This window comes from Anopheles ziemanni, chromosome 3 (genome assembly GCF_943734765.1).
Source record: "Anopheles ziemanni chromosome 3, idAnoZiCoDA_A2_x.2, whole genome shotgun sequence".
In the NCBI taxonomy this organism is placed as follows: domain Eukaryota; kingdom Metazoa; phylum Arthropoda; class Insecta; order Diptera; family Culicidae; genus Anopheles; species Anopheles ziemanni.
The window spans coordinates 30,201,997-30,344,011 of record NC_080706.1 but is presented as its reverse complement, the minus strand read 5'-3'; the positions used below and the strand labels follow the sequence as shown (position 1 = coordinate 30,344,011).

General features: G+C 45.6%; 11 protein-coding genes across 11 annotated transcripts in view; 3 read left to right on the top strand and 8 right to left on the bottom strand.

Moving 5' to 3' along the window:
* Positions 1-46,412: 46,412 nt before the first annotated feature.
* LOC131284511 (histone-lysine N-methyltransferase ash1) lies at positions 46,413-58,457 on the bottom strand. The gene is made up of 7 exons (XM_058313371.1): positions 58,231-58,457; positions 57,412-58,084; positions 49,017-57,177; positions 47,758-48,941; positions 47,472-47,675; positions 46,825-46,896; positions 46,413-46,603 (listed from the first exon to the last, which is right to left on the bottom strand). The coding sequence occupies exons 1-7, from the start codon at positions 58,455-58,457 to the stop codon at positions 46,436-46,438; spliced, it is 10,689 nt and encodes a 3,562-aa protein (XP_058169354.1). The 3' UTR covers positions 46,413-46,435.
* A 3,490-nt stretch (positions 58,458-61,947) lies between these two features.
* On the top strand, positions 61,948-64,847 carry LOC131284510 (probable maltase-glucoamylase 2). Its single transcript, XM_058313370.1, has 3 exons — positions 61,948-62,044; positions 62,124-62,861; positions 62,932-64,847. The coding sequence occupies exons 1-3, from the start codon at positions 61,948-61,950 to the stop codon at positions 64,845-64,847; spliced, it is 2,751 nt and encodes a 916-aa protein (XP_058169353.1).
* Positions 64,848-72,301: 7,454 nt separating this feature from the next.
* LOC131286435 (rab3 GTPase-activating protein non-catalytic subunit) lies at positions 72,302-78,398 on the bottom strand. Its single transcript, XM_058315383.1, has 5 exons — positions 78,323-78,398; positions 77,479-78,262; positions 74,360-77,408; positions 72,927-73,124; positions 72,302-72,712 (listed from the first exon to the last, which is right to left on the bottom strand). The coding sequence occupies exons 1-5, from the start codon at positions 78,396-78,398 to the stop codon at positions 72,482-72,484; spliced, it is 4,338 nt and encodes a 1,445-aa protein (XP_058171366.1). The 3' UTR covers positions 72,302-72,481.
* A 1,373-nt stretch (positions 78,399-79,771) lies between these two features.
* Positions 79,772-80,496, bottom strand: LOC131284509 (ras-like GTP-binding protein RhoL). The gene is made up of 3 exons (XM_058313369.1): positions 80,266-80,496; positions 80,066-80,183; positions 79,772-79,974 (listed from the first exon to the last, which is right to left on the bottom strand). Exons 1-3 carry the CDS (start codon positions 80,494-80,496, stop codon positions 79,772-79,774), a joined length of 552 nt encoding a protein of 183 aa, XP_058169352.1.
* A 1,532-nt stretch (positions 80,497-82,028) lies between these two features.
* LOC131284508 (ras-like GTP-binding protein RhoL) lies at positions 82,029-82,755 on the bottom strand. Its single transcript, XM_058313368.1, has 3 exons — positions 82,525-82,755; positions 82,324-82,441; positions 82,029-82,234 (listed from the first exon to the last, which is right to left on the bottom strand). The coding sequence occupies exons 1-3, from the start codon at positions 82,753-82,755 to the stop codon at positions 82,029-82,031; spliced, it is 555 nt and encodes a 184-aa protein (XP_058169351.1).
* A 1,466-nt stretch (positions 82,756-84,221) lies between these two features.
* Positions 84,222-84,948, bottom strand: LOC131284507 (ras-like GTP-binding protein RhoL). Its single transcript, XM_058313366.1, has 3 exons — positions 84,718-84,948; positions 84,517-84,634; positions 84,222-84,427 (listed from the first exon to the last, which is right to left on the bottom strand). Exons 1-3 carry the CDS (start codon positions 84,946-84,948, stop codon positions 84,222-84,224), a joined length of 555 nt encoding a protein of 184 aa, XP_058169349.1.
* A 1,466-nt stretch (positions 84,949-86,414) lies between these two features.
* Positions 86,415-87,141, bottom strand: LOC131284506 (ras-like GTP-binding protein RhoL). Its single transcript, XM_058313365.1, has 3 exons — positions 86,911-87,141; positions 86,710-86,827; positions 86,415-86,620 (listed from the first exon to the last, which is right to left on the bottom strand). Exons 1-3 carry the CDS (start codon positions 87,139-87,141, stop codon positions 86,415-86,417), a joined length of 555 nt encoding a protein of 184 aa, XP_058169348.1.
* A 1,745-nt stretch (positions 87,142-88,886) lies between these two features.
* Positions 88,887-89,650, bottom strand: LOC131284505 (ras-like GTP-binding protein RhoL). The gene is made up of 3 exons (XM_058313364.1): positions 89,390-89,650; positions 89,189-89,306; positions 88,887-89,092 (listed from the first exon to the last, which is right to left on the bottom strand). Exons 1-3 carry the CDS (start codon positions 89,648-89,650, stop codon positions 88,887-88,889), a joined length of 585 nt encoding a protein of 194 aa, XP_058169347.1.
* A 14,777-nt stretch (positions 89,651-104,427) lies between these two features.
* On the top strand, positions 104,428-132,061 carry LOC131284503 (TBC1 domain family member 4). Its single transcript, XM_058313363.1, has 10 exons — positions 104,428-104,547; positions 109,367-109,464; positions 109,619-109,823; positions 126,056-126,646; positions 126,730-126,920; positions 127,431-127,616; positions 128,758-129,675; positions 129,742-130,358; positions 130,437-130,588; positions 130,676-132,061. The coding sequence occupies exons 1-10, from the start codon at positions 104,428-104,430 to the stop codon at positions 132,059-132,061; spliced, it is 4,464 nt and encodes a 1,487-aa protein (XP_058169346.1).
* A 5,761-nt stretch (positions 132,062-137,822) lies between these two features.
* On the bottom strand, positions 137,823-140,160 carry LOC131288537 (histone-arginine methyltransferase CARMER). Its single transcript, XM_058317676.1, has 2 exons — positions 139,439-140,160; positions 137,823-139,320 (listed from the first exon to the last, which is right to left on the bottom strand). The coding sequence occupies exons 1-2, from the start codon at positions 139,956-139,958 to the stop codon at positions 137,912-137,914; spliced, it is 1,929 nt and encodes a 642-aa protein (XP_058173659.1). The 5' UTR covers positions 139,959-140,160; the 3' UTR covers positions 137,823-137,911.
* A 765-nt stretch (positions 140,161-140,925) lies between these two features.
* The window catches only part of LOC131284502 (zinc finger protein 732-like), a 1,768-nt gene continuing 678 nt past the window's right edge, over positions 140,926-142,015 (top strand). Inside the window, exons 1-3 of the mRNA XM_058313362.1 lie at positions 140,926-141,159; positions 141,223-141,341; positions 141,424-142,015. The exon at positions 141,424-142,015 is cut by the window's right edge and continues 678 nt beyond it. Of these exons, the coding sequence (XP_058169345.1) occupies positions 141,037-141,159; positions 141,223-141,341; positions 141,424-142,015 (834 nt within the window). The 5' untranslated portion in view covers positions 140,926-141,036. The remainder of the gene's footprint in view (positions 141,160-141,222; positions 141,342-141,423) is intronic.

The following is a 142,015-nucleotide window of genomic DNA, read 5'->3' as shown; positions in this document are numbered from 1 at the left end:
TGACAGTGAGCGATGGTCCGAGACGACGACGATGGAACAAAACGCGCTCACGTGCATCGCCCATGGGATGATCCGTGTGCAACCGGATGTAAGTGCGGGTGGGGTTCTGGGCTGAATGCAGCAGAAAAATCAAATGTACCAAAGGGAACCGCGCAGGCTGGAAAAACATCAACATGTGTGCATAGATGAGAAAGGAATGATGTGGAATGTTAGTTTAGTTGAAGAAAAACATGAAAAGATGCATCTTGAACCACATAGAATAAATAATTCAGCGTTTGCAATGAAAGCAATCGACTAAAAGTAGAGCATAGTTTAAATAGGAACTTAAAACAACTAATATCCCAAATCCTTGTCAGCGAAGAGGAACGAACATTAACACTGAATAAGTAATTGATTCCAATCTGCTTTTTCAATTGAAAAGTTTTCCTAAGCGGTTTTTCCTAACAATACTAAAATTCCGTGTCATTTACACGGTGTTCAATATACCTTAACACTTTTTTAAAGAGAGATTCGTAGTTCATACATTTTTTACATATTTTTTAAATATTCTACTGTGTTTACACAAGACATTAAAATTGTGGTTTGGCTATTTCCGTTCAAACAAGACACAAGAAACATGAAAAAATGTTTGAAAACGTATTTTGACATAGCTAATTTGATCCATATCTGTTAACGTTCAAATTTAACTAACTGTTTCATCCAGAAAGAATCGACTCCTAGGTCACCAGATCTCAATCCAATGAATTACTTTGAGTGTTCATATCTTGCAAACAAGTCCATCTTGGCTCAATTCAATACCGCGATGCTTCGAATTTGCGAGAAAATAGCGATTAAAGCCGTCTTTCAACCTGGTGAAATAAATTCGTTGCAATATTATTCCAACATATTTTGTAAATGATCTATAAAAGTGCAGCGCTTAATTGAAAATGAGTCCGAAAAAAACGAACCAAGTGTTATGAAATAACTGTGCTCGAATTTGTTTGAGGAGATATTGGACACGGTGTAGGATAGGCGAAGAAGTTACAGGTTAAAAGAGTGTATCGCTTTGCTATGCTACTATTGATTAAATAGTTCGCAAAGAACATTACATAAAATATAACTCTGTTGCAATACTTCCTTATGAATCAATAGAACCAATGCTGAGTAAAGTGAAATTAAGCTGAAGTAAATTAATTTGCACAGAATTACTCACGAAGTTATATTCGACGAACATGATGAATAATAGGTTCCTCTTTGGATGTTCATCATCAAATCATCAACGAAAACTGCATCTCACAACTCACTCTCACATCGCATAAGACCGAGCAACAACTGGAAGCCACGAGCGTGAAAATTACATATTTGTTTAGTGACACGAACCAAACGCCGTGCTGGCGGTCATGGCAATTTATCGCTAATAGATTGCGGACAACTGCAACAACGCCTCCGGTGCATGTATTCCCAATCATCGTCACGTGAAGGCTCTAATCCATAATGCTACATCAATTAGCAATACGTATCATTACGTGTGTGCAAGATCTGCCTCTCCTCCCTGTTCGCCAGGTACCACCATCATCCGCGACTCCAACATCGGGCGCATTTCAGTGCATCGCGGATTCCGATAGTCGCAGACGCCGACATCACGGGCGTGATTTATGGTTGATCATTCTTTCTGCACGTTCAGCGTTCGCCTGGGAAGGCGACCTTCGCCCGCGAGTGAGACGCTACGATGGCAGCTGTGCACCCAGATGGTGCCGATGTCTAGAGTCACCCGCCCGAGATGCTCAGAAGGCTTTGGAGTGTGCCTGTTCTAGACGTGCCTCCACAGGGTAGACACTAGAAGAAGTACAACCAGGCGGTTCCTGTGGTGTTGTGGCCGCGAAAATGTAACCGTCCGCCAGTTTGGCACTGTTTATGGATGGTTTTGATTTATATTTCCCACCGGTATTAGGGTCAATGTTGAGGGAAGTCTGTCCCGAGAGTAGCAATAGCTGAGGTAGTTCCGTTGGAGCTATGCGAGAAGGATAGTTCCTACGAAACCTCTGAAGGGATGCAAATTGTTGGACTGGACTAAATTACTGTTGCATTGGTAGGGAATTGTCGGGACATTGGGCCTTCGTACAGCGTCCTTGCCATGGCAAGGAACTCTTCTGGATCACAAGAGCACCAACGGTATAGCAAAGCGTTCCAGATGGCGCCAGGGAGCCGCCAACTAGTCTCCAGCAACAGTGTTCCATTTTGATTCATGGCCAACTTTGGCGAGGATGAAGCTTGTTTTTTTCCTCCCTCTCCCGCTCCTCAACACCCCAATCTCTCCCTATCCAAGGGATTGCTGTTTTTGTCTTCTCCGACCTAGGGTAGGTTTCCCAATTTAGCTTGGACAACCATCGTTTCCGCTAGACCCTGACCTGAACATTATGGCGGCGTTAGGGGTTCGGGGTTTACTTTTTACTCGCACCGACTTACCACTTTGCGGATGCTATCGGAATATGTGTTCGGTATGGTTTTTTCCTTCTTTCCACACTTTCAATTTTTTTCTATGCTAGCCATTTTTGGGTGTTTTTTTTTTCGCAGAACCCGGATCGTTACGGTGCCACAATTTCAATTATGCGGCACTTAATCTCGGGTTTTCATCTTCTTTTTTTATCTTTGGTATGTCGCAACGAGGTAGCAACTTTTTGCTCCGTAGAATAGTGTTTTTTTGGTGTCTGTATGTAACGAACTTTTCTTTTTTTCCGCTTGGACAGTAAGCTACACCGTGTCAAGATGTGCCCAAAGCTAGCATTCCAGGAGGAGGAGGTAGAAAAAGTGTTTGAAAGCAACTTTGTCGCAGGTCACAGACTAGTTGGCGTCCTCTGTAGGGTACACGGATTGTACAAAAGCCTTCAGCTCACTCAGACGCCCCGAGAAACGCGTGATTTATGAGCAGCCCAGTTCGTGATTCTTTAAGGTTCTACAGTTCTCTCAAGGAACGTTTCAGCGTTTGGATTCCGAACCGCAGGCGTGACTGCGATACGAATCCATTGCAATTAATCAGAAACGATTGAGGTTTTTATCATTGCCCACATCCAAGGATGACTGGACAGTAGGGCGTTGCTGTTTTTTATGAACTTCGTAACTTTGGCTTCGAACCGATGCTGACTGTTGAATAATTGAAATAATTTCGAGACGTCAAAGTTGGGTCAGTGGGATATGAGGAGTTGATTGTCATGTTGATAACCGTTTCGGGGCGTTTTCTTTTACTTTCGATAGTTGAGATTAGGTGTTTTGCAAGCGTATTCAAAAGGTTCTTCTCAACACTCACATATTACTGAAAGAATCCAGCACTAATGCTCATCGTGTGTGTTGCTGCTCGGCAAAGAATGCGCCTCCATTGTGTTCCGTCGTGTTCGCCTTAAAACGGTAACCTCGGGATGTGTTTCAGCACGTCCAAGCCGGCACCGGATCGTCCCAGGGTTGGACTGGATGGGGCTTCCGGCGTATCAATTATCCGCAATGGATCCCGACCCTTTTCTCTCTCTCTCTCTCTCTCTCTCTCTTTCTCTGTCTCTAACACTTCGCTCAACTATCGCGCCCATTGAATACAGCAAACAGTTGGTGCAGGAGGTGCGCACAATTACACACCCACCACTACCCACCGGCGTTCCACTCACGCTGGGCGAAGCCATTCCAACATTGTCCGTCCGATGGGCGCCAGCGACCGAGACTGGGTGGCAATAAAGTGGCTCCATCTGTCCCGGCACAGGCATGAATTTAAACGATCTCCAGCTCCATAGACGACGTGTCGGCGGGGACGGTAAAGTCATTATCGCACATTGTTTCTTCTTGCACTGGACGAGTGGGATTGACGGGGAAATGTTGCCGTTTTCTTCCAATGCGAATCGAGCCGCTGGAACCGACGACAGGTCAATTCTAGACGGATGGCAATTTGATCCGTCGTGATTACTTTCCCATCTCCAGGAGAGGACGCCTTCCAAGTTTGGGTAAGTTTCGAGAATCTACTGATTGGAGGAGAGATTAGATTTTAGATTTATTTCCCCCTTTCAGTCAAGTCCATCATTCTCATTAACTGTCGCTAATTTGAGAGGCAATTTTAAGATCAATCGCATCCGCCCGCAAAAGTGTAGCATACTCGCTCTCGGTTTACGGGTCCGCGCAACAAAACTGCCATCAATTCGTAATCTCACATTTTAATCCGTCTGATCGAACGGTCCGGAGCTACTGCTCCCGTAAAACAACTCATAAATATGCATGCTCCCGTATCGGGGCATAAAATCGCAATCAAATAAAATTGTAAAGTGGACAGCCATCTATCGATGTCCGAAAGGTTCATTTTGATGATTTAGGGTTAGCCGCACGGGCATGCGAAAATGAAGAAGTATTCGGAAGCGCGCAAGGAGCAGCAAATGGTCGGTCGGTTGGCCAACTTCTCGCCCTCGGTTCGTTAGGCGGTGTCCAATTTCTAGCGGACCACCACAATCCACCGCTTCCCGAACCGACGCAGCGCTCCGGCCGGCCGGACATTCGTTAATTGTGATGTGCTTAACAAATGGGATCAATTTATTTGCTGCTCGGCTCGCTAAAATTAATTACGGCCCGGCCGCCTTGTCCAGGGGGTGTAAAAACCTCGTATGAAATAAAGTTAAACCGCGAGTGGGAGGTGACTATTCTGCTCCAACCCACCGCCTGTCTGCTCTCCTTTGTTATGCTTTGCTATGCTCGTTTTTGAATTCCAAAAGGCGTGCAAATTATGCGTAACGCGCGCCCGTTCGGCTTGGCAGCACGGCGAACCGTAGGCACGAGGCCATTTTCGACGCCATCCGAGTGCTTCAGTGTTTTGACGTTTAGAATCACCTTTCCCCCCCGGCTTGTGGTCAACGCGCTCGAGCCGTAGCATAAGGTTTTCCCGTGTGTGCGTCCTCCGCACCCGGCAGTTATGCGTCCGCTATGTTTGGGTTTTATCGCGACGGGTTGATCTGGAAGTCGCGCAGTCGTTATTAATGACTTCCTCTCCGTCGCATTACCGTGAAGCGTGGACACACGAAACGGTGTGAGTGTTTTATGTGCTGTTGTTGTTTTTTTTTTCGTTTTCGCTCGTTCATCAATGCACAACCAGTTTTTACTTGTCGTTCCTAAACTCTCGTTTGGTTTTACTTGTCCGACATTTTATTATTTGCCACGCAGTGATTAACGATTGATCTCTCTCACTTGATGATCAAAGTTCGAATGCAAATCTACCCCGTTCGGTGATCTATGCTGTTGTGGCACGGCGCACGATCCTTCGTTTTATTGGAACACAATTTTATGTGATGTGCTTCCTCAAGTTATGTGATGGACCGATGGGTCGATCCGATCGTCCATCAGATCCAGATTTGTTTCGCATGCTGGTAGTTTTTTTTTTTACTGCCCGAGCTAGGAAAACCTTGTGCGTAAGCGGCTCAGCAAGATTTATGGGCACATCAATCTCTCCGAGCGAAAATATTGAGTGATAATCTGTGGCGCTGGAGTACCGCTGCCTATGAATATCCTGATGGCAGGAGCTACGAATCTTTTCCGTGGATCGGTGTGCCATAAAAAAATCCGTGCGGCGGATCTTTGTCCGTTTGAGTCATCATTTTAACATTTGGCCGGGGATAAGCTTCCCGGAGCATAAATTTTGTTACGCTATATAAAACATAAGTTATCTGATTTTAAGATCGGAATCGATTTTGTGCCGCTCGATGGAGGAGTCTGTTTGCATAAATTAAGGATGAACTTTGCACGATGAAGGAAAGGTTTTCTATAAATATATTTTTGTTTAAAGGCCGTTTATCAGTTCATCATGCAATGAATATTTCGATAGTGCCTTGAGCATAGAAAATGTTTGATGATTTCAGCTTGCCTCTTTTAATGGAACCGCTTTCTGATTGATCGGAAATGTTTAAACGAAAACCCAAGCGTAAGGCTTACAAACACACACAAGTCACCCAATAATTGAATGGAATGTCGAAATGAAGAGAAAAAAACCAACTAAATAAAAGCCTCGTTTTTTTTTTTTGGATGGCCTTCACTTTACTAGGCTAATCACCCATCCATCATCGAGTTAGTTAAATGGTTAAACGACACCGTTTCCGAAGCCGAAGCCAAATGGAACTCCTAATGGAAGCGGCGGGACGATACGCAAACCCTAATCCATCGGAACGCACACCCACACCCGCGGCGGGTTGAGGTTCTCCACCAGGGGACAATGGAGAGATTGTCCGTGGAGGAACCGAAGCACTCTGGGGCTTGAATTCTACCGCACTCCGGGTGTCGAATTGCTGCAGTAAGTGTTTTTCCATCCCTGCGTCCGCTAGACGTTCGATTCTCGCACGTTTTTATTCCGATCCTACGCACAGTTTTTGCACATAAAAATGATAAACATTCACCATTGAAACGCTGACAACCGCCAAGTGACAGCAAAGTGTAACTGATAGCTATCACTTTTCCTGTTTAAAAATTGCCTTCTGACAGGAAAATCAACAGCGAATGTGTGCTTTTCTACATTCTGTTTATGTTAGAGTCTTTTCATTTTGTTTTTCTCACCATTCCTTTTCGTGGTTTGGTAAAACCTTGTGATTATTGTCAAATTCAGAGATGATTTTCATTTTTCTGGGTTTAATATGCAAAACTATCAACTTCTTTTACTGCCTTCTTGTCGCTGCAACTTTCCCTGCTGTACGGTCGATGTTCTCCGATCATCCGATGGCGCCACCGTTTGTCGCCCCCCCCACCGGCACCGAGGTGGCAGCAACCTTTTTCCCTTCCATATTAAATAACACACCCATCTTTATTCGCACTACACCCCAGCTGCCAGCCCGAAGAGTGGCTTTCTCGTTTTCGAACGCACCGTTTCGCACGCCGCACATCCGTTTGTCTTCCAATGTTCCTTCTATTTTCGTCTCAAAAAACCGCGCACAAGATTCGGGGCACGCTGTAATAAAAACGAAACGTCATAATACCACCGTCCGGCTTGTTGGGTCCTCGGTGGTGGTGGTGCTGCTGATCGTCACAATGTCGTGGACAGGGTGGAGCAAGTTTGCGTACGAGGGTGGTGTTTACTATGAAAATAAGTAAGACACAAGAAAAGAAAAACACATATTCCCCTTTGAACGTTACGCGAATTTACGTTCGAAAATCTAAACGATGGGTTTACGCGGCGAATCTGTCGCTTTTATCACGGGAGCTGTTGGTTTTTTTTCGCATTTTTGCACTGGTCTTAAATCGGTTTAGGCGAAAAATTTGATCGTTGCCTTATCTTTGCCTTTTTGTAAAAGTGTAATCTGGTTATACTTCTCATTTGCATTTGGTGAATTAAATTCGAGTACATCATGTTGATAAACTACAGACAAATCATTTTATTTTTTTCGCAAATAAATCCACTTCACAGCGAAGAAAATATACAATAGAAAAAAGAATTTAATCTGCTCCATTCAACTTTTGAAGTGGAATCGAAGTCCCGCGGGGGAAAAAGGAGCATTCAACTCGGAAATACTAATACGAGCGACCCAAAAGCGTGGGTCTGCCATTCGCTTAGAAACCGTCCATAGAATGAATTGATTCGGCGTTGGATTGGAAATATGAGTCACATTGGCATTGGAAAAGAAAATTTCTCGAAGAATTCAAAATATTATCCTATTTTATAAATATTGAAAATAAATTTTCCATTTTGAAGCCCAATTTTGTACAAAGTACCAGGTGTCTCCATCGACTTAATGGAGGCGCACGTGGTTGACCGCTTTCGATATTTAAAAAGGACATACCAACTAAAGATCGGCCAACCGGAGAATGCGTGCTTTTTCTCCGCCCGAAACGAAGATGCTTCGACGGCGCAACAAATCGGTCATCTTGGCTAATGTGCCTCCAAGTGGCACTCCCTTTTTTTCAGTGCATGAATGTGTGTCGGGACAGCAGGGAGGGAGGGAGTCTGTTGCGTAATGGAATGCGCCTGTCGGCGTGGTACTGCGTAGTGGTGGTAGATGGCACACATTTTACCGATGGGCATAAATATTGTTTCTTGGTAGTGGCAAACTGACCGTCTCAACTTTTTTGTTTGAAGTTCCGCCCGAACAGGTTGGACGGGAGATGTGGCGTTGGTGCAACCGGATGCGCTGGATGCGTGGGGTGGTGTGTTGTGCAGCAGCGCAAATAACGTTTTCCGAGCAACTGCATCAATTGCACCGCGCTGATGGGGAGAGGAGGGAATGGCGAGAGCAGGGAAAAGGAGGGTTTGAAGGTAGCGTTAATGTTGCAAGCTAATGCTAATTTACATTATACACTGTTGCTGTGGTGCGATATCGTCCAAGGTGGATGTGGTAGTGGAATGAATAGTAATTTTGTGGGAATATGAGCTTTTTACGTTGCATGAATCAATTTGCGTGCACTTTTTTCCGAACAATCAATCATTTGTGAAACACCGCTCATTATATTTTTTTTCCTTATTTTATGTAGGCTGTTGTATAAAATGCGGAAATAGCTTCTCCGAAATTCCTATAATTAAGCAAACAAAATAAAATAAAATTCATCTGATACGTGCGCTTTGGCGTACGTGACAAATTGCACGATGCGATTTGACTAATACTCGAATCCGGGCACAAGAACTATCAAACGGAATGTGAACCAGAGCGAAAAACAAAGACGAGCAGCAGAAAAATCATCCCCATAATCACCTCCACATGCATGACCTTTTTGTGCCGAAATATTCCAAACGTCTCCTCTGCCGGCGTTGGTGCGACCCCGCACCCGAGAGGGCAAAATCATTAATTTGCCTCCCGGGCGTACTACCCGGAGCGCATACCACCACCGACTCGCGCCTCTGGACCGTCGTGCAACGTTTTTCAGGGAAACGGCCAAACGTTGGCCAATCCAAATTATCATTATTTATACTTCGCCAATCTTATCGGCTCCGCTGGGGGTTGAGGGAGGCATTGGGGGGGGGGAGAGGGGAAGAAATGGTGTGAACGATCCGTCCGCCGGGTCTATCTCTGCGTGAATGCCAATAATTTTAAGTAGCGGCGGCGGCGGCTGCCCACCAAAACGTCTCCAATCAGGCCGGCGACAGTGGAAGCGAAAAATGAAAGACATCGGTCCGGCGTTGCGATAAGATGAAAGGCAGCCAGCGATGCCGAAACGGGCGGAGATATGTCGGTATTGGCCGAAAAACAGTGTTTCAAAGTTCAGGTCCTAGTTGAAAAATTGTTTAATATCATTTTTCGGCAACTAAATCTCGCAGTTTCTTTGTAAGAACCCGGCCCGTGACAAGCTACGCCCAAGCACCAGCAGCCTGTTGAAGGGAACGAGTTGCAAATTATGTTGATCCTAATCACCGTCAGCGATTGTCTTGGCGAGATTAAGGCGCGTGGTTTTGCGTGGCGAGTGCGTACCCGAACGGTGTGACGGTTAAGCCGATGCCAATCACGTTGGCGTGAAGACGAAGGGAAGACACGGTTGGTCGGCCGACGGGAGACCCGAAGCACTCAATTGAGTGTAATGCAGTCACCGTGTCGAGCGTGGTCGGATTATTCGTTTCAGTAAGCACTGCACGGGCCTAACCGTTCCAAGCGCGTGCTAGAACTAATTTATTATCTTTAAGGATCGCTCATTTGCACATCATTTAAGATAATCGCACGATTAAAAAAGTTTGTGAACTAGTTGCACTACACAAGAATAGAGTTTTAAAACTCGTACAAGTTAGACAAAACTCATGATTTGGGAAACAATTTTCGCTTTAATTCACTGTCAAGAGCCAGTTTATCGTATCTATATGAGTTGGATGGAATGGAAAAGGTGGCGTGGACATCAAAGCAAAGATTATAATAGAGAAATATTAGGATATTTCTATATAAATCAAGAAAATCAAGTCAATTGTATTCAGAGGGCTTTTGGAAAAGGTTAGCTAGGAAATAATGAAGGTAACTGCTAGAAACAGTACGTCTATTCTATCTCCTTAAAATCGTCTATTCAAAATATATTCATTCTTGCTGAAATAGAGCAAAATAATTACAAATAAACTATATTTGTGTTATTTTTAAACAATTTATAAAAAAACTGTCGATGTTTATAGTAGTTTGTACCGCAGACAATTGTTAACGTTAATATTAAAAAATTGATATGTTTTTTTTTTTCATTACTTCGGATGTGAATATATGAGATGTTATTTGAAAATGTTTTGTTTTGCGTGGGAATGATTTTCTCCCTCTATTCATCGTCATGATTGTGCTTTCTCTAAAGGTGTGCCTTTTTTCTGCATGTTTCACATCCGCAACACGAGAAGTCGTACATTAGCACAACCGAACTAAAGAGAAAAGGCTCGATCATGCAAACACAAATCAAATTCCCCATTTGACAGCATATCAGCAACAGCCAGTTGTCAAAAGAAACAGCCTCCGACATGATCATATGTCAATTCAGGGGGGGGGGAAAGCAAACAAATATGGAGCCCCCGTGGTTTCGTGTTGTGCTGAAGCGTTGCTAGAGTCGGGGACGTCGTCTCCTGGGCTCTATTGTTCCCCCGTTGGCGGAGTCCTTGTGTGGGACGCGTTTATCAGCGCGTTACAATCTGTTAGTTTTTGGGATAATAAATTTCATATGCATTGTCTTTTCGATAAGCCACTAAGAGAGGGTGTCTGAGGCGACTCACATTCCTATACACACAAAAATGGAAGGGCTTGAAGTGGAAGTGCTGCGAAGTGAGTACGAAACAAAAATCGGGCTCCTTCGGTGTGCACATTTCGGGTGGGTGTGACGGTGTGTGAATGCAAAATGCCAAACGGAGGGAGAAACGCGGGGAGCCACGAAAACATCCGTTGCCAAATGCCAGTATCGCACGGTGGTGGTGTGGTGGCGACGACCTCCTTCAGGAGCTCGGGTGCTAATCTTCTAGACACGATCGCAAACGATCGAGCGATGTGATGGAATTATGGTGTGGTTTTGGTCGGACGAAAGGCCGGTGGCGGGTGGGTGGGTTTTAGGTAGGTGAAAGGCACACAAACACACACTACCATACACACATTTCATGTGCTCCTTTCCTCGCTCCGCCTGTCCCGCTGCCTTAGTACACGCGCCTTACTGTCGTCAACCTAATTTGATTTGATCGAGCAGTCGACAGACGGCTGCAAACACATAAAAAAACCACCACACGAGATTGTATGCCAAGAACAGGAGACGACAGTAAGAGGCGCATGTGTTGAGAATGCTAATAGAAAATGTTTCTCGTCTCATCGGGCAGCGAAAATCACCTCCGGCCCATCGAGCGTAGGTGGAGGCCTATTTGTGCGAAGGCGAAATGGATGGCCTCCGGCCGCTTGTGCGGGTGGATGTGAGGATCGCCATGTGTGTGTGAGTTTGTGTTTGTCAACCGGATGGCAATGGGGATGCAGCCGTTGGTTTGGGGTTGATCCGTGACCGAACTGCACACTGAAAGAAGCACTTTTTATCGTAAGCCTGATGCCAATTTTCACCTTTGGTGTGCACTCTGCGGAGGAGCCGATGTTCTGAAGGTGGGCACGTCAAAAATGGTCACTCGGGCTTGCCGCCACTGTCAAGTGTCTCGATCGCGGCGAGATCTTACTGATCGATCGCGACCAACGCGCGATCCTCAACCGTTGAGTGGTCGGTAACGCCCCGTATCTAATTCGAATCTAATGGTGATGCACACAGCGAGCGTGAGCAGCGTTACCGGTGACTCTTCAGCACCTCTGCGGTTGGGTTTGATTGAAACAAATATGATGTAGATTGATTGAATGCCACGAGGAGCTTCGTAGGAAGCGGTTGCTTCAGTTAACCTGCGGTGTTCCATTGAGCAATGTGTGCAACGGTGACCTTACCTACACGAGAAGTCTTTAAGTCGTTTGATTGTTACGAGGAAGACCTTTTGTCGAGCTATAATTGATCTGTTGCAACATTGTTGAATTAAGAAAAATTGTCAATTGATAAGCAAAATGATGTTTATAAGAAACGCTTGTTCTTAGTCATCTTTGGGAGTTAGAAATTTCCCTAAAATAATTCAGATCCAACCACCGCAATCCCTCTCCCTAGATCGAGCGCTCGCGAGACGGCGTTTTGCGCCAGCTTTTCATGGAATCGCACCGTAAACTGCGCTTTGTTGACCCAGACTGGCTGCCGGTGCTCGGTCCAGAGCCAATGTATAAACAGTTTGCACTGAGTGATCTCGTGATCCAGCTAATTATAGGGTCAGTGGCGTGCGGTGCATCGATCTAGATCTTGTCTCGTCGCGACGCCGCAAGATGATCGCTGATCTCTGCACCTTCCCACTGCGGAGGGCACGCACGATCACACAAAATCAATCGACTCTACTTCGTCTACCGACCGTCGGCATTCCGATGTAATCGCGGTACTCAACGCGTCGTACATGAAGTGTATTAGGTGTTGCTTTACTCTGGTGCTTTTTCATGTTAGTCTGAGGTGTTTCTCCTTTACGAGAGAAATGTGTCGCCGTATATTGAAAGGTAACATTTGTCAACAAACATTTTTTGAAGGAACATTTTTAATTCCTAAACATAGCATATGACGTTCTTCTGAAGACAGTACTCAACTGTAGATGTCGCTCCTCAATAATTCGAGCTGCACGGTTTTGCTGCGCCAACTGTACCCGAAGAACCTGTCGATCTCCTTGCACCGACCAGACCGAGAAGAAGCTCCTGCACACGTCTCATAAAGTGTGATACTTTATGGGTCACTCGCCGTAGGCCGGAGGCACAATCTGCCACGCACCATTAACGGTTACCAGCTCCTTGAGACACAACGCAGCACATCGCATCCCAAATGGAGTTGCCTGGAGCTGAAGTTCCCATCCCATTCCATCCCATCCCGGCCTTAGTTTGCATAAGCGCTCGAAATTGGCTTCAATATAATTTTAAAACCCGACTGCATCGTAGCAGATGAAACCGAACGCCAAGAGTGTGTGCCAAAGTGGCGGAAGGAAGGAGTAAAAGAGTAACTGCGCGGGGTTGTGATGCGTTTTATTAATATGATTTTAATTCCAGCACTTTCAGCGCGAATTTATCCTCCCGGACCGAACCTCGGGATGGGGGTATCCCGGATGCGTTTTCAGAGAAGTGATGCTGCAACTTGAGCTCCGATCTCCTCACGTCTCTCGTCTGGAGCTTCTCATTCTTGTTCTGAGAGCTTGGAGAACTTCAGTTTGGACCGAGCATCGGTGGTGGTTGTCTTTTCCCCGGGAGATGTAAATTTATGCAATTCATTAAACCACTCTTCCTTGCCCGGGCTCGGTTGATGTTGATCCTCCTTTTCGGACTATCCCTCACTGTTGAAATGAGTGAAAGATGAGCTTCAAACCCGCCCAACTGACCGAGTAAGGGAATTAAACTAATGAAAATGACCTAGGCGTTAAGGGTTGATATCCCCACTGGGATAATCCTGCAACGGCTATATGCTGGAGACATACTATGTCGAGACATAGTAAGTCGAGTTTAAATGATTATAGAATACATTTTTGGGTGGGGTAGTACCGTCCATTGTTGATGGTACTAATTGTAACAATGTTTCAAATTCTGTCCTTATGAGGAAGGGAGCCTCAAGATGGTCTGGGAGAAAAATGCCTTAGCCTATTAAAGATCGTTTTGGCTACCGGGTGAAGTTTCCTGAACATTACTCATATATAATGGTTGACAGCTCTGTTTATATCTGTTTATATTCGCTGGAGTTCTTCGTAAATTCTTTCCAGTCCTTCTTAGTCTCTTCGTTTGTGCTGGACTTGTGTTCTTTTTGGTTAATTGGTTTAGATAAATGGAATCCAGCCTGTCCAGGGACTACTGCACCTCCTATCCCGTTCACCGGTAGCGCGATAAGTTCTGCTAAAACAAATGCGCTTTCAGCAAAATCCAACATCCCACACCTTTTTTCCGTTTCCCAAAACCAATTGGCCACTGATCCGGCCATGTTTAGCAACTTACACTCTTGCATGTTATGCTTAATCCTGCTCCTATGAAACCCGCTCGACGCCGCATCAGTGTCTTACAAAGTAAAATTAATTATCCCTCACGGTTCGCAGCTCGCAGCGGCCATAAATCTGGAACTCGAGGGCCGGTTTTTTTTCTTCGGCCAAAAAGGACGCCGGCGCAATCGCTCGCCGGTACGCGACCGTTCGCGAAAACCGGCGATGCCGGGGACCAGTTTTATTTGACGATTTTGGGCAGGAGGCTGGCTTGGTTGGTTTGACCTTTTCTTTCGGTTCAACTTCGCTTCGTGCCCGGAAGAGAACGGAGAAAACAAACAAACAAAAAAAGCCCAATGACCAATTCGTCGTGTAATGGAGAGGGTAGAATGGGAGACCTTAACCAACATCGCATCAGTCCGAATATTCGAATCGACTCCCACGACTTCCTTATTCTTTTTTTAAATTAGGCGGAAGGGGAATGAAGAAATGGTGACCGTGCGAATCGGTGCCAGAACTGTTGGTTCTATCTTTTTTCTCGCTTTCGGCCAACCGTCGGCGGCCAGTGTTGCCGAACGAGCCGTAAACGAGCGTTCATTTTTCACCTTTTTCAAAACGCGCGTGGCCATGAAAATCATTGCTTTCGGTGTGTGCAAAATCACCTTCCCGATAAAAAAAGGACATTCGTAAGAGCTTTTCCACCGAATACGCCTGCTCCCGGCTACCGCTTGGCCCGCTTACCCTCGGCGGAGTCTTACCCGCCAACATCACGCCATTGGAACATTTCCAATAGGTTATAATTTTGTAGTTTATGAACCCGCTCAAGCTACTTTACCACTCCCTTGCCAAACCCCCGTCTGGGACGGTGGCCAAACCTGGTGTTGCTGCTTTATTTTCCTCCCGATTTCCCGAGAGTCAGAAGAAATTCGCAGAAATATTCTCTATTGAAGCGAGTACAAAAACAAACCCGACGTTCCGTAAATCCTACACAAATTCTCACCCCATTGCGAGAGCGCACGCTACATTTGCCAAAAACATGCAACAAATGGATTTTCCACCACTTGGCCGGACCGGGTGACGATTGGCAATGAAGTGGTTCCGGACGGTCCATTTGCGGCCAGTGTGCTTGCGGGTTTAAATATGATGATGGGAGCTAATGGAAGGCAGGAAATGTATAACCACCTGTTGGCCGCTGCTTGTCGAACCGAATTGGCTGGAAAACTGATGCTCCTGAAGAAAAACTGGATCCTGGAGCCGCGGCACTGGAAAACGTACGTAAACACTACGGCGAATGTGTTGGGCTGTGCCAAGAATATTTGTTTCGCCTCGATGGCTGTTTTTCCCCGTGTTTTCACTTAGGCACCTCGATACGGGTTTCTTGTGCGATCATTACACATTTCCCTAATAGCACTTTGGCGGTGTTTTAATTTTCTTTTCTTCTGCTCTATTTTTCACCTTAATGGAACTTTATGCACTTTGCTGCACACCTTTGCACACTAACACTTACACTAACCTCTGGAATAGGGTACACTTGCATTTCTGGATTCACTTGTACCGGCACCGCACGCCGTTCGGCTGATGGTCACGCTGCTGGCCGGCAGTGACTTTTCACTGAGAATGCTGAGAATCGCTGGAGAAAAACAAAGGAAAATGCGCCGGATGAAAAACGGGAGTGAAAAAGAAAACGAGCCGCTCATTTCCACATATCCCGCCGACGATGGTGCCGCGACGTTGTTTGCCGACGGTACGGGGCACGAAGTTTTCCCGAGCGCTAGCGCACCCGGACCGTTGCGCCTGCTCGGGATCGGCTTATTCGCAGCACCACATCCGCCAGCCAGTTTCCCGCAGCGTTTCCGGCACAATGGTTCACTACCGACCGGCTCGAAGACGCTCCCTTTTCCGTTATTTTCCAACCCCCCCCCCCCCCCCCCCTCGTCGACTCGTGTCCGTGTTTCGCTCCGTTTGGAAACGTGAAAACACGAGACCACAGGGGAAGGGCATCAAATTGCGGAAAATGCATGCAACACCGACGGATGTGTGCGTCGCCGGCGCCGGCCAGTCCAGAGCCAAACTGCCGGCGGTCAGTCGATTTGTGTTTTCCACCACCATCACCACCAACACCACCCTGCTTTGGCGTTTTCCACCGCCGTGAGTGCCAGAATTAGCATGCTCTTGCGGGTTCCACTCGCGGTTTTGCTGCCTCGGTTTTCTTTTCGGGACGGGGTGGTTTCGTTTTTCACAGAACCACTCGAACACGCGGCGAACACAACGGCTGGAATACACTTTTCATGGGTGGAAAATTCGACACGGTTCGAACCGAGCCGATGCTTGGTGTTGGCATTCTCGTTTTGTTGTCTGACTCTCACACGCGCAAGAGCGGAAGCACTTGCATGATGCTACTGCAGTGAACGGAAAACTCTTTACGATTGCAAGATTTTGATCGATAGATGTGGTCGCTTGTTTTTTAAAAGGACAAGCAAAATCATTCGAACTACTTATTTGTTAATGAAACAAATTATAATTCAATAAACTATTACAATTCTTTCGAATTCTAAGTAATACATAAGTTTGTTTTAAACTGAAATAAATAATGTAGTAACAAGCTTTCCAATTGGTGTGATAAAAAACGACCCTTTCTCATATGTCATTGTTAAGTACTACACTGTCATTTGTTGTTTACTTGTTCACTGGCTTCTGTTTATGTTTTGTGTTCAATAATGGTTTCTGGCCGTTGCAACAAATTGTTTTCGCATTTTCATTTGTTTGTTTTCATTTACACTTTTTTTCACTTCGTTTCTTCGTGTATGAACGTATTTATCGGGTTTATTGATGTGCTATATTAACTTTAAGTGTTTCTTTTTGTTTGTTTTCCTGCAAGCCGGATGTTGCCGGGGGCGTTGCAGATGTTTTTAAATTTAAAATGTGTTCTTCTGTTTGCGCAGCATTTAGTTCGAACTTTTGTGGGAGACTTTTGTGTATATATGGGTGTGTGTGTGAGTGAGTGTAAAACAAAACAAGAGGAAAAGCGCAAAATCAAATCACCACCCCACCCGGTGTGTCGCACCTCTTTCGCGCGGGTTTTTCTCCCCCGGGCGTGTGGTTCGCAAGATTTTCCGCGATTTTCCGTCGCGGTGGCTTGGCTGCGCGTGTCGTCGCGTGTGGCTTGCGTGTGCTGTATATCCTGCTGTATTGGCACGCCGCATCGAGCTGCGGGGCGGCTCACGTTTGTGTTGCGTACGAAGTTTGTGGGTTTGCGCGCGACAAGCTCGCGATTCGGTCACTGCCGTCATGTGCGGTCCGTTTCGTGTGCGATTGTAAACTGTCGCCGGTTGGCACCGATCCGTTCTACGGCTCGTACCGAATGTTGTGGGTTCCACGCCGAACGTCGCTCAGCCAGTTTCGCGCGTGGTCTCTCAAACGCTTCTCGCGATTCCGAGAAGACGGCGTGTGCGTGCGCACCCCACAGCATTCCCGAGCATCCACGTGCCCGAGGAATGGGGGGACCGATGTTTGAGTTACCCTCGCGAGGGGGGCCGCGAGAAGCCACTCACGCGGTGATAGCGGCCGAGTCCCTTCGGGCCACATTGGCCCAAGTGATGGGGGCGCTTTCCAAGATGCTAAAAATAGCTCCCCGGCGTTGGCATCATCGTGCTCTCGCCATTGGCCTGGGATGCCGTCATACTGGGCGTTGATTGGTCCACCGTATCGCTTTGGCTTCTAGCCCAGGCACCCGGTTTGTTGGGGCTACAGCGGCAAACCTGTGCGCTGCACGATCGACCAGGGGAGCTTGACGACGATGGTGCAGGCTGTTCGCGTTGTTCTACTGCCGCCAAAGCTATGCCGCGGTTTGATAGCGAATCCGCTCGCTCCAACGTTCGATCGCAGCAGCTTGTCAAAAAAAAGCGCACGTGAGTACGGACGCCGATGCTACAGTGCGGTCCATTTTTCGTCAACTGGGAAAGCGCCTGCTTGTCCATTATAAAAATTCAGGATCCTCTTGGCACGCACATATTCCTTTTGTATGGAACAAAATCTCGAAGTACGTTGTAGAAAAGCATGTAGTCTTAATATACATGCGAGGCAGCATTCAGACTAAGTATGCATAAATTTATTTTTCTTTAAATAAATTCGTTTTTTCATCCACCTGTTAGTTTGACGTCAGAAAAGTCCGTAAACCTATTGTTAAACTTAGATAAAACAAGACAACACTTTAGATGTCATGGTTATTTCACATTACTGATGGAATAACATGTACGTTCAATGGGTGTTTTATCATATAGTATACTTATTTAAATAACCTTTTTTTGTATCACTTTTTCAACTTTCTATGTGTTCTTATTTATTTACTTACGCGAACGTCGTCATCGTAGACACAAATTCGAACCGATCTGTAAGTTTATCGAACAACAAAATGTCCTTCCCCTTACCTGTGCCCCCCATAACACACCCCCCGCACTTTCTCCATCCCTCCTTTGCTTTGGTGGTCTCAGCTGATTTTTGTATTGAATGAACTGCGACAATGGTGGGGTCACCAACACTACCGACGTACGCGCGCGAGAAACGCACACCCTTTTATCCGAAACCCAAGATCCGGTCAGTAGTGTTTTCTGTACGCATGTGTGCTGCAGAAAAAAAGGTGTAGTACCATCGCACGAATACACCACACCTCGCCCACACACCCACGGAAAAGGGAGAAACGCTGTTTTTTTTTAATTTTATTTTTAAATCCATTTTGACTTTTGAAAACACGATCCAAACCTACATTTACCTTTTCCGCCCTCGGAGGATGCCGGTTATGGACGGAGTGGACACGCACACCAGGTCAACATGGCCCCACTCGAATTCGGCTACCACGTATGTATTTTACCTCCCCAGGCCCAGAATGCCGGGCCTGCCACTTCCAATGTAAAACCACAAAAGCTATCCGCATCTTTAGGTGCTAACGCTGAGAGAATAGGCAGAAATAGTTTATTTTTTTAAATTATCAAATTGACGACACTTGCCAAGTTTTGTGGGAAAATTTGGAATTTTGACGAAAATCCCAACGACCCGCGCTTTTGGGAATAACACCCGTTTATCTTATGACTCATGAACGAAAACTCTTTGGTTTTAGAAATGCTTCTTGTTCTGTTTGAGACGACGAGAAAAATAAATTATTCAATAGAAAACAAACGAACTTCCAAAAACCTTCATATAAACTATTTGTACCAATAATTATGTCTAACATCGTACCAAAGGTATTTAGTTTCTAAACATATCTGATTCGGATATGTTTTACCAAGTCAATGTTTATGGTAAAACGAAGTTATGAAGTTGTTATATTATCAGCAGTTGATCTTTTCAAACTTGGTTGGTATTTCTCGATCTTTCATTTTTTTTAACTCTCCATCATGCTCTTTCATTCGACTCTTGGCGTTCGGTTGTGTTTTTTTCGATGTCAAACTTTTGATCTCTGGTCATTTGTGATTTTTGTGCGAAGGCGATTTTTGTATGCTCTTTCTACCTTTATTCCCATTCCCCCAGGTGTTCGGCTATCCTTCTCCTTACAACCGTTTCTTTTCATGCTGATCACTGTTGGCCCATTCAGTGTTGAGTTGAAGGTGTGTCTTGCATGTTTTTTTCTTCTTCGCTTTCGGGTATTTGTATTGTATTCATCCTCTTCTTCATGCTACAGGTTATTTCTTAGCTCCGTCACTTTCTTTAGCTTGGCAACACATTTTCGCTATTTCTTTCGAGCGTTGGTTTTGTTACATTCACGCGGACCTGCGGAACCCTAACGTCATTAACTTCTACCACTTAAACTTATTCTGACATGCTTTTCCTGTCCTGTTTTTATTTTTGCCCTTCTTTGTTGCGCTGATAACAGCCAAAAAACACACACACACATACTTTCAGTTCCACTGTTTTTCGCTACCAACTGCCACAAGAAAGAAAGCAACCCCAAAAATAAGAAAAAAAAACGGGCTGATAGTGGGTTCGCGATAGCTTAAGGCAGGAATGTTCCTAACCGCGGCTACTTGTCGCGATACGCGACCACGGTGTCGGCCTAGAAAGCGAAGTTCGCGCGCGCCAACGTGTCTGCGTCTGCTCTGGCCAGCATGAGTGGTCGGAGGACTCCACCGCGTCCTCTTGTGGGCAGCGCGGGAAATGATCATGGACAGGCGGAAAGGATAAGGGCCCCCTAGATGAGAAGGGTCGGTGAAGAAGAGAGGGGTGACGGGTGACGGGGGTTGGTTCGTATATTGACACGTGAGCTATCGCGATGCGGCTCGTATCTCTTCGGAATTCATATTTCGTTGGTTGTTTTATTTCCGTTATTTGCCTTCTTTTAAATTTATTCCGCCACGGAACTCACGTTGTCACTCATATTCAATGGAGAGATCCCTCTTGCTTTAGGCCCCGGGGGGAGCTGCGGCGGATTTGGGGTTTCTTTTTAATTTTTTTTTTGAGACGCCTTATTTTGACATGGATGGATCGTTAATTTTTTTCCCCGCTGCTAGAGATATTTGTTTTCTTCTTCCTCCGAAGATCAGTGTGCGTGTTCACTTTCTTACCGTTTTGTGATACTTTTTCTTGATCGGCTCCGTATTGCACTGGTTCTGGTCTCTCTCACGCTTGGCGATCGTAGTGATCTTTTCTCATCGGATGGATGCATGATGTCCGTTTTGACTTCTTTGCTTTTCTTGTTCACTTTGGCTTGATCAGCTCGCGCGCGATTCTTATTTTCCCGTCGTTTTTTATATCGTTTTCTACTTTTTTTTTGGTTTATTTGCTCTATCGTCTCTTTCGTTCCGTGTTTGTAGTTTGCTTCGAAGACTAATTGCTTTCAGCAGGCTTTCGCCCCTGCCTAACCCCCCCCCCCCCCCCCCCCCCCCCCTGGGAAAGATGCTGCACCGAACGGCTGGGTGCAGTTTTTTGCTTGCCCTCGATTGGTAGCCAACTTGAGATCCGTATTTCGGGACGACGACGGTTCCTCTATTTCTGCTCCATCGTCCCCAACCTGATTTCACATTTCAATCCGACCGTGTTTTATGGGTCAATATTATTCTAATCTTCTGTGAAGGTCTTCTAGCCAGGAGGGAGGGTGTCTGTGAGGGAAGAAAAAAATGGAAGCTAAGCCGGAGATAATGCATTTTGCCGTGAGCAAACCGTTCATAAGGGCAACGATAAGGTTCCACTTCATTATGCAGCAGTTGATTAAAAATCAATGCGTTACGGAAAAGGAACAAAAAAGTCTGAACAAATCATCGCCTCGCATGGCGTGGTTTATGAGCAAAAGCGTAGTTTTGTAACCGTTGAAAGCATTTTCGTGTGTTTAGAAAAATAAAAACTTACTTCAATAGTCATAAAATATTATTTTAAAAAAAAACATGTATCTACTATCCTCACCAATATCAGACATTAATGCTTGCCTTGATTAATTTAACATTCGATCATTATTTCACATTAGCGGGAAGTCCTTTGAAAAATTGTTTAAAGGGATTGGTTAGTATAAGAGGTAGATTGGAATTTGAATAAAAGCATATTGAAATTTTATTAGCCTGAGGCGTGAATTCCTCGAGTGCAGCGATTTGCATACAAAAGTTACTCTTTCTGTGCCAGAGATTTGTCCATGTTTATGAAGGTCTTTGACGGAAGGAAGCCGTGTGGAACTTTATAATTAACGACCACGGTGTTCCTTGAAGCCACCCAGATGTGTGACAGGAGGTTTGAAGCATTGGAATTAGGAAATAGATTTCCATTTGGAACGCGCAGGTCGGAAGTTTGAGAAATAAGTCGCTGTTCCGCTGTTCCATTGAAATGTTTTGGTCGCCATCCATCTTTAGCTGACTGTGGTGTTATTTTCGTTGTGTTTCGACGTTTTTCTTTTCGTTCCGACTACGACATGGGGGTTCCTAACCCACCGAGTCTCAATCGGCCCTCTTTTCTTCATATAAATCTCATTTGGGGCCTCCGACCAGAAGACGACGCGCCATTCATTAGCCACGCATCTTCCGCCCTGGTGGGTCCCACATCAAGCTTCGAAGCGTCTCGATATGGAGGTTCCCCTGCCGGACGCCAGCGTTTCACACGTTTTGTTTTTGGGCCTGTCGGAAGGGCTTCCGCCACCTTCTTGTGTGATCGGTGAGGAAGACCTTCCGAAGGGCTTCACCTATTTTTATGGTAATAATTCGATGCGAGCGCCCCCAAGGTGACGCTAACAATCAATCATTCAATCACATCGGAAAACCTTGACGTGCCTGGTGGCACAGTTCCATCGGTTTGGACACTACCTTGTGGTTCCAATGTTTCCCGTAAACGTAGCGCGCATTAGATGTTACGAAAAGTGCCCCGATGTTGGAATCCCCCACGGTGGAAAACCGGAACGCGGGTTTCAGGAGGAAGCGAACGTGCAGATGGAAAGCCAAGTCTTCTGGACACCGGCGGGGTGTGAAAAACAACCCCATTTTGACAGGTCCCCGTGAGGCCGAAGACAAATGGCTCCCATTTGCAAACCGGCGGGCGGCCACGAAAACGGTGACGATAATGACAGCTTACGGACGGCGGCCATTCCCCGGCCTCGATGGTTCGCTCCGGTGATGCGTTTGGAATGGAACGAAAATTGATTAATTTCGTACACCCTTCTTCTAGCGGCAGCCCCTCCGTGGTTCAGAAGAAGGGAGAAAAAGGGGGGGGGAGGGAGGGGGGGGGTTTAATCCGTTAGTAAAATCAATGGCAAAATGGCCTTTCAATTAAGATAAGTCGAAGCATCTTCTCGCGACGCGATCGTACATGCTGACGTTTAGCTGGAGCTTTTGCTTCCCTTACTTTACTGGAAATGATAGTTTCAAGATGTTTTGTGGCTTATGTTAAAAAAATGTATATACAAATTAAAAAGCTACACACAAGGGATTTCCACACACGCACGATCCATTAGTGGTTGCTCCGTCGGTCCTGCTTATCCGACTAAATGTCATAACCCTCGAATAAAATATTAATATGAATCAATAAACCGAAGAATCCCGATACGCAACGGCGAGGCTAACGAGAAAGGGTGAACAACAAACACAACTTAAAGAAAACCCCCAATGTCATTTGGTCCCCCCCCCCTCCCCTCCCTTCTCATTTTCATCGTGAGGTTCGTTTGATGAGTGGCTTTTGGAATATTTTAGAAGGCATAATCGCCCATTTATCTTCCCAAATTAGCCAGCCAAGCATTTTCATAAACTTGCCCTCAGCTCGTGTCCCTTCACGCTCCCTCCCCGATTGTCACGGGTGGCCCGTGTCACATGGGGTGTGTGTGTTTGTGTGTGCGTGTGTCTTTTTACGCTCAAAACTTAGACATTTCACCAGTTGGCCACCATCATCGGGACCGTCTGAGTCGCTAGAAGTGTAAAGAGAGAAAAAATAAATAAAAAACGAGAAATTTTAAAAGCAAAAAATAAACTAAGATGCACTACCCACCTTCCCCGGTCGTGCGTGAAAAACGACGTTCGCAAGAAGGAAGGAAAGACGAGACGCATCCACACACAACGCCCAAGCGACGCAATCGTGGCACGCGAAGGTAAGTGTACGCCCGGTGGGTTTGCGCGGGGAAAGAAGTGGCTTGATTTGACAGATCGTCTGTCAAAGGTAAACAACGCGCCTAACCTCAATTAAGGGAACATCATCACTCTATTGGGCGCGTGCAGGGTGATGGGGAGAGAGAGGAAAGGAGTGACGAGCGATGGAAAACATGAGCAAAAGAAGTTGGTAAAAAATCACGTTGACAAAACTAGCCCATTCAGTGTGGATGTTTCAGATGTCTTAAATCAGCCCCATTTACTTCTCCCCCCCGGTTCCCCGCGCCGTGTTCGCCCGCTCCTCTTAGTGGTCACTCGGTTGTGGTCCGCTGACCGGCGTTTGACGATAGTGTGGATTAACAATTTAATTTTCACTTTTAATCCGCACACGCAACGGGGCAAGTGGAGGTGAAAATGTCACATTTTTCAACAAACACACCTGAAGGTCGGCTGTGCGCTGAACCTTCCGCCGGGGAAGAAGGTGCGATGGGCTGACAGTGTCGCTGACATTTGTCGTTTGTTTACTGTTTACACTTCGGGTGACACTTGTGCGCCCGCAGCTTCATCAAGTGAAACACGCGATCGTTTTCACGCGAACTTGAACACGAACTTGGAAAAAAGGTAGAAACGACATCCTGCCCAACGGGATGAGAAATGAATCTACTTCTTAGATTTTATCCTATACTAATGTTCCTTTGTTGATCTGTGTTGTAATTGCTTGATTGTATGTTGGATATTTACATTAACGATTTGTATTCCATTTAATAATGAAGGTGACTAGACTTTTTTTATAATTTACCCTTGCCTGTGATGTGCCTCATAGTTAATACGCTTCACGGATATCCTGTACGATATCTTATTCCTTGATAACTTACCATGACACAACAAACTGAATAAGGAATCAAACCAAATGCCTGAATATATTTTCCAAACTGGCTTTTTGTGGCAGAAGGAAGCGCACATCTTCGCGCAACAGACTCTTCGGTTGACAAATTATTGCCAACCATTTTTCTTCCTCCAACTTTACTGATTTGATTTTGTTTTTAAAAAACGTAACGCTAGGAAGAAAAGAACGGAAACAGAAGAGCGTAAAGAACCGCTTACATGGATTTGGGGTCTTGCTTTTTTTTGTTTCGCTTAATCTTTCCTGGGCTCATCCGAACTAAATCGAGCCGATGACAAATCGTCGTGTCAGGATGATCCGAAATATTGCGTTCTCGACCAAGACGTCTCACTGTCTAGGCTTCAACGATGTTGACTTTGCATTCCTTTTATATTTTGTAACCGTCCCAACATTGTAGCTCAAAAAGCGACTGTTGCTTGCGCCAACGAGCTCGACCTCGAAAAGCTACAGCGTTTTGAGAGAAAAATAGGAAAATCCTGAAAGAATGGGAAAAATGTTGGTGACAAATGTTGTGGCGAGAGAAGCTGGTAAAGCATACCCGGCTCAATAAAAATGGGCTCGGACATGTTTACATGGTTGGATGTCGTAATTGAAATCCATTTTTCCAACTGTTTCCACTCGTTTAACCTAAAATATCTACCGCCTGTCCATAGGTAGGGCAATTTGTGCACTAAATGGGGGGGAAATGCAAAACCAAACAGATGCATTTTCAAAAAGTCCCTTATTCATGCTGGTTAAACAGGGTTTACTTTTATTTTACATCTCTCTTTTGCTTGTGAATTATCCACTTTTACGCTCAACTTACGTTTTGCGCGACTGATATAAAACGTGGCGGAGAACATATTTGGGAAAAATAGAGTGTACCGTTTTGGAGCACGAAAAACGGGGCGGAAAATCCACATTATCACCATCAGGAATGTGCTGGTAATTTGTCCTCGTCGACGTATGCATGTCCATAAGGCTGAAACCGTCGCGTTTAACATTACCACTCATTTATTCTTTCATTCATTCATTCGTTTCAGTTTAGCTTAATTTGTGGTCGCGCATAAATTACGATACGCATGACAGGAAATGTGTGTCACGGGTGGTGGGGTACCATGGGAAAACCCGGCGGAAGAGAAACACACGCACCGAGTTGAAGTTGAAGTTTTCTGCGCACATGGCGGGCCTACGAAAATGGTGCCAAAACGAACAAAATAACCAAGAACCTCGTATGCTTCACTGTTACTTCATTCGGATAATTTTTCCTGATTTCTCACCAAAGCATCCAGAATATTTCCTTTCGGATCTTCTTCGGCTGTCGGCAATTATCAAACCGTCCGGGGGCTGTAACGAAAACATTCGAGGGAACGAAAGAACGTTACGTTCGGTTGCCTCATTCATAAGAATTCTCCGAACATTCGAAGTTTGGTAAACATTTCTCATAAGGATCTGTCAGTCTGGCAAGCGCACCCGATTTGACATCGGTTGAAACACATGTTTCGCCGAATTCGGTGGCTGTCCTCCGCATTTTATATTCCCCCGAAATGCCTTTCCCCTTCCCCAATGGTCGACCATTGAACAGTGACAAATTTCGTGCAGTTGCAGCACACAGCGCAAAGGATTAATCATACGTTTGTTCGGCAACTCACGACCGACTGTGCGTGGATTTTATCGTATTTTTCTATAAAAGCACGTGTAAGCGACTATAATTTATTTATACTTGAGTTTACAATTTTACTACAAATTTTAAAAAGATTCATTTCGGCAAGAATTCCCAAAAAAACACAAATTCGAAGTAATGTTAAATTCAAATTCTAAATAATTATTTATGGAAATGAGTGTACAAATCCCGTTCCTCTCGTTACCCTGAATGGGTTTATTTCGAAATCAATTTGTAATTCAAACATAAAAATCATTATTTAATATACCTCCATGGAATTTCTTCCTCTCTCTTATGATTCATCCTCGGATCAATTAACATTTGACATCTCAGCCGATTATCTGCCGAACGATCTCCCGCTCGGCCAGCGGCAGTTTTGTGAAAAACCGGTAAAAGTATCGATAGCGGTTCGATCATGTTTAAATTTTCTCGTTCTGCTAAAAGCCGTTTCAAAAATGATTGGCATCGAACAGCCAGCGTTACTAACGCTGCCGTGCCTGGAAGACGATGTCACTGTCCCAAAATGTTGCGAGTGAATCACGATTTGGAAAGGACATGCCAGGAGGCAAACCCCTTTCAAGTTTTGATCATCGAAAAATGGTTATAAACAGTGAATCGTTCGCTGCCGTTTGTTGACTCTATAATTACGTTGTCATACAGTGTGCTTGGCCAGAAAGAGCCTTCCGTAAGCGGACAGCAAAAGACTCTGACGCCCACCGCATCAAAGCACCAGCGTCTTCTGGGATGGATAGTAAATAATTCCCCAAACATCTTCACACTTTTGGATGGATAATTGTTTTCTTTTTTTCCCCATCCCGTCTCCATTATCCAAACAAATCTCCAGATTAACCCTGAAAGCGGTCCCGTAATTCCGGTAGTGCGGCTATCGATTCGATCCGGTGGAATATGGCTGCACAATTACCCGACGCTCGTGTTCCGTTTTGACGCCCCGACAACTTCGATCATTCTTCTGTCGGCCGGTGCCACTGTACGTTAGTCATCTGTGAGGAAGGCTGTGGAAAAGAAACATACACACGCGGAACGTGCAGTCACTTCATGGGGCTGCCAACGGGGCACGTTCGGGCGTTCAATCAATTGTACGGTCGTTTTAACGATCCTTAGCAGGCCTAGTGAGTTGTGCACGGTGGGATTCGGTGTGTGCATTTTTGGACAAAATAAGAGGTAATACATGGGCATTGTCATATCGGGCTATATGATGCTAAGTTCATTCTTAGATAAAGCATAACATCTGAAGTTAGACAATTTTTTAGAATATATGATTATTTCGTCTACTACTGATACTGCTAAGGTTTTCGGAAAACTGTTTTTCTTCATATGTGTTTTTGAGAGTTCGTGCAACTCAACCGACGCTTCTCGATCGTGTGTGTCTAAACCTTCAGAGATCAAACACACGAAAACGAATCGAAGTACTCTAAATCAAGTAAAAATGTTGGCTTCTCCCGAAAATAACCTCATCCCTTAGTTTACCCATGTTGAACTCGAGAATTCGTCGCACCCACGACACGATACACTACGTTCCGAGCCCACCTCTCCACGCGCTCCTTCTCCAGCATCATGTGCTGATCTGTGCGATCGCAGAATTAATTCTCTCCAGAACGGGATGCCCGCGCGAAGGAGCGTGCAGGAAGGTCCGTTGGAGGTCTCCGGTGACTCCAGTCACTTTATGACTGCATATCGAATGCGCCGATGACTGAACGGGCGCTAAAAATAGCTGCTTATCCACAGCCCTTAGGAATGGTTTTAGGAACCATGGCGTCCCCGTACGCGCCACGAGGCTGTGTCCAATCGGGGAGCGTGGCGAATTGGTTTGATTGTTTTTCGCGCCTACCCCTCAAGGCGCTTGCCCTTGCGAACGCCCCCCTTGTGGTGCCAGAGCTGCTTTGAGGCAAATAGCGATTTTTCGTTTTATTGAATGGAGTGCGTTCCAAATGGCGCCTAATAAGTTCTAATGAAGCGGGTTCATATACTCGATGGGAATGCTCTTTGGTCATAAAAATGTATCCAAAATGTATAGAGTTGACTTTCAAACACCCTCACATGTCTACAATTCTGAGTACTCTCATCGAATTCAGAGATCAGAACACATCGATTGGTATTTAAAACAATGTTGATGCTGGAAATCAGAAAACATCAAATGATGCTAGAAGCATACAATCGGCCGCAAAAATTTAATGTAGATCTTAAGGAGAATCGGTTTTCTATCATAACACGAGGAAAGATTGACATAGAGCATTGTTTTCAAATTTACTTTTGTAGCTTATTTATTGGATAAATAAGACGTACAAATTACAACTTACATAAACTAAATTAGTAAAAGTTTTTGGGAGTTTTTGACAATGCAAAATTGTGCGTACACCTTCGTATTTACTAAGATCAACTTAACTTCGGGAACTTAAGTATGATTTCATGATTCTTATATTGGGTACGATTTGCGTTGTAAATAACAAGGTTACTTTAAGATTTATCCGTTAACGATATAGTGTGGCTGCATACAATTCAATGCTTGATGTCTTCTGAACTTGATCAGCAGCAGCATAAGGTCAGCCAGAAGGCCTCAACGGATACCTTAATCCACACCATTGTTTGATGCGTAACTCGGTGGCATATTCCTATTACTAGACCTGCACAATCCAAAAATGTATCGGTGCCTAGTTTAGCCTACCATTTCTGTCAAACCAGCATGTTCACCAGACGAAGCGCGTGCTTCATTCGGTACACCGCCATCTTCTAATCCATTTGCGTCTTGCGCACGTTCTGCGAATCACGATTCTCCGGTAACAAGCTTTTGTCACGCCTGTGCGATCTTCGATGGGGCTTTCCGAAATTTGAACGCCATCCTCTCTTCGCCCCTCGTTTTCAATCCTTAGCATCGTTCGATGGCGCATTTGCGTACGCATAAGCTCGAAGACGGCGGGTTGGCTGAAGTTGCCAGTTGCTGGCGGTGGCCGGAGTCAAGAAAACGTGGAATACATTTGCGCCCGAGCGCTCGATGATAAATGTTGTCATTGACACCGTCAACATTTCAAATCCCACCTCCTGTCCGTCTACCAGTGATCTTCGGGGTTCCTGGCTTCGGGTTTCCATCCCGATGCGCAGTGGCGCATGTTTTCCCTCCAAACATGGCCATTTGTCGCCCGTTTGTTTGCGCGTTATGCGTAGCCCTTCCAGCAGTCTTATGAAATCATCGATCGGGTGGCAAAACACACATAGGGCACACACTTCGAGCGGTCGTACGACTTAACCAATGCTGATTGATGCATAACACCGAGGGACGGGTACAGCTATGATTGATCCTTTTTGAAAAAAGCCTCTACAAAACCTATGACAAGCGTGACAAATGCGGCAGACACGCTTTTGATGGCTCACTGAATGTACTCAAATTAAGCTTATTAAGCTTACACCCTGTGCCATCTTTACGATTGAATGTTTCATGGTCTGGTTTTGTAAGTATTTACCGTTTCAATTTTCCAGCCCTGTCGGCCCCAAACACCCTTCGACTATTTGGAGTACACTTTGGGCGACCGGTTTCCCTAGCGATTCCGGACGTTCTTCGGAGCCGTTTCGACATAGCAAAAATAGAAAAACCTTACCTATTTGTTCGATGTGCGATAGGGGGTTTGTTTGTTGGCCGCAAACATCACACGGACGGTTGAAACTGTCCCCTAGTTTCCCCTGAAGGGTAACGCAACTGACAAAGGCAAACAGCGCACTTGTGGTGTTCGCATGTTCTAGGAATCGTCGCCTCCAAGAGGCTTTTCAAGATCCCAACACCATCTCGAATGCTTCCGAACCGATGTTGAGGAAGTGGGCTCGTCACCTGCAGTGAGTCAAGCCAATCGAAGCGAGTGCCATAAGGCTGCGAACACCGATGATGTAAGATCATGTCATGTTGGTCATGTCGAAGGTCGAACAGCCTTCAGGAGGAATATGATTCCGTTCAAATTAAAATTATTCAAAAACATTTGTTTATCAGGGGAAATAATTCAAAATTAAGATTACATCACGCACCTTCGCTAACTCTTCATGTAAAATGCAGTACGTGACACTATAAAATGTCAAATGTTGCCTTTACAATGTAGTAAATCCATCCTTTACGATTGCTAATGAGCTAGAGACGATGGAGAAACGGGGCTGGGGGAAAAAGCACGTGCCATCATTAGTAGCAACACTCGTGGAAAGCGTCATCAGGAGTGCAGGAACAACCGGGGGCACAGCTTTGCCAGCGATAACATCCAGCCAGTCAGCCAGTGTTACTATCGATCGTGTAAGCTCCTTGTTAATGAACTTTACAACCAGACGAACGTCCCATCAAGCAGACGAAATGGTCCGAAAAAATGCGATTGCTACGGCGATGTATTGCACTCTTTATCGGAGCGACTCGCTGTCACTGGGAATATTTATAAGCTTCTCTGTGGCCACTAACGAACCATCGCGACGTCTTTCCATAACCGTGTTAATTTTCTAGGATCGCTGCAATATTTGTTGCACAGTCTCATTAGCAGCATTAGTCGGGGGAATTCGTTGGGCTGGAGGTGGTTGTGTAAATAAACAACAATTTTCTAGTACCTCGTAACCTCCGGAGACGAGCGCCTAACAAGCTGACGGCGGGTCGAACTTGAACCTTAACCCGACCGTCGACGTTACAAACCAGCAGGACATGATTTCGGTGTGTGCAGTAACGATCGGTTTGTAGTCGAATAAAAACGAACAGAAATCAACGACACAAGACAAGTGAATGAGTGAAGAAAAGGAGGTCCAAGAAGGCTGGCTGTTAAACTTGGTGGAGTTTTAATGTAAACACTGGTTAGTGAATCACGATTTCTGTATGTTTTCTAGGAGGTACCGTCTTATTTTCGAGATTGGTTAAAATGTTTCAACTAATGCCAGCGCTTTAGCTTTAAGTTTTCAACTGTATAACACCTGCAATTCTACAGATGCAATGCCCCTTTCGAGTGATGTTACTAGCAACCTTGTCACGCGTCGCCCGTTTTGTGGCATTCGTCCGAATTGAAAACATGCGAATTTTTGCGCACCCCTGTACCCTTTAACCTCGCTTGCTGGACATGACCGTTGTTGGTCGACTTTTAACCACTCCCCGCTGGTGCAGCTCTTAGGTCAGCTAGGCCAAGCCCCTTGGCCTTGTTCGATTATCTGGCGTTAGTGCTGAAGCCTTTCATTTCGGTCGGCCACAACGTCGCACGTTTGTAGGAAAACCTCTAAAAAAATAAAACAGGCAGGAAAGTGCATCGAAAATTGAAACCACATTCCTCTTTTATAGGCAATGGTTGTTCAGCATTTTAGGATTGATGTCTTTCCAACCGGCCATCATAAGCTGTCAAATCGGTTCAGCATGTTGATGCTCATCTTGCCTCTTCGACACCTTCTATTGACTAACCAAATTAACTATCGGAAACGATGCTAAACCCTTAATAGACAAACATTTTGTTATACGAGTGAAGGCTTCTTTGGGGAGAACAAAATACATTTACGAATAAGTATTTGAGCTTTACGTAATGCGACTCGTTTTTTGTTCAAAATTTTCTTTGAATAGTAGAAATAGTAGTTTGCATTCAATATTGTCTAACATTAGATCTCATGAACATGTTTTTTATGGGTATATATTCTATTGATAAAGTTTTGGTTCCTTACTACAATACAATTTGTAGTTAAACTGCCATCGATCTATTATTTTGAAACGAGATTAAATTCTGAATGTCTTAAGAAGAAATATCACTTTCATGATTTAGTTAAAAACCAAATATTAAAGACATTTTTTACTGATTATTTTGCACCCAAGTGATACAACATTTAAAAATACGTAGTATAAAGTTATTTGTTGAGCGTTAAAATGATTTTTATTCTTTCATAGCTTGAAAAATAATCAATGAATTGTTGAAAAAACTCTGATTTTAATGTACTATTACCATAAAAGTAAAAGAAACATTTACGTCATCAAGAAACAGTTCAAAACAGTTCAGTTCAAATGCACATGTTCACTTATTGTAGCAAAATCAATAATGAGATATAGTATAGTGAAAAATATACAATAGTATGTGGAAAATATCAAGTTTCTAGTAATATTTAAAAAATAAACTGTTCAATTGTCTTTAGCGTTTACAATGTCGATAATTTTTGCTAAATTATTGATTGAACTGATGAGTTTTTATTTTATGATCGAATATTAAAGCGTACTGTTAATTATCAACTATTTTTAAAACTTTTTTAACATCAGTTGTTTTTATGCCAATAATATTTGCTGATTTATTGAGTAAATTCATTTGTTTTTATTTTATGTTCGAATAGTAAATCGAATTGTCAATTATCAATTAATTTTTTTAAAGCTTTTTTTTTAAACCATACACTTTCAAGGGTTCAATTTACTAACTACAAGTTTCTCAAGCTTTCCTGCCGCGCTGCACGTTGCTTGGATCAATGAGTTCAAAGCTATCAATTACCGACCCCCAGGGGGGAAAATCCTAGATTTTCGCCTCCTCCCCTCGCAGGACGCGACATCCCCCTTTGCCCCAAAGGGCACGGAGGTTGCAACCCCCCAACGGCGGCCTTTTGTGCTAAACTGCAAGATTAATCGCTATTAAGGCGCACACCAAAGCTCGAGGCGCTCGCAGTTTCCAGTGTTTGTCTAAAGCAAAGCTTCAAAATCTCAAGGGGATGATAAAAAAAAACCTCCACTCCGACATTGATGTACAAGCAAGGAAGCATTGCAATGGCAAGCGATCCGCTCGGGACCCATCGCTGGCAGAAGCATTGCCTTACCTTCGGGGAAGAGCTCTCGAACGAAGCCAGCGAACGAACAACAAAATAGCCGGATCGAATCGAACGAGCCTACCACCCTGGGAGAAGAAGGTTCGAAAGCCCCCTGGAACGGCCCCGAACTCGTACCCGGTAAGCTTCCTTCCTGCGCGGTTCGACCGATTCTTGGCCCTGACCAACCTCCGGGAGCAAGGCGCTTGCCAACAACAACCGCAGCCCGTTAGCCGCGAAAAGTGAATGAAGTTTTAATGAATTGTACCCCGCGCGGTATGGCAAACGGGGCTCGGCGAGGCAGCGGGTCGAGGAAGCGCGGCAGCGTAGAATTCTAATCAAACAATCGGCTGAAACATAGAACCTCAAAGGTCTCGCGGCTGTCGACTGCAGCAGCCAGTCTGTCTATCGAGAAATATTTCAAGGTTCCTCACGAGCTCGCGATGAGAAGGTAAGCTAGGACTGGCGTATTTCTGGGATTTATCATAACCGGGTCCCCCCCAGGGGGGTTCTTGACGGTGCGGAACAGAATATTGCTAGGTGCTTTTAAGACTGAAAAAAAAGAAGAAAACATTTATTGGAGAAGGAATGTTTAGGAGCATGGGAAAAAATATTTGAATGGAAAACGACAAGTAAGGTTAAGTGCTTCCATAGTAAGGCCTGATAATAATGGAAGTAAAAAGTTCACAGTTTACTTATGGTATATGTGTCGTGTTGGGTCTTGTTTGCTTATTTGTTTTCATCAAAACATCTCATAGAAATCGTATGTCCCTTTTTATTACGCCCTCTTTTTGTTCTATATTAAGTTTTACTACTTTTCTTTAAGTTTGACTACTTACACCAGCCTCAAAATAGAATATATATTTTTCCTGTCAAGGTTCCACTCAGTTTATCCGTAACAGAGTTCGTTCTCTGTCAGAAATAGTAATTATACCTCGTAATACCGCCGGCCATTGTGTGCCACGAAAAACACATGTTTCCGGCGCCATGAAATCGCTCGAACCCGCGGGAAGTAGCTGAACGTTCTCGTGTTTTCCGCCCCAGTTCGTCCTTTGCATTTTCTCACGATTCACGATCGCTATCGCCGCCGGCACTTGATTGTAATCTTACGCTCCATCCATATCCCGAGGACACACCAGGCGCAAAGGTATTCAGAACGAGGAACTCCCCCAGAAGGGGGACTCGATAAAATGTTTGCCGCACGAACTCCCCCGTACCATGGGAGAAATCTGCATTTTAAGTGTATTTGCAAAGAGTTACTTTGTTTTTCCAGAACTCTGTTCACAGGTAGAATTGAAGGGACATTGATTCTGAACTTTTACTTGTTTTCATTGTAATCTTAGGCGTATTCTAGAGCTCCGTAAATTGTAGGTCATGCATTCCCGGCATTCGTTGGACATTGTGACGCCGGGTTGGGTTTAAATGTACTGTGTGTGAAAGTGCAACATATAAGCAAACAAACACTGGAAAGATTCAGACTTTGATGCAGCGGTGTAGGAAACGGAGCATATGACACACTTAGGCAACGGTAAATTACTTCAAGCAGGTTCCCATTTTGTTCTCGTTAAGCCATTTCAAGTCGTGAGTGATATTCCGGTGCCGGTCACAAAAATCAACGAATGTCCCGGTTCGCATCGCATTACCGTTGGGAAAGCCGGCACCCCGCATCCAACAGCCTACCGGATGGGCGCCAATATTTCACCATCCCAAGGATGCTCGAGCCCTTGGTTCGTGCTTTAATTATAAATTATGCCGCTTCATTGTGTCCACCGTCGGGCGATTCCTGGACCTGACGTACGGCTTCAATGCGCTCCGTCTGCATACCACTCCTTATTGGTGAACCATCTCTGCTGGTTCCCGGCCCACTCTCCAAGTCCAGCCCAAGTCGCCTTGTTGTCGCCTGCGAGTTTTAAAGCGCCCATAAATAATTTCCCGCCGACCGGGAGAGGCAAAACCCGTCCCCCATTCCGGGGGGTTCCTTCGCGTCCTTAATCCCTTCTGTCAAGCAGAAGCTTCCGTTTGGCCGGACCACTCACTCTGCCTTCTCCTGCCGATGGCCATCTGGGTGGGCTGGAAGGTAGCTGCAGCAGGACGGGGGAAAATGGCGAGTATCAACCGAACACAACGAGGTTGAAAATGTGGTCACTTCTTTATCGTTTCGTATCGTGGTTGAAATGGTCTGGTTTAATTAATTACCCCATACGACGACGACGACGACGACGTGGTCAAGCAACAAGCTTCTGGGCTTCGCTTGTTATGCTTCTTTACTTTCATTTCTTCACCGAACAACGTTCAAATGCACATGATAGATAACGAAACAGGAGAACGAGCCACTTTGAAGCGAATGAGTGAAACTAATTTAAAGCCCGTGCAGTGTTCGCCATCCAGAGAGTAGAACATTTTACGTACAGTCATTAAACCATTACAATGCTTGATGTTAATGTAAAAAATGAGAGCTAGCATGGTGTATTAGTTCGTGGAAGATTTCCACACCCAAAAACTATCTTTCGGTCTTGCTTTACTGCTAGAAAAGTGTTTCATTTCATAATTTTGCCTCAACACATTACATCTTATATATTTTTTGATAAATTTAATGATGCTTTGGTTTACAAAATTTTAGATTTCTATTTGTTTTGTATTTCTTTTTTGTATTTTTCTACTTTACTTCCAGTTTCATCCCTTGATCAACTGATCGAGATTCCTTTACCCAAGCGCTTGCCTAAGGAAGAAACGCCAGGTAAGTGCAACAGATCAATTTATTATTTCCAACATGGAATCGAAGTGCATTTGCGATGAAGTTGCTATTAGTTGCTCCAATAATTTAGCAGTGAACGCTTCGTTTTTTTCTGAACGATCTTCAGCAACAAGACAAGCATGTGTTGTTCCCCCGTTCGCTCGTCATACAATTTTATCACGCGGAAAACATCTCATTGATCCCGTGCGGTGTGCAAAGGTGGAAAAAGGTGTCAAAAGCAGGAGCATAAAATCGTGTTCTTTATTTCCGGCCTTATCTCGTGCCCGGCGTCACCCAACGACCCCAACGTGTGGTATGTTGATGGAACAAGCAAAGTAGTGTTTGTCGCTGTCCAATCGGGGCTCTGATCGGGAATCGCGGTTTTTTATTAATTTTATCGGCCAGTGCCTCGGAGATGTCTGCCCGCGCTGTTCACAAAGCGACAAATCTGGTTTTTCGAATAGATGATGATCTTGTCTGAGAAGGGTGTAGGAAGCGAGTTATTTAAACAGGACAACATCTAATAGTTCTTTTCTGTTTTGAGAACAACTTCATTGTGTCTGTTTATATTATTTTTTTGTTTTCGCACGAGTGAAAAAGTTTACTTACAAAAGTTATCAAACCCTATGCAATAATCAAGTGTTTCATATAATTAGTAATTATTGTTGAGAAAAAAAACATGTTCAACGCAAGAGAAAAACGAATGGAAAAAATTAACATGAATAAAACCGCTAAACTGGACACAAACAGGTGTTCATAAAATCGTTTAGTTTAAGACCGCAGCTCAGCCATTGAGAAAGGCACAACACCCCGTGGTGAATCAAATCATAGCCAGTCTAAAATTGGCGGCAGATTAGCGTCTACGGTGTGAAGATTCAAATTGATGGTGTACTTTTGCATAAAACGATAATCAAGTTATTGAAAAATAGAGCTACCGAAAAATCGTCCAAATGACCACCTCCAGTGATGTACCGAAAATCCTATCACGGTTATTTTATTTTATTTTATTTTTAGTTCGATCGCCTGAAAGTATTTAGTTGGTTTTATTTTCGCTTTTCCATGGAAATTTCCACAACTTTCGAACATTATCAGCTTACATTATCTCAAGCTTACATTACTCCGATTCTCAGGATTTATTTAAAAAAAACACATATCTGCTAAAATGATTTCCCAATATTTCACGGTTATTTCCACAAGCAACAATGAAAACCTGAGATAGATACATTCTGTAACACGTACTAAAAGAGCGTAATAACAATATCTGAGAATGTTTTTAAGAATTTATCATCGTGGGTAGACTTGCTTGTCAACTACATATTGACGTAGATTATTTGTATTTAAATCTACCAATAAGGTTTAAAATCCTCGATTTGGTGCATCACTGCTCACTACAAGCTACACCATGGACAGTAACATCGATTTTGTTTACGAGAATGTATTTCATTCCGCTTCTTCTATCTCAGCTACGATCCGTTGTTCTTCCAATCGGCTCATAAATGCTTCAAATTTATGCCATCCGGTTCCCATCGGCTTGCTTCGGCTTCTGCTGCAAATGACACCATTTACATGCCACTAATCCGTTCAATCGTGGTTTCATAATAAATTAAAGCTGCAGCGGGCTCTGTTGTGGTGGGCGCAGGTTATCAGTTGGCCGGCCAGACGGCAAGGGGACACGGTAACCGAACCGGTACGGTTTTTCCTTCCACGGTGATAAGAAACTTGAAGCCGGCTTGCAGGAGGGACCTGAAGTCGGTATAAATATTAATCATATCGTCGCAGGCAAATCGAATCCAAAACCGGAACAGTTATAAATAAAATACTCGCCGGTTCCTTATAAACACATGCCGGCCTACCGGATCGATCGGTATTGTGGTTGGCCATCGTGTTTAAGCTTTCGGAAAAATGCGATCGTTCCCTCACGTTCGTTGCGTGCGTATTTTATGTCTCCCTTTTTGCCCCATTAGGAGCCGGCACTTTTTCAAATGTATCTGTATTGGGCGAAGGGAAAAGAGTTGCCGCGGCCTGGAGGGATCGCCGACGACAAGTGCAACAATCACAGGAAAGCCATAAATCCGTTCCGGCCCGGTGTGGCCGATGCATTTCCCCGATGGGCTGGCCGGCATTTGTCCATTCGGTCAATGGGTGGGTTCAATGTTATCGTTAGCATTGACGGTTCGCAAATACTCAAACTAGGAGGAAAAGGCAGGAAGTGGGCCCGGGCGGCATGTGTTTAAACCGAATGCATCCGACTAATCAGGCAGATAAGAATGATTCAAATGTTTTGCTATTCACTCGCTCTTCATCCCAGTGTGTTTATAAAGTTGATAGCTGCACAAGTGTTTCTTTACTTTTCAAAACACAAAACAAACATTGTTCAACATCCGTTAAGAGTGTTTAAGCGGTATAACTTGCGCTCATCGGAGCTTAATCAATAAATAATGCCCTAACGAACTGTTGATCATGCTCTATAACACCTTTCTGCTGAACATTATCTCAAAGGCATGATAAATCTATAATATTGGTAATTGATTAATAATCGGTATGCCATCATTAGAACGAGACAGCTATCTGTCCTTGGATTAGCATATTGCTGGTAATTACTGGTTTAAGCAGAAATTCTGTTACTCATTGTATAAACTATTTACAAAACGTTGATTCGCAGATGATGCGTATACTTCCCAATAAGTTCCGAAGGAAGCATCTAGAATTCTCCATCGTAAGAAATATATTGGAATATAGCTTTACTTCTGAGTTAACCATTATATATAAAATAAATTAAATTTTTTCTTGAATTGTCATCAACATTATGATAGACATAAATATCACTATAAACATTATTCATCATTGAAAAAAAACGTATGTCCCAAACAGTAAAGGTGTACTTATCAGTTTCCCCCATAGTCTCACGTAATTATTTATAAAATTATAACATACCTTTATAAAGCTGCTGAAAGTGACCATTCTACTCAACTTAATTTCATCGCAAACACTCCCATCATGTCGATAGCTATCACGCCCCGAAAATCGTATGTCGGCGTCCTTGGAATTCAGGATGTAGTTATCAGATGAAAGCGCACCAATTTTTATTATCAGACAATTTTGGCGATAGCAGACGGAAGCTCCAGACAACGGAAGTTAAAAGAGAGAGAGAAAAAAAACGACTTGATTCACCCAGAAATTGGTGCAACCGGCGATGACGTTTTGGATGGAAGGTTATTTTTAACGATGTTCGTACGGCGCTGGTTTGGATCGCAGGACGTCACAGGTGTTATCAGCACCACCAGCAGCAGCAGACTGACCTGTTGTCTTATCATGTACCCAACCGAACCCTTCGATTTGATGACGATTTTTTGACGAGATTCATTTTCAATTTGTTATCGCGCGCGCTAATCAACGTCGGGAGCCATAATCACCGGAACGTACTTGAGAATTGCTTTGAAGGTTGTTTCCCTTCGAGGCCACGACAGTTGGTCATTTGATGGTTGAGTTTACTTTAATTTGGTTTTTGTTGTTGTCTATAATTTGTTTACTTTGCTCCGGATTCCGCAGGGGGTAGATAACGAATTTTATGCTCAGCTGTGCGGACAAATCAAACCCAATCCGTCAGGGGAAGCGATAAGAAGGTTGATTGTGCAAAGATTCACATGTCCAGGGTATTGGTTATTTGTTTTTGGTATCAGATTACTCTTTTTTTAACTTATTCTAAACATTTTTATAGTTAGCTTATTTGTTGACCAATATACGCTAAAATTGATAGAACGGATGAATCATGGCTGAAATTGAGGAACCGTTCGATTTGGTGGTAGTGATGTTTAGCCGAATACTATAATAAACAAATGATTATGGTTTTTTGTATTCGTATGAATTAATCTACTATCAGTATAAGTAAGAAATATACTTCAATAAAACCAGGAAGCATTTCGAAGTTTTATGAAAAAAATCTAGAAGAAGAACGTCATCTGATGATGTGTTTCGCAGGCAACACTGTAGATAGCTTTGTATGAAGGAAGACATACACAGAAGATCATAAAGCGACGGACAATCTCAACCTGCCGAGAAGCTTAGGATGCGGCAATGAGTACGTTCATGAATATTGATAACTCGCCCCAAGCGATTCGATTGGATTGAACTTTCGTGTCACGGTGTCGAATCGATCGAAGCGAAAGAGGTCGTCCATCGGCGGGGATTGAGATGGGTTTGCGTATGATCTTCGAACTGCCTCCAACGGGCCCCTCCGAGGGGAGTTTTGACGAACGTGAACCGCATTCGAGAGGCTGACACTTTGTAGTGGTGGTGTTCACTTACACACACACATATTCGGTCAATTTTCCATTGGCTTAGGTCACTGGAAGCCATTACCGGTGTCCTAACCTTCGTGAACTCCAGTGGTTCCTTTTTCGATTGCTTCATGATGTCTGCTTACTATCTGTTCAATCAAAATCGCAATCAATTCCCAAATTCCCTTTCAATCGTCCTGCGATATACCCTCTTTTATATCCTTCATCTTTCCATCGCTGGTTGCATCAATCGTAATGTAATGTAGTTTTCCTGTGCAGAACTGTTTGCCGAGGAATAGAACTACCGCAAAACGTGACCGAGTGGATATTTTATTATTATTATGAAGTGAATTGAGTATTTCATTATTATTACAGCATTATGCAGAAACACTTTTATGATTTATTTTCCTTAAAATATGGAGTCCGCGACGCCGATAGGACGTACATACATACATGACAAATTCCAAGCCCCAGCGAACGCATATCAAATCGCAAACCCTAAATCATTATACATTAATAAAGCATTAACCGAGAAAAAAAGGAAGGGACTATTAACTTTATTCCTCCCACTTTGATGCAAATAAGCATAAGAGCGAGTTGTCCCTGAGCCTTCGTGCGGGGCCCCATTCATGGGAGGGTGGTTCCTTTCGAAGGCGGCATTTGGTTCCGTTGACGCTTTTATCGCACCATAAGGCGAACCGCAACCGGCTTGCACTTTACCGGCTTGAGTGCATTAAGCATGTTACTACACGCGTGTGTTGATATGTGAACTATGCATCAGCGCAAACCTCGGCATTCATTGAGGCATTCACGATTGAGATGGCGGTTCCATATTGAGTACGCTCGAGGTCGGAAGCTTAGGAATGGAAATTTGCTAACTCTATGCAAAGTGCTTCTAAATCATAGACACCGTGAAATAACCATGGTTTCACATGGCAAACTACGCAACGTGAACATGAAAATTTGACTGAAGAAGAGAAATTTGTTTGCCTCTTTCCTTCCCGAAATAACTATGATCGAATCAAGACACAAACATCAAGCGGCGTGGTTATTTTTAATTGTATCCTCCAGCCAAAGCTCATCGATCAGTTTTATTGTCGCCTCGGTGCAATAAAATCTTGATCTTTACCGCGCCAGCCATTAGGGACCCGGTAATTATTTATTCATTAGACTTCGCTGGTTAAACCTTCGACACCCGACACCACCGGCCGATGCCGCTGAACCGCGTGGAAACCACTGAATTAAGCACCTCTGAGTAGTACGTTTGTGCCCACCATTCCCCATCCCTGCGCCCGAAGTGCAGCAATGCAAATGCACCAAGCCGTATGCACCAGCCGTACCGGCTTAGGCTGACTCTTCAGAGTTTATTTATGAATTTGTGTCGAACGATTAGTTGTCCACGCTTCGACCAGCTTCCCCACAAACCGCTGAAAACCGTATATGATGAGTAGTAGGAGCAAAACAAATCGCTGCACATTGCCACTAGCCGGGAGCTTTGGATCACGTGCCCCGCACGTAATAAAAGTCAGCACGATTGAAGCGATCGTATCTTCCCTTCCGTCTTCCAAACGATTAGGTTGGTGATGGCGTTCTCACCTGTATCGAGGGTTTTGTGTTTAAGAGCTCTTTACACGAAATATTTTACTAAATGTTACCATCTCTATTGGTTCTTCTCTATTTTGGTCGAATCGAAGGATCAGTCAAACTTCACTTATATGTTTAACTTGAAAACCCCGCAATTCGCGAACGCGAAGACTGAATGGAGTTTGTCAATACCCGTTACAGTGCGTTTAATGGTATTGTGCTAATTAGATAATAATGCTCGATGCTGCAGTCGTGTCAATTCGTTCTGCAAGCATCCGGCTCTTCAATTTAAATCCGTCTCTTTCCGTTCTATCTTTTAGCCCCATTTCCGCAATACCGCCAGGCGTAGTAAAGGAAGCAATTTTCTTCTAGCTTTTCCGGTCGTTTCATTTATTCGACATCACTCCATTTGAAACGACTTATGCATCTTTCTGAAATTTAAACATGGGGTTCATCCATCGGAATCAGCAGTCCTCCGAAGTCGAACGTTTGTTTTGTATTTGTAACTCAATGTTTAATCTTATTTTAAATAATAACATATTGTTTTTTAAAGGATAAAATATCCATCAACATAAGTGTATTTTTTAACTATCAAATTTTCAACTTTATCCAATTTTCGATAAATTTCGAAGCCATCATGGTTGCTCAAAAAAAATTATAAACGATATACATCAAAAGCATTAACCTCCTTGCGATCACGACGTGAAACGACTGTTCAAACGGCAAACTGCGGATGATTCACCACGCGTCTCCATCGAGCAAGGGCCAACGGGGAGTACCTTTGGCAGGAACAGGTTCCGAAGCTCTTGAGCACCTGATCCACCCCCGGCCGGCCGCCCCAGCCGAAGCGTCTCGATGATCTAACGTGTCAATTAATTTTGCAAATGTCAAACATTCTCGAGATTGATGATCAGTAAGCATAAATTATTGAAATTTCGTCTACGCAGTTGTTTGTATTTCTTCTGTTTTTTGTTTTTTTCTCCCATAGATGTGCGATTATTGAGAACCTTCGCCACATTGAAACTACAAACTAGTTATGAGTAGAATTGTTGAGCAAAGCTTTGAACAGGTTTATACAAAGCGGTTGGATGTGTCGGAAAACATACTTTTCTAGTTCTTTTCTCTTCTTTCGTCCGTTGTGCTTCGTTGTTTTGGAGTTGACAACAGTCGTTTATTCGGTTTGTCTTTTCTATCGTCATACTGTTCTACCGTTCTCATTTCCTTTAGGTTTATTTTGTGTTTCTTTTTGTTTTTGGTGTTCAATAAGATGAATTGAAGCAGAATTCATACACGCCAGCCGGTTAACTGAGTGATTTATTTTTTTTGTAATAATCTCTTAAGCTAAATTATTCTTATAGCGATATCAAACATGTATGAATATTTATTCTCATTCAAACACGTAGCACTTAAAATTCATCTCTTTCCCAAATCTCCAATTTCACTGGATCCGTCCGAGCAAACCCGATGTTCCCGACCCATGAATACCGGTGAGGGGGAGAGGGTATCAGTTGTCGAGAGACGAGTGGTGACTCGGCAAGAAGATCCGGTAGCTGCCGAGGACCACCTGACCGTATGGCTCGGCATGTGTGTGACTCACTCACCCGGTACGTTTTTTCTGTACTGACCTGAATCGACAACCACCTCCAGAGGACCCGGGGAGGATGGAAACGATCAAGAAGCACACAGGCTCACACAGCCATGAGCATGTGTACGATACACGCCGGAGCGATAGGGATCCTTCCAGCGGTGAATATCAATTCGTACTCTCGACCTGAAGACGCAAAAACGGCTATTCGGACAGTTAATGCGATGAAGTAAACTCTTCAGGTGTTAAGCGAGTTGACAACTGGCCGAATCGAGTCAGTTCTGTGGTACGCGTCAAGGGGATTCTTTAGCTCCGTGAGTTACGATAATTCTTTCTAACTGAGTACTTATCTCCTGTGAGTCAACGGGATAGCATTTTTTAGCCCCACCAACATAAAGCAGATACATTATGGAATCGTCTGTGGGAAACAAACATATCATGAGATCGGAATAGAATAAAATGATGGATTGTTTCGTTAAAGATTCCAGCCTCCAACTTTGATTGTCATAGAAGAAAAAAAATCATCGAGTTACATAACATACACAGGTTACTATGTTATGTCAGGACAATTAATTAATTTATTTTTACTTGCTGTTCACGTGAGGGTTAACCGTGCGGATCTAATACTCAAAACCAGTGCCAGTTCTCACATAAACCGCGCGCACGTATGACCCACTGACAAAGGAGGTTAGGTTGCATATTAAGCGTACATTTTCGATCCGAGATGAAGTGACCCCACGCGTGCGCGAGCCTCCCCTCCTTCCCAGGTGGATACCGTGGAAGTAAATTAATCATCGTCGATCAGCCCCTCCCACCGGCACAGGTGCGGCCGTTACCACCCGCCGAGGGTTACTCTCAAGATTCTAATCCTAATCCACCAGAACGACACCATCCCGGAGTGAGTAATATGCACGATCGCCAACCGGTGTGGTTCGTCAACGGTGACGTTGTTCGTTAACTCATGACGGAACCGATTTGCATGCAACGATCGCAGCGAAAGGGTCCCGCCAGCTCAACCCGGCTTCCGAGAAGGACACGGGAGATAGTTTGTTATTGTGCCGAGGCGGGAGATTTAGTCACCGCATAGTTCGCACGTCTTCCCAGGCACGATTGCATTAGCTAGACCGGACCGAATGAGCGGCCGAATGAGGATGATTCTGCCTTTAAACTGCACACGTGATTCACATGTTACGAAACAGCTGACCACGATGGCTGATTTCGAAAAACGGTTTGTTACGTTTAAGATCAAAGGCTATGTTTACATTCTTTTTAATTGTTTCCCGTGCCTACTGAGTATATTTTTTTACGATTAATTAATAAGAGAAATATTTGAGCAATTAACGGTTTCTTTCTTTTCCCACTCGGGTGAACGAATCGCTTTCGGACACGAGAAATCAGGCGCCACTTGTTGATCGGCCCAGTCGAACTCAGGATCAAAGATCATCATAAACCAAAACGTCCGCTTTCTTTTAATATTAGTTGAACAAAATGTAGAAAAAAAGTTTAATTTTATTTCTTTTTATTAATCGGAGAATTCGGAGTACAAGCCCGTTGGCGCATTTGTCGCCGCAGAGTTTGGAGATAGAGTACAGCGTTCTTTCTACACCTTCCATTTAGCACCAGCATTGTGTATGTGTCTGCAGTTTTTGTTTCATCTCTTCCTATCCTGTACACGTTCCGCAAAACGAAAGCCTCTTCCTTCGCACAAATCTCTTTACATTACGTCTAAGAATCCCTTTCGATCGATGGGTTTATTTTTCAAACCCCTTATATCTCATCTCTTTTCCCGTATGTAGCTCTTCTTCTGTACACAAAATTTGGAAATCCCTAATAAAGCGCGTTATTGTTTACTATGTGACACTGCTCGGCATCCGACCGCGTTGGAGCATGAAGCACAAATCCACGGGTCGGGCGCATTCCGGTCCAAGTTGCAGTCGCAGTTATAAATTATTAAACATCTACTAAATTCTTCATATGCACTCGCGGCATTTCTCTTGGTGAAATGAAATATCGGGGCGTGTGTGTGTGTGTGTGTTTGTCTGTTCCCTTTGCCATAAGCAACTAACCTAGTGCCACCTTAGGGGAGGAGGAGGGTCAGAAAAGTGGATCTCCGTGAATATATGTATATATATTTATGTATATAAGAACTTACGGGCTACATTTTCTTGCCACCGGTGTACCCAACATTTCTGGTACATTTCGAGGCATTATTTCTACTCTCTTTCTCTTATTTAAAAACCTTAACTTATGCTATTAATTATCCAGTCCTTTCGATTCGGTGATTTGACAGTCGCCGCGTGCAATTATGGGAGATTTTTTCGTGTCTCAACAACAAACAGAAGAGTAGTTCTAAAATTTTCGCATCTCAGCATTTCGGTTCCTTTCGTATGAAATCCTATTATCTCTTACAGTAATCACAAGCAGATGCAATTGTAGCGTTGTTAAAATTATTTCGCTTATACAGGACATTGAGTACGAGGGGGGCGAGGAGGGGCTCTATTGTTTCTCTGATGTTTTGATGAGTTTTCACTTGCATTATTAACATCTAGTTTTTGTTTCTATTTGAGTCGGAACTAATCGTATTAGTTGTCATATTCTTTTAAAGGAGCCAATACTTAAAATTATCTATAAAACCCTTAAGATAAAACTTAACTAAAAAATAATATGAACTCTCTCAATACAAAATACTACTACTGGCTAGGGCTTCGTTTAAAAAGGAAAGGCGAATCAAAATTTCCACTTTAAAAATTCGTACAAATAAATAACAACTTATCCAGCTCAAAATCTCCTATCCATTCCAAAGTAGAAAAAAGAAAGTATTAAAAAAAACACATTCCAACAAAGCTTCTAGACTCGACCGCCAACTAATTAGTTTAAACCTTTAACAATAATAAATAAGTAATAACTTACAAAAATAAGGTACAGCTCGGATTTGTGTACGAATGCTTACATGAGTGGTTGTGTGAGTAAATGAGTGTGCATGTTTGTGGTTTTTGTGACTTGGGTGGGGGTGAGTTTGAATAAAAATCTCCTAGCAAGTAATGTAGTATAATATCGCCTGTCTATTCCTTCGCAAAAAAAAAATCTTTCTAATAGGTGGTGCATGAAATATAAACTAAAAGAAAACTACTTTCCTAGCTCCAATCGAAGCTTTGGGTCCCCGTGCTCTAAGATAAGAGATCGAAATGGCAAGAACAGAGGTAAGAGCACACAACGTGTTGCTTGTTTTACCTCTGTCCATCCCATCCTTCGACCCGGGATTATGTCGTCTCTGTGTCGGTAGGAAAATATTCCTTGGGGAAGGACAAAATCTTGTTAAAATTAAGCCCCCCGAGCTGCTTCCGAGGGTTTGCAGTCCTTGGACGGGCACGAGAAAGAAACCTGAAACTGAACGCTTCCATGGGTGTCGTAGCGTTCAGTCGTAGCATCGTTTCCATTTACGACGCCGTTTCCTTCTCTTGCGCACCCACTCTCAAATAACTGGCACCGGAGTGGCGTTGTTGGTCCGTCGCAGCCGGGCACCGCGGCCCGTAAGCAGGTAGGATATGTCGACCGCCGGCAGGGAACCCGGCAGAAGGCTTAGCTTATGCATCAGCCGAGCAAGGACCTGCTCCAATCGGTTGCGCTTCTCGGCTAGTGTCTGAGGGCGAATGATGCGAAGTAAAAATGAGAATAGAAGAAAAGGTTACAACGATGAATATCAAATATCAAAGGAGAGATATGTATACATACAAAAATTAATTATTGAAACAAAAGTCAGATTTCAAACCAACGAAACAATATGATGGAAACAAACTCCCTTCGCTCTTTATAGCATGTTAAGAAAAAGAATATATTAAAAGAAATCATATATTTATAGACCTTTGCTCTGCGTGGCTTCACCTCTCCCGATGGAGGCTTTGGCTCGAGAGCTCGATCTGCGTTCGAGTCGATCTTGAATCGCAAATGGTGGACGGGAAAAAAGAGAGAAAGGAAAAATTTCGTGTTAGAGGTTCATTGGCCGCTTGGCAACCCTTGGCGCGTATGATGAAGTGAAATGGGTTAGTGAGAGTGATTGTTGTTTTAGACAGTGATAATGATATCATAAACGATAAAAAAGTGTAATGTAATAAAGGTATCATGCTTAATCCTTAGTTAAACGTAATTAGCGAATTATCAGACCGAAGGGTGGTTTGTTTTGGTTCTTAAAAATTATCGGCATCTATAGAAAGCATAACAACCCGGTCTTCAATCTGATCATTCTCAAAAGCAGTTTAAAAAGTAACTTTACTCTATCCATATAAATTCCCTGATATGATCGTTCCCAAACTTTCAACGGCTAAACAAACTTGCACTTGCTCCGGTGAGAAATGAAATTACGGTAACTGACCGATTGCTCTCTTGTTTCAACATTGTCCCGCTTTTTAGCTTCTGGTTATCCCAAGCTCAAAGTGCGATATTGTCGAATGATAATGTAGATGAATGAGGGTGAAAGTACAAAATATTGGTTCGCTGCACGCGGAACTCACCTTAGGCGGTGGTGGCAACAATTGCACGATCGGTGTCATCTTCTTCGATCCGCTCGTGTGACTTCCTGCTCCTCCAGCACCACCAGAACCACCTGCCGAACCCAGCCCGAGCGACTGTCCTCCGTTTCCGTCGTCCTTTTTGGAGCCCTTCTTTTGCTTATCCCGTATCGATAGCAAGTGTGCCAGTGAACCAAGATCGTGCGGCTGGAATGTGTAGCAGGGAGAATGTAATTAATGATCGTTGTCAAAGAATAAAAGGGAAAGGTTATGTGTGACTGTCACTTACCGCGAACGTTTTGGCAATCTTGAGCTTCTGTTCGAACTTATGGAACGCGTACGACTTCATGCAGACCGGATGCGAATGGCGGGAGATTTTCGAGAACAGGCGGGCACTCTTGTCCACGCGCAGCTCGCAAATGTAGACATGCGGCTCGGAGCTGTCGACCGGTCGGCCCTTGCAGAACGTGATCGGATCGAGCACCCAGCAGCGATCGACGACCAGCTCGATCGGGATAACCTCATACAGCGGGACGCGCATCACCTCGTTCGGGTAGAAGCGGCGCGTCGGCTCGTGGTACGTTTCGTGCGGTCGCAGATAGTGATGGCCGTACACGAACCGGCGACCCTCCTTGTCCTTCCAAAGGCTTTCCACGCGGAAAATGTCACACTCGCTGTACTCGATCTTCCCGATCGTCTCGTACGTGTGCTTGCGAACGGGTGCCCCGGCGGCGGCTCCCGGTTCCGGTGACATGGGAATGTCACGCAGCACGTACACCGTGTCCGTCTGGCGGATCTGCAACTGCCCGCGCATCAGCGAGATGTAGTACTGGTAGCCCTCCTCGGTGAACTCGTTCAGTGGAATCTCGTAGTTCACCTCGCGCGGATCACACCGCTCGCACAGATAGTTCTCCACGGCCGGGTCCGCCTTGGTGCACTCGATATGTTGCCACACGAGACACTTGGAACACTGGATCATGAGACCCTCGTCCTTGAACAGCCCGCATATGCAACGTATGATGTCTTCCGGCTGTTCCTGCCGGCGGCCTCGTTTTGCCTTCGGCGCCCCGCTTCCGATGCCAGCACCACCACCACCACCAGCAGCAACACCACTACCACCTGCGTCATCATCCGCCGGCTCCCGTTTTGGTACAAACCCGACCAGCAGCTCGTTCTCCTCCCCGATGTAGGCCTGCAGCTTCGGAACTTGCGCCTGTTTGCACGTGTAGTAGTGCGACTTGAGCGCCTCCGACGCCACCCCCTCGGGAGAACTGATACCGTAGTACTTGATCGCATTGCTCAGCATGATCAGCAGATCGTCCTCGAACGCCTTCGGCATCCGGTACGCGCCCTGCTCGATGTTCGTCTCAATCTGGCTCAGATCGATCGGCCTTGGGATACGCTCGTAGTACAGAGGTGTTTTCTTTTTCGATGGCAGCTGCAATTTGCTGATGTACGGTTGACCTTTCTCGTCTGCAAAGAAGAAATGAAGAATAGATGAACAGTGTTCGTTCGACATTACCACATTTTAGCCAAGCGACGACTTACCCTTCAGCGTAGCAATTTCGATGCAAATCTCCTTGAGGGCCACGGCAATACGGGCCGTTTTCTCCAGCTCCGGATCGTCCTCGACGAAGGCGAGCCCACGGGTGCGAATGTTGCGAGGACAGCGCAGGGCAGAGATTTGCGATGCAAGCGACGGCTTTCCGGGTCCTTGTTGTCCTTGATCTCCTGCCGTCAGCGTTCCCCCGTTCGCTTCCGCCGACGAACCAACTCCGCCGCCACCACCACCACCAGCCCCTGCCGTTCCGCCGGCTGCTAGGGCAGCTGCGGCCGCCCGCTCCTTTTGCCGGCGAATTTTGTTCAGATTGCGCAGCAAAAAGCAATGATGCTCGACAATCAGATTACGCTCCTTAACCGTCGGCGGATGGAACGTGGGAATGGGCGTACCGTTGAGGTGCGTTATCGGTTGGTTCTTCTTTGCCTGCCGCTTGCGGGATCTGGCCGCACTGCGTGGGCTCAGATCGGTAGACCCCACCATGGAGCCTCCTCCCGGTGCCAACGATGCACCTCCCGCAACATCTCCGCTTCCCAACTTTCCTCCACCGGACTCGGTTCCTTCACCAATGCCGACACCACCACCGTCGGTGTGATTTCGACGAGTGTCGCACACTCCCAAGCCACCGGTGGCCACCCCAGACGAACCCCCAGCACCCGAGGGCATCGGTTTGATGCGTTGCGATTTTCCACCGATCACGCCACGACACTGTTCCGACCCGCACCGGCACGGTTGCCCCTCGGACGGGTTGAATAAACTAAAGTTGTAATCGTAGCTCAGCTCCTCGTTCGGCGTAATGTCCCGCAGTGCGAACAGCGCCATCCGGAACAGCCCATTCACGGACCACTTTTGCATCTCGCAATTGGGCGCACACGAATGGTTCACGAACCGGCAGTCGCTACCCATCCGATGGCCATCGATCACCAGCCCGCCGTCCAGGTTGAGACAGTAGTGGTGCGTGTCGTTGAGGTAGAGCGTACGCATTCGCTCCTTAAACTCGCGCTCGGTCACCACCTCCCCGAGGTACTCCATGATGAACGAACCCTTGCGGATTGGTTCGCGCGACCGAATGCCCCAGCCCTTCTCCTCCGTCATGAACCGCTCCAGCCCGGGCGCATACTCGTGCCGCTGGATGCTCGTGTTCTGGCACCGATCGCTGCACGGGCAGTGCTCCGGTACGCACTCGGTGTACACCATCCGATTGAGGCAATCGTCCTGGCAGCCACTGTCTGGCCGACAGTTGCACTGCGGATTATCCGTCGACGGGTTCGGCTTCACGTCGTAGTACACGTTCGTGCGGATCTTCCGGTAGTTCCAGCTTGGCACCGCACTCCTTCCCGGCAGCTTGCCGTTCTCGTGCGCCAACCACAGGTCGTACGGAAGCTGAAAGTCACGCACCGTGCGTCGCAGGAACCGCTCGCAGTAGGCCGGTGGTGGGAGTAGCGTCTCCGGCGGGACGCTTTTGGACCCAAGCCGGCCACCACCACCACCACCACTACCATCCCCGCCGGTACCATCGTCCTTGTAGCAATCGGAGAACAGTCCGGCGGCGATGTACTTCTTGCGTGGCAGTTTCCTGCGCGTCAGCACATCCCGCGACTCACCCGAGGACGTTGGCGAAGGTGTTTCGAGCAGACGGAAAAAGTCCGATGGGCCCTCGTCCGGTGGGAGTGGATCGTGCTCGAGCTCTTCGGTCGTACTGGCGGGCTGAAGGGCGTGTGCCGTCTCTTCTGGATCGATCGGTTCCACGATGGGCGGCCGTCCCTTTTCGCCGGCGGTGGTGGCTTTAGACGCTGCCTGCGATTCCCCACCCGCTTCGGCCGGGTCCTTTTTCGCTCGCTTGGCCGGTTTTTCCGCCTGTTGAAGCGCGCGCAGTGTTTCGTCACTTTTGCCCCGTTTCAACCGGGGCACGACAACCGGTACGACCGGTCGTGGGGTTGGTGTGACCGACTTTGACGGTGTGGTCCTGGTGCCGATTGGTGCAGCTACCGGCATGGTCTCTAGACGGGCGCTTTCGATCGGTTCTATGAAATCGGCCGTCGAAACGGCCGGGACGGACTTACGGCCATCGCGACCACGTTTCTTCCGTCCGCTGGTGGCCACCGTCGGGCTGGCCGTTGGTGAGGATAGCGGAGATGATGCGGTGGCACGATCGATCGAGGCGGACGGCGGATGACTGGTGATAGCTAGTGCCGTCCGAGGTCTTCCACGTCCAACGCCGCCGGTTGTGGCGCTCGGAGAGTGAGGAGTCTCGGTGGCCGTGATGGGAGACGTCGTCCTTGGGCGACCTCTAGGGCGGCCGGGTGCTTTCGGGAAGGTGGCTAACGGCTCGATCAACACCGAAGGCGTACTGATGACCGACTGCAGCCGAGAGATGGACCGCGAATGAACCCTCTTCAGCAGTGGCATCGAGTCGAGCGAAGTGGAATCTTCGTTGTGATGACCGACGGGGGTGCCCCGCGTGCCAGCCACTGGGCTCGTTTGAGGTGCTGCCGCTCCACCGGCCGCTTTCCCAGCCACATCATCCACTCCTCCGTGAATCAGCTTCCCAACTTCCGCCGGATCAAGTGCCATCGAGGAACTACGTGTCCGTCGGATCACTCCCTGCGGTTCGGTAGGCGACGTTAGAACGGCCGTAGAAGGCTCGTTCGCGACCTGTTCCTTCACGCTGTTTGACTTTTTCGGACCACCCGGGGATCCCTTCCCGACGGCGGTGGTCAGCTTGTTGTTTTCCTTGTTTTCCCTTGCGCTGACACTTTTCGTGAGCGTTTCACTCAGACGCACAATGTTCGGTAGATGTTCCCGGTGGTCCAGAGCGGCCGCAACCGTTGCCGCACACACGCTCTTACTACGACTGCGCTCCTTCGGCATCACACCACCGCCCCTTTCGGTGGTTAGCTTTCCTTTGTGTCCCCCTCCTGGTGGTTCGGGTGGTTGTTGTTTAGATTTTCCCTTGCCTCTCCCAGTGACCGGCGATGAGTCGCCGGACTTTCTTGCCCGTTCCAGTGACCTTTGGGTCGCTAACTGAAGTTCCGCTGCCACCGGGTTGATGACGGACTTGCGGCCACGGCCACCAGTTGCAGGCGGTGTTGTCGCTACGTCCCGTCCACCTAGTGGCAACTTGCCCTGTAATTTCTCCAAGCTTACCACGGACAAACGCGGCCGTCCAGCTCCGGTATGCCGCTCAATGAAGCTTCCCGTCGGCTCACCGTCCTTGGGAACCCTATCACAACTGTTGGCCGTCGCCAGGAGCTGTTGCTGTTGCTTCTCTCGCATTCGCGTCTTCTCCGCTTCGGAAGGTACGTGGCGTGTAAGGTGAGACGAGTCAAACAGATCCGGACCAACCTCCGGTTTCAGCTCGAGCCCACCACCGAGTGAGAGGTCGTCAACCGATCCGACACCATCCTGGAGCTTTTTCTTCTTCTTCTTAACCGTGGGGAAACCGGTTCGGTTCGGTTTCTTGCGCTTCTTCTTCAGTAGCAGATGATGGGCCCCCGTTTTTGTAAGCAGCTTCTCCAGAACCTTCTCCGACGACGAGGACGACGGTGTGACGGTAGCCAGCAGGCCACCTCCTTTGCGTTGTCCACCGACTCCAATGAGCAGTTCATCGGATTCCAGCTTCGTTGAGACACTTGCGCCGGAACCGGCGCCAATACTTTGACCTTCTTTTCCGAGGCGAGGTGAATCGAGCATTTCCACCTTGGCGATAAGGGACGGGATGGAGGCAGCGGGAGGTATTACCAGTTCCAGATCGACCGTTGGCTCGAAAACTCCCGGCGGTGGGCCGGTGGTGGTCGGCAGGGTGGATGTTGACGTTGAGGCAGCCGATGCCAACACGGCGGACGATGATGAAGATTGTATAACGGACGGTCGTGAAGGTGGTGTCGATCGATGGCCACCATCTGGAGGGCTCAGGTGACTTTGCCCAGCGGGCGTCACAACTGATGCGTTTCCTCCCTGTCGTTCCTTACCGGATGGTCCACCGGTGGTGGTTTCCTGCGTTCTATTGTGATGTTTTTTCTTGCCAGACAAAGCACTGATGGCGCTGTTGGTTCCAGTGGCGATGACATCCTTCCTTCCTCCTTCCGTGGGTGAAGAGTTTACCGCTTCCCCCATCATGCCAACACCACCAACACCACCGTTGACGATCGTAAGGGGAGAGTCGCTCGATTTGATCTGCTGCAGGTGTACCTCCTCATCGGCTGGCGTTGGCCCCGGTTCGGGTGACTTGAGAAGGTGTCGCTTCTTCGGCGTCACAGCCTTTGTGGCCGCGCCGGAAAGTGAAGATCCGACGGCCCCGGGAGTCGAGTGTACCAACAATCTCCCGCTGCCTAAAGCGCACGGATTAAGCACCGTGTGACTTCCGGCAGGGTTCACATTTGTTCCAACCGCACCGACTGATCCACCTGCACTTCCGGCATTTCCAACACCACCACCACCGCCGCTCACTCCTTTCGCTTCATCGACGCCACTATTGTTGTCACTGTTATTTCCTTTCTCGCCCGGCGTTAAAAGATAGTGACGCTTTTTCAGTGGAAGCTTATGATCGTCGGGACTTTGCGTTGGTACGGATTTTTTGTTCCGTCGTTTCCCGGTGCCACCACCGCCAGTGACCCCAGAGATTCCGCTGGTAACGCTCCCGGACCCACCCACACCGCCCGCCACTGAGGGTGATTCAGTCACATGTTCCGAAGCTTTCCTTTTCTTCACCGACCGTTTCGTTTGATGTCCTTTGCCGGGGGCCGTTGTTGAGCCAACCGAAATGGTGTTTGCTGCCGGACCGTCGTCGGGTGAATTTCCAGCAACAATCCGACACATGCCGTTAAAACTCTCACTCAACCGTTCGATCTCGATGTTTAGCTTCGAGTCCGTCGCGGAGGAAGTTGTCGCACCGGTACCGGTACCGCCACCATGTTCCGGGGCTCCCGGTGCCACGGACATCGAGCGTAATCGTTTTCTGCGCCGCTTCATCCGTGCCGCCGCATGTCTCGATCCCGCCGACCGGCTGCTACACCGGCTCATCGTACTCAGACGCCGCTGGCGGATCTTCCCGCACACACCGTAACTCTTGACCGACATCACCTCCAACCGATCGCTGGTGCAGCTCTTCCGTCGGCTACGCTTCGAGCACACCGATTTCGTCGGTGACGCCTTCGGGATCGTACCGTCGGCGAGGCGCGCCAACAGATCCCCACCACCGACCACCGACAGCGCGAACGACGAGCTCGACTTCTGGAACCGCTTGTTGCACTCCTCCGAGTTCTTGATCACGTTTGCCTTCGACAGCGGAAGGCCTTTCTTTACTGGTGGCATCACCAGGTTCCCGCCAGCACCACTACCCTGCGGTTGTTCCTTGGAGCGACTCGCCGCGTCTCGCAGCAGGTAGGCCGCGAACGAATTCTTCGCCTCCACCGTCGAGCTAGAGAAGGCAAAGATTGATTGATCCAGGTTCGGTGCTTGCGAAGACTTCTTGCCACACATCGATGCGAACACACCGCCGAAATTGTTCACCGGCAGGCGCGTCACGGCCGACCGACCGTCGCCACCGGGCGCAAGCAACACATCCAACAGTCCAGCAGATGATTTGGGACCGGCGGCTGCAATGGGTTCCGCTGGAGGTGGTGGTACTGGCGGTGGTTTCTTAACCGAACCCGGCGGACGACCACGCTGGCCCGGTTTTTTAACCATTGCCGACGATTTTTGCTTCAGTGCGACCGAAGCGGTGGCGGCGATCGAAGGCTTTGGCGTCGGAACTCCGGCCTGTTGTGTTTTGTTTCGTGCCCGACTTCCTCCTCCGCCTAACCATCGTTCTTCAACATCGTCATCATCATCCATGTCGGCGGCCGTGTGCCGCCGACGATCAACAGCACTGACCGACTTGGCACGGGCTCGTGCTCCGGGCGGTTTCACAGGAGCGACCACGGAAGCGGTCGCTGCCTTCGATGCGGCCGGCTTGCGTGGAGTTTTCGGTAATCGTTGGACCGGTGCCTTCACTTCCTTTTGCTTTGCCGGTGCCGGTGCTGGGGGCGGTGGTGTCGGTAATCTCTTCCTCGCTCCCTTCCCTAGTGGAACACTCGGTTTGGCACTCGGTGGGGGAACGGCCAAGGCGGTGGTGGATGCGGCTGAAAAGAGTGACTCACGGCTCCCGGCACTGCTGCTGCTCGTGCTACTGCTGGTGCTGCTGCTATCGTCCTCGTCGCTCGTACTGCCGAGCGTAAGCCCGGCCTTAAACATGATCTCCAGTTCGCCGACACTGGCTGACTTGCCACTATTGCTGCCACCACCACCACCACCGGCCGCAGCAGAAGTGTTGTTATAATTCTTCCGATCGTCCACGTTGTTATTGTGATGGGCATGATCATGCTGCTGATGCTGGTGTTGCTGTTCCGTCGGAATCTTCTTGCGTCGTTTCCGGCGCACCTGCTTTCGATGGCGAGTGCTACAGTCACTTCGATAGCCACAGCTTCGTGCCCGCCCGTAATCACTCCGATAGCCACCGCCGCCACCGCTTCGTCCACAGCTACGTCGCGAGCGCGCACTGTAATCCGATTTGTAGCCGGAAAGTCGACTACGGCCACCACCGCTAGCCCCAACGCCACCGTAGTCACTGATGTAGCCGCTTTGTGAGGCGAGACGCTTGCTGCAGCAAATCGTCGAATGGCCACCGTCACTCTTGTACCCACTCAGCCGTGGCTCGTGGAACTTCTTGCTGATATCGATCTTTTGCCAGTGCGGATCAAGCCGCTCATCGACCGACAGTGGCCCATTGGTGATGCCGCGCGCATTCGCCGCTTGCTGCTGGGTGTCCTTCTTCGGGGGCCTACCAACGCCTCGCTTCTTCGCGGCTCGGGGCGGATAGAGGACGCGCTCGGTGGCGTACGTGTTTCGATCGAGGCAGGAATTGATGGCGTACGACGTGGACGCGCTCCGACTTGCACCGCCACTCGCGACCGTGGGTACTGGGGAGCTTCGCACGATTGACGAAGTACACGCAGGCAACTCACTGCCACGGGCAGCTTCAGATTTGCTGCGCCGGGACGCCATTGTCGCTGCGGTACCCCTTTGTTTTTCCTTCTGCTTGGGCGAACCGGTCGAACTGTGCGTCGAAAGGATTCCTGAATCCGGCGATTCGCTGACGATCGGAATGGCTACCGGTTTGGACTGGCCGGTTGTTGCCTTCGCTCCAGCAGCCGTTGCTGCTGCAGCATTCGCTAGGCTCGATTTTGGTGGCCGGCCCCGTCGTCGGGGAACAGCTGCCGGCTGTTGGACACCTATCGATGCTACACCGTTTACGAGCGGCGTGCTGCGACCGCCGGCCAACGCCGTGGGAACGGGTGATTCTGTTTTGATTTTGCGAACGTCCAGGACAATGCTTGCCCCACCACCGGGCCCTGGTCCGGCACTGCCTATGGCAGGATCGGGCCCACCTTCATCCACCGAAGAGGAAGACGACGATGAAGACGATCCACCCGACGACGACGAAGAGGACGACGATGACGATGGGGAACGTTGGGCTGCGGTTGCCTTGGACGATCCACCGGTACCAGCACCAACCAGCACATTACCACCACTACCGCTGGCCGCGGCACCACTACCGCTTCCAACGGAACCGAGCATCTGCGTCTTCACCACAAACTCCCGCAGCAAACTCGACGTGTACTGCTGCGTTGGGCCAGCGTTCGCGCCGCGGATGCTTTCCGCATCGGAACCACTTTCCACACGGCGGATTGCCGCACTCACTAGGGCTGGGAGTTCGTTATCACTCGAACAGGAACCTCCCTCGGCGGTAAGCCCACCGTCGACGGTTGGTGGCGGTATGATGGCGGTCATTAAACTCATTCCCACCGACGCATACGGCGGTTGTTTTGCCGGTGTGGAAGAGGAAAGTGGCGGTCCCACCGACGGCAAGTCCTCCATGTCCGTCCGGCTTCGAGCAACGGAGTTTGTGGCCCCTTTTGTTTGTCCCATTGGCTTCGCCTTCGCCGTTCGGGCGTGTGAGAATCTTTTTTCCTCCTCATCGGAAGAGCTGGAATCGCAGTCGGAAGATTGGTTGGCGGCATGTGTCTGCCCTCCACGGCTACCTCCAGCCCCCGCAGTAGTCGCATCTTCGCGCTCGTCTTCACTACTGCTCGTGGTACCGCTGCGATTGGCCTACAAAGGAACGACAATTGAAAGAAAATCAAATCAGTCCAACCATTCAGGGGGGTTAAAAATGTAAAGCCTTCAAAACTTCAAGTGACATGTGGGGGAGCGCAGGCTCCTAAAGGCTCTTTTAAAGCAGTTGATAAAAATACGGTCGAAAATATACTTTTTCTTTACCTTTTTTCGTTTGACAAGTTTTTGCTTTTTGCCGACACCACTTGACTTTCCCGCCGACGCCATTGCCGTCGTTCTCGTGGGGTCAACACTACCTCCGGTACCGGGTCCCGAGGCCCTTTTGCCGCCCTGCAGTCCGTTTCCATTTTCCACAGCACTGCTGCTCGTTTCACTGTCACTGTTGCTCGAGCAGGAGGAGTACGAAGAACTGGGCGAGCTGGAATCAGTCTCGCTGACACTTTTCTTTCGCTTGCCCTGCACACCGGCCGTGCGTTTGCCTCCTTTTGCCGACTGATTGGTCCTTCCGTCGGATTCCCTTTTACCGCCATCCGGTTTGATCTTTCCGGAGGGTTTGTCCGACAAACCGCTTCCGCTCGGCCCTGCCGTCGAAGAGCAGGACGCATGCTGGCGTCCTGAGGCACTTCTTGCCTCGCCCGCCATGGCACTTTTGTCACGCTTTTCGTGGGATGCCTTGAAAGATTCGGTACTTTTGCCCGGTACGGACCCATCGGAGCCGGCCGACATGAGGCACGTTGCTGGATGCAGCGACGACGCACCGGATGCTTCCCTGGCGCCATGTTCGACGGTTTTCTGCTTGCCATCTCGAGGCGAAAGTTGTTGCTGGTGCTGACCGGAAGCGATGCCGGATGATCCGGTGGACGTTGGTGACGGTGTGGGCGTGGAGTTAGATTGGCTTCGCGGAATGGCTATCTTCATTCGTAGATGCCCGTCGGAACTGCGACTGCGATGAGAAACAAAAGTAGAATTAGTTACATTGCCTCTGGCTCTATTCAGTGGAGATACATTTTGTGATTCTGTCCGTACTTTTAAAACATATAGTAAAATATATACATTTTAAATTTCCCTAGACCCTTTATCAAAGCTTACCTTGTCACGCTAAACTGTGTTGGTTTCTCCGCGGTCTGAGCGGGGCCACCGTTGCTTTGCTTGCTACTGGTTTTGCTGTTTGATGCCGATGAGGAATCGGACTCACTCGATGAGTCTGTTCCATCGTCCGAATCGGACGACGAGGACGAAGAAGACGACGAAGAGAGTGGTGATTTGCCTTTATCCGGCTGATTGCCTTCGGTAGAGTTGCTTTTCACCGTTGTCATGTTTATCCCGCAAGATTTTGAGTAGCAGCGTTTTTTTTTTAAAGTTGGATAGGCCTCAGGATCGGTACGTGAAATGACTTCTGCTGTAGAATTTCTTCAGCTGCGGTTTCAACCGTGCAGCAACGTTTCCATACCATTTAATGTTAAGAGTATTTGCATGGACATTGCAATAATCCTGGGTTATTTTACTGCTTTAAAAATGGGCGATCCTGGAAGTAAAACGATAACAATGGTTAGAGAAATATTTTAAAATTTGAAGTAAGGCATTTGGCTCATGCATTTCAAACCAGATCTGGTAAAAGCTATCGAATAATCCTTAAATTTATTTTTGTAAATGCTGTAAATCCAGCACAGAAAATAGGACAAAATTCAAACCAATGTTTCTACCTAAAAGGTGGCGTTTCCCCGCGGTCCTGAAAAGGACTGACTGGATCATAAATGAACACCGGACCGCTTAAGACGACGAAAAAGGATGCACATCTTCAAGGTCGGCTAAACGTGCATTTGTTGGCAAGATTCGTCCTTGCATTACATCACGTAGGCTAGTGTTGTTGAGTTTGAAAAGGGTCATGCACATGACCATTTCAGTCAATGTTTTCTGGCTAGTTGCTAGTGACCCATGGAAAGGTAGAAATAGTAAAATAATTATCCGAGGCCAACCTTTCAACAGGTACAATATCTAACGGCATTTTTTGTCGTGACCTGCAAGTTTTCGGCTACGCGTTCTCATCAAATGCACTTCAAACCTTTCATTAGCAACCTGTCCAATGTGGAAAAACACGTTAAACCAGACCTTTGCCACAGAAAACGTGGAGAGAAACTAAAAACCAGTTGAAATTCCACAGCCCGAGAAACAAAAAAAAACCCATTGGCCAATATTTAGGTCAAGCAACTGTTCTAGGAGTCATGCTGATGTTGTGATGGATGTTCGTTTACCAATCAAGAAGAATTTTTGATTTACTGTCGGCATTATGATATGCCCAGTAGTTTGAATTTCGTATTATTTTGTTTTAACACATTTTTCAATAACAAAATATGTTTACGTTCAACAACTTTCGCGCGAAATAGAAACAAGACTTTTGACAACCACCAAAACGCTACACATCTACATCTGCGATTATGCGCATTATTACCTCGCATGGAGCACGCACACACACGCTGCCAAACAGGCAAGCACATCTGGCCACCGTGGTTCGGGAATCGCCTGTTGTGACTACTTTTATCTTGTTAAAACATTACCACGCATCGAAAGAAATCAATAAACACATTTCAACGGTGTGTTTTTCGCGACTATTTCTTCATGACGATACCGTCTTGAGTATTCACAGTGACTTGGGTCATACACTTTTCACTCGAAAACCACGAATTCCACTGAGCCATGTAGCTCACCAGCTGCTTCTACAATCAGTACGAACACACTCGATTTAGCAAAACTTGTTCGCCAGCGGCACTCGAAAAATTATGTACTCCGTGGCAACCATCCAGCAATCTTGCGAAACAAAACAAACCAACTGAACTCACACACGTTTGCATGCCATGCCGGCAACGCGGCTCACTTGTGTGTAGTGTAATTCCCCGCCGTTTTCGTTCCCCGCACACTTCACAAGCAGCAGACTCAATTTACACACCAGCTGGAATGGTAGAAACTAAGCTCTTTACCTCGAATAAGATGCTTGTAACATTTTCAATTGATTGACGAATCCAATGCAGCCTAGTTGGCGCATTTCCAAACACAAATTTAGGATAAATATTGCGGCCCAAAGCTGCCATACACATGTGCACAACAAACAATCGCATTCACGCACACATGCTCGCGTACGCATTCGATGTTTCGTAGGTACGATATGCAGCTGAAACTTCACTTTTTTTTTATAAATACCACTTTTAAAATGGCGTCTCAACGTCAGACGGCGATGAACGGTCAGATGTTACGACGGGCCGTGCAAGTGAATGGCAACTTTAATTTCAGCTACAACATACTATATTTTCTTTCCACAAACTTGCACCAAATGAGATTCGCAGGATATTTCTTAACCCAGGTTATTGCCCCTGCGGGACACTAGCCAACATCGCTGCGACGTTTCTCTCCACCCGAAGGTCACTGCAATGAATGATGTACTTTCACTCCACTATGCGCATTTCTGTACTTCACTATGAAAAAACTGCACTTTTCAAACCCAAAGTGCACTTGCTGCTGCACAAATCAATTTAAAACCATCAGGAATTACGAAAAACTTCAACTAGCGTGTCTGTTTACCATACACCATATCTACCATTCACCTCCGCCAGTCGCAATGTCGGGCCAATGATGGGCATTCGATCATTTCGCCTTTCCTCGAACGAATGCCAATCTTCGCGGAGAAACTATCGTTCGAAAAAAGCTGCTTCGCCACAAAACAACTGATACAAACAATCGTGACGTGTAACACAAACTGTTTATACCCGACTATAGACCTTTAACTCACGTTTTATCGTCCCAAAACGCGAATCTGCTGCCGACGGACAGCGCGACGATGTTCGCGATGGAAAATATTTTTCGTTTTTACACATCCGAGCACTAAGCGCGCAGATGGCAACATGATTGCACTACCACCAGTGAAGTGCACGTCAAAAAAGCGCAGTTGCTAGCAGCTTCACGCACACTGCCGATCAGTTTACGCTTCGATGTGGCTCGAGTAGACAGGATGTCTTTGCTGAGCATTTTTGTATGGAGCGAAAGTTGTTTACCAGATGCTTCCCATGGGTTTCATGACATCCCGTACAGATGGAGTGAATCTAGATCATCTTGCACAGCTGCACCCATTCAAATCGAACGTTTTATGTTGGGTGCATAAATCATAAAATAATAATTTGTAAAAAAAATACTTTTTTGATATTTCTTATTGGCCATTCGTCGTAATTATGCTATCACAACTTGCTGTCGACCTTCGGGAAACAACACTTTTTAATATATTTAATGTGAACAACATATTAAACACTATAGCACAATGAAACAGCAGAGTATTTTGGTTTCAGATATTTTTAGATACCTAACTTCCTTACCCATATTTTACCCATTTGGTTTTCTTGCATGTCAATTAACATAGCAATATGTGCAAAAGATTAACCTCGGCAGTTGCGCAGCCATTTGTAATAAGTAAAAGAGAAAATAAGTTCATCATACATCATAAAGTTCATTACAGCTTCGTTGTATCCGCAGCTAGAGGGTAAGTTCAATAAATTTAAGCCACCCACACGAGCATCACGAGTCCAATCGACAACTTTGAAGAGTCCTTATCTTTGCCATTCCTTCCTGCCCTATCTGATAAGACTTTATCTAGCTCCACGGTGGGCTAGCTCTGTGGCCCATCGCATTATCAACGACAGCTATTAATGAGCAATCAGAGTTGACTGGTGGCAGTTTATTGCTTCATCCCTTGCCGCGCATCGCTTTGTACTTTGATTGATCGAGTTGTAAATCACGCACTGTTCCTGATCCGGAACCGGAAACATGTTTCGTCGACAGGAGGCCTCGAATTCGAGGGGGGCTAATGGACGTGTTTCCGAAACGCAATACGACGCTGCCCCCATACCGGAGTTTGATAAAAGTGAGGCGTAATAAGGCGTAATGGTTAATTATCTTAACTATACCGTAATTAATCTGAAATCGGGTTCAAATAATTTCAGGACCGGCGTTTATCCATATTCTACTGTTGAATAAAACGATCCGCCTGTTTGTGGTGCTCGGCCTCGCCAGTGTGGTGATACCAGTGTTCGCGTATCTGTTCTTCTTCTCCCGCGAAATTGGCCACGACAGCAAACGGGATATTATAGGCACCTGTGGTCATCCGGCGTTGTACCACATTCCATGTGGATATCCCAGCAACCTCAGCATGGCTGAGTGTCATCTGTTGGGTTGCTGTTACACCAGCCTGGCCACCTGCTACCATTCGCTACCGTCCGAGCATCAGTATATTATCGGCAGCGATTGGAGTAGTGGAACTCCGAGCGTCCTGTCACCGTATCGCACCGTTACCCCCTATGACAGACCAGCGCTGCCAGAGGTGCGCTTTGACGTCTCCGTTGCGGAGGACGGTGTGGGGGGATTCAGGTTCTTACTGTCGAAAATGAACGGTACCGGAGCACCGAGTTCCATGAATACTATGAGGCTTGAAACGGCGGAACTGCTGGTACAGGTCTACAGCCCTACCTTCTTCATCGAGGTCAAGCGTAAGGCCGACCAGAAAGTGATATTCTCTTCGGCTCGTGGACCCTTGATCATGACCGACGAGTTTATTGAGTGGACACTACATCTCGGAGCCGATACTCTATTTGGACTCGGTCGGGCATATCTGGAGCCGGGAACGAAATTTCTATTGCTTAACAACCTCAACTCAACGGCCGTTCCAATCGTCATGGGATACAGTAGGTTAATTCGGATAGGCTCAGTCAAAATGCATTGATCCTAAACATCCTTATCCATTTATGGTTTTAGATGCAAATTTGAAGATCTACAATGGATTGATCTTCAATACACCCGGACTAACGGAAGTGGAAATCGTTGGGTCACGACTGATTGTAGTGCGGGCTCAGCTGGGAGCCAACTTTGATCTCCGTTTCCTTGCTGGTCCGACGCCGGCCAAGCTTTTCCTTCAGTCCAAAGCTATCCTGAAGAATCAGTACACTCCGCCATACTGGGCGTACGGGGTGCATGTGTGCGATCAGTCACCGAAGCGGAACCTCACCAACGTCCGGCGCAACCTGGAGCTTCTCCTCAATGAAACGATCATGTTCGACTCCCACTGTCTGCACAACGATCAGTTCTGGATCTCCGACACGATGACGCTCGGCACTGAGCTCGAGTCTTTGAGGCAAATGTTGCGCGATGCTGGCAAAAAGTTTGTCCCTTCGCTCGTACTAACGCTCGCCTACGGTGGCAATCCGACATTTATTGATGCCCGCGAGAACAACATCCTCTTGCGCCATCCCGGCAATCAGCTAGCGTACCAGGGTCGGGTACGTAATCGAACCGTTGCGTACATCGATTGGCGTACTACGAGTCGGTCGGCAAATCTTTCGGAATGGTTGGACACACAGTGGCAGAAAGTAGTCAACCTTGGTGCCGATGGATACACGCTGGAGGAAGCAAGTCCCCGGGACGAAAGAAATAGTTCACTACCCTGGCCGAAGCAACTGTTGTACCAGCCGGATCATTTGAATGACAGTCTCGTGGAACTACTTCCCTGGAACACGATACTGTCGGATAGCTCGCAGTTGGTTCTCTCGCAGCACAACGATCTCGGTGTGCGCGCCCTCGAGGCCATTCAGAAGCGTATAGATCCCGGGAACCTACTCATTGCCGGAAGCTACGGTCTTAACAGCCCGGTGGCCGTACTTCCAGCGAATGTGTCCGCCACTTGGATCTCCCTGCGTAGCGAGGTCGACCGAGTTATTGGCCTTTCTATGGCAGGAATCACTTTTACCGGCACACCCATCTGTGGCAATGCACCGCTGGGAAACGCAAGCGCCTCCGAAGAGCTCTGTATCAGATGGTATCAGTTCGGGTCGCTTCTTCCACTATTTCGCGTCACGGCCGATAGGACTCCGGATCGGTTCAGCCGTTTCGGGCGACGGGTGATGCATGCCATCCTGCGGAAACGCTTCTCGTTGCTCGAATACCTGCATACGCTCATTCTTGAAGATGCGCCCTACCTGCGTCCCATGTTTTACCACTACGAGGAGGCGGCCAATTTTACGACGGAGCTGTGGGAACAGTTCATGATTGGTGATGCACTTCTCGTGGCACCGGTTTTACTGCCGCAGATGTCTCAGATTGCCATCTACTTCCCGGAGAGCTTCTACGAGCTGTGGGGTGGCCAGGCGATGCCGGGCAACGACGTGCTGCAGTACGCAGTTGTCGAGTCGGACCTGCCAATGTTTCTACGTCCCGGGTACACCGTGCCACTGCGTGATATCGTCGAGGAGCTGGTACAGCTGGAAAATGGAACCGCTGCGCCGGTCACGGCCGAACTTTCCCGTCTGAAGCCACTGTATCTGGTGGGCGCCTTCGAGTGCAACGCTCGCCGCTGGAGATGTTCCACTTCGGGTCGGCTACTGCTGCAGACCGGGTTCCTGCTGGAGTTCGGTGCAATCCTCGACGAACGGTTAATAATAAGCGTTAGAGCGAACGTCAGTGAAGTCGAAGGAGCCACGCTCCGACAGCTGGCATGCTCGGAGGTGGCCACACTAAACGTCACCATTGGGAGTGTGCAGCTGTACGGCCATCCGAACTCTTCCCAACCGTTGCTGCACGATATCGAGTACGACTTTTGCCAGCAGGAAGCGAAACAAGTAGAGTTCGTTAATTCACATCGCAAGGGGCCGTCGGATTCAATCGCAAGTACATCTTGAGATTTTTCTTTATAATTAAAAATAAATGTCTGATTGTGTGCATATCTCCCACAACGATAGAATCCTTCGTGCTAAAGCATATTGCTATTAGAAAGAACACGTCTCTCTTGCTTCAAAATCGTGAAATACACCTCCCCATCATCTTCAACTTTTTATGGAAATCGCAAGATTTAATATGCACCTCGAAGGTGCTTGCATTCCATTCGCTATAAATCTAGGATTTTTGTTGCTCATTTTGTATTCCTCTATACCCGACCACCCTATGGCCTTTTGTTGGCCAAATGCTGCACTCCTCACGGCAAGATAGATAGATAATGGAAACTACGCGTCCAAGCAGCCAAAGGCTGTTTGAAACAAGTGTTTAACCAGTTTTGCATCACCAGGTCCGGAAACAGCAGAAGAGGAAGTTGGTACGCTTTTTCGTCTCTCTTGGGGTTTTCTTTTCGTTTGTCGACACAAAAGATGAATAGCTTTGTGAGTGAATAACATTATTATCGCGCTAGATGAAACTTTCCAGCTTTTCCTTGATGATTTCCCACTGGTTTGTATGGGGGAAGATGTGCCTTCCACCGAATGACCTTGACGCTAGGAACACTTTATCGGTAACAGGATAGTTTCATTTTGATGATGAATCTTTAAAATATCATCCACAATTTTACGCCCAGGGGAAATTTTGGATTCAACAAAACAGGTGTCCTTTATCCGACATCCTCTCGACTTAACGGTAGTTCGTTGGGTAGGATTTTTTTAAGTTAAATATAATTCATATTCTATATCCAGTGGCTACTTGAGAAGTTTTCCTGCCAATTTTCCCCGGCCCCGAGTTCCGTTGTTTGCATACTTGGTATACTCGCGTCCAGGCCCTCTACATTTGAGACTAGCAAGTGTGTTTGAAGCGCCCTCTACTTGTCAGATGGACAGAAGCTGTGTCGACGTTAATTGCAACGGTTTTTAACTGGCCATACATTTTTCAGAATATCGTTTTTATACTTAGCTTACGCTCCCAGTCAATGGATATGTTTGCACAGTAATGCAAAGCTGGAATAACACGAAGATTTTCGTCCCTCAAAAGTACATTTTTTTTGCCAATCCGTGAACCAGACGAGGTACAGTTTTCAGGAGATTAGTGGTTTGATCCACCTGATATCAGAACAGTGTCAGCTAAGGTGGCGTTCATTATAAGGAGGTAATTTATGCCTTATCATTCTAATGATATGACTACATAATGAAAGTGACCTTTCGAGAAAAACAGTCAATGTTCAGTAATTTTATGAACTAGTTAAAACCACATGAACCAGCCTTGATGTACAATAATCCCAGTAGCCTTCAGTTTAGTTGTTTTTACCTTCATTTTCTTCAAGTTTTAAGGGCTTTCATCGTATCACCAGTCGGTTACAAGATTATTGTAAACATTTTCACTCATGCGTTGTTCGCGACATCATTCTCCCCACTACAAAAACTCTTTGAACGGAGATTTTTTGCGCAGACTCACCACTTCCTCCACCCTAGGTACAAGGTTCCCATGTTCCAGGAGAACTTTGTGAGTGCTACTCGGGCCAGCCGAATGGGCAGCAAGGACCACATCCCCCCATCGTGCAACAAGTGGACCAAACCATGTAAACCGTATGGGGAACTAAGGTGGAGAGGCACAATGAGTTGACCACCGAGACGTCGTCTGCCTACAAGTTCAAGTTCACAACCCACTCAACGTCAACGATATCAACTTTAATCAAGGACGGAAACAGTTGTCGAGCATGTCAATCCAGGCGAATTTCATCCTTTTGAATGTAGTTGGAGAGGGTCCTTGCCGTTTGTGTGAAGTTTAGTAATTTCCCATTTTTGGTAACCGGAACCAGCTACTCACCAGACGACAAGCTGTTAATTATGATATAAGGATATTCAATAGCGTGGTTAACGAGTGGAACGAAGGCGCCATTTTTCGATGAGACTCCATTTGAAATAGATCCTTTTCGATTGACCGATTTGATTTTTTCTATTGCTCACATTTTTATTTCTCGACACCTTTTCATACAAATGAAATGAAAATCATCACTGGAATGCTTTTCCATTCCATGTTTCACCTTTCTTAATATTAATCGAACCCCAGCGGCTCTTTCCGTTTGAAATGTGAGAGCAAATACCATTTTAAAATCAGGCCTTTTTGCTATCGAATGGACTGACAGGATATTTTGCCTCCAATCGGCATGGATACGGAATAGTCTGAAAAAATTCCTACATTTACATTTTGTACTTCATTCAACAATTCATCCTTCCGCAGATTTGATTCATTCGTTTTGGCGCGTGTCGTTCCTATCGCTCGTGATATATTTCTTCCGAGGTTATTTATAGTTCATTTCTGGTCTGTTGAATTTTTTTTATTTTCATGACCCTTTCTATTATTTGAACTAGGGTTAGGTTTTCCGATTTTAAGGTGATTTGTAACGGCACAGGTTTTGACGTGCTTGATTAAATTATTCGTCGTAGGCGCAATTGGCTAAAATTACAAATTTAGGTGAGGTTTTCCAATTTTAAGCTGATTTGTAACGGCAAAGGTTTTGACGAGCTTGGTTAAATTATTTATCATGGGCGCATTTGGCTCAAATTACAAATTTATGTTACTTGGAATGAAGTGTTAAATATTGATCGTTACAATTCATTTTCGTTACATTTAACAGGCATTTATTACCGACACGAAAATCCACCCTGCTGACTGTTGATTAGTTTTTCACCCTGCTGCATATTAGTATGTATCGGAATTCATACTGAAATTACTTTGTGGAGCCAGACACATGAATGAGGAAAATATTAACATTTCTTAGTAAAAATAGAGTAGTAAGTAGTAAAACTTTGTGTTTAGTAACTCTGAAGTTGTTTTTCGATTATGAATCCATCCTTTATCAGCCGATATTATTCGAGGAATGTTTTATGATTACTTTTAAATGTTGTAACGAATTTATAAACACGATCTCCGGTCGTGAATGGCATCTTTCATGCTGCCAGATGTTGCGTAGTTAATAAAAACATGAGAAAATTCTTATCGTGCTACATATTGTATCACTAAATTTATGTAGAACTTAGGTCAATACGAACCTCGCTTCTTGGAAGGTAGAACTAACGTTCATGCAGCCCCATTGCGCAATTTTTGCGTTGTTTTGTGTCAAATGAATCAACAGAAGCTGAAATGTTATAGGAAATAACGATTCCTAAAACCACCACAGGGTGGGGTCACCCCATCGATGCTAAAATAGGACATTTTGGCAAACTATTTGCTTCAAATAAATGATTCAATAGAACTGTTCACAACCATATTATCACCTTTATTTTTTATAACCGAGCTTGAACAGTTCTTCCAACCTTCGTCGCCGGTATATAAATCTACTCGTCGACTTGTTGGTCGTTTTATCGCCAAATGTGGTTCCGTCACATCAAACCGACGAACCGTGGCACAATATTTCAAGTGCGGCTTTTAATATCGTCCTTTTTTGAACAGCCCTTAGGAGGTCACAGAAAATATTATAGGCCAAGGCAATGCAGTGGTTAGAAACGCTGGTGGTGGAACACGTGAAAAGCCGCTACCGGTTTTTCAAAAATAAAATTTAATGTTTGATTTTCCTCCCTCTTTCCGTAGAGTAAGCAACACTTTACTGCTGTTATTGCGAAATATGTTTTTCGGTTCGGTTAATATGTAACATGAATAAAGTATTGCAAGCAAAGGGGGAATTTTTTGTCTGCCCGGAAAAAACACTTTCGATGAGTAGGGTCTTGAACTAAGAATCGCTTGAATTAAGAATGACAAAAAATAATAGGTTTTGTGTATTTTATGTTAAATGTCAATTTGAAAAGTTACAATGTTTGACAACACCATAATCAGATTTGAGCTATTCGTATCCATTTAAAGTGCAGGATTGAAAGTGTAATGGAAAAGGAATTTTCACGAATAAATGAATATATTATTTTAAGTTTGAAATCATGCTGTAATTTTTCCCCTTTTCCATTCTTAGCCGTGGACCAATCATAAGATACTCAAAGTGAACTGAATATTTAAAGGATACGAACGAAAGTTAAAGCTCTTTCCGAAAATGTTTGTTGCCGTGTGTTTGTGTGTTAAACGAAGCATTTTATTCAATCAGACATTTAATGCAAATTTGGCTCGCATTAAAATGATTGCTCCATTGGGAGTACAGCGACAAGTATTGTACGCTGCGTACTGCTATGGTCGTCAATTGTGTTTAAAGCGAAAAATAAAATGGATATGCCGGACTACACAGGGGAATTGGGATAACAAACCCATCTTAAGGGTACTGGTGTTTGATAAACTTTAACACAAAACAATTTCCTATTCAAATGAATCACTATGAATAATGCTATACCATTATAACTCTAAGAAGGAAAGTTTGCTTTGAAGCGTTAGGAGTTTATGAATTTTGGGAAAACCAATTGAAAACAAGAAGAGGTTTTCATGTCGGCAATATTCGAGTGTAGAAATTCATTTAAATCGACAGTGTAGACAATTTTCATGATTTTCATGAAACATTGACATTTCAATCGAATTTTTGTCTTTGGTAGGTATGTTCAATGAGCTCATTTCATATTAAATCTACATCCATGCACACCGTTTTTACTAAGACTGACCAAAGCTAGACAAATAGTAATCTGGTCTGGAAACGCGGCTGAATATTTAATAAAAACAAAAGTTTGAGAGATAAAAGCAGGCGTATCATTTTTAAAGTCATATGACAATGTGTTGCCTCCAATTTGCTTTTTGATATTTCACTTTTCATTACCTGTATGTTGGATGGATTAATCACCTGAAAAGTGTTTCGTGTAACGGGCTTTTTCAGTTTTGGAAAACACACAAACAGAAAAACTGGGATAAACTAATTAATTTTCATATAGGTTTTCACGAACTCACATTGACTTGCTGGTTAAAAAGGTAAAAAGGTTCGTTTATTTTCAGAACAAGAACAACATGGAAACATTATGGCAACGAAAAGTGCCATTCTGAAGGTTTTTAAATTAACTTTTTAATTGGGTTTTTATTTATTTCTCTTATTAAAAACCATGTTCGTAGGTGTTGAAATTGAGTTTACAATAATATTAATCAATTATCATGTTTTGCATGAAATCAAAACTATATTCCACGTTCGATTGGAGCATGAACAGTATGCCAACGGTAGAACTGTGAAGATACATTGAATATTAAAGCTAAACGTTTTATTAAAGGAAAACAAAACGCCAACTTTTGCACAGAACCTTTACATCCACATGAAAAACAGCAACATGAAAAGCTGGAAAAACTATTCCCTTGCGTTAGAAGTTGCGGTTTGGGGTGTGCATGCCTGGTTTACAGTCGATGCTGGTGACACCTGACCGTGTTCACATCAAATGAGATTAATTTACCGCACAATTAGTACAACTTTCACCCCATTTAACTGCACTGATCGTTGAAAAGCGGAGTGAAACAGACTGCGTCCGTGTGTTTGATTTGTGAGAAAAACACGCCTCAGGGAAAGCGGAACAAGTCGGAGAAAAACGGTATTTTGTTGTTCTTATTTCCAGAAACTTATTGACTTCCAAAGGTGGGCGTGTTTGCCTTGGCTTATCATTGCTATTATATGGAATTGTTCATCGCGGGACTTGATGCAGTTAAAGGATGGTGAAAAGGGCAATCGACCCACACAATTTAACGTAAGAAACATCGAATAAATTGTTAGCACGAATCCACACCAACCCGACATCGTGGTATACACTTTATCCTTACCGAATGTGGTGTTGTAAAATGTGGGTGCATGATTCTTAATAGTAGAAAGTTGTTTAAAAAAACATCGAAGTATTTTGTAGCAAGTAATAGTATTTACAGCTTTTTGACGCCATCCTCTGGTTTAGTTGCATTTTCATAGTTTCGGGCCGGGATGCTGTTTCCGGTAATACCCACGCGAAAACGTTTCCCAGAATCATCGACGCTAGATTTCATAGCAATGTTCTAATTTTCTAACTTTGTAAAACACACACCATCCACCGTTTGCTACAAGCCAGCTCACGTATCGAGCTGAAAAGTGTAGGAAGATTTAATTTGAAGCCCCGACAGGCAACTTGCAGGCAGCTTATTTCAGAGTCATATGTATTTGATCAGCAGACCGCTTGGGACCGGAGGCACGTGTCGCATGAATACCATCATTTCCTTCAGTGCCTCTTTGGTTGATCCGTTATTTTCCACGACAATGTGGACGTATTTGAAACCCACCAGCACAACCGAATCACAAAAGGTTTCATTGCCTAAGCTTGAATAGGTTTGTTTGTCTATGGTGTTAATTTACTTCGATCCGTGGAAAGGTGGCTCTCTACAGGAAATACGAGACCATGGCATGAGATGGTGCGACATTTGTAATATGTGGCTTTTGATTCCATTGTTGCTTTCCTATTTCAAGTAGTTCCCTTGCTGTTGTCCACAAACAATCTTTTGGAATAAGGTGTGCAATATATTTTAATAATTCTGCTTAACCTTGTTGCATAACATATTGCCAACATTCAAACATCGAATCAAGTGTATCTTCAGCAGATCAGGCGGTGCTAGTAATCGTTTTGAGGAGTGAGGAAGAAATGGCAAGCAGTTGACGTACAATTGCAAAGAACTAGCTAATGCTGATGTAGAAAAAATATATTTACTATGAATAACAAGCTCTTAACAGGTCTCGTTAGTATATTTTATATTTTTATCAATGACAAACTTGCAACGGAAAAATCCCAATACACGTAAATTTCAACCCTTTTCCGCTATTTAAGAAACACGCTGCCATTTTCCAGCACCCTTTTTGAGTTTCAAATCACAATCTCGCCAACATTACACCCATTAACGTTCGCCCGACGTTGATAATCCCGCAAAGCGATACATCGGGCGTGAAATACCACGAAAAGTGCAAATATTTGTCGCTCCTAATTGAGTTGGTGGGAGTGAGAAAAACCGGACCTTCAAACGTTAGCGCAGAACGCCAGCAGTCCGCGGTCATGGTACACTGTACAACGTGGACAAACGGGGAAGAAAAGGAAAAATAAATGCTTTCCTAGCGAAACCACTCGTACCTGACTGGTAAGGCTCGGCTCCCGCTGTTTACTTTTCCAGCAACTGGATTCGCTAAAGTCCTGTGGTTAAATAAAGTCCGGCAGGTCCACGATGAAAGCGCTAAGTTTAATCGGATTTGTACTTTCTACACCACCACTAGACAGCAGTAGACACGTTTTGTTCGAGTCAACAGCGTTTTATTGATTAACTTTCCTTATTTCTTTTGCTTGTGTTGTAATATAGTGTTTGCGTTGGTTCGTCGTGGGTTATCCGGTACCGCGGCTGAACCAGTAGTGCTGACCAAATAACGCCGCATGGTGCTGGATAGACTTTACATTATGTCGAGAACAGCACAGAGTCGGAGTGGTGGAAAACGCCCGCGCATTATCGTCGGGTGCACCACAACAAGTTACTTAATACAACTGCACGTAGGCGAGCTCGTAACGGATGGAATTAAAATTATTTACAATATACGATTACATTTTACACTCCACCCGGATCTTCCCGCGTCCGGTGAAGCGATGAGGCAGAAAAATCACGTGTCTGGGAAGGGATTGGTGGCCAATTCATCCTACTAATTCCGGTGGTCCTTGATGGTGGCGCAAGCATCGAATATCATTCCGGCGACCCGGAGCTCCTTTGACGTGCCCTTCGTGTTGACGGCCAGCGACGACAGGCTGTTGAACGCTTTCTCCGTCAATTTAGTAATCTTCTCGATGAATAGATCGCCACCCGCAGCGGTTTGCAGCGTTGCTTCGTCGGTTTCAGCGAACCGCAACGGGGGTCCGTAGCTGCTGTTGCTCACCTACCGAAGCGGACGCCCGATTTCGAAGTCACGGGTCACGGCGAGGATAATGGGAAGGATGTGGAGTCAAGGAGTATCGAGGGTTTGTCAGTAAATAAAAAGAGAGAGAGATAAATAGTGATAGTCAATTGAAAGTGAAACCCTTTGGTCGGCTTCTCGTCCTTGGCTTGTTGTTTGCTCATCGGTTCTCGTAGAACACTTGGCCGACACTTACTAGCGTATCGAGATAGTCGGTGAGCAGGGGACCCACGGAGGCTATCTGGGCCCAGGAGCTCGGGTTGGCTTTGGTGTACAGCGCTAAACGGCGGCCCGCTATCGTTAGCAGCAGGTTAGCGAACGTGTGATCGGCCACGACGTTCTCCAGCAGCTCGTGAGCGTACGTGTCCCAGCCATGGGCGTACAACTCGATGATCTGTAAACAGAGTTGGAATTTTACCAAACAAACATGTCAATACAATTTGTGGCGCCAAACTTGAACATTTAATTAATTTGTTGTTTCAGCGGCAGGATAAACGTAATCAAAGTTTACGTCAGCAACATTTGGGGGAAGGATAAAGTGAATTTCATTTTTCAGTCATTTCAACGAAGACTAACAAATGTTTATAATTGTCAACGAGGCAATGTTTCTTTGCTGGACTAAGCGTCAATACTTTACTTTATTATTTTTAGTAAAAGCTTGTAAAGCTTGTTAAATTATGACTTATTAAATAATAAATTGATAACCTAAAATAAAAATGACAAAGAATCAGCAGTAACCACCAACTCCGTTGAAAAATAACTCTCGACAACCACTTGGTTGGCTCAAACAGTAACACCTTACGCTGTTACCGGCGACTAAGGTAGATCCGTATAAAAACAGAAAACCAATAAAAGATACCTGAATCGTCATGGTTTACGTACCAGTTTCGAGGTCGAAATAACGAAAACTATTTCCGTGCGAATGTTTATGAATAACACTCTTGACGGAACACGCACGAATCATGTGATTCCCATAAGTTATTCAATAACCCTTGGGGAATTAGTACCGCGTAACGTCCTGCGAGTTCAGCCGATGGAGTCACTTATGGAGAAAAGATAAACAATCATTTGGATCTCTGGTTCGCACCACCGATCGTGCACCGAAAGAAAAATGTAGGCCAAACTGACAGACAGAAGGAAAAATAGCCAAATCATTCCGTTCTGGGACCAGAACGATGCTTTTACAGCCAAGAAAATCATAAAAAAGAAGGACACTATTATTCTGAAGCTTAGGTCGAGGTCAGTCATTCGAGAAGAAAAAGCTCTGGTGAAATGTTCTTGGATGTTGTAACGCATTTGAAGCTAGATGGCACCGACTGGAAAAGAATTTTGATAATTTACGTTTCTTTTGAAACATGTTACAATAAATATCAAATGTGTCCACATGCCACATGAAAAAACATGCCAACAAACATAGTTAAAGTTCCGGAAAACTGCCCTTAGGCCATCTAACTGGCCGTTGAAATATTTTTTTAAACCCAAGTTTGGCAAAGAAATAAAATTTACATTATTCTTTTATCTTGCCTAGGGGTTTTCCCATCGCCGATAAAAGTTTGTCAATTTTTTTTTAATGCAAACGTCACCAAATTATTATCGGAATTTGTGAACGGTAGAACGTTTAATATTTACCTGATGCTTTCGTATATCACCAAACTCCAGCTCCCAGGCACCAGCCAATCTCTCGATAGTGTCCATCCAGCTGTTGTGATCCGCATAGTATACCGTCTCCATATCCTCACGGATCAGGTCCATCGTAGCGGTCACGGTGCGGCACAAAAATTCGATCCGTGCCTTACGCAGCAACTGATCCGCTTTCGGCAGTGCATTGGTCGCACTTAGCTGCCGATTGATCTCACTAAAGAACGCCTGATTGGCCATCCCATCGAACAGCTGCTGGATCGGTTTGTTGGCGTACCGCACGCTAAACGACGTCAGTATGAGAAGCGTGGTGGTAAGCTCCTGATGCAGCCGGAGCAGGGCCATGTTGGCCGAGTTCTGCTGCGTTGCGAGCACCGTCAGCGGAACCGGACCCTCTTGCAGCAGGTCCTCGAAGCGTAGCTCAAGTTTGTCATGGTCGATGCTGCCCGCGAACTGGTCGAAAAACTCCAGGCAGCACTCGAGGAACTGCGGCACCAGCGCGTCACTAATGCCGATATCCTGCAGGCACAACTTTTCCTTCGGCAGGCGGCCCACCTTGTTGACCAGCTTCTTCGTTGCCTCGAGCGGAATCTTGAGATGCGCGTTCCAGATCATGCAGCACAGCCCGTGCTTGATCGAGTACTGCAGTCGCGGAATTGCAGTCAAACACGCAAGGCCAGCCTGCAGACAGGCGACATTCGGCATGTTTCTACTCCACGCCCCGATATACTCCCAGGCCAGTTGCGCCAACAGCTGCCCCGAGTCGAGACTGAACGGGAAATGCAACCGTAGAATGTTCAGGTTGTACAGCACCGGATCCAGTTCTTCTTGCTCGCCACCGTCTTTGGCCGGACCGTACTCGGACGTTTGCAGCAAGTTCGCTTTGATTAGCGCCAGTCTTCTGTTTCGCTCCTTTCGATCAGCGCGCTCCGTCGATTCTTTGCTCGGCGAAGTGTTCGCTTTTGGATCACCACCACCATCGCCCGGCTTTGGTTCCGTTTCGGTCGCTTCCTGGGGTACCTCAATCACCAGCATGGCCGGCTCGATACCGGTCGAAGCAACCCACTTCGCCGCCAGCTCCGACACTATCCCCTTCCCTCCGGTCAGAATTTCCTTCAGACTCACCACCGGCTTGTGGTACTTGAGCGTGGGCCAGCGGGGACGCCGGCAGCGTACGCAGTCGGCCAAAATCGTGCCCAATATCGCCACGTCCTCCAGCTTGTAGATGAGCAGCATCCACTGGCAAGCTTCCTGCGAGACCTGCTCGAACTGTTCATCCGCCGCTTCTGTTTCTGCGTCATCACTCCGGCGCCGATTTTCGTGCCGAAGTGCCTCGTTGCGGCACATTAGTGCTGCCAGCAGCCCTCTCAGTGCACACGGAGACTCGAGCAGATACTCACGCACCGATTGCCACCACAGGCAGAGCGCATTGTTCTCAAAATGTGTCTTTTCTCGGGCGAGCAGACAAATCTGATGCAGGACCGCGCTGAACCGATTCAAATCATCCACCAGGGCGGCCGTGTCTCGATAGGTGAACGGTAACCGCAGCCAGTAGGCAAGGAAGAGTCGCAACAGATCCTCGGGCATCATACCACAAGCCTCTGCCGATGCCACAAATCCAACCAGCCGATGCTGATCGAACCGGTACAACCGCTCGAAGATAATCTTTCCCAAACTTGCGTAGGCGTTTGGTCCGCTCTCCTCGCGAAGCAGAATGAGATCGTCATTCATCACGTTGAACGAAGAAAGGTACTCCATAAAACTAGCGTTACGCACTCCGGAAGCTGCACTCTCGTCGAACTTTACGCCTCTGGCAGTGGACGGCCCGATTCCTGATACCGCACCGTTCAGCCCTGCATGCAAACCTTCCGTTTCGTTCATACGAATCAGTTCAATCAGTTGCTCGATCACAGTAAGCTCCTGCTCGGAGAGTTTCACATTCACCTGCTTCTCGCCTACCTTCTGCTCTTGCTGCTCGTCCTCGGCCGTGTTCGGTGATTCCACATCTTTCATCTGTTTCACTTCCATCATATCGATCGAAGGTATATCCCCATGAAGGTACTGGTAGAACATTACCAACTTTTGATAGTTCTCACACATTACTCTTAGCGGGCTTTTGCCCGCCTGCATGGACATCGATCGGACGTCCATATCTTCCTCCACGTCAGCTTCCTCCAGCTCGGTCGATATTTCCGATGGAGCTAGAGTAGTGCTCATGCACGAGCCTTCCACAGCCACCTCGGCGAAGATATCCACGATAGCAGCGAACAGTTTCGGACGAATCTTGCGCTGCTTGGCCAACATTTCAACGCACTGCAATCGGATCTCGTCCGTTTCAAAGTTTCGACACATATCACTCATCTCCTCTAATTCCTCCGCCTCGCTTCCATCGCCCGTCTTTAGACAAATTTTCAAACGCTTCAGCAGATGCAAATCCTTTGCCACCTTCGACTTGGCGTCGCTCAGCGCGCAGTGAAACGGTATGACGATCTCCTTCAGACTGCTATCGGAAAGATCGAGAAAGGTGCACCCGTGTCCGGTATACTTGATCTTGCTAGCCCCGCTCGTGATCCCCATCTGGCTGTGTGTGTTGTAGATCAGCTGCCCGTTTTTGGCCGCAGTAAATGCGGCTACTTTCGGGCCGCCGGAGCGAAGGGACCACACCTCCAGCACCGAGCGACGGGGAGCGTAGATGACGAGGAATAGAGCCTTACGGCGGTCCAGCTTGCGGGTCGATTGGCCGGCCGTTGAGGATGATTCCTTCGGTAACTTTTCCGGTACCTCGACAAAGCCGCACTGGGCATCACGGTAGCCTTTCCAGATGCGTAACGCGAGCCCACGCTGGCAGTCGACTAGAATGACGCGACCGAGATTATCGGCCACAGCGGCTAGCTGGTAGTTCGGGGCAAGCCATACGGCAAACGCGTTACGCTGCAGGTCGCATAGACCGAATCGACAAATCAATGGTTCGGAAGGCGGAAGCTGTGGTTCTACGGTTGCCTGTTGTTGTGCGGACGTCCCACCTCCACCAAGCCATGATCTAAAACGAAAAACGAAACGAATTTGCATAGAGGAAGAGAAGATAAACTAAGTTTACGTGTACTACTTACGGTAAGGCGGACTTTATTTTACTGGCCACTGCTCGTGCAACATCCGCCAGCACTGGCTGCGTGAAGCCTTCCTTGGCGTAATGAAAGCCAACGTACGGTTTGCTGCCCGTCGCAATAATGAGCGAATTCTGCGGTGCCGAATGTCGATACTTGGCGAAAAAGCCCCCCTCCAAGCTAGCCGTCAACAGATGATCAAAGGTGCAGCTTTTCTGTGGGCCTACAACGACCGCGTCCACAATTGTCATCCCTTTCTCATAGCTCCATTTCCGGCACGCAATCGTCTCTTGCGCTTCGTTGACTTTCGGGCTGCCGATGCCGTACCGATTGATTTGCTGCCGGAGGCTACGCAGTAACGGGAACACCTGCGAGCCCTGGAGGATCACGCTGCAGGACGGGTACATCACGTACAGCTCCTCGTTGATATGTTTACCACTTTGCGCTTTGAGCGCCTGAATGGGCTCCTGCTGGAATATCTGCGAATGGATGAGGGTGCCATTCTCGCCATAGAACAGCAGCTGCCCACTGTCCAGCCCGACGATGATGTAACTGAAGTCTACCATAGATTGCGAGCTCTGACCCTGGCCAACGATTGGCGTGCACAGTATGCTCGTTATGATGCGATTGGGGTCATCGATCGCTCCCCGCCAGACCGTTTTATAAACATTCAGCTGGCGCTGGCGGTCCCAGCGGGAGGCTAGCACCACTAGTATCGATCCGTGTCCGAACGCCAGAATGTCTCCCGCTGGAGACAGTGCGTAGCTCACCGCATTTAGCCAGTTTTCTTCTGTGCAAACACAAGGCAAGGATTATTTCCTGTAAAGTAAAACGCAACGAGGACACCAACCTGATCGCAATCCGAATTGCTCCTGCACCTCGCTCAGATCGTCTATGTTTGAGAGAAGTTTCACTTCACAAGACATTTTCGGCAGCACACACTACGCACCAACAAAACACAAACTACAATCGAGCACTGTAGACATGTGCTACTTTCACTGATTAAATTGATTAATTTAATCTCGCCCTTTTTCTGCGATCTTTAAATTACTGACACGAAAACAAAGACCTTGCTATCATGGGAAGTGACAATTTCGTCTGGCCAAAACAAGAAACCAAAACATTCGCGATGACAGCAGCGCAAACGTCAGAACGAAATCAAACACTCGAATGCACAGTGGGCATTGAGAAGCAAGCACGTGGTTGTAAATGTTTTAAAATACCATACAATGTAAAACCAAATTATTGACTTTCTATTGCATATGTTTTGCGAAACTGTCTTTCGGTTTGCGAAACTGTCTTAATTTATAAATACTTGAACACAAATGTTATGGTTAAAACTGAACATATACAGTGTTATGTATATGTTCAGTATTAACCATGTCTGATTTTATTTAAAATTTGAAGTATTATTATAAAAATGTTATCATAAAAATCATCAACCGGATGCACCGGTGCCGACAGAAAATGCGGTTGAGTCCGGTTGAAGCCGCTTTAATCCGGGTCGCGTTATAAAATCAACTGATGCAATTGGAATATCATGTGCTGCAGATAGAAATAATGCTGGTGCTGTTATGATACCATATGAAAATCCCTGTAAATGAAAATGCAACATAAAAATTAGTAATATCAAAAACAAGTTCTTTGCCAAAAACTCTTCTTCGTCAGCTCTCTCGTCGGTCGTACGTTCGTCGCTTTAGTGTCTAGTTAAGCAATTCATATTTGAATAAAGTTAGGTCACGTAGTAAATTGTAGTAGTGTACTTCCTCTTTTTGGCTGAAATCGCCAATATTTTTTCTTATTTAGCTATTCCCACGATCCGCAATCATTATCGACACATTACAGCAATATGAGCCGTTATTTACAATGCTACAAATAATTTGCCACAGCCAGCTATAAAACAAGTCATAGGTTTTATTTATCTACTACATATTTTTATTCATTACGATTATTTTAACGTGCGTCATCCTGCATTCATGCTTCTGGTATTTCTGCGTAGTTGGTTTAAATAATTTCCAAGTTATATGTATATTTTTTCTTTTGTGGTGTACGATGTGGTGTACCCTCTTTCAGAGGCTTTTTCCTTTTCTTGCGTAGATAGTCAGCCCTGTCGAACTTCGGGGGGCCAGTTCATCGTAAGCTGTCCACCAAGGATTTACCATGTTTTCGATTTGTTCAGAACTCTTGAAGCTTGAAGCCTGCAGAATTTTATTTTATTATTTTTTTTAAATTATGGAATCGCTCGAGAAGAATAAATATGTAATCTATACCATGCACTATCAACGACACCGTGTAACCACTAAAGCAACGTGCAACATCGTCTACTGCAGTGTGCTTTTTCAGCAGCCAGAACTACACATTCGAACACTTTCTCGAGATTATGTTTTTCTTTTGCCGAGCATTCTACAAATGCATGTGCGTTAATTTGTCTCTTCAACTGTAGTCCCTCGTCCGGGGTGACAAACTTTCCTCTTTTTCGACGTCGTTCATCACTCTTCGTGCCTAACAGATACCGTCGAGAAAGCAAACAATTTCAATAAAATTAATAAAGCAAATAGATTATGTCCAGTTTTACAACACGCGATTTACCTACCTACGAGTACGATTGGTGTTTTTGGCAGGTGTGTCTTGATCTCAGGCCACCATTTCGACAGCACGTTTTTGTACGACGTTCGGTTCGATATGGAGTAGCAGACGAGAAAACAGGAGGTCTAAAAATATGAACACACAAAAGAACGCACAAGTTTTTCCATTAAATTGCACGTGTTCCTTACTGTAGCATAGAAAACCTACACCTGGATAGCAGAGCGGTCGAACTCGCTCGTAATCCTCCTGGCCAGCCGTGTCCCACAGTGTCAGGGAGTAGTTTCGTCTACCAAATTTGATGGTGCACGCATGATTGTCGAACACACACGGAACGTAGTCGGTTGGGAATTCGTTCCGGGCGTAGGTGATGAGCATGCACGTCTTTCCCACCATACCATCCCCGACGGTCACTACCTTGAAGGGCCCCACTACCCCCATATCAGTAACGTGGGCCTTAGTTTACTAATTCTAGGATTTATGGAAATGTTAAAAATAATTGTTACAACGAATCACAAACGCAATTACCACTTTTGACTTCATTTTTTTTTTTTGCTTAACTTTTACATAATGAAATATGAAATAAATTGCTCCGATATTCCCTAGATTCTACTCGCAAAAAGACAAAATCACAATAAATTGAAATTGAAAACAGGAAATAGTCACTCCATACATCCTACGCCAAGTGTTGATCAAACAATGTTTTTTTTTAATAATTCATTCCTTTACATGAAATACATGTTCACGTTCAACCTAAAATCTACACTGTATACACTAGTGTGTATGCACTGCTACATTCTTGGATGGAATGAGTAAGAAATAACGCCAAACAACTAAATGGTAACTTTAAGTATAACTAATAATTGTGCATATGCATATATGTTATTCTGTATGAATCATCAGGGAAAAGAAGTTTTTGAAATACCATATCCATGAGTACGGCCGAGGCGTGTCCACAGTTCGTATAAAAGTATACACAGTGAACAATACTGTATCTGTACTGTACATTTATCGTAATTCTCTCATGCTTACCTGTATTCAAAAGCTGTAGCTCCGAAAAATCGACCGTAAAAATGTTACACAAAAATATACATGACTCTATTGTTCATATATATTGTTTCTAATATTGAGACCCTGACTCAACACCTAAATTAAGCGTTGTTCGTTGTTAACTTGTCGAAGGGTTTTCGAATATGGCAAACAAATCTCCCAGCGTTTTGCCAATGCACAGTTGCGTCCGTTTTTGACTTCCGCACGGAATTTACTGTGACTTTAATGAACGCAGAACCCTTTCAATCCGTTGGACTCAACAGTTGATATGCCTTGAACAGGCGTGAGAACCGAGTAGCAATAATCAAAGTATGCAGTTTGCTGATTAACTTTTGATGATTCAGAACATGCGTGGTTTTTCTACATTGTTTTAATAAAACACAGTTGAGTCGGTATGTTACTTAAAATGACCAGTTTATTCAACAAGCATACAAAACAAGAATACAGTACAAATGCAACCGATCGTTACTAGATTGTTTTTTCTTTCTTCTATCGTTAAACACTCTCGCTTCTGCTTTCGCTTAAAATCGATAACAACTACATTTCTCTGCCAAAACTGTGCGCACTAAACGCTTAGCTTGGTGCACCAAAAGAAACCGTTAATCGACACCGGTTCGTCTTTAAACTAGCATTGGCCGCGAGATGAGAGGATTTAAACATAACATATAGGAATCATTCGTTACGCCTTACCACAACCATTAAGAGTTAGGGTGTTTTCTTTTTATACGGTTTTGACTATTTACTGTATATGAATACACTCTCACGGAGCTTAATCATTCTGGCGCCGAATCAAAACGATAGGTTCGAGTATCGCTCGTCGGATTTGGTGCTTTATCAGCTAACCAGCCGAGTGTTTTCGGAATATCCTGTAATCCTTAGCGTAAGAATTGATCGTAACCACTCGCACCCGTCCCGGACGGCCACTAAAGTATCGTGCAGGATCGATGACCCATGTAAGGTCTCTTCTCCGCCGCCCGGACCGCCTTCTTGAACACCTCGTGCAGGTTCTCTTTCCGTTTTGCTGAGCATTCCACCAGCGCGTACGCCTTGATTTTGTGCTTCATCTTTTTGCCCTCGGCCGTGGTGACGAACTTTTCCGAGCCCGGAACGCGCAGATCGCTTTTGGTGCCTGCGTAGATGAAGTCAAACAATAAAAACAACTGCTATTAGCCCAACACTTTGTCGGTTCGAGTAGCCATTTAGTCTTCTTCTACATACCTACGAGCACTATCGCTGCCTCTGGTAGGTGAGTTCGCACCTCCGGCCACCATTTGGATAGAATGTTGTCGTACGACGTACGGCTCGATATCGAGTAGCAGATGAGGAAACAATCGGTCTGCAAACGGTCCCCAATGTGAGGAAAGCATATAACACTACATTAACTGTGATTCTTTCGGATGTACGATTCAGAATACTTACGTTGGAGTAGCTTAGTGGACGAAGTCGCTCGCAGTCCTCTCGGCCGGGCGTGTCCCACAGCGTAAGAGAATAGTCCGAGCCATCGATGACGATGTTGCACGCGTGGTTGTCGAACACGGTCGGTAGGCACTCGATCGGGAACTCGTTTCGGGCGTAGGTGATCAGCATGTACGTCTTTCCTACCATACCATCCCCGACGGTCACTACCTTGAAGGGCCCCACTACCACCATATCAGTAACGTGGGCCTTAGTTTACTCGCTCTAGGATTTATGGAAATGTTAAAAAATCATTGTTACAACTAATCAAAAACAGAATTACCACTTTTGACTTTCATTTTTTTTCTAAACTTTACATCATAAAATATGAAATAGATAGCTCCGATATTCCCTCAATTCTACTAAGTAAGCTATTTGAATAACAAAACAAAATCACATTAAATTTAAATTGAAAACAGGAAATAGTCACTCCATACATACGCTAAATGTTGATCAAACAATGTTTTTTGAATGAAATTCCTTTACATGAAATATATGTTCACGTTCAACCTAAGATCTAAATAACGCCAAACAACTAAATGGTAACTTTATGTATAACTAATAATTGTGCATATGCATATATGTTATTCTGTATGAATCATCAAAGAAAAGAAGTTTTTGAAATACCATATCCATGAGCTTTTCGTTGCTGCATAGTTCGTACAAAAGTATACACAGTGAACAATACTGCCAAATGTATCGTAATTCTCTCGTGCTTACCTGTATCCAAAAGCTGCAGTCCCGAAAAATCGACCGTAAAAATGCTACACAAAAATATACATGACTCTATTGTTCTAATATATTGTTTCCAATATTGAGACCCTGACTCAACACCTAAATTAAGCGTTGTTCGTTGTTAACTTGTCGAAGGGTTTTCGAATATGGCAAACAAATCTCCCAGCGTTTTGCCAATGCACAGTTGCGTCCGTTTTTGACTTCCGCACGGAATTTACTGTGACTTTAATGAACGCAGAACCCTTTCAATCCGTTGGACTCAACAGTTGATATGCCTTGAACAGGCGTGAGAACCGAGTAGCAATAATCAAAGTATGCAGTTTGCTGATTAACTTTTGATGATTCAGAACATGCGTGGTTTTTCTACATTGTTTTAATAAAACACAGTAGGGTGTGTATGCTACTTAAAATGACTAGTTTATTCAACAAGCACATAAAACAAGAATACAGTACAAATGCAACCGATCGTTGCTAGATTGTTTTTTCTTTCTTCTATCGTTAAACACTCTCGGTTCTGCTTTCGCTTAAAATCGATAACAACTACATTTCTCTGCCAAAACTGTGCGCACTAAACGCTTAGCTTGGTGCACCAAAAGAAACCGTTAATCGACACCGGTTCGTCTTTAAACTAGCATTGGCCGCGAGATGAGAGGATTTAAACATAACATATAGGAATCATTCGTTACGCCTTACCACAACCATTAAGAGTTAGGGTGTTTTCTTTTTATACGGTTTTGACTATTTACTGTATATGAATACACTCTCACGGAGCTTAATCATTCTGGCGCCGAATCAAAACGATAGGTTCGAGTATCGCTCGTCGGATTTGGTGCTTTATCAGCTAACCAGCCGAGTGTTTTCGGAATATCCTGTAATCCTTAGCGTAAGAATTGATCGTAACCACTCGCACCCGTCCCGGACGGCCACTAAAGTATCGTGCAGGATCGATGACCCATGTAAGGTCTCTTCTCCGCCGCCCGGACCGCCTTCTTGAACACCTCGTGCAGGTTCTCTTTCCGTTTTGCTGAGCATTCCACCAGCGCGTACGCCTTGATTTTGTGCTTCATCTTTTTGCCCTCGGCCGTGGTGACGAACTTTTCCGAGCCCGGAACGCGCAGATCGCTTTTGGTGCCTGCGTAGATGAAGTCAAACAATAAAAACAACTGCTATTAGCCCAACACTTTGTCGGTTCGAGTAGCCATTTAGTCTTCTTCTACATACCTACGAGCACTATCGCTGCCTCTGGTAGGTGAGTTCGCACCTCCGGCCACCATTTGGATAGAATGTTGTCGTACGACGTACGGCTCGATATCGAGTAGCAGATGAGGAAACAATCGGTCTGCAAACGGTCCCCAATGTGAGGAAAGCATATAACACTACATTAACTGTGATTCTTTCGGATGTACGATTCAGAATACTTACGTTGGAGTAGCTTAGTGGACGAAGTCGCTCGCAGTCCTCTCGGCCGGGCGTGTCCCACAGCGTAAGAGAATAGTCCGAGCCATCGATGACGATGTTGCACGCGTGGTTGTCGAACACGGTCGGTAGGCACTCGATCGGGAACTCGTTTCGGGCGTAGGTGATCAGCATGTACGTCTTTCCTACCATACCATCCCCGACGGTCACTACCTTGAAGGGCCCCACTACCACCATATCAGTAACGTGGGCCTTAGTTTACTCGCTCTAGGATTTATGGAAATGTTAAAAAATCATTGTTACAACTAATCAAAAACAGAATTACCACTTTTGACTTTCATTTTTTTTCTAAACTTTACATCATAAAATATGAAATAGATAGCTCCGATATTCCCTCAATTCTACTAAGTAAGCTATTTGAATAACAAAACAAAATCACATTAAATTTAAATTGAAAACAGGAAATAGTCACTCCATACATACGCTAAATGTTGATCAAACAATGTTTTTTGAATGAAATTCCTTTACATGAAATATATGTTCACGTTCAACCTAAGATCTAAATAACGCCAAACAACTAAATGGTAACTTTATGTATAACTAATAATTGTGCATATGCATATATGTTATTCTGTATGAATCATCAAAGAAAAGAAGTTTTTGAAATACCATATCCATGAGCTTTTCGTTGCTGCATAGTTCGTACAAAAGTATACACAGTGAACAATACTGCCAAATGTATCGTAATTCTCTCGTGCTTACCTGTATCCAAAAGCTGCAGTCCCGAAAAATCGACCGTAAAAATGCTACACAAAAATATACATGACTCTATTGTTCTAATATATTGTTTCCAATATTGAGACCCTGACTCAACACCTAAATTAAGCGTTGTTCGTTGTTAACTTGTCGAAGGGTTTTCGAATATGGCAAACAAATCTCCCAGCGTTTTGCCAATGCACAGTTGCGTCCGTTTTTGACTTCCGCACGGAATTTACTGTGACTTTAATGAACGCAGAACCCTTTCAATCCGTTGGACTCAACAGTTGATATGCCTTGAACAGGCGTGAGAACCGAGTAGCAATAATCAAAGTATGCAGTTTGCTGATTAACTTTTGATGATTCAGAACATGCGTGGTTTTTCTACATTGTTTTAATAAAACACAGTTGAGTCGGTATGTTACTTAAAATGACCAGTTTATTCAACAAGCATACAAAACAAGAATACAGTACAAATGCAACCGATCGTTACTAGATTGTTTTTTCTTTCTTCTATCGTTAAACACTCTCGCTTCTGCTTTCGCTTAAAATCGATAACAACTACATTTCTCTGCCAAAACTGTGCGCACTAAACGCTTAGCTTGGTGCACCAAAAGAAACCGTTAATCGACACCGGTTCGTCTTTAAACTAGCATTGGCCGCGAGATGAGAGGATTTAAACATAACATATAGGAATCATTCGTTACGCCTTACCACAACCATTAAGAGTTAGGGTGTTTTCTTTTTATACGGTTTTGACTATTTACTGTATATGAATACACTCTCACGGAGCTTAATCATTCTGGCGCCGAATCAAAACGATAGGTTCGAGTATCGCTCGTCGGATTTGGTGCTTTATCAGCTAACCAGCCGAGTGTTTTCGGAATATCCTGTAATCCTTAGCGTAAGAATTGATCGTAACCACTCGCACCCGTCCCGGACGGCCACTAAAGTATCGTGCAGGATCGATGACCCATGTAAGGTCTCTTCTCCGCCGCCCGGACCGCCTTCTTGAACACCTCGTGCAGGTTCTCTTTCCGTTTTGCTGAGCATTCCACCAGCGCGTACGCCTTGATTTTGTGCTTCATCTTTTTGCCCTCGGCCGTGGTGACGAACTTTTCCGAGCCCGGAACGCGCAGATCGCTTTTGGTGCCTGCGTAGATGAAGTCAAACAATAAAAACAACTGCTATTAGCCCAACACTTTGTCGGTTCGAGTAGCCATTTAGTCTTCTTCTACATACCTACGAGCACTATCGCTGCCTCTGGTAGGTGAGTTCGCACCTCCGGCCACCATTTGGATAGAATGTTGTCGTACGACGTACGGCTCGATATCGAGTAGCAGATGAGGAAACAATCGGTCTGCAAACGGTCCCCAATGTGAGGAAAGCATATAACACTACATTAACTGTGATTCTTTCGGATGTACGATTCAGAATACTTACGTTGGAGTAGCTTAGTGGACGAAGTCGCTCGCAGTCCTCTCGGCCGGGCGTGTCCCACAGCGTAAGAGAATAGTCCGAGCCATCGATGACGATGTTGCACGCGTGGTTGTCGAACACGGTCGGTAGGCACTCGATCGGGAACTCGTTTCGGGCGTAGGTGATCAGCATGTACGTCTTTCCTACCATACCATCCCCGACGGTCACTACCTTGAAGGGCCCCACTACCACCATATCAGTAACGTGGGCCTTAGTTTACTCGCTCTAGGATTTATGGAAATGTTAAAAAATCATTGTTACAACTAATCAAAAACAGAATTACCACTTTTGACTTTCATTTTTTTTCTAAACTTTACATCATAAAATATGAAATAGATAGCTCCGATATTCCCTCAATTCTACTAAGTAAGCTATTTGAATATCAAAACAAAATCACATTAAATTTAAATTGAAAACAGGAAATAGTCACTCCATACATACGCTAAATGTTGATCAAACAATGTTTTTTGAATGAAATTCCTTTACATGAAATATATGTTCACGTTCAACCTAAGATCTAAATAACGCCAAACAACTAAATGGTAACTTTATGTATAACTAATAATAGTGCATATGCATATATGTTATTCTGTATGAATCATCAAAGAAAAGAAGTTTTTGAAATACCATATCCATGAGCTTTTCGTTGCTGCATAGTTCGTACAAAAGTATACACAGTGAACAATACTGCCAAATGTATCGTAATTCTCTCGTGCTTACCTGTATCCAAAAGCTGCAGTCCCGAAAAATCGACCGTAAAAATGCTACACAAAAATATACATGACTCTATTGTTCTAATATATTGTTTCCAATATTGAGACCCTGACTCAACACCTAAATTAAGCGTTGTTCGTTGTTAACTTGTCGAAGGGTTTTCGAATATGGCAAACAAATCTCCCAGCGTTTTGCCAATGCACAGTTGCGTCCGTTTTTGACTTCCGCACGGAATTTACTGTGACTTTAATGAACGCAGAACCCTTTCAATCCGTTGGACTCAACAGTTGATATGCCTTGAACAGGCGTGAGAACCGAGTAGCAATAATCAAAGTATGCAGTTTGCTGATTAACTTTTGATGATTCAGAACATGCGTGGTTTTTCTACATTGTTTTAATAAAACACAGTAGGGTGTGTATGCTACTTAAAATGACTAGTTTATTCAACAAGCACATAAAACAAGAATACAGTACAAATGCAACCGATCGTTGCTAGATTGTTTTTTCTTTCTTCTATCGTTAAACACTCTCGGTTCTGCTTTCGCTTAAAATCGATAACAACTACATTTCTCTGCCAAAACTGTGCGCACTAAACGCTTAGCTTGGTGCACCAAAAGAAACCGTTAATCGACACCGGTTCGTCTTTAAACTAGCATTGGCCGCGAGATGAGAGAATTTAAACATAACATATAGGAATCATTCGTTACGCCTTACCGTAACCATAAAGAGTTAGGGTGATGGTGTTTTCTTTTTATACGGTTTTGACTATTTACTGTATATGAATACACTCTCACGGAGCTAAATTATTGATCGCTTACGATCGAAGCTCATAATTAGCACGATATCACGGGCTTAGAAAATGTTGTAGGAAAAAGAGTTGATATCCGAAAGGCTAGTTTTACTTGATTATAGTAAACTATTTTTATATTAAGCCCGTAGAAATTGAAAGACCAATAAAATCTTTCTAATGTGACTTTCTCGGTTCTGCTTCGGTCAGTTCTCGGCGTGGCTGATATCTGGCGCCGAATCAAAACGATGGGTGCGGGTACCGCTCGTCGGATTTGGTGCTTTTCTATCAGGATTCGTGTACTTCAACGATATCAAAGCTTTATCAGCTAACCAGCCGAGTGCTTTCGGAATATCCTGCAATCCTTAGCGTAAGAATTGAACGTAACCACCCGTGCCCGCAAAGGGAGCCATCCAGCCACTAAACTATCGTCCGAGCACTAAAGTATCGTGCAGGATCGCTGGCTCACGTGTGGTTTCTTCTCCGCCGCCCGGACCGCCTCCTCGAACACCTCGTGCAGGTTCTCTTTCCGTTTTGCTGAGCATTCCACCAGCGCGTACGCCTTGATTTTGTGCTTCATCTTTTTGCCCTCGGCCGTGGTGACGAACTTTTCCGAGCCCGGAACGCGCAGATCGCTCTTGGTGCCTACAGTGAATGAGGATGAAGTCAAACAGTAAAAACATCTACTATTAGCCCAACACTTTGTCGGTTCGAGTAGCCATTTAATCGTCGTCTACATACCTACGAGCACTATCGGTGCCCCTGGTAGGTGAGTTCGCACCTCCGGCCACCATTTGGATAGAATGTTGTCGTACGACGTACGGCTCGATATCGAGTAGCAGATGAGGAAGCAGGCGGTCTGCAAACGATCCCCAATGTGAGGAAAGCGTACAACATTACATTAACTGTGATTCTTTCGGATGCACGATTCAGAATACTTACGTTGGGGTAGCTTAGTGGTCGAAGTCGCTCGTAGTCCTCCTGGCCGGCCGTGTCCCACAGCGTGAGAGAATAGTCCGAGCCATCGATGACGATGTTGCACGCGTGGTTATCGAACACGGTCGGTACGTACTCGGTCGGGAACTCGTTTCTGGTGTAGGTGATCAGCATGCACGTCTTTCCCACCATACCATCCCCGACCGTCGTTATCTTCAGTGGCCGCAGTCCACCGGCACTATCCGTCCTTCCATTGCTGTGTGTCATATCTTTGAAACGGGGTTACTCCTCCGGCTGACCTTGCGACCTACGGTAGATGAAACTGGACGATACCGAAAGAGACAAAAAGGGAACGTTAGTGAATATTTCACTCCACCATTTTCACGATTAACTAAGGTACAAAGGATGCAAGGTACAGCAATGCACAGAGGATCCAAGGTGGATATTGGGCCTTGAAATTATTTTTCATTTTCACTCTCTTTACACAAAATTGGTGGTAAAAAAAAAGAACCCAAAACCCCTTTTATTACTATCAATTTTCTAGTGCAATTATTGAAAAGTGTGGCGATTAATAATTCATTTTGATACTTATTTTCGTTAAATTTTGTACTTGTTTTACTGACTGTTTGTTCGTTGTAATTACATTTATTTATTTTTATTATTTGTATGCATATTACGTTTATTTAAATTGATATCATTAAATAAATTTTGTTTGTTTCGGACTTTGTCGACCCATTTTGGAGAGCCTAATCCAGGCCGGTCCCCGAAAAAATCCTAGTCGTCAGATTATTCATGCAACCATAACCGTCATAGCAGATAGAATAACCCCTTCATTTTTTTATCATTAAAATTCCTTAGATAATTTTAAATTCTACATAAAATTATTTGGTTGCTGAGAAACATTTGGAGAAACATAGTTTTTTACTATTTGTTTTTGCACCCACCTTTCCGGTTTTTTTTTCTACCCCTCGAGCTTGGTAAATCGTTAGCACACACAAAAAGGCACGGCGTGAAATTACATAGAAAATTACAATACAAAATCTTTGACGAACAAACCACTGGAAAATACATTTTAAAATTCCATTGTTTCCACATTTAGCTTCTACATGATGCCGGACATTATTCAATAAAAAATGCTAAAAATATTAAATGCGTAATAATTTAAACATAACAACACTATCCAACGTAAGTACTTGGATTTTGCAAACATTTGTTTTTTTTTCACTGCTTCTTAAAAAACGCCCTTCGTGTTTGGCCACCAATAAAGCGTGATGCAATTCGTTTATCGGTTAGTTTATCGTACCGTTGGGAAATGTTGCATTTTCCTGCCAAATGCAGCACACGACCACGACCGTGCCAACCGTGATCGGTGCTAGGCAACAAACAATCACGATCGAGAAAATTGCTAATTGAAAGCCATTGCTACCGGAGGGTGTCGGAAAAGTGGTAGCTATTTGTTTTGCAGAAGTTGTTTCCAAGCGCAACAAATGGACGCCCACTCTCCTGCCCCCTATTCGACCGTCGAGATGATGAAGAGACATAATGATTCCACGGGGAGAAGAGCAAAACCGCGATGAACAAACACGTAGGAAGTGAAACATGACGAGACGATTTGTTCAACGGTCGAACACCTTGCTTGGGTGCTGGTTCAGTAAAATTGATTGCGCACCAGTGAAATGTATCGTCGTACCATACAGCTACGGGAAAAGATAACTAGTGGTGACTGATTCCGATTTTGGTTTATACATGTAATCAATGTAAGCAATATCAAGTACTTATCCTAGATAACGTTTTAAAGATATCGTAAACAAAATAGCAATGTTTGAAATGAACTTTAACGTGTTCGAATTTTAATTTCCCATTGGAATATTTCAAGCAGGGTGTGCGCTTACTCGTGGATTTACTTAACCGTCGAATGAAACATCAACGCATCGGACCTAACGAATATCCCAAAAGGATTCCCCGGGGCGGGCAACCGGACGAGCCCACAATTTGCTAGCCTCCGTGACTCATTCACGGTGTGTCGTTCTTTACTCTTGTTTGGTCATTGTTTCTTTCAGGAAATTCCACGTCCCAATTGGAACGGCTAGAAAGCTCGTACCACAAATGGGTAATATACAATATTAATAAGATAAGAGTTGCTAAAAGCCTCGAAACATTCCCTTGATACGTGAAATATAACAAAATTTTTACTATATTAGAGTTTTTTATTCGAGGATTTTAGATATAAACTATAATAAAAAATGGAAAAATGTCCGGTTGGTGTTATCGGCAAAATTTTTGAATATTTATAAAAGTTTTTAGAACGTTACCGTCGCTATCAAAGTGAGTGCCATGTTTTCCCTGGGTTAATCTATTTTAAAATGCAAGATAGCGCCTGGTTTCGATTGGTTATAGCTGGTTTCGATTTATCAAATGGCCGGGCGCTGATTCACCGCCAGTGTCGAGTGATGATGAGTTTACGCACTTGAGTAAAAGTAGATCTTACATCATGCGTCCGAACAAGAGCGTCTTCGAAAAAAGTAGGGTTGAAGCATTACAATATTTGAAACAAATGTTAGAAAGAGATAAAACAAAATTAATGAAAGTGTTTGAGAGTTTGATCGTTCACATTGCAATCGACAGGGAAAATTATATTTGTGTTTGTTACATTTCCCAACATACAATGCATATATTACACGCTTCATGCTATTTCCTTACGTGTCAACTTTAAAGACATGCCTCACATGTGACCCGCACCAAGCGGCATTCGTCCTAGTGGTGGATTGCACCGACAAAGGGCATAAACGAATTCGCCACCTCCATACTGATCGCCTTCCGAAGCAGCGTAGAAGAATTTTCCATTTACTGCAAACATGTGCATTTGTTGAAACTATTTTCCGTGTCAATTGGGCACTAGTTGGCATCAGACGGTGATATGAGTACCCAAGAGATATCCAATTCTCGCGCGAACATTCCTCCACAACGCTTTTAGATTGCTTCTAGCGCTGGAAAAAGATTGCATACGTTATCTTTCAACTTTATTGAAATGCGTACTTGTTTTGTCGCTGCTGCATGCAGTTTTTATCTGGAAGAGTTCACTTCACTGGGACATGGAGATGTACACTCACAAGAAGAGTTAATTGAAACATAAGCAATAGAAGCTTACTGACACTTTCCAACGAGTTCACACACTTCCATAGTTACTAACAAAAACAAAACACCCTTATGTCAAACTCTCTACCCTGTTGCTAATAAGCAAAGTTGAAACAAAGCATCCACCCAACGGAGTGTACAATCCCATCTCCCATTACTCACCATCTCAGGTGCAGAACGAAACGTTAAATTGCTGCCAACGAAAGTTCGCCTGCGAGGTGCTGGTTTAAGAGTGGGTTCAATTATTCATAGGATGGTGCGCTTTCAGTGACACATACTCGTGTGCACGAAGTTAGAGCATAAACATAGCATCACACTGAATGGTAGCGGAATGAATCACGACGACAAATCGTACCCGTGAAGGCATAGGAAAAAGAACATGTATAAAATTTACAAGCAAATACGCATTATCATCCAACTTGTAACGGTACGAGCAAGAGCCGGATTTCCCAGTTCGATAAGAGAAAACTCAAACATTTCGAAACTTTTTTTTTAAATTAGCCTCCCCACCGCATGAAGCCGGGGAAACACACAATGAAATATTAGATGCATTGACTAACTCTTTTGTTATAGAAATTGCAACAAAATCGATCCCTCCGTGTCAAGCGAAAAGGTGACAAATTGTCAACGAGTTGCAAGCCCTAAGATTGTGTATTGATTTTGTGCCCATCTACTTAGGCACGACACCTTCTTATCACTATCGCACGAGATGCCGACAATGCCAGAACGATGATAACCAATCGCCGCTAAATTGTCCGAGCTTCACATGACCCTGTGCGGATGCGGAGTTTCTTTTGCACGTCGCTAGAAAGTTTCACGACGTTTGCATTTACTTTGCATTCCTATGGTAGAGTATTCTACCTTGCCAGCAAAGAAGTAGTACATTTATATCCAAGTTTTTCTTTTTCTTCTTGGCGTAATGACCTTGCTGGTCATGCCTGCCCGTTAAGGGCTTACGGGAGACTTTTACCCGATGTGTACGTGGATAGTCCTTTCGTACAGGGGAGGGTCCGGTCTCAGCTGGGATTCGAACCCACGACGTCGAGGTGGTCGATTTTCTAACCGGCGCTACCGCTCGACTGTCGCGCAACTTGCCTTAAGTTATTTAAAGGTAACCAAATAAGAATGATTGACCCACTGCTTCTAGGTCATGTTATAAAACCGGCAAACATGTATGTCGTACAGGCTTGCTTTCGATGCTTCTACTCAAGCAGCATTAAAATGCATCCCCCGGGACGGAGGTATGTTTGTTACCCCCGGCGTGGCAGCCTGTTGTTAATTGAGGTAAATTAATTTTATCTTCAACCCGCACTCAAACACACGCCCTACACGGGTCGGTTTCTCGCGTGCTTCCACCACAACACAACACGCTCGGTTAGGAATCGAACGCACGCCATCGGAGGAACGTGCTCTGGTAGCCAAAAATCTTAACCCCACCGGAGGTCAGTCCACGAGGTCAAAGATTAATGGATGTAAATTGAGAGCGTACGGTGGCGGAAGAACTAGGCTTCTTCTAGGTTGCTAGAGGTTCGCGATACTGGAGCTACTTTCCATCTGTCACAGATAAATGGGAGCAAGTTCCGGCGATACGAAAAGGCCAGCCCGGTGGGTTGAACCGAGAGAGGCAAATACGTAACAAATTGAATTGAGGTATGTAAGGTTCCGAAAACCACCTGTCCTGTAGGTTTATTAAAGGTTATGCGATAAAAGCTAGCTTTTTCTTGTGTTAATCCCCGGCGAAAGAAACAACCGGAAAAGTAATGGTGTTCGGAAGGAGCAAAGTTACCACGAGTGGGTATATTCACCGCGAGGGATGAATTTTGTATGGGATTACCGGCAACGCAATAGCACCATCCATTTTTGTTCTTACAGCGGAAACTTGATGTCTTGTACTAAGCATCTAGCAAAAAATCATATCCAGTGAAAGAAAATTTCCCGAAAGCATTCCCGCAAAATCGCATCGAAATCGCTATGAACGTACACCGTAGGTTTTGTGTTGAAGGCGATATTTGAGGGTATCACGATTGGGAGCGCGGAAACGATAAACTTCTCGACACTGGCCCATACAAAAGGTAAACAACACTTTGAAAAAAGCGAAAAAATGGCTGGCCGTCTCGACGATCCAAAACGACGCCACCTACGTGTCGAGACGATGCGGCTAGCCATTTTTTCGTTTTTTTCAAAGGTGTTGTTTACCTTTTGTATGGGACCGCGACGAGTCATCTGACAGTTCGTATCGTTTCCGTCCTCCCAATTAAAATACCCTCAATTGTTTGTATATGAGTTTATTTTTTATATACTACCTAATAAATGAACTTCATGTTTTCTACCGTAACGACACGATAAAGTGCATCGAAGTAATCAAATATTGTTTGCCAAAAGTCTTATTTATATTGAGAACTCACATAATCATAAGTGCATGCAAAATTCTTATTTTTACTAACGGACGACGAGTTTTTCAGCTGCTCAGGAATACATTTACTTGAGTTGAGTTTATACACATTTGTTTTCTTTACGAATTAATTTTTTTGTCATGAGGACTAGTGATTTGATAATCGAACTATATTCGTTAGTAAGTAAGCATTGTCCCGTTTTCCACTAAAAACAATATTTTCCCTAGGTTTCCTTGATAAATTAATTGAAGCAAACGATTAGGTACGATTGTGCTATACTACATTGAACCGCGTGTTTGAACTTTGATTCAATCTTGTAATTTCCTGTACGTACGTATACGTCACAAAAAAAGTGTTGATAGCATTTTCTCGGAAAATTGCATATTTGGCATTCGGCGTCTGTAAGAAATTTGTTCATTTGCACATGCATGTTGTAGTCTAGAACTTTCTCGCAATGAAGTTTCTTTAACCGACAATGTGGGTTATATGGGGCTGGCCATTACTCAGCGTTGCGCGTTCGGGGACTGACTCTGCGTGATGCGTCAGACCGCAAACACATGCGCACCAACACTCGGTGCCCTTGGGAGGGCGGAAGGGGGATGAATCATGGCCAAAACTGGGCCAATCCACTTGGCAGGTACTGATGCCGACCTAAAGTGGTTTGGTTGATCTTCAGGGAAGGTGAAATTGGTACGAGCCCGAAGAGAGCAACCTTGCAAAGGGCTAATCGAACACCCATTTTTGGTTTCGAATGAAACGCTGAAAAACGTTCGGCATGGATAAAAGACAGATGTGACAACTATGAGCAAGAGGTAAAGTTGGTTATGTTCAAGCGTCCAATTGTTGTTTCCCATTCAAGAAAACATCCCTTCTTGGAGAAACTTCCCCTGCTAGTTTTCCCATCAAGGTGGCACGTTGACGGAAATAACCGATTAGGCGAACCGGATCGAGCCCAAACCCCGTCTTTCCCTTGTTGTGGTTCCCGGGAAACCTGTCGCCCGGGGGTGGATGTTTTCCAAAACATTATTGAATGAACGAAACGGAACGATGAGTACCGGGCGTAAGGAAAGGAACATTAAGTGTGATGGTATGGCCTTCTTCGAGGCCATCGAGGCCATTGTTATGTCACACGAGCCAGGTTCCAGCGGCCTCCACTCGGAAGTGACACAGTCATCGTCGGACGCCGACGGAGAAACCGTGCCCGATCGACGTATGGATGGATTTATAAACCTGAACGCGCAGCAAGTGACGACGCACCGAAGCGACCGCCAAACATTCCACGGTGCATTATGTGGCACACAAGCATACACGGCAGACACCCTGCCTGGTCCCGCCGTCGCGGGGAAAACGCGAGGAAGTGCGTCGGGCGTGATCGTCGAGTTTTATTATTTGCGTTACCTCCCAATAAGGGCAGGCTGCAGCTATTTGTATTTATTCAATTGCCCGCAAACGGAAAGGGTCGGCCGGCGAAGACGAGCATGGTGGCGTTTCCTTTACCGGGCGTATTACCTATCGATGTTTTTTTTATTTTATTCCCTATCGTTTACTTCTCGTTAAGAAACGGGAAACATACTCCATGCCACGTTAAACCGGCGTTCCAATTGAATCGCTTCCGAAATGTAAGTACGCCACATTCTTCAATTTATGGCTCTCATCTAATCGACGAACGCACGTTCGCTTGTTCAAGATGAATTCTGCCTCGTATACATTTCGCTTCCAAGCGGCACGAGATGAAAACAAAATTACCTAAACATACCCAAATTTAAGCATCCATCTTCCGCCCGCCTCCTAATCGTCTCCCCACGAAATGCATCATTTCGATGAAATATGAAGAACATTCGTATTTTCTATCATTTTGCTCAGGATCAAGGCCGCAAAACAACAGGCGAGCCGAAAGTCCATCGTTTGGAGCCGCTTACACTAAGGGAATGAATGCGCATTAATCAAATAAAGAGTAAATTTGGGGTCCATCACCACGTAAAATTGTTTTTTTCCTTCCTAATGTGTTTGGTTGATTTACTACAACAAGCTTTATAGACATTTTCAAATTCGATTCTGCATGTGAAAAAAGAATAAGAAAATTAACCATTAGTCCAGGAATTGGGTAATGGTTTCAATTTGTTCTACTTTTCGGAGGTGCTAGATCATTTGTTTGCCGGTTGGTACTTATAATTCTTAATTATACATTTGAAAACACTTGCAAATGTATTTTCAAGCAAATACGTAAAACATGTGTATCTCACCTTACAAAAAAACCAAGTCGCGTGTTCCCCAGATGATGGGAGTTGCTATTCGCCACCTTCCATTAGCTACACCGACCACTAGGAGTGGGAACAATTAAAAACAATTTACCACCATTTTCCCTTTTATTTTTGTTCGTGAAAATGTGTCCGGTTGGCAAATGTTCCTCATCCGTCGACGGAACCACAACACAGCGTGCGTTCTAGCGTTCAAAGGATACAGATTGCTTTTTTTTGCAATCAAAGTTTCTTATCGCGTTCCGCCACAGGGAAGCCTCCAACCAGTTTTTGTTTTGTTTCAAGGTTCACTTCCTTCCATAAAGTTAAAGTCGAACGCCGAACGACAAAATCCCTCCGTACAAGTTTTAACAGGCGAGATGAGCTTCTGTTTTTATTTTCGTTTTGTGTCGAGCTTGGTTTTTCTTTTGGGTTTTAAACGAAAGCCCAACGCGATCAAAAGAATACTACATAGGTTAACAGCGTGCAATTCTGGTTCATAATTTATCAACGTATGTACCACGTGGGAAATGAGTGGAGTTTCCCTATAATAGCCCACGCACACAGTTTTCCGCGAAATGAGTTCTGCTACGAGCCGAGCGTTGCAAAGTTACAGGAAGAAAATATATTTTCTACGAATTATTCACATCTTTTCGATCATAATCAACGAAGATCAATTTTTAAAATTTATTCTTCAATCCTTATAGGTTTTCTTATATCCATACCTCTTCATGATACTTAAAAAAAATCATGTTTGGTATCTAATAAGCATCCTGTATTATTGTAAAATAAACATAAAATATCGTATTGTGCCTACCGTAAGCTTCTAACAATCCTCAGTACAGTTTCATTTAAAAAACCTTATTTTGGCTAGACACTCTATACCATCTGTGAAAACCCTATAGGCTACATCTCCTTCTACAGCTTACCTTATCGTTCGTTCGTTTGTTGTTGCCCCGAAATATGTACGTCCAGCTCGGTAGGCAATCCAGCAACGCACGGGACACTTTCACCTGCTGAGGTTTCGTGATCGCTTTCAACGTTTGGCACCTCTTTAACACAATCACAAACACAACTGGTTCCCTAAACCGGTTGTCACCTTTGTGGTATTTTCGAGTTAAAATTCGTTACTATCACGGGGGAAAGAAAAACAAAACCAAAAACCTTCATTAACAACTTTTCACTTGAGATGCACAGTCGGTCGTCAGAGATTGGCTGTCGGAGTGTGTTACGTAGGCACGACCGGAGGTTGTAATCGGCTTGAAAATGTCAATCCCCGAGGGAAATGTCATCGGCTGGAGTTGCGGCATTCATAGTTGCTTAGACGTTCTGGTGGAATTTGTCCTCGATAGTGTGAATGTGATAAACTTAAGCTGAAGCACGACGAGCACGAGTAATCCATATCGCAACATCCAACATGAGGCATTCGTTTCGCTAACAAGCACTGGAAATTTAACGGTCAGTACTTAAGTTCCAAAATTTGTTTGCCGCAAGTGTAGGTCACAGGCTCTCATTTCCCGGTTTGGCGTACTTCACGTTTCGCGATGATTGTGCAACAATTCACGAAAAGAACTCCAATTAAACCTATTCGGTTTTAGATCGTTCGAGATAAAAGAAAACTGCGAGTCTTATGTGTTGTTTAAAATTTGGATAAAAATCTGATATCTTTAAATATATGAAAACCTCAATGACACCTGATAAGGGAACCACCTCTCACGTACTACCCTATCACACGTTTATCATTTCACTTTCGGTTCTCCAACCAATGCGGGTCTTCTGCCCGATACCGGATACACACAGAAGGAGTCGTAGACTTCCGTTCGGTTTGAAGATCACGAACACAGTTGGAACCACAGGCAGAACCGATCCCGGAAGTAGTGCCGCAAATCATACACTCTAACCGGAAAGCAGGCCTTTGAACCACGTCAGCACATTCGGTCGGTCTCGTGACGAGATATACACACTGTTGCCACGAAGTGTCCAGAACAGTCGGGGGGATGCAGCGACATCAACTGCTTACAAACTGCAGCGACCGTCTCCCTCCGTTGTACCCTTGCTTCAACAACTATTCTCCCGGGGGGAAAACACTTCACGACAGGCGACCTCTCGACTTCTCTCTCTCGCCTTTTTGTAACTGATAACAACGTGAAGCACCGGCGATGTCCAGTTGGTCAATCCATTCTTGCCCTCGCGATAGTCTGTAAGTGTGTGTATGATTTTTTATCACCCAACCCAGAGCTCCTCAGAGCACCCAATCGAAAATCTTCCACCGGAATGGACCCCGACAAGGGTGGACGTACGTCGCCATCCAGCGAGAACCCATCCAGGAACCAGGCTGTGAACCGTTTCGTGATTGATGGGTTTGCGATATTGGTGCAGTGTGGTGATGCCGTTTCTCAACACCGGGCATCGGTTTCGCATCGCAACGGCAGGTTTTGTGCCGTTTCGTATCTTTTGTCAATATCAGCAATTCAACAAAACGAAGAAAAAAGCGCCGTAAGATAACGTGCTGAGGGGCTGCTGCTCGCACGTAGACGAATCGCGAACGCGTCGCGATAACATTCAAACAGACATTCAAGTCCAAGGGGTGGGAGGGCTCTCGCGGAGGAAATTCTTACACCCTCACGAACACCAACACCATTCCGGCGGGCCTTTTTTCCTTTTTCTCGCGGTAGAAGATATCTCCTGGAAATGTGCGCGTACCAAGATATGAAGTGTGTACGATATGATCATCGTGTCTCTGTGGCGTTCCCCGCTGCCGTTTGAGTTTTACACTTCCGTCCGTGAACCACTTTGGCAAACAAACAAACAAAAAAAAACGACTCTGCTCCATAAAGATGTCCATGTTTGCCAAACGCATGGAACGCTGGAATGGCGCACTACGCGATCTTCGTGGTGAAGATTCACGCCCTGAACTATGATCATTGCTGTAGACGCGCGTCACGATCGCTTGTGACGATCCTCAGCATCATCACCACAGAAAAAATAAGATGAAGAAAACAGGAAGGGGTATTTTTCTGTCTGCGTGTATGCATGTGTGTCGCTCGGTGTTACAAGTGTTGGCCAAATGTTTAAAAAAATCAAGCAACAGGTTCATTCCCCGTTTCGCCTCGTGACTAACACAACATCGGGCAATTCATTGCAAAGACGAAATTCGCTGCCGCCATTGTGTCTTCTCCTTGATCTCCCAAAAAAGGAATCCCGTGCACATCGTGCGTTTGGGTTGGCGTTGAATCAGTTAGAAACCATTTATCTCCCGGCAAGTAAGACTACCTAGGGGAGAGTTCCAAATCGCAATGAAAGGTGTTATTTTGGGAAAAACACGTTCAACACCGAATCCACCACTAAGCGGATCTTCAGCTGTGGTTCTGGCGCGAGAATTAGTAGCTCTAACTAAAACGGCGTAAAGGCCAATTTCTCTCTTGGTAGACAGTCGTCCACATATGGGCTAGGTTTCATAAAGCAACAGTGCTCTGTTGAATTTGTTTATCATGGCGACCAGACGAACTCGCCTCATATGTGACGAACCTCCACTCCGGTTTTGTTAACCGGAAATCTGCTCCGTCCCGAAAATACTGGTTTCTACCAATCTTCAAAAGATTGATCGAGGGATCAAGAAGAATTCATCGGGAAAGATCCAACGCGTATTTTACATCCCATCGTATGCACCGTCACATCTTTAACACAGTTTATCGTTGTGTTTCTCCACTTCCTTTGCTGGTATTCAGATCGACCCCATTAGCGGCAACACAACGCGGCACGTTGATCGTTTCGTGGTCCGCGATCACGCAACCAACCGGCGCACGTTGTGTACGATCCTCCCACCCTGACCGACACTATCCACACGCCAACGGCAACAAACGACAAAAACAAACACAAAAATCCAACGTCCCCAACAGGTTGTCCCTTTACCTTGCACGGCAAACCGCGAATTACGTCGCGCACACAGGTATGCGCGTGGTTTTTGGCAGCAAAAACCGCGCAACCGTCAACAGGCGTGTATGTATTTAGATTTACTATTCAAATTGAAAAAAAAAGAACCTACACGTTATCGGCAGATGACGTTCATATATGTAACGGACCGGATACAAATATCGACCGCGCGCGAACTCCGTCGGAATACGAATGTGGTTCGTTGTCGCGTTCGTCGAACCGCGAGCTGCGAACTACGCGGAATTCGAAGTAGAGATGCATGATCGGAGTTGGAGCTGGATTAGCCCGATCCAAGCTTACATGGGCATTTATCATGCAGAAGCAATACGTACTTACTCTAAATGTGACACCCTTTCAACGATGATCTAATAAATTCGATGTTCACTTGGAAGTGCAATTACTTATGTGGTTGTTGATCAACTTATCGATTCAGAAGGAACTGTGTTCTTCTAATTTAAAAACTTATAAATTTAAACCAAATAATGAACGTTCTCTTGCGAATGTAAACCATATTAAAAGAACCAAACTTGTATTTAGATCCTAGCCTGACCTTATGATGGATTTTGCTCCTTAGCTGGAGCGTAAAGATAACATCCCTTCTCGGAGCTACAATTCCCATCACCAATCCGAAGCGTATTTGACGAAACGTTAATTTGCAAACCCAACGAAAAATCTACTTTGGATGTTTCCAGCTGTTTGAATCAACGTATAATTGATATGTAAAATAAAATTTAAAAAACGTTGGTGTTTTGTTATGCGTTAATATTGTCTTCAAAAATAATAGAAAAAATTCACAACTTTCTGAAGTGATATAACATAGATAATAATACTTACGAGGAAACTGAATACCCACTAAAATCACAGTGTGGTTTATAAACAAAAAACACTTTACTTCATCCAATATTCGCAATTCGTTCGGTTGGTTTTTCTGACATGGAGCTCCACATCTTATGCTTGTGCTTAAACTTAATTTGTAAATCTTTCATTATACAAAAGATACTTATATAACGGCACTTTTGAAATCCAATCTAAAACACCCTCTACATTCGGCTAGTTAAAACTAGGCCGCAGCAAGAAAAACATCAAAATTGTCATGCGGTTCAAAACAATCGGTTCGACCAGGACTAGTGGTGGTAAAATCAAATCCCTGTAGGGATTCGAATCTTTCGAATAAATTTCAGTATTAGATCTTCAAATCCAAATTCCATCCCATCATATCATGTGTACACATCCAAATTGCCGATTATTTCTATCATTTCAGGAATTGCGAAATTGTTTGATGAGTTATAAGTGATAAAAAGATAAGTAACTCCAACACTGTGAATCATTTAAATAACAAAATCCGTGTAACACGATATTTCATGAAAGTAGTCGCCCTATGCCGTTTTGAACAAATATGTAGAAACTAGCTAATTTATTCGATTTGATCATAGGTTGATTCGAATTTGTTAAATGGGAGCCAATCCTTAAGAATCCGTCAATGAATCGAATCCTCGTCCTTCCGAATCCCAATTCGGCCAACACTAACTGCGACCACTGTTGCGGCGCGTGTGCGAGCGAGAACAAAAATGTTATGTTGAGAAAAAGCGAGAGGCGCCATGCAAGCTATGCTGAGGCGAGCCAGCATCGGTGCGATGTAGTTTTGTTTTGCACACCGAGACGAGAAACACGGTTCCCCGCGAGGCACGCGAAAAGCGAAGCAAAATCCAGGGTGGTTCCGGGAGTGTTTGCGAGCGAGGTGAGGTCGAGTTGTAACTTTTTCCGTGCGCACGGTTGTTTGGTGGCTGGGGCACGATTTTCCCACTGCAAAGTCGGCGCAAAGGAATTCGCAAAAGTGCATTCGGTGAAATTGGAAATCTAACGCTGGTGAAAATGGAAAGCGATCCCCCTTTAATCGTTCGCTCGAAGTGGCAGCGCAGTGTGTGAAAGTGCTTTGCGAACGAAATTGTGTGCTATGCTATGCCAATGCAAGAAAACGGAACCCCGTACCAAACCCCCGTGTTGCTCGCCTGTAACGCCAGAACGTGTGGAAGGGATTGATTTTTTCTCTACCCTCGCGAGGCAGCATAAACTTTATCCTGCCCCTCCTGGACGGAGCGAAGAAAGCGACGAAAACTCCTCGCCGCTGCGGAACTGGTTACGTAGGGTTCGGGTGCCCTAAAGGGATTTTTTCCACCAAAAGGGAAAGCCTTCGATCCTTCGTCGTCAAAGGAACAATGGCGAATTGGCAGTAGTTACAGAGGAGATGATGTGCCGTTTCCTTGCGCGTTTTCCCTCCTGACTTGCGAATGTCGTCGGCTGCTGCCGAGGCTTTTCCTTGATCGATCCGGGTGCCCTTCGTCACTGCTTCGTCACGACGTACGGGGACTTTTCGTGAAGGTGAACCCATTGCTGCATGGAGAATTCTGCAGGCTCCGAGAAAATAGTCTTTCACGATTGCATTAATTTGAAATGAATTCTGCTTTTGTTCGACTAGTTTGTTTAGAGTGTAGAGTTTGACTGCAATTGAATTTCATCCAATGTAACCCTTGTTCGTGCATCGTAATTATTACATGGGGGGAACGTCACACCGACGCCTACTTTGTTCGTTAGGTGGCGGATGAAGATTGTTTTGAATTTTGATATCGTGCAGCGGGGGTTGAATTGACAACGGGACACGGTAAGGGTAGAGCCAAACCGGTTGCCTACCTTACGGCGCACCTTCTGTGCCATTCGAAATGCTGCCCAGGATTTGCCCAGTCCGGCCGTTATTTCTCTCCGGCGGATGTTTTTCCAAAAAATTCAACCCGCCTCCATCTAAAAGCAATCTCTTGTTAACCTTTGTGTTTGTGTGCTTTCAGTGCGTTCTTATGGTGTGCCATCGCGAATAGCGGAGGAATTAGTGCGGAGTGCTGCGAAAAAGTGTTGGAAAATCATCCCCCTCCCGCAAAAAAAAAAAAAAATTAAATATCAACGCGTGCATTACCAAGTGCAGTGCCCCGTGCTCTACATAAATTCGCCCCCGCCCTCCCCCAGAAGTGAAACAAAGAAAGAGTGAAAAACGAAGGAAAAATTCCCTACTTCCCATCACGTTCGACGTTGCATTTACATTGCACCGCACCATCGCTCCGGGCAGTATCTAGTGCGAATGTGAAAAAACGCTACCGCCTATACAGGTCGACCGCACCCGACCGCTCTTCCCGCAGCCTTTTACCAGCACCGGTTGCCTCAAGCGGTGGAAAAGCGGACTCTTTGGGAGGAAAAAAAAACTCATCGCCATCGTCCGTGGAGCGAAAGCACGACGCGACTCATCACCACCGGCGTTACAGACCCAGACCCCCATCCAAAGCTGGACCGAAACGCGACGATGAAAACCCGCCTGACGACGCTCACGTGGAGGGGTTCGGCGTCGGTCGATCCGCGCTTCTCGGCCGCCATGCTGCCGTGGTCCATCGCCGACATTCGGAACCATGAAAATTATGTAACGGTAAGCGAAGTTGCAGATAGGAATGACCCGCGTGGGACGGCTATATGCTGGCACTGGCTAACCCCACATAGGGGTGGAAAACCTCCATTACCGTATTGGTGTCCTTCTGGCGGACATTATGCGCCTACTTTTAAGCCCAAACTCTAACCCTAATATGCAAAACATGCCACAACACAACTTCTGGTTGGAAGTGACTTTGAACAGTCAGAATGTTCCAACGCCGCAACAACGCTTGCCCAACAGCCAAAACCGTGACTATAGACATGCCCCTGACCGAGTCCTGCATACCGTACAGGGCGTCCATTCCCAAAACCGCCACCCTCTTCCCACCCCGCAGCTGTTACAGCATCGAAGCGTTCGCTGCGAGAGCAAGAAACGACCGTAAAATGGGTTCTAAAACGCTTCCGAGCTGCCCATGCACCAAAATCCCAGCTCCCCGGAGAGAATGACGCTAAACCCCCGTGCCACCCCATACATCCAACTATCGATTTTCCATCGGAAATGCGTTTGCCAAACGTGGGCGCCACTACGCAGCCCGCGAATGAACGATTTTCGTGCGACTTCAAACCGAGGTCGGCAACTTTGGCATCGAATCGCTCGTTGCGTGTGCGTTTACACCCCCACATTTCCCGCCCCCACCCCCCCAAAAGGTGTATTTGCGTATTTTGCGGGACGCTTTGATGGCCGGACTCGTGTCGGGGAGGGCCAGTTGACGTCCGTTTTGGGATCGTCCTCCCGAAAGCCATCCATCCGCGTAATGAGATTAGATTCTCATCAATTATTAACCAGGCATGGGGTGGAAAAAAAGCAAACCGGGCAGCCTCGCAGAATCCACCCGCGTTTGGGGGGAGTTGCAGTACCGTTTCCCTTTTCCCGGCCAAGCCTCGGTTCGGGCAGTTAAATGTGTAAACGAATGTTTCATTTGATTCACCGGGCACGATACACGAGTTTCGATTGGACGTGTGTTACGTTCTCCGTTCAACCGAAAAACGGGAATGTGCAAAACGGTGTTCAAAGCAATTTACTATGTTGATTTGACCCTTTTTTTGTCACTTTTAACAAACGATCTCGCTCACACCGAACATTTTCGTTAATTTATCATGTCCCTAATGGACGGCGATTGTTCTTGCATTCGGATTCCGTACGGTGGGGGTAGTGTTGCGTTTGGAAGATGGGTTGAAATGCTGCTTTAAATTATTCAATTCACAATTCACACGAACGACACGAGTGTGGTGGAAATGATTACGGGAGTGTAATTCCGTGTACGGGCTTAAATATAAAACTGCCATCGTTTTTACAAGTGTATCCTACGGAAGGCATATCTTTCAAAGACAACTTATGGTTTTACTCTAGCCCATAAAAGAATCTCACCGATGCTCGTCAGCATCGCATGAATATTCCGTATAGCTGTTTGTTATCATGGAAATTTTGACAATCTAACTCAAACGCTTTTTTCTTTACCGAAGGTCGAACAGAGTTTTGTGGAGCATTAAACCATTGGGAACTTTCTTTGTACAGATTTTTTCCCTTCTACCTACGATCTGGAATTGTCTTATCCATTGGCAGACGAGTTCATCTTATCCAGCATCTGTTGTTCTGAAATAAATTCGGAACTCATTTCCTTTTGTCTATGGTCTGCTAATGTTAGTTTCAAATCAACAATTCAAATGAGACCAATTTTTGCCGGCTTCCAACTTTTGCTTCACGATGGATGATTTTTAATAAAATTTTCAACCACACCGATACGCTTCGATGATTGAGTTTCGAGAATGTTGTTAGTGCCAGCGAAATGACAGAGTTAACTGTAAACAGGATGTCTGATTGATTAGAATTTTCTTTCCATAATTAATGGACAGGAATAAATTTCGCGATACACAACAATTCCTTCTTGATTTTACTGCTGGCAACACATTTTTCCCTTGATGTTTTCTCAAAGGTAATTAGTAAGAGAACTCTTTTGAATGAATCCAACATAAAACATTCCTTTTGACCACCTTAGCGCGTTAAGAACGTGTACAGAAATTGAATTAAATAAAGTGGGCTGTAAAGCTAATAGAGTTGAAGGGAATTCGCGACGTCCACATGAATGTGGCGTTCTTAAGAGCAAAATGTTCTGATTTTAGTGAAAGCCTGTTCCGCTTGTGCGAGAAAATCCTCCTTCGTAAAGGAAACGAGGCGATGGCATAACCGGGCCAGCATCCTTCAAGCATCTCATAAGCTCGTCAGCTACCCTATCTCGCTGTCATGACGGATCAGGACCAGGACGGGGTCTCACTCTCGACAAGGCGAGACAATGTTATTACGTTATTAAAAGAGACGCACAACATAACACTACGGAACCACATCTCTGCATACGAAGGGTCTATGCCGCACCGCACCGTGGCCAACTTTCTTGGCTCCCCGGTTTCCGGTTCGGCGAAAGCTCCGTCCGTCCCTCCGTCCGTCTCCTAGGTAGCCGCCGTGGGGTAATGGGATCCATTCCGAGCAATTTCGCCTCAAAATTAATTACCGCGCGGGAGATGCGGGCTTTCATCCGCCGGAATGCAATTAAAACTGTAATGAAGCGGTATGTAAGCGGTTTTGCACACCGGGGATGCATTTTGGGGGAGGCGTGTTGTGTGCACAACATAAAAGTGCACAAGGTGGGTGGTTCACAGTAGCGGACGGTGGAAGTATTATGCGCCACGCGGGAATGTTTAATGAAATGAGAAACGTGCTCAAAAGCTCCCATAAAGGATTTTAGAGGACGACATCTCTTCAGTGTAAAAAAGAATGGACCAAGCAACGTTTGATTGTAAGGATAAAGTGTATAAGCACTTTATTAAAAACTTAGACAAAGCAGTAACATTACATAAGTCGATGTGCGTAAATTATCATTTTGTTTTAAATTATGCAGACACTATTTAGCGAAGCTTTTTCTTTTAAGAAAATACTCTACAGTTTATTTCAATCAAACTGCTCTGCCAACTGCTTTTCGGTTCGTTCCTTTTTCGATTAGAAACGGAAAACCTTTTCGTTTGCAGCCGACATTCATTTTGATGGCTGTTGAAATAAAAGAATGGAAAAACAATGGCACGTTCTGGCGCCCAGCCGGTGCTTTTGATGTGAGGTTGGATTTATTGTTCTCCCGGGAGCGAGCAGTAGTTTCGCACGGGACCAGCACAGGGAAAGCTTTCCGTTTGTGATGGAAAATTGCTAAAACGTTAGTGGATGAAGGTGGTTAGGAAGGGAGTATAAGGAAAAAGGCGCGACGGTTGGGTGATAAAGTGTGCCCTTTGCCGAATACGTCTTCCGAGTGACATTCGGGTGAGTGTTTTTCGTGTCTCTTTTTTTCCCGGGGCCCAACATTTTCCACCCTTCCCTCTCCGATCGACGCTTACTACTCCGACGATGGGTGGTTGTTGTTGGTAACGATTTTCACAATCCTACTTCCAATTAGTGCTGTGGCGTGTGGGTGTCATTCCAGATCCGGTCCCCGGTGCCCTTCTCTTCCTCGCTATCATCTCTCCGCCAACCATCCGGTTTCCCCCGATCGGGCCGGATGCGAGCGACTGGAAAGCATCCGGAACGTCTTCGACGAGCCGTCGACGTTAAACCCGTCGGAATCGTCTTCCCAGTAACTGTCCTCGTTATCGGTCGTTAGTGCGGAAGCGGACCACGTTTGGCGAACGAAGAAGCCCCCCGATGCGGCGATGTTTTCTCGTTTGCCACTGGGAGAAAAGCGGGAGTTTCGCAACACCGAGTGCGGGGAAAATGTTTGGAAAAGGCCAACCAAAATGAATAAAAAGCCGTACAATGCTTTTCGGGACGGTGATGGCTCCATCGGTTCTGCAAACTCCCAAGAACCTCCATCCGGTAAAAAGGACCTTGCACTTTATTGACGCTCGTAATCGTAAACTTTTGAAGCTGGGATTAGCCTTTAAAGTTAACAACATGCTACCTCCTTTGGCCGGCCTCGGGAATGCTTAACTCGCTTGGGATGGTTGGACTCACCAAAAAGGGGAAAATGAAATTGTTCCTATCTCGATAAAAGTCAGTTTAGATTAAACTTTACCACCCTTCCGTCGTTGCCACATCGGACGGGAGAAAGGCAGCTAGTCTGATGGAACGTGATCTGGCTTAAATATGTTTGCAAACACAGTTATTAAGCAGAAAAGAGGCGAATAGAAACCTTTGACGTAAATATCTTATGTCATGGTGAAGCATTATTGTTTCAGGGTGCATCAAGGAATCAGGAAATTGTGTTGATGAAAGTGTGCTCCTATTTTCCAGCTTCAAACTAGCCAATCGTTATCAGCATCCTCCGGATAACATTGCTTCTCTCATTAAGAATGATCTAGTGTCGAGCTATAAATCGTCAACATAATGTGAAACCCACTGGCATGTCCCAGAATACTGGACCACAACCATCTCCGTGCGTTCTCGCTGCTACCGACGCAACCAGAACTTGCTGCTTCGGCTGCAAGCTATGCGCAATTTTCCGCCATTAACACTACATAACGATGGGAAATTGCACTAGCTACGATATTGATATATCGTTCCACCAGGAACGGTTGCCATCCCGAACTCGAGTGTGTTTGATAGCTGCTCGGGAAGCGTCTGCCCTCTGGCCATCGAAGGATGGTGACACAGGACGACTCCGGAAAAAGACATCGATGAAATGGGCCACCAAAACACCCATCACACCGGCGTATGTGTGCCTTCGATGTTGGTGTTACGTTTCTTGTCGGTGGGATTTGTCATCGTACCGTCGTAGATCGTCGGAAGCCATTGGCTCAGTCTAATCAATTTCTACTGCGTTTCCGTATTCCGTTTTCAGCTATCGGTCGGCGTGGAGGACGGAGTGCTTGCCGCGTACAATCCCGACTTTGAGCTACAGTTCGAGCACAAGCTGAAATATATCCTCGGTTACTGCAGGTAAGCACCATTTGCCCTCAATCTCGGAAACGAGATTTTTTATTCCTTACAAATGGAGGGCACGGATAAATTCAGCCGCTTTCCACGACGTTAGGTAACCAATTTTATTTTATTTGCATTTTATCTGTATTCAATTCCTTTCCATTCCTTCCAGGGTGATCGTGAAGCAGGAGAAGGGCAAAAAGAACGCCGACTTTCTCATCCCGAAGGCAAGCAGCACCCGGCCGCAACCGATCACGATCGGCAACGACAACGTGGCGGAGATCTGCGGGCCCGACTTTGGGCTGGTGTACCTGCTCAAGAACCCACAGGACCCGCTGCTGCACATACACTTTTACGAGTGTGAGAAGTACGAACAGGTAGGTGTGCCTTATGGATCGCCCTTTTCGAGTTATTTCGATCCATTTCAACCTTTTATGTTTGCCTTGGGGAAAGATAAATTCAAAACAGTTACATATTACATACTGAACTTTTATGAAAACTATCTATCATAGTCAACTCTACTTACAAAATTATCTTGAACCGAACTATTTCTAAATTTGTTCGAAGCAGTTTTGCAGTACTCAATTTAATGCTCGTTGGATTAAAACAATTCCGCAATATAATTCACCGTAGCGTGTGCTAAATGTCAGCATCAGTTCTATCGAATTGATTAACACTACAAGCAGTTTCCTGAAATGAAAATGATGATGATGAGTCCCACCTCTTACCCCAACACAGGTTTGAGAATGGCGGAGTTATCAAAAAAAATATTGATAACTATTATGTCGGTATTAATGTCTGATAGCTGGAAGAAAAAAGTTGTAAACATACAGTAGCGAAAGGAAACCAACGTGCATAAAATGAATTTAAAAATGAAGTGATAAATGAATGAAAATGAAAACTCATTTTTTTCGTGCTGAACAGAGTTGAAAAGAAAAGAAACTACGAGGATTTCATCATACTCGGTTGGTTTGCTCCTTCTAAAAAATTAGACCTTGCTGTTATCAGTTTAAGTAATTGAATACTTACAAATATGCTGTTCAAATTAAGGTAAATGATTGACACACATTGCATGGAAATATGGATAAAGCATATTCAGATCACAAGGCAGGATGGTATATCCTTTCTGTCCAGAAAGTTTGTATTAGTCACCAAGGCCATAAATTTCCAACACTACAGTTAAGACAATACTGTTGATTTGGAAAAGTTTGAAAAATTGTGGCCATTATTGAAACGAGTTGCATTGGATGTAGAAAGTACCATTTCATATACATTTAAAAGATAACGTATAATACATTAAAGCGAAACATTTAATTTCTAACTTTTCGTTAGTGCTTATACCCCTCCTTTGTACATTGTCCTCTCAAATACCATATTGGGACATAGAATAACCTTCAATCCTTTGAAACAATAGGCTTATACTCACCCTAATTCCAAACGGCAACAGTTCACTGCTTTCTAATCCTTGACACGGTGGTCAGTAAACCGTTTCCTGCTAAACCAAACCCGCCAGCTCGTGCACGATTGTTGCACAATGTGTCCCCCCAAAACGGATCGGGTCCTTGGGGAGAGCGGCCAAATCCTTCCGGTTGAAAGGAGGAAAAAAGGCTGGAATAAAAGTTACGCACGCACGCACGCAAGCACCCGATTCCCCGCTGGGATCCCCGAGTGGCCGCAAATCCGTACTTATCAACCCGCACGCACATTTAAACTATTTTCCTGGAAAGGTTTTGGGGTGGTATTTTTTTCCTGTGTGTCGTGCGAACTTGGGCTGTATGACGTCGGTCACTTGTCGATTCGAAGGTCTTTAGCCTCTAGAAACCTGGCTTTTGGCTTTGAGCAGAGTTAGTCTGACCAATTGATGTTTGGTAGACGCTTGTAAGGAATATATTCTTTTATTCCCACCCCGTCCCCACATCGTGCCCTGGACCGCATTCCGGAATTAATCACTCCACCGCGCCGAAGAGCGAAGGAACCTCTTAAGAATGTAAGGTACATCCATTCCACTGCGGGAATAGTGCCAGAATGGCACTGGGCCTGGCAATAAGAACCAACGCTTCGCGCTAGCAGACGGGGTTGAGTCTCATTCCGGGACAATTTGTATGTTAATTATCTCATTAGCCCCGCCACTTCTTAAGCTTCCCGACCGATGCCGACGCCGCTCGGTCGGTGCTGGGTGCAGAACGTCAACGGGGCGTCAATGGAACTATATGGAACCACTAATAGCCACCGGTTGACTCACCGCCAAGTACCGCTTCCGACCGGATTGAGACCGGAGACGGTTCGGTGCCAGACCACGCTGCGAGCGATAAACCGAACGACCATGCGTTCCGTATGTTGTCTGCTTGCGATTCGTCGCACGTTTTGATGACTGGTGTCAGATGACATTGAGCGAGATACATTTGCCACGGTTTTCTGGTTTCGATTTAGTCGGTTCCGTATGCGCACGCTCATTATCGAAATGGCGACCGATGTGCGTATGCTGTTCGGGTGGAACGTTGAGAGCTACCGAACACCAGGTGGCGCATTTGGTGACACAGAACGTAGCAAAATGGCATTCTGTGGGATGCAAAAGGTGGTTCTAGCCTCAGCACTACCAGAAATGAAATCTGTTATGATTTGGGCACATTATTTTAAATGCTTTTAGTAGACTACAATTCGCATGCTTGCTTGTAGTTCCTCAGTAAGAGATGTTATGTGAAATACAGCTTTGATTAAAGTTGTGCAATTTTGATTCTGATTCATGAATCTGAATGACTCTCTGCTTTATTTTTGAGATTCATTAATCTTTTAATGAGGGATTCATGTTTCCCAAAGATTCATAAATTTTAAAAGAAAAGAAAAGTAAAGTCCAAAATATAGGAAGAGGAAAACCCTTTTTTTATTTTGGTCGATGAAACAATCATGAAGATTTGTGAAAGATTCATGAAAACTCATGCAGGTTTCGAAAGACTCATGAATTTTTTAAGATTAGAATCACAAAAGATTCATAGATCAATCTGAATGAATCTTAGGTGAAAGACTCAAATGAATGAATCTCGCCAAAAGATACATAAGGCACAACACTAGTGTTGACAGCTTATCGCGTTTTCGGACAAAATATCCAAACCCAATTATTGGGTTATCGTATCGGAATGTTAGACTGCAATTTAAACCTTTCTTTTCAAATGCAAATACAGAAATTGATAGAGAAAATTAACACTATTATCTAAACAACAACTTATGTCACAAAAACCTTCTGTATCTCACCACCTTTTCAACTCTAGAGCCGTGGAAAACAACTGGGTACGTTCTATTTACTAACTTAAAATTATTTCTCACGTCCGCTCGAAGTCCGCAATGTTATCGAACTTCGATTCTATTGCGTTACTTTGCGAAAGATTTGTTCTCTCGGAAAACATACCAAAAAGTCCTGGTCCCAACATTGGGCTTGCAAAAGTTTCGCGATGAATGATGGCAGTTCCTTCCACACCTCCCCCCAACCGTGTTCCCACTTAGATACACTTATCTACCCATCGGTCACAGCCAGCGAGAACCACCAAATCACCAAAAATGTCCAACGGCACGAAACCTAGCTTTAGCGTCGCGTGTCTATCGGTCCGGCATTTTCCTCTTTGTTCGCAGAACGAGACACTCCTCTCCACCGACGGGCGGGTCACTAGCTGACTTTTCCCCTATCAGCCAGGCAGTGGATTTCGGTAGTAGTGTCGTTTCCCCCTCCCCTATCACCCTTCCCTCCGTTCCCTCCCACCCACCCAGCGAGGGGCCTCTCGGGCACGAAACACACCTACCGTCAAGTGCTTTCGGAGGCCGTGATTTGTGGTCCACGCGTGCACAGTTTCGTACCATCGTGAAGCCCCTCTCTCTCTTGCTCTATTTCTCTCTCTCTCTATTTTGCTGTGTGTCTCGATGAGCATGGAAAAACATTAAGGTATCGCACCGGGCACAAGTACACAATACCACCAAACGTTAGGTGCTCCTGCGTGACTGGCCATTTTTAGGTGGTTTTATTTTTTGGAGTTTGTATGCTCACCGGGGAACACTTTGCCGGCGAGGAAAACTTTGTGGAAGGGCAGTTTTTCTTTCGACACAGTAACCGCTCGAGTGTCGCTCGCTCGTTCGAGATTTCATTCCCATGCTCCCATCGGGCGGCCGGTTGAATGCTGGACCTACAGCAACCAATGGAGACCAATTAAACAGGAGGGAAGAAAACACGAAATAAACCCGATTGTGCTCCACGATTGACATCATAAAACGGCCCCGACGACCGGCTCGTCTCGTAACACGGGCTCACAAAATTATATAGTCCCGAGAAATGGGAGTAACACAAGGCCATTTCAAACCAGTGTCGCCCAACATGGGGCGTTTATTTGGTGCACTGTCTTTACAGCAATCTCGGTGGTGGCATGTCGGGATGCTATTTTCCAACCCGGGACGCCCGAAGCTGACCTCGTTCCTCAGGCTGACTTCGGGTAACGTTCTCGCGTGGAGCTGGGCATTACAACGAACTGCCGAGACGGAAGTGCATCGGCGTGCGTGTAGTGGCCGAGTAAATTGCCTTTACCCAACTCACAACCCACGTTCACGTTCCGACCCGTTGTTCGAACGTTCTTCAATGGTTCATTTTTCCTTTCCCCGAACGGCGATCGCGACCGTTTGTCTGTTTGGGGTGAATGGAACCGTTGGGAAGATTAAAAATAATTCATTTCGAAACCGTCGGTCGGTGCGAGTTCGGTTTGCACGGTTTGCCTTTCCGTATGGAATATCGTTTCGTTTCGTTTTATATGTTCCCATTTTTTCTATCCGGCGATTGTGGGGGATTGTTGTTGTTTATACGCGCGTGACACGATGGATCGGTTCTTTGAACGCACGTTGACTTTGGCGTGCGTTTTCATTTGCACTGCACACCCCTAGGGCGCGTTGTGGTTTTGTGAATTGTTATTTCCATTTCACTGTCCGTTAAGTCAGCTTCTGGGGGCGAATGAGAATGTTTCATCCTCCGGTTCGTTCTCAACATGGTTATTAGATTTCACTAATGCTTTTCCCCCAACAAACGTCGTGTTGATAGTGGACAGTGTTTCGTTGCAAGCAAGGCAACGCACGCAAACATCGATCGAACCGCGCATTGAACCACTGTTTTATGCTGCACACATTTATGTAAGATACACGCCGTAGGTGCATGATGACGGTGGCCTTTGATGATGGTCGAAGTCCGTGTTGTCTTCGTGTCTACTGGTCCGTTTGTTTGCCATACCATACCCATACCGATCGCCCCTTTGTGTGCGTGTGTGTCGTCCGTTTGACAGTCGAAAACCGTTCCGATCAACTTAGAGAGCGATCGTACCGTTCCACCTCTAACTTCAGTCGGACATCTGCCATCGATCGCAGCGGGTCGGGAAAATCAGAAACGTCAAACTGTGGAAAATCTTACTTTTTGTTCCTTTCGCTTTAAAAGAAACACATTATTCGCTCGCTAGAAATAGTAGGTGTTTACTAGTTGCACTAAAAAGTGGTAGTTTGAAACGGTTACAGTATGTACGATCGTTAGTTATTGCGAGTGTAGTGTTATCACGCCGGATAGGAAAATGGTGAAATGAAATGCTGTGATAACCTCGGCGTGGTTATGTCAATAACAGGGCTCCAATTCTTTTGGCGCTAGTATTTATAATTCATTGCGCCGAGAAGGCAAACAAATACGCTTCCAATTATGCTAAGTGCGTACGTTTCCGTACCCGATTGCTGACTCCTCCGTGACGTCCTTGAGATTGTTCTCGGTGGTTCACCGGTTACGAAACGGCGTGGTATCGAATGCAATGGCCACAACACTTCCTTCCGGCATCGGAGGTCAGGATCAGGAGCAAAAAATGTGTCGCATCGAAACGTTGCTGATGACGTTCGCTTTATCTATGTCGTTGTACGTCCGTCCACGTTTTGTTATTGCCCATTTTCTCTCACCTTCTTTCCTATTTTTCGAATCTTTTAAACGAGCGCAGGTTGTGGGCTACGTTAAAAGTTCAATTTCATTACATTCACGTTCCGCTTGGAAGCTTCTCGCAATCGTTGCTAATTGATCGAAAAGGAAACGGTTTTCCCTCAATCAACCTCCGATAGCGCTGTCACGAAACACACGTACACACCGATCTTTCACAGCGCCATGCCCATTTCAGTGTGGGTGTTCACCACCCCACTCTGTTCGCTCGTTCCCTCCCATCGCTCGAGCGGATCCCATCTCTTGGGATTATTTTTAAACAACACAATTAAATCAGGCCAACGCGCGGCGGTTGATCGTTACGGATTGTTTGTCCACCGTGCGATGTTGTTGCACGGTTGTCACAGGTTGGCATGAGGGGTAAGGGGAAGTCGGTCCTGGATGCGTGGTGGCGTGTGAAACGTTCTAGGAAATTACATCGTAACCGGTTCGGATTGGCATTATCCTAATTGCGGTGATGAAAAGTTTTCCTTGCCACGCTGATCGTTATTGTGCAAATTAAGTTAAATGTCCGCCGAAGCAGTGATAAGAGGATCAAATGAAATGTCTTTTGCGAAAGTTGGAAGTGGCTGCAAACCATTATTGTGCGAGTGAAATAATATTGTATCCTCTTCAAGCTAGGCAAAACAAAAGTTTCCACCGACCATTTGACTCAATCGTGCGTCGAACTGTCGTAAATATTTTCCCTCCCCGATTGGAATAAACCAATACTATCGCTTCGGTTGTGCCACGCCGCCGGTGACCAAATCGTCAGCCAGCTGAGCTTCCACACCGCCACACCGGTGGTCGGTGGTCGAGAATGGGACGGATCCGGCCGGCGACACTCGGCGGGGGAAGCCCAACAAATCAAGTTCAATAGAAACGCGGCCCGGTGGGGCAAAAGCGCCACCCCATTGTGCAGGAGTAAACAAATCAATAAAATTGGCATCGCTGGCGTTGGCCAAACCGACGCGTCGCAACAATCGCCAGCACGACAGTTGGCTGACTTAATTGGAAGCAATTGGTGCTGATTGAGTTCGAGTTTCTCGTTCGGTGCTACCCAACCTCGGTTCTCGGGTGGTGGTGGTGGTGTGGGACAGTTTTTCAGCCAGCAGCAGTTGTGCCACCAGTGGCTTGTGTTTATGTGTACCGTTTCGAAACGGTTCCCAAACGGTGACGAGTGTGTGAGAGCACGAAAACCATCCGGCGGATAGTGTTGGGGTTTGTGTCGATTTGAAACAGAGAAAGAAAAATCAACAAATTCACCGAAAATGTTCTCCCTACCGCTACCGAAAGACAACTTGCTGGTTACCTCCTGGAGTGACGCATCGTCCTACCGGTTGAAGAAAAACGTAAGTAACTCGCGGCCAGTGCAATATCCGTGCGCCACCAGGCGCCTCCATCGACCGGCCAAAACCACCGGGCGTCTCCATCGAAGAGCGCTCCCAGTAAACGAGGAACCACTCGTTAGAACAGACTATCTTAACGTGTTTCCGGTTGCTTTATGGCACGCTCGACCCCCCATTTCCGCTCGCTGCGTAAGGAACGCTTCCGGTCGTGGGCGAAAAGGAGAAGAAAAATAAAAATCCCAATCGAACGAACCGGTTCGGTGCGGAATCGATGAGGGATAATAATGCTCAGCGGTTTCGATCGACGTCCAACAGTGCGATTGAGCCAATAAAGCTCATCGTTGATCCGACCCTTTTCGTGTTTCGCTTTTCCTTTCTTTAGGTTGGCCATTTTTCCATAACGTTAGAACCACTCGCGTTCGTTCGTCCAAAATATTGCGTTGTCTTCGCAAAATTTCGCAAAAAAAAAACTCTCCCCCTCCCCCTGCCTAGTGCCTAGGTTGACGCAGGATAAAACCGAAAAATTGTATAATTTATTCATAACCCAAGCTGCACAACCATCAACTGCGGTGTGAAGCCCGCAACCCAAAGTGGTCCGACGGCGGCATTCGTTCTTCTCTTCGTCAACCTTCGTCGGTTCCCTCCAGGCTTCGCCAGGACCGGGCCCGCGTCCCGTTCGGTCCTTAATATCTGCGTGCCCAAGCTCATGATAAAGATGATTGCCATCCGAGTTTTACCTTTTGCGATTTTGTGTTTGGAAAGGTAGCTCCACCGGAATCGGGGCGAGAAGTCGCCCGTTCGAGATGTTTCGGTACGCGTGTGTGTGTGTATTATGTGTGACTATGTGTGTGGTTTGATGATAGCGATCGTTGCGAAGCATAATAGCGCGCACGTTATGGGCCAACTTTATCGCGTCCAATTTATCTTCGGCCGCGAATGGAGTTGTTTACGCGAGCGAGTTTCGGAGATGCGAACCATCAACCGAAACCCGGGCTTCCCGATTGCTTCCGCGTGAGGTGGTCAAGTTGAAACAATATGACAACGCCACAGCACGCCGTTGGGCCATTTCCGGGGCAAGAAGGTGTAAAGATTGTGCGGACGTGTGCGGCGAGAGAAGGGAGGGGGTTCCAGGATGGGTTGGAATATTAATGATCGCTCCAGGATAATGAGGCAGCCATTTTGAATATCTCCGGCGTCGATTCGCGGAAATACGGATGCACGGATTAGCAAAGGTTTCGTGATGAAAATATGAAACTTGTTTTACCCTTTCATTACCGTCAGGTTCGGTCTTTCCTGGGGGGGGGGGGTTTACTCATTTCCAAGTTTTCCTCGACGGGTGTTATAATTTCCCAACAGCAAGCGATATTCATTCTTTCGGTAGGTTATTAAACAACTTCGTCCACGGCTAAACCGTGTCGGAAATAATTCACTTTTGTGGTCCGCGGCATGTCTGGACAAAACAACAAAAAACAACCAAATAAATTGTAAATGGACCGACGCAAATAAACTGGAAAACTTCTGCGAGGAATAAATCCCCGTAAACTGAGGATCAGCGGGAGGCCAACCCACACCGGCTTCATTAAAAGCGTGTCACTCAAATGTCGACCCCGTCTCGCGACCGAGAAGGTTTCCCAAATCCATTCGAGTGAGTAAATTATTTACACACTATCAAATCATTGGCGCGCGAAATGTGTGCGGAGGTGTTTAGGATTCGGTTGAACGCTTGATATCCTTTTCGGGGTTAAAAAATAAACACGGTTCCCCAAACCTTCTACCGCCGACGATACGGTGGCTGGCAAAGCTCGGGGGGGGGGGGGGGGAAGGATCAGGGAGGTGTCCTTTTGGGGGTAGAATATGAAATGAAAGCTTAATTCGTCGAGCCACAATCAAATTTCTTCGTCGAAAGCGTCTTCCAAATGGAGGCCAAAGATTGGGCCACCCTTTCGGGGGGGGAAAAAGAACCAACCGGTGTCTCGACTCGTTTTCCTTTTCACGGTGAAATAAACACGCTTTCAATAAACAAAATGTTTCGCAGAAATGTGTCCCAAAGCCGACCCCACGGGGCTGGCGAAACTCCATTTTATCCGAGGACGTACATTCAAGTGGCGTACCGCTCGGTTCCGAAAGCGAAATTACACAAGCAGCGTACAAACCGAGGCCCAACGGACGACTAACTAACTGGTGCTCAGCTGAACGGCCATAATCGACCCGCTTGTCTTTTCTGCGGCTGGTGCCCGGTTGTCTCCGCCCGAAAGACGACCACCGCAGCGGAGATGGTGGAAAAGGAGGGTGTCAACGGGGGACGGAAAAACAGGGCCCAGTTGGACGATGAAAGTTTGCACTCCACTCACCAACACCACTACTCCGGTGGTGCGGTCGTGTTCGCACGACGTTGCTATGCCGTGTGTGTAGTGCTGCCTAATGCGGGGTCACATGGCCTTTTTTTTAAGGTTTTAGAATTAATGTTTAATTTTCAAAGTGGTCCCATTGCGGATAGGGTTGATATAAAGTAATGGTAAAACTTACGTTATCTTATCTACGTCGGGTGTTTTTTACGTTTATTTTGTACAAATAAATCATGTCTTGATCTTAGCATGATTCAAAATGCTTAAATCTCTGAACTAAGTTAGTGATATGTTGCTGTCAAATTTACTATTATTTTTGAAGTTAGCTAAATTTAGAAAAAAAAACAACGGAGAAGAAATTAAGAAAACAATTTAAACGAACTAATAATATTAACCTAGAACTTTATTCAAAGTGCAGAACACAATTATAAAACAAAGAATCCGATAAAATCTTTCCAATTAAAACTACACATTATGGTCTACTTCCAACAATGCTTCTCATTGACAAAAGAAAAATTTCTACCGAGTCAGGGTTTTTCTCTACCTTTGTCAAAATTCGTTTCTCCTGTGCCACCACGGGGTCAGGGCAGCATATCTCCAGCCGAGGCGGCTCGCTGGCGTCAACATGGTTGTGTCACTGAAGCTGACTCAAACACACGCAAACACACACACTCCCACACACTGGCTCAGCTTTTGCCCCTCACAATTCTGGACAGCTTCTAGCGCCCTCGTCATGTTTGAGGCGGACGGAAGTTACCGTTCTGTTCCTTTTTGTTGTGTATTGATCCATCGGTTCGGTCGGAAAAAAAGAAACACAATAAACTTCGAATCGCCACTTTCGATTTCGATAGGCTCTCCGGCACTCACTTGGCGCGGGCCAAAGTATCAAGCAACGGAAAGGGCACACACTTCACCTTCAGCTGCGCGTGCTTTTCACCATCCAGAGGAACGGAGCCATTTTTGACTCGAGTACCTTTTGGCTGAGCTAAAAATAATGGCTTCATCTTTCCGCTTCCGATCGCTCCCGGTTTGTCCCCGAACGTAATTCGCCTACCCGAAATATGTTGCTGCCACCAAGGGGTGAAGTGGGGGTTTGGAGGTGGGGCCAATTGAGTTCGCCTCGCAAATTGCAAATCTCTATTTAATGGCCAATCGACCATGGCCAGCGCCGCCGGTAGTTAGCGAGGAAGATGCGAAGAAAGTAGTGGAACTAAAAAGATGAATTTCTTCTAAAGCCGTCTTTCAAGTTGCATAGTTTGGAAAATTGTTGGTACCCGACGTGAGTGGAGATTTATTTTTCGGCAGCAGGTCCTAACAGGACACGATAAACAAAACAATTATCCAGGAAAAGTTATACTCTTTTACTATAAACTTCATTGAACAACATCTGCAGATTGTCCACACTGTTTTTAATGACCCTAACAGACCAAGAACCCCTTCGAACAATACAATATTGCACCCTCTTGGTCCGGGGTTTCCCACATGTGTGGCCACAGTACTTAAAGCCAAGTAAGAAAATGAAAACACACACTCCAAAAGCCCTGAGAGGAGGGTAAAAACTTGAGTAAATTACATCGATTCTGAAATCGCGATAAGCCCCGCTGCGCTGCTCGATGAATATTTTACTACGTACACTACGTACGACCCTACGAGAGGTAAAGTTTAATGAGAACCGAACCGAAATTATGAGGGAAAAAATGTGCTGCTGATTTAATCTGCCGCTCTTCACGTAATTGGCATTGTTAAGAGGTCGTAGCGTTGCCTTTTTAATGGAAAAAGTTGCAACCCAAAGGCCTAGGCTGACCCCTAGTTTCCCAACCCCAGGGGCTACCGGACCGGATAAGTCGTTTCTTTTCTCTCCCCGAATGTTTCCTTCATATTACCGGTGGGAGGGGATAAATTTCCGCCTTTAGAACTTCTTACACAATTGTACTATGCGTTAATAGAAAATGGCGATGATAATTTACTTCAATTTTTAAAAAATGTTTTCAACAAGACAAGTTCCATTGCTTATCAAATGTTTATTGGCCACAACCGAGTGAAATCTTATGAACTTGAGTTGGTTTGGATGTAGTTTTATGTACACACTTCTGCTTCGTCACCCGGTTTAAAAATAATCGCTTCATCATTAGGGAAAGTGACCATTAAAAGTGAATTTACATTTTACCTCAAATCGGACGGACGTTTCGGGTTCTTCGTTGTACTTCGTCGACGTTCTTACCACACCGTGTGTGAATTTTACCTTCATCATCGTACCGCTCTTGCTTACCATTAGCCTTTCGATTAATAATTGAGGTCAGAGTGCGGCGTTGGCATTGCCCAGCAGCACACCTGGCTGTTGCCAAAAGGGGGTTTGGGGGTACAGAAAAAGTGTACTATTTTCGTTTGCTTTGATCGTACCGAGCGTACGATTAGAGGGCATATGACTTGCGTTATGTGCCGGAATTTGGTTCCACCGGACCACCCGGGAATGGTTATTCCACTGGCCATTAAATATTGATTACGTTCAGTCGGGTGCTGGCTGGAGATCGGATTCGACTCGACATCCCGGGAACATAAAACGACCACTAGTTCAGGTCGCGCTGGATTGAGTGACTAAAGCTTTCGGCAAATCGCCGCCCAAAGCCGCCAGGCTGACCTATCGGATGAACAAACTCATCACACAACCTGGACGGACAAGCGGAATCTTTCAATCTCATCCTTCTCCACTCAGCTCCGTCCGGTTCATGTGCTGTTTCACCTCCGGAAGTAGAACTTCCCACCCGGCATTTGCTGACGATGTGGCGCTTGCCATCCGAGCGGGAAGCTTTGCAAATGGGAAGGGAAAGTGCTAAAAATATACTTGATCCTTTGCCGACCGTCCAACTGCTTCAAACCTCCCTCAACTACTCGGACCCTCCTGCATGATTGATACGCCAAACGGGGACAGCATCGTCCCGGAAGCTGTTTTCCCCGGTGTCCTGCATTTACCGGCTGGGGGTGAATGGAGAGTGTTTAAAAGCGGTCCTGGAAGCTTCTATGTTTTGCGTGGATTTATACGGTGAATTGAACGAACGATATCAGCGCGCAAAGCGGGAATTTAATTTCAAATGCCGGAAGCAGCTTCCAACGCTCTTGTGGATGCAGAGGGAGGGGAGAGATTAAATGGTTGAACCTTTCAACCGGCGTCAGAAACTTTCATTACGTCTTTATTCCACTCCAGGAGAGCTTATGAATTCGAAGAGAAATTAAGGACAGAGATTTAAAGCGTTTTGTTCGGAATTTTTCAGATTTATTGGGCTGAGGTCAAGGTTCAACGAACGCTACTCAATGAATTTTTCTTATTGTTCTATTAGGATTGTTATTTTGGTGATTAATTATTTAAAAACATGTGTATAAATTACTTATTTCATCCTTTGTTGCAAAAAAAATAGTTTTTTTTCCAAATACAAGTATTTTCAGATGATATCATAACAGCGGCAGCATTATTTCTAACTGCAGCACATGATATTCCAACTGCATCAGTTGATTTTATAACGTGATCATGTTTATCATAACTTTGACAGTTGAAATCTGAATCGTAGCAGTAGATATTAAAAAAATGTACATAAAAACTATAACAGCAGACACATTTTTTCACGGGCTAGCATTCTTACTACAAGTTTATTTAAACCTATTGTACAAAATAGATCACCACGATCTGATCATTCTACTCCTCTGCTTTTCGTTGTATTATCGCATTGTATCGAAAATAACACTATACCGTTGTAGATCCCATAGTCGAACGATTTAAAATTAGCATAATATACAAACTAAGCAGAGATCGACTGTTCGATCTTATTAACGTATCATTACGTCCAGGATAACTAAATGGTCACATAAACATGGTTAAAAGATGATTTAAAAAATGAAACAAAAATATTCACATCCCCTCATCAGGCATTTCAACAAACGCTCATTTTACCGTGAACTGCAAGTTGTGCTTCTGCGCCAAAATGTATACAAATGTATGCAAACCGGATTCCTCCCCGCCGTCGGCTCGTGCGGGGAGACAGAGCCATGGTTTTCATTCTTTTCCCAACCCACCTCAAGCTACTGTGGTTTTTCGTTTTCCCAAACCCGGAGTTTGCGAACTGGTTCCCTGCGCTTACCTCGCATAATGTACGATGACAAATCGTTTCAATCCGGAGGCAAATTGTCACCACACTTCCGGTAACTCGTGCCATTGCCGACGAGAGCAATGGAAATCCAATTTGGTCTAATTAAATCACACGCGGCATTCCCGTGCCGGAATGGAGAACCCTCCCAGGAGTAACCAGGGAACCAAATCTGCGCCAACCGTAGGTGAAGCTTCTGGAGGATAGGGTTTGTTTTATTTTTCAAGTACGTTTTCATCGAGCGCGTTTCATCTCGCCGTGAGTACGTACGTCGTGGGACATTCAAAAGAAACTGCACACGGCCAAGAAATCGTCAAGTGCCGCCTTGCAAACGAGTGGGTTTAGTTTACCCTCCGGACAGAGTAGTGCGCATGTGAGCTTCATGTGTCCTCCGTGAGCGACATTGCGTTCACACGCGATAGAGTTTGGGGCGAAACCGTGCCGAACCGTGGCCAATGGGAAGCCGCTTTGTAGGTAACGTGCAAAAATCATTATGCTACGAAAATAATCTTCCCATTCGGAAAGACAAAAGCAGCCGGGTAATGCCCATCCGTCCTTCTCCAGGAGTGACAGGAAATTGCTGCCGGTGTCGCTGGTACATTCCCACATTTCTCCATTTACGTTCCGCTTGTTGGATGTGCTTTTAGCTTGTTTGGGGTTCTTGTATATTTTTTTGTTTGCTCCTGAGTACTCGGAAAACGATGCACACAACGATGGAGACGTGCGCTCGGTACCCTGGACGTGTCTATTTTTGTTTAGCCCGGATGGTCGCGGATGCACATCGAGTGCCGTGAAGCACGTAGAAGGTTTTGACGGGAAAAACTGTGCATACTATTTTTGCGCCACTCGTTGCATCGACACGGTGAAGGGGGAAGAAGAATGCACTTAAGATTGCCCATTTAAATATGCAATTTTATCTAATTACAACTCATATTCTTTAAATAGAACATATCTTCTGTGTCATAATTGTTGCGTCATAAGAAAAATTACGACTTGTAGGAAAAGAAAAAAAATCTGGTGTAGATAAAAAAAATACATTTGTAAAATTGGTTAGAAAGTATTATACACACTGATTTATTTCAACAGTCGACATACAAAATATAAAAACTAGAAAAATAAATGAAATATTCGGCTCATGTTACTCTCCCTATTTAGGGTGAGATTATTGGAAGTATTTAAAGACATTTAAAGCTAAAGTTTTTTAAACTTCCTAAAGTTTAAAAGTTTTTAAACTTCCTGATTTCACTTGACGTAGAGAACTCTCAAAATCATGAGGATAAAATTTTTTTTACAATTTTAGAACTTAACGAAATATAAATGATGTGAATTTTCATATCATTATCAATGATTTCTTCACTCCCTCTCTCTTCAACCGTTGGGCGGTCTCAAAACACTCTGGCCTGAGTTTGTAAATTAACTGTTCAATAATCACAAAACAGCGAAGTTCAGTGGAAATTAAAAGAAAAATGATTGATCTATATGGCATTCTATCAGGCCATCGTGAGAAATTTTTCATACCACCTTCCACCGATGAAAAGAATGATCAACAAAGTGCTGTACTAACTTTCATTTTGCCCCTCGATTGATGCTCTCCGCGCCAATATTTGTTTGTTTGCCGGCTTGCGCGGCGGAAGAAAATATTTCATAATGTTCCAAACCTTCCGCGTGATCTACGTGCGTCCAGCGTTCGTAAACACGTCGGTCAAAACAAGAAACGATCGAACGAATCAAAAACGTTGGCGTAGAAGCGCGCACGGCGACATCAGTACACTTAACCGCCTCAGTCCGTCTGACCTAGTGTCGAAGTGGGGAAAGTAAACAGCGCTAATGTGTGCGGAAGGGAGGAATGCCCCCTCTCCCCCTCCCACCCGACGGGTGACAATTACGTGTCAGCGCGATGATGCACCCCCATACTCCCCCTTCTTTCTTTTTCCTCCACCCTCCCGCTACACTATAAATAAACACTACGCCACCCCGCCCGAAACCCGGTGCCACCGATTTGTTTGCCACTTCTGGCCACTTTGGGGGGAGGGGTGAGCTGCAAGAAGGAAGTAGGAAGCGGTGGATAAATAAGCGAACCCGATACAGCGATGCTGACGGCCCGACGAAGGTTTGTTTGTATCGATGAAAATAAATGGACCTTCGCGGGAACCCAAAAAATCCAAAGCCGTTGTTGCCTTAATCCTGCCAAACGATGGACTAGTACTGTTCTTCGCACACAAAGGTATTGTACACAAGCTGCCCCGAAGTGCGTTGAACGGTTTGGAAAACCCCCCGGAACTCACCCCAGTACGTCCCCCTCTTTTATTGAGGAACCATTTTCGCGCACCGATTGTCGCGAACAAAAGCGATAAAGTATCATCGGGCATGAAATAGAACCGTTTACGACCGTCGCCGGCGTTGAGGTTGCAATTGTTGTGTACCGGCACAGCATCATTAACGTCGTGCCTGGATGCAGTCACTTTCCGGCCGCATCCGGTTGGTGGTGTGCGTGCTATACGGGGAGAACTTTGTACGCAAACGATCATCAAACGCCAAAGGTGACCGAGGGAAACCGAGGTGGATGGAGGGTCGGGTAGAGGGGGTTTGCACGAGGTGTTAATTAAACTGTGAACCCCTGCTCTCAACGAGCTGGTCGCAGTTTCACCGGAGGGATGGGCCGTTTGTAGTGCCCGATCGCGACACAGTGTGGAAACGATCGGTCTGAAGTGCAGTCCGTTTGTCGTTGCTTTACTTACAACTTATCTGTTAGAAGTTAGTGCCTCAGCTGTTTGTTCCGACGAGGCTTATAGAGACTGTTTACCCTTTCAGATGGCAGAACTGATGCAACAGATGCGTGACCCGGCCACGATCGGCGGTGGCTCGGTTGGTAGCATCCCCCAGAGCATCGTCTCGTCCAGCGCGAACGCGAACGACCTACAGAGGGCACTACGCAACCAGGGCATCCACTCGACGCCCGCCTCCAACCTGAAGCTCTCGGAACAGATGCGCCACGCGCAACACGACAGTAGCCCGCCAACGCAGGCCTCCTATCAGCAGCAACAGCAGCAGGCCCTTCAGCATCAGTATCATCAACAGCAGCAGCAGCAGCAACAGTACCACAATGGTCAGGGCATCCCGAACCGGTTAGCGACCTCCAAGAGCTACTCCGGCGGGTTGAACCACTCGGCGGCCGGGGGCAACAGCGGGCCGACAACCGGCGCCAACAGCATCTCGTCCAGTCTCTCCTCCCTGCCGGACATTTCCGCCAACAACTCGCAGTTCTTCGAGGTGCTGTACGTCGGCAAGATCAAGGTCTCGCACAAGCGCGTCCCGTACACCTTCATCGATGACGCGCTGCCAAAGTTCAAGGCGTACGACGCGGAGAAGCTGCGCCAGCAGCAGGAGATCGCCTCACGGAAGGTATGTGTACGCGCGCCACTCCCGGCGTGGAAGGAATTCGTTTGTAAAGTAAACTTTGCTTTGGGTGCCCATCCACTTCCCAGACCACTTCTGACACATCCAGCGATACCGATGGAGACAGTCGACGAAGCGGCGATCCGAGCAACGCTGGCGATAAGTCGACGACACCGGCTCAACCGGCCACGGAGTCACCGGCACCGCCCTCGACTGACGACCCACCCGAAGTCTTCCAGGGTCGGCGTGTCAGCCACTTTGAGCTTCCGACGAAGAAAATGTAAGTCCACTTCCGTACATGCATAAAGCGTACAGCCAGATAGTCAGCCAGTTCCCGAGTGAGCTCACCGAGCGCTTTAGCGCGACCCCAATGAATGTAGGCAATCGATACGCGTACACACCCCCCCACCGGCACGTGTTCTATGTGTGTGTGTGTGCGTGTTTGTAGTGTGCGTTTGCGTGTTGGTTTGAAGATCCTACGTGTCGTGATCGTTGGCGATGATCACGGAGTATCTCAGGCGTCAACGAGAGGTCAGTGTAGATCACGGTCAACTGGATAACTGCGGAATAACATGTGTGTTACATTTGTGCCGTCAGCGCCTACCGTCAGCGGCTGTGTGCATGACAATCCTCCGACAGGGTCACAAAGGGGTTAAGGAATTAAGTGCGATTTAGTAACGTGATACAACACTACCCTATTCCCTCATTCACTTCCCCACCACATAGTAGTACGCACAACCACAGCCACACAGCGAACCCTAACCCAATTCCCAATTGCGTTCATCTCCAGCGAGGATGCCGGGGAAAACAATGCACCGGTTGTCGTTGGTGATGATGGTGGTAACCAATCCGGGGAGAGCACCAGTACTAACCCATCGGTGTCGTCAGCTACTACTTCAACTAGCAGTACCGCTACAGCCACACCGGCGTTGACAGTCCTGGCCAAAGATAGTAAACCGGCGGCCCAAGATGAGGAGTAAGTGCGGCACGATTGTTCAAGCCTCTTGTACTGCGCATCGTCAGCATTGTAGCTCGATCGTTTAGGTTGCCTCGTTTCGTAGTATCTTCCCTTCTGTTAGCCTCGCTGTTGCATGTTAGCGCTGCGGAGAAACCGAGTGATCTCGGACAAAAAACACACTCACTGCTTCTTGTGCCGCTGAGATCTAGAATGAAACGATACTTAAAGTAACAACATAGAACTAATTACACGTGTTTTTTTACCGATTATAGTACGCACTCTTGAATCATGCACAACTAACATCGCTAAGTAACTTATAAGTAAACAAAAAAACTTAAAGTTAGAAAACAAAACTTCATAAAACTTTTGATGTATCAAAAAGGGATCGTTTAAAAATAATCATAATTTTTCCTAAACAAAATAGGGCATCTTAATTGCAGCAAATTCACCAAGAAGTTTAAATTTCAGGATTACCGTAACGTACTAAATTTCATAACTTGAAAATTATATAGCACAAGAGTTTAAAGATGCAACAGTTCCTCGACAAGTGATTCAGAAGTGATCAAATAAAAAGCTTCCCAAGTAACAAATAGATAGTAAAATGTAAATGTAAACTCTATAGTTTAAATCTTTTCTCAATAGTTTAAATCTGATTTGTTGGCGTATTTTGATATTAAATGGTCAAATTTTGGTTGATAATGCGATAAAATACTGTAAAAAAGGGTACATACTACACTACCTTCTACTCCTACTGTATAAGTCTGTTTATCTTACAGTTATCTTTGGGTGTTTATGGGATTTCGCATTCCGTTGGTTTATTTCGTCTTAGTAAAATTTGATGCTAAATGGATTAGTTGTAAATATGTGAAAATGTAAAAGAATGAACAATACAAATATGACTGTTTATCTATCAATAGTTATACTCTTAAGTGGACATAAGACACGTAACAATTAACCTCTTCTAACAGATACAATTTATTCAGATACATGTCATAGCATTCTAGCATCAAAAACACGTGTTATCTTGTACCCTTGATTGTTCTGCCTTCCGCATGCCGCTTTGTTCTTGCTTCCTATTTCGTTGTGGCATGGCCCTCTCAATTGCTTCAATTATTTGCTGACGAAGTTTCTCTGCTTCCACCCCCTCCCCACTCTGCAGCGCTCCAGTGCGTCGCGATCGTTCGGCGTCGATCGGATCGATCCCGGTGGTGGAGCAGAACCGCACGATGGTGTTTCTGATCGGGCAAACCGATCTGCGGCTGATCAGCCCGGACCGCAAGCAGGTCCTGCTGCACAAGGGCTTCCGGGACGTGGCGAGCTGCGCCCAGGGCCAGAAGAACGCCGACCACTTCGGTATCATCTGCCGGGACGTGAACAACGACGGGTACATCGGGTACGTGTTCAAGTGCCAGTCGGAGCAGGTGGCGGACGACATCGTGATGGCGATCTCGCAGGCGTTCATGGCCTGCTCGGAGCAGAAGCAGAAGGATAAGGCGGCCGCGGCACAGATCTTCTCGTGCGATCACTGCCCGATGCTGTGGTACCACAAGCTGTGCACCGACATCGAGGGTTTGAGCGACAAGAAGACGCAGTACATGATCTTCAAGCGGATCGACACGACGCTGCTGGAGGACGAGCAGCGGTTGCTGATGGAGAAGTACAACGGGGCGGAGGAGGCGGCCGGCCATAGTATTGGCGAGCAGAATCAGTTTCTGATGATGCTGCTGCGGGCGCACTGTGAGTCGAAGCAGCAGCGGCACGTGCACGATACCGTCGAGAACCGGACCGAGTTCCTGAACCAGTATCTCGGTGGGAGCGGCATCTTCATGAAGGCGAAACGTTCGCTGACCAGCTCGTTCGATCATCTGCTGAAGCGGCGCACCAGCCGGGATGACTTTGTGGCCGGAGGGTTGAAGGATTCGGCTTCGGCCGGGGAGCTCAAAGATGGCGGGCTGGAGCCGGTAACACGCGCCCGAGCGTCTACGATCGGATCCAGCCCATCGATGGGTCGCAAGAACTCGGACCTTGGAAACGGTGGTCAAGCTGCGCCCCAGCTCAAATCCCCTATGATGGATATGTAAGTTGTTGTTGATCACAAGCTGTACGTTCTTGCTGTGACCCTTCGCTGTTTTCTCGATTTCAGCTTCATTAAGGTAGGCAACAGTCCGCGGGATCATAGCCACTCGGGCTCCTGGAGGCAGGCAATGCTGCACCGGGTAGTAACACCGTCGAAAAACATGAAAACCGGCACCGAGGAGTACATGTCGCCGTTGCGGGGCTCCGGTGGTCCGCCGGCCAAGAAGCGTACCCGCGAGGAGCTGCGCGAGCTGTGGCGTGTCGGCATCAAGCAAACAATCATCCTGAACCGCATGGACAAGGAGAACGCTCATCTGCAGGCGCGCCAGAACGAGATCAAATCGAACGAGATCCGGCGTATCAAGCTCGAGTACGACGAGATAACGGTCTGTGATAGGCGCTCAGCGGAGCAATGGGACGCGATACTGGATAAGCCGGCCAGCTCGTCGGCACTGCTGGCCGGGGTTGGTAGCGGTGGCCGTAGCAACCAATCTCTGCTGTACCAAGCGATCCGGAGCGGCGTGCCTCGATCACGTCGCGGTGAGATATGGATGTATCTGGCCGAACAGCACACGCAACATACGGCCCCGGTGGATACGACCAACTTCCCGAACTTCAACACACCGTACCACGTGTTGTTGAAGAACCTTACCGAACATCAACATGCAATATTCATTGATTTGGGTGCGTATCCAAGGGAGGAACTCTCTACAAGCTAAAGGAGTGATGTTGAAACTTGAATTTATTTTTTCCCCCACCTAGGACGTACATTTCCCGATCATAAGTACTATAAGGACGCGCTAGGCGTAGGACAGCTATCGTTGTTTAATCTGTTGAAGGCATACTCAATTCTTGATCCGGAGCTTGGATACTGTCAAGGGCTTGGATTTATCTGTGCTGTCCTGCTCCTGCATGTAAGTAACGGTGTTTAAAAACTTGTAGATCGATTATACTTACATTGATGCACTCTCGCTCTCTTTTTCCTCTTTCTTCCGGTGTAGCTTGAAGAAGCGGACGCATTCGAACTTCTCAAGCATCTGATGTTCCGCCGACAGATGCGTGCCAAGTATCTGCCCGACATGAAACAGTTCCAGCTGCAGCTGTACCAGCTGTCGCGCCTCCTTAAAGATCACATCCCCGAGCTGTACGACTGGTTCGATCAGCACGACATCTCGCCGACGCTGTACGCCGCCCCCTGGATACTGACCGTGTTCAGCTCGCACTTCCCGCTCGGGTTCGTCGTGCGCGTGTTCGACCTCCTGTTCCTCGAGTCGTTTGACGTGATCTTCCGGTGTGCGATCGCGCTGCTCGAGGTGCACCGGGAGCCGCTACTCCAGCGGGACAACTTCGAGGACATCATGAACTACCTGAAGAACGCCATCCCGAAGATCGACGGTGCGGTGATGGAGCAGGTTTTTCGGAATGTGTTCCAGTCCGATTTCTCGCGCCAGTTGATCGAATACCAGGTCGAATATAACGTGCTGCAGGAGGAGATGACGTCCCAGAGTCACCATCAGGAGAGCTACAACCGGCTGAAGGAGGCACACCATCAGCTCGACACGCAGCTCCAGTACACCCAGTCGAGCTTGATGCAGCTGGAGAAGACACGGCTCGCTCAGCAGGATCAGATCCAGTCGCTCCAGACGCAGGTGCAAACGCTGGAAAACACCGTCCACACGCTGGTGCGCTTCATCGAGCAGACGGTCGACACGAAGTCCGACTACGTGCTGCCGGGCGAAGTGTGTCGCATTCTGCAGCAGGTACAGGACCTGCACCATCAGCAGCAGCAGGCGGCACAGCAGAAGAAGCGATCGCCAATCTTTGTCGATCGCAAGATCGGTAAGTCGATATCGTTCAACAGCAACCTCGGGCTGGCCCTGAACGTACTGGAGGAAGCCAACGAGCCGGACGGTACGTCGGGTACGCCGACCAAAAAGAAGCAGCCCTACTTTCAGAACTCGTTCACCCAGATCCGCCAGCAACGCGCCAGCCTGTGGTTGCACAAGCTGGACGAGTGCGGTGGTAGCAATACCAGCCCGGAACATGGTACCGGTTCCGGCAGCCTATCGTCGTCCTCGCTCGGCTCGGCAACCGGCACGAAGGCACTGGTGAACAACAGCAGCGACGACAGTGGTATCGCCACTCCGATCAGTCCACAGCTGCACGCACCGTCCACGACACCGATGGTGGCGGAAAGTAGACCACTCGTCCCGTTCGACAGTCACCCGCTGAGCAGCTGTGGTGACGTGTCGGTCCAGTACAACGGTACCACGCAGCTGAAGTCACTGAAACCGCGTCCACCATCGAGACACGGTTCGGTGTCGTCCATCGTAAGCGAACCGGCGATCGCCGAACCGCGCCCTCAGACGGCCACGGATCGAAGTTAACGGACACGGACGAGCCCGCCCGAATGTGGCATTACCCGGCTAGGTTAGGTTTAAGCCCACTCTCGCCCTCTCTATATGCTTCAGGAACAGCTTAATCTATTTAAAAACAAGCCAGCAAACGTCAGCTTGCAAGGTTGACGCGACAGATGTGTTCAACATCTATGTTCTTCCAAGAAGTCCAGGCTACACCGGGTCAGCACTACAATACTCTAATCAAAATCGGCATGTGGCACACACAACTTTCAAAACCAAATCAAACTCCCTGGCTGGAGTTGGAAATCTTCATTATCCGTCAAAGTAAAATGTAACCTATTCTTACCTACCCCTCATTTCCAAAGATCTTTTTGGTAAACGCTATGACTTACTCTAGGTGTCGACTATCGAATGTCTTCTGTCGCGGGATGGATCATAGACCGCTAAAACAAAAACCAGAAAGTACGTAGAAGCTAAGGACGTTAGCGCTAAGGATCCCTCCAAATAAATCAAATCGTTGTGGATAAGTGTTTAGTCAATCCGTGTCCGGTGTGTCACCGTCCGGTTGGAGTACTGCACGGTCACCCTCAAACGGACAATCCAACTTACTATCCTCTCCCTTCTTCGTTTTAAACGCCTGCCCTACCGGTAGCCAAAAGTACTATATCTTCGTCTGCAAAACAGGCTAAAAACCGCTAAATTATTCTACAATCGAGCGCGACACGTGACAATAGTGGTGGCATGTGTCCGAAGGTTAAAATGTTAATGTGAATCATATTAATGCTATATTTATCGCTTTTGCAAAACACAAACAAAATGAAACAAGTAACAAAACAAAAAAATAGCAGGCTGACTTGAAGCCATGCAACAACAAAATCAAGAAAGAAAAAAAAACCCAAGTCAAACAAATCTCAGCAACCAAACCCAACGCCAGTAAATTGCTTCGTACAATTCGTGAGTGTGAAAGTAGAGTAGAGCGAGTAGATAATTAGATACTAGTCGAACGTGCAGCTAGGGCTCCTAAAGCTACTATTATCACCTTTATTACAATGCAAAAATCCTTATCAGGTTTAAGCTATCAAAATTGGCAAAACAAAAGTTATCGAGAGAAAACAACTCAGCATTGTTTAATTCTTCCCATGGTATGGGAAAGGAAGTACTTAAACGGTTGATGGTAGTAGGCGAAATTGTAAATGTCAAATGTGGCGCAAAAATCACAACACAAACATCAACAACCCACGTGGCGTAGCGTTCAGGGGGGGGGTTTTTGTATGGAACAAACAACAGCAACCGATTTGTTGTGTATATTTTTGGGTACTGTTTTTAAATTGCCTTCCGTAGAACACACCCGCAGCTTGCCTCCCTTCCCGATGCAATAGTAACGAACAATGGGAGGAAAAAAGGCACAGTACAGAATGCCCCTAAAACCCCTGTACTTAGAGCCAGCCTGAATCAATAGTACTCCCAGAACCGGTAGAAATTGTGTGTAGGATATACAAAGCAAACAAAAAGGAAAAACTATATCATTACCGGGATGCAATGGCGCTAGTTTTAATTTCATTTTCGGGAGAAAGAGAGAGAGAGTAAAAGAAAGTGCATGTGTAATGTGTCGGGGGAGGAAGTCAAGCCGACCATATATGTATATTAATGGCAGTAAACTATTCCGGAAATTTATAATCAGCTCGCGGCTGCCGCTTACTTGTGTGCTTATTGCCAATCCAGTTTGTTAGTAACCGTGCATAAATTCACTCGCAATACCTCCAAATTGAGCGAACGGAAAACTGGTAGAAATGCATCATAGGAAAAAAAACTAAGTGTTCCAATTTATCTGACCATCTCTCAATTATTTTGATTTTACCCACCAATTGATCGGTTGATGTAAATCAAATTCTTTCAACTTGATTAATTTTCTTTTACATAAAATATTTCCATATCGATAGAGTTACGATCGAGCTTGTTTGGTGAGGCCTTTTAGCGCAATTTCGGTTCAATTTTTAACTTTGTTGTAAATGTTTGTTTTCTTTTAACACTACTGCGCGAAAAGATATCATATGATGAGGTGTGGTGAGCTAGCGTGAGTTTGTTGAGTTTTTTTTACCTTAAGTTGTAGGCCCATGAGACCGTAGTCTTGTTTTAATCCCTATTATTTTATGTTTCGGTTATTTTCAAGTCCTCCCGGAACAGGGAAATCAAAAGAATAGCTACTCTTCATCACGCTTGAGGTATAGAAAATACAAAAGGATAAATGAATGAATTATATAACACCATCACGCGGCTGAAAATAATATTTAGACGAGTAAGGTATGGAAACATGTGACTGGAAATAAAAACCCGATATATAGCTAAAACCGAGTTTGACAACGATAAAACTGTGATCCGAAATATCAAGAGAAATCATAGGGCGAAATTTCCCCTAAAATTCGGATGCCTTATTTAAATGCTAAGCAAATGTGATGTTCCACTTCCATTTTACTTGTTTTTCCTTCTTACCTTTCGTTTATTGATTGTAACACTTTTCGTTTTTTTTTTTTGGTTTTTTGTTTGCTTTTGAGTAAGTTGCGTTTAATATTTTCGTTTCTAACTTGAGAGAGTCTTATAGTCTTCCGAAGGTATTTTACACTCCCTGTGTAGCTACGGAACAAATTTAATTGTATTCCTGCCGGACAGAAAAATGCTGAAAAATGTCAAAAGTACCTCCTCATTTCTAAACAACTCCAAAGAACCACTGACCACCAACTGGTTATTATCGTTTTCTAATACTTTTCTTTTCGCCTCCCGCGTGCATGGTTTTTAGTTCGGTGGATTTTCTATACCTGATTTTCGCTCCGTTTTACTAATCCACTAAGTTTCGCTACAGTACACCATCGTGTGTTGCTGAATTTTTAATGATCTCACTCTTACACCTTTCCTCACCAATTGATCGAAAAACGGTCCTCGGCGGCCCACTCGGCGGGTCAGGGGCTAGGATCGCGCTATCAATACGTATTTATTGCTTTCCAATCGCGCCCGTTCGTCACCTCCATCCTGCTGCTGGCTGCCTAGGCGATAATTAAGCTAAAAGCTTTTGCCTGTCCCTTCCACCGTCTTGCACCGCGTGTGAGGAAGTTGCAGGGGGAAGTGATAAAAAAACACACACACAGATAGCGTGGACAAACGAGTGGAGAACTTAATGGTAATATATTCATGCTGTCCCCTCCAACCATCTTTTTATCGTCGTCGATTTAGACTGCAAACCACAGTGTAATGCACCATCGGATTGATTATTGAAAATGGCAAAACAAACCTAATTCGCGTACCGAATTCGGTGTATCCTATTTGATTTCATCCTAGAGCCACATTATGCACAGCTCTTTACTATGAGTATTTTGCCGCTACACACCAAGACCTTGCCCGCCAAACGACACCCTAAACAGTACAGAAGAAGTAGAAGTAGTAGTAGCTTTAGTAGTTTAGCTTTCCCTTGTTATGTTTTTTTTTGTTGTGTTTCGATTACTTTTCGTTATATAGGTAAAATTGCTTATGTTAGGTGTAAGTCTTTTTCACTACCAGCCCCCCAACCAAGTCATCATCCACATGTGCCCACAAACACGTACGTACACACGCACAGACACAGACACATGCATACATTGTCACTTACATTGTCCACTCCCATCCGGGAGGGGGGTGACATCAAACTTTCGTCCTTAATTACTTACTGGAAGATCAAGTCGTTTCGTATTCGAGCACAGCAGTTGTTGCAGCAGGAAATCTTGCACCACCTGGGGCCCACCTCACCCCCCCCCCTCCCTCCCACCATCTGTCAAGGGTAGAAATCTTGGTGGTGGTGGAAAATAATTTTCACAACATAAAAGTTTCGGCTTGGCCACGGGTTTGAAACCCGGTTCGTCTGACGTGTCCTTATACCAAACGATTTTTTAAATTATCCTTTGGCTTTTTGTAAGGAGTTGAATGAGAAGAGCAGGCGAAAAGGCATAAGAAAATTAAAATAAATCAAGCGTAAACGAATATTCACCAGTGCCACGTGAGCACGGTTTTTGAAAACTGATTTGATCCTTTTGCCCTCTTCTGCATGGCATTGTCGACGACTTCTACACCACTTTCCGGCGGGGAAGGGATGGGTCGATACCACTCACTCACTTCGAAAAGTCGCGGCTTTTCTGCTGGTTAATTGCTTTCCACGCTTGAACGATGTCCAGGATGCGTCGTGGTTGTCTTTTGTCGCTAGACAAAAATCTCACTCCTACCCTGGGCACGGATGTACTCCTGTGAATGAGGTGGGTGGTGAAAAGATTCTCATTAAATTCCACAATAATGTATTAGGGTAACAGGGTAGGGTGAACAGCTGCAGAGAATATCGGCCCCAAGGATAAATTGGGGATAAATGTAAAACGTAATCGAAGAAATTAAAAAAAAATCTGAGGAGAAGATAAAGCAAACTAGAATAAAAAAAATAAAACACAGAAAAGCACGGTTTTGGGGCGGGCAAGGTGTGAGGTTTAAATTATAGTAATCTCTATTTTTTGCTCGAAATGTAAAATTTGGTTTATTTTTTGTCGCACACTGTAAGCAGATGTTCGTCTCGTGTCGGGGTGTTTTTTTTTTCTTTTACTACTATCTTCGTTGTTTTCCGTTCACTCTCTCCCTCTCTACAACGTGACCTAACTCGCGAGCTAAAATAATAATAATTATAATATGATGCTTAAAAAATAAACTAATGCCTCTTTATCGTGGTGCCGGATGTCGATAGAATGTATGTATGTGTGTGTGTGTGTAAAAATGCATCTGACTGCTCAAACTGATCAGCAGAAAGAAAACGGAAAAACGCAAACCAATATTTTCCTTCCTTGGGGTGCCATTTTGCGGAGCATTCATCAATAGCCAATTGTATGGGTCCGGAGTCAGGCCCGAAAAACCAATTGCAGTACAAACTGATTCACTTTTCTTGTCCTCTATGTGCTATTAACCTTATACCGGAATGATATCTACTAACTGAACAAAAAAAATTAACGCCGGTAGCTTTGAACCAAGCCAAAGGTCGATTTAAAGCCCCTAGGTGTACGAGAGGAGCTGGCTATCCACGTAGATGAAAGCCTAAAAGTCATCTTATGCCAGAAAAAAAATGGAACAAGATGAGGTAGAAGAAGAAACATAGAAACATACAAGACATACGAATAAATGCCACTGGTTATTGGTTTTCATTGCTTATCCTTGCTTATTAGAACTTTTTAGAGTAAGCATACGATAACTACACAAAATGTAAAATAGCCTACAGGACGCTAGGAGGGCGCATAAACGTGAATTAAAGCATCGTTGACAGTACGAATAGGTGACGGAATCAAGAACGTCGAAATGAACGAAACGAAACAGAAAATATTAAAAACACAGCATGGCTCCACTATGTAAAGTGAACCAAAGATTGTTCAATTGTACAAACACGCCTACTAGAATTTACATCGTTTTTTCACAAATAAGTAGATCGATAAACCATTAAGCCTAGCGTACCGTGCTAATCTCAATCATTAAAGAAAAAGGGACAATATTAATAGGGCCCCCAATTAATTGTTTGCTTAGCTACGTATAGTGAAACATATTTAGTAGTTCCGGAAAAATATTAAAGCTGCTTAAACTTTTCTTCTCGCTAACCGTAGCCTGCTTGTCGTGGAGTGTCCTAAACTGGTGGCATAACCGTTGGTGTCTGTTGGACGGTTCAACACAAGTTGGAAGAAAACAAAAATCGAATCGGAGTAAATTGAAGAACTGAAAAGAACGCAAACGAACGGAGAAAACGGGATACTGCCACTGCTGCTGCTGCTGCTGCTGCCATTGCTGAAGGGTGATTGACCAATGCTCAACGGACAGTTGAGGTACGCGCCCTACCTAGTAGAACTGATTGCCATGGATCGGCTGACCGTGATGGTGGTTTTGCAGGTGGCTGTTGAGGATCGACTGGGCCGGCGAGGTAAAGAGAGACGGAGAGATGGCGCCACCGATCAGCTGATGCTGGGCCACGTTTTGCGTGGAGGTGGCCGCGCACCCGATCGGAGGTGTCATGGCGAGCTGCTGGGCCGTGGTGGACTGCTGCTGTTGCTGCTGATGTTGGTGCTGCTGCTGTTGTTGCTGCTGATGATGCTGCTGATGCTGCTGCTGCTGGTGATGGTGTTGGTTCTGCTGAACGTTCGAGGACGACTGGAGACGGCCCGTGCTGGAAATCAGACCGGGATGAATGTTGGGTTGATTACCGCTACCTCCACCACCTCCGATCGCCATCAGGTTCGTGTTGATGATCGTCGACGACATGTCGACCTCGCCGAGCCCATTCACCGTGATTCCGTTGACGAGGTTGACCGCATTTCGAGCCCCCTGGGCGTCGAGCTGGCTCCAGTACGCTTCGCTCGGTGAGGTCGTGTTCGAACCGGGCGGTGCTGGCACCGGAGCGCCCGTGTAGCGGAAGTACGGATTCTTAAGGTCGAGCGTGTTGGAGGAACTTATCATCGTGCCCTCGAGCTTCAGGTCGATCTCGACGTCGTAACTCTGGCGCTGGTTGGCCGCGAGCACCACCTTTCCCGACAGTACCTGACCCTGTTTGACGAAGATGGGCGTCTGCAGTAGACAGCGCACCTGATACCAGTGCGTCAGCGGCTCGGTCGGGGCCGTCGAGAGCCAAATCTGGGCGCAGGAGCCACCGAACTCGACATCAAACCAAAACGCCAACCCGTGGCAGGTGCCCGTCTCGAGGATGTGAAACTCGACGTCGATCTGGATGCGGTGCAGGTCCTTCTCATCCGCGGTGAGAAAGTTTGTCGTGTGCCGCACCGACTTTGCCATGCAGATGCGTATATCGAACGTGTCGACGATCGGCTGGCGGAAGTATTCCTTCATGGCGGCGTCACGCAGCGCCACCAGATTCACGCCGTGAAACTCCGTCTGCATCCAAAAGTTGGCCTTATTGTATTGCTCCATGTAGAGCGCCTCGTCGGTGAACGGGGCAACGTGCAGGTCCCCGCGGGACGGATACATCTTGCCTTCCGGTTGCTTGAGCCACTTTTTGCCATGCAGGTACGTCTCGAGCATCCGTTCGTTGTACAGCATGTAGCCCATCGGCTCGGAGATGATCACATCCACCCGCTCCGGCAGCTCAATCTCTTCGATCTTACCCGCAATCACGATGATCTTGTCCGACAGATGGTTCGAGCTGACCAGCTGCTGGGCGTATTGAGCCATATTACTGGCCTCTACGGCGTACACCTTGGCAGCGCCGGCTTGGACGGCGAAGAACGACAAAATGCCTGCAGATAAAATTATCACGCGAAGAACAAAGAAAAAGTAACAAAAACAAAAACATGAGCGATTGTAAATACAAGTCTTGCCCAGATTAAAAGGAGGAGGGAAAACAAATAAACCTACCAGACCCGGCACCAACGTCGAGGACTACTTTGTTCTGAAAGTCCGGCGCGTTGTTGTAGATGGCCCGCTGGTACGTACTGGTTCGCACAAAGTCCTGCATCATGTTCTGTTGCTGCGAGAGATAGCCGTAGAACTGGAAATACTGTGACGCGGACGAGTCCTCCGTGCGCAGGTTGAATACTGAGTTCACTTTGCCGGAAATTTTCTGCAGCAGCGCCCGGAACTGGCCGCAGTCAGCTTTGGAAGCGAAACGGATCAGCACCAGCTCGCCGCCGATAATGAGCAGATGCGCCGTGCTGCCCCGGTTGAGGTGCGTCGTGTCCGACCCATTCACTAGGAACTCCTCGAGCTGCCGTTGCCCGCCGCCACCACCGCCTTCCTTCACTATCCGCAGCGTCATCCCCTGCGGGTCGTACCCGCACACGATGGTCACTTTGTGGTCGTACTTGGGCACCAGCTTGTCGCTGTCGTCCATCGCGAGGACGCTGCATCCCTGCAACCGTGCTAATTGTTCGCTCATATTTTACACTGCTTTTCCTTTTGTGTCGCGCGGGGTGTCTGCACTGCTTTCGGCGTTGGCAAAGCGATGGATCGAGCGGGTTTCGCGTCACTTGAACACGTTCGTTACAAAGATAGGTTCGTTTCGTTTGACCACTTTCCCTACATTGTTTTCTTAAGCTTAATACCACAAAATAATTGTTTTCCGCTCGGACGCAGTTTTACGTGTCGCTTTGCAGACAGACGAGTTGCTTCTGACTAGTGTTGGCAGAATCGGGGTCCGAAAGATTTGAAGATTCGATCCCCAGATGGATTCTAATGATTCGAATCCCATTTGCCGGTTCGGATCAGATTGGATGCGATCGAGGTGAGCCGTATTAGTCACGTAACGAGTCGATATAGAGACAATGTGATTGATTTAAGTTTACTCGACTCAAACGCTGAAAGGAATGGATTTGACATAGATTAAGTTTTTTGCGCAATTTGTAACTTAGGTTCGAGAAAAGTTCATGAACCAATTTTTAACAAAGAAATACAGTAGAACGTCGATTATCGAAGGTGTTGTAGCATTACATTCAGCCTACAAAGTGACAATGATTCGAACCAGGACCTGATATTCACTTTTACCGGATTTCGAATCCTATCACTTCCTTTTTCTTGGCTTAACGACCTTGTTGGTCATGCCTGCTCCGTGGCCTTTTGACGCTATGTGTACGTAGATAGTCAGTCTCCTCGTACAGGGGAGGGTCCGGTCTCGGTTGAGATTCGAGCCCACACCGTCGAGGTGGTGAGCCCGGCGCTCATGGGCAGATTTTCTAACCGGCGCTACCGCACGGCTGTCGCAGACCCCTATCACTCTTCTTTGATATTGTACGATATACCCACCACTAGAACGAAGCAGCATCTTCGACAGCTGTCATGGCGTCATAACGCTGTCAACAAATTTTGTTTGTTTACTGTTTATGTTTTAATGCAGCAAGCGGTGTACACTTTATGAAATACTTTGCGAAGAAAAAACGAATAGTGTAATGAGAGGTTCATCGTAGTAATGAAAATTTTCTGGCAATTCAACATCGTAAGAGCATACCGATCCAGCAAAAATGTTGCAGCTGTGCTGTCGAACATGTCTTGAGCCAAAGTTGTTCAGTGAGCTACGGTCTCTTTTCGATACGTACAATGATTTCGTTTTACGAGACGCCTTGCAGGAGTTATTCCAAATTAAGGTAAACGTAACCAAAATCCTAGTCGATAAAACGCTGCTCTGATGTTCTACTGTTCCATCTCAGGTTCAACAAACCGATATGCTTTCGACTATTTGCAAACAATGCGTATCAAATTTGTGTACTGCTCGAACTATTCGTAAACAGTTTCTTGAGGGGAACTACAAGTATCGGCAAATGATTAAGTAAGACATGATTGTTTCTTATATTCAAAATTCCAGACTAACATTCGATTTATTTTTCATGTCCTCACCTATTTGATCGTAGTACGGACATTCCGGAAACGAATGATTCTCTGGAAAATAAGCTGCCCGTCCCTACGGCAAGCAACAGCCAATCACTACCTACGGTAGAAAGCACAACACAGGAAGACTTCGAAGTAACATCAAATAGAAATCCATCCGATATCAAATCGAAAGTAAAGTGCGAAGAAATATCGCAGGATTCCGATGATGAATCTGTTGTGTATGTGCTGGGACGTTTCGACAAAATTGACGAGAAAAACATGCAACTCTTGGACTATGAAATAGAATTGGTATCAAACAAACCTAAAGAAGCCGCGCCTGAACGGTACGAAATTATCGAATACGAACAAAGTGATTCAGAGGAATGTAGAACGGAGAGTTCTTATAGTGTACACCCAGTGACGAGGGACGAGGAAAATGTCAGTAAAGATATTGAACTATGTTCGGAAAGCTCAGAACCACATTATATAGATACAGGTACTTTCAACAATGTGCAACAACATGAATCTGAAATCGAGGTAGAGTCAACAAATAATACCACAGCCGATTTGCTAGTTCAGTATTACTGCGAGAAATGTGGCAAAATCTACGAGCATAGCGAACAGCTGGGAGAG

Bases quoted from the DNA above. Each gene is read 5' to 3' on its own strand.
- LOC131284511 (XM_058313371.1), bottom strand. From the start codon at position 58,457: ATGACAACGGTGAAAAGCAACTCTACCGAAGGCAATCAGCCGGATAAA. The intron at 57,178-57,411 runs GCAATGGCGTCG...GTTCCTTTGTAG, and splicing joins TTGACCCCACGAGAACGACG to GCCAATCGCAGCGGTACCAC. The intron at 48,942-49,016 runs GTAAGTCGTCGC...TCTTCTTTGCAG, and splicing joins CGAAATTGCTACGCTGAAGG to ACGAGAAAGGTCAACCGTAC.
- LOC131284510 (XM_058313370.1), top strand. From the start codon at position 61,948: ATGTTTCGTCGACAGGAGGCCTCGAATTCGAGGGGGGCTAATGGACGT. The intron at 62,045-62,123 runs GTGAGGCGTAAT...AAATAATTTCAG, and splicing joins CATACCGGAGTTTGATAAAA to GACCGGCGTTTATCCATATT. The intron at 62,862-62,931 runs GTAGGTTAATTC...TTATGGTTTTAG, and splicing joins TCCAATCGTCATGGGATACA to ATGCAAATTTGAAGATCTAC.
- LOC131286435 (XM_058315383.1), bottom strand. From the start codon at position 78,398: ATGTCTTGTGAAGTGAAACTTCTCTCAAACATAGACGATCTGAGCGAG. The intron at 78,263-78,322 runs GTTGGTGTCCTC...GTGTTTGCACAG, and splicing joins GCAATTCGGATTGCGATCAG to AAGAAAACTGGCTAAATGCG. The intron at 72,713-72,926 runs GTAAGTGTCGGC...CCGCTTCGGTAG, and splicing joins CCGACTATCTCGATACGCTA to GTGAGCAACAGCAGCTACGG.
- LOC131284509 (XM_058313369.1), bottom strand. From the start codon at position 80,496: ATGGGGGTAGTGGGGCCCTTCAAGGTAGTGACCGTCGGGGATGGTATG. The intron at 80,184-80,265 runs GTAGGTTTTCTA...TCATATTTTTAG, and splicing joins GACCGCTCTGCTATCCAGGT to ACCTCCTGTTTTCTCGTCTG. The intron at 79,975-80,065 runs GTAGGTAAATCG...GGTATCTGTTAG, and splicing joins AACACCAATCGTACTCGTAG to GCACGAAGAGTGATGAACGA.
- LOC131284508 (XM_058313368.1), bottom strand. From the start codon at position 82,755: ATGGTGGTAGTGGGGCCCTTCAAGGTAGTGACCGTCGGGGATGGTATG. The intron at 82,442-82,524 runs GTAAGTATTCTG...GACCGTTTGCAG, and splicing joins GTCCACTAAGCTACTCCAAC to ACCGATTGTTTCCTCATCTG. The intron at 82,235-82,323 runs GTATGTAGAAGA...TCATCTACGCAG, and splicing joins GGCAGCGATAGTGCTCGTAG to GCACCAAAAGCGATCTGCGC.
- LOC131284507 (XM_058313366.1), bottom strand. From the start codon at position 84,948: ATGGTGGTAGTGGGGCCCTTCAAGGTAGTGACCGTCGGGGATGGTATG. The intron at 84,635-84,717 runs GTAAGTATTCTG...GACCGTTTGCAG, and splicing joins GTCCACTAAGCTACTCCAAC to ACCGATTGTTTCCTCATCTG. The intron at 84,428-84,516 runs GTATGTAGAAGA...TCATCTACGCAG, and splicing joins GGCAGCGATAGTGCTCGTAG to GCACCAAAAGCGATCTGCGC.
- LOC131284506 (XM_058313365.1), bottom strand. From the start codon at position 87,141: ATGGTGGTAGTGGGGCCCTTCAAGGTAGTGACCGTCGGGGATGGTATG. The intron at 86,828-86,910 runs GTAAGTATTCTG...GACCGTTTGCAG, and splicing joins GTCCACTAAGCTACTCCAAC to ACCGATTGTTTCCTCATCTG. The intron at 86,621-86,709 runs GTATGTAGAAGA...TCATCTACGCAG, and splicing joins GGCAGCGATAGTGCTCGTAG to GCACCAAAAGCGATCTGCGC.
- LOC131284505 (XM_058313364.1), bottom strand. From the start codon at position 89,650: ATGACACACAGCAATGGAAGGACGGATAGTGCCGGTGGACTGCGGCCA. The intron at 89,307-89,389 runs GTAAGTATTCTG...GATCGTTTGCAG, and splicing joins GACCACTAAGCTACCCCAAC to ACCGCCTGCTTCCTCATCTG. The intron at 89,093-89,188 runs GTATGTAGACGA...CATTCACTGTAG, and splicing joins GGCACCGATAGTGCTCGTAG to GCACCAAGAGCGATCTGCGC.
- LOC131284503 (XM_058313363.1), top strand. From the start codon at position 104,428: ATGAAAACCCGCCTGACGACGCTCACGTGGAGGGGTTCGGCGTCGGTC. The intron at 126,647-126,729 runs GTATGTGTACGC...TCCACTTCCCAG, and splicing joins AGGAGATCGCCTCACGGAAG to ACCACTTCTGACACATCCAG. The intron at 130,589-130,675 runs GTAAGTAACGGT...CTTCCGGTGTAG, and splicing joins GTGCTGTCCTGCTCCTGCAT to CTTGAAGAAGCGGACGCATT.
- LOC131288537 (XM_058317676.1), bottom strand. From the start codon at position 139,958: ATGAGCGAACAATTAGCACGGTTGCAGGGATGCAGCGTCCTCGCGATG. The intron at 139,321-139,438 runs GTAGGTTTATTT...TTTTATCTGCAG, and splicing joins CGACGTTGGTGCCGGGTCTG to GCATTTTGTCGTTCTTCGCC.